At 40.7% G+C, this 141,542-nt stretch overlaps 9 protein-coding genes across 11 annotated transcripts in view; 3 read left to right on the top strand and 6 right to left on the bottom strand.

Moving 5' to 3' along the window:
* Positions 1 to 5,637: 5,637 nt before the first annotated feature.
* On the top strand, positions 5,638 to 11,954 carry LOC139213369 (adhesion G-protein coupled receptor G2). The gene is made up of 13 exons (XM_070844047.1): positions 5,638 to 5,857; positions 5,947 to 6,148; positions 6,320 to 6,476; positions 7,360 to 7,524; positions 7,729 to 7,851; positions 7,976 to 8,021; positions 8,110 to 8,213; positions 8,340 to 8,464; positions 9,157 to 9,528; positions 9,638 to 9,921; positions 10,845 to 10,946; positions 11,170 to 11,322; positions 11,637 to 11,954. Exons 1-13 carry the CDS (start codon positions 5,638 to 5,640, stop codon positions 11,738 to 11,740), a joined length of 2,157 nt encoding a protein of 718 aa, XP_070700148.1. The 3' UTR covers positions 11,741 to 11,954.
* Positions 11,955 to 14,712: 2,758 nt separating this feature from the next.
* Positions 14,713 to 22,576, bottom strand: sms (spermine synthase). Its single transcript, XM_070844197.1, has 11 exons — positions 22,392 to 22,576; positions 21,131 to 21,251; positions 19,593 to 19,680; positions 19,186 to 19,250; positions 18,885 to 19,060; positions 18,556 to 18,703; positions 18,355 to 18,451; positions 17,078 to 17,192; positions 16,857 to 16,936; positions 16,439 to 16,554; positions 14,713 to 15,925 (listed from the first exon to the last, which is right to left on the bottom strand). Exons 1-11 carry the CDS (start codon positions 22,435 to 22,437, stop codon positions 15,895 to 15,897), a joined length of 1,083 nt encoding a protein of 360 aa, XP_070700298.1. The 5' UTR covers positions 22,438 to 22,576; the 3' UTR covers positions 14,713 to 15,894.
* Positions 22,577 to 30,937: 8,361 nt separating this feature from the next.
* Positions 30,938 to 79,142, bottom strand: LOC139213044 (ryanodine receptor 1-like). Its single transcript, XM_070843652.1, has 107 exons — positions 79,023 to 79,142; positions 74,478 to 74,597; positions 74,281 to 74,379; positions 74,097 to 74,117; positions 73,389 to 73,463; positions 73,167 to 73,245; positions 72,970 to 73,082; positions 72,780 to 72,879; positions 72,595 to 72,691; positions 72,232 to 72,306; positions 71,969 to 72,125; positions 71,695 to 71,859; positions 71,435 to 71,556; positions 71,136 to 71,322; positions 70,902 to 71,037; positions 70,680 to 70,775; positions 70,225 to 70,343; positions 69,962 to 70,095; positions 69,606 to 69,847; positions 69,264 to 69,456; positions 68,950 to 69,166; positions 68,777 to 68,881; positions 68,560 to 68,663; positions 68,393 to 68,476; positions 68,116 to 68,275; positions 67,814 to 67,961; positions 67,514 to 67,719; positions 67,255 to 67,429; positions 66,943 to 67,151; positions 66,483 to 66,841; positions 66,249 to 66,378; positions 65,948 to 66,108; positions 65,714 to 65,876; positions 65,541 to 65,627; positions 65,194 to 65,420; positions 64,070 to 65,078; positions 63,778 to 63,978; positions 63,267 to 63,378; positions 63,020 to 63,163; positions 62,648 to 62,921; positions 62,433 to 62,547; positions 62,149 to 62,281; positions 61,960 to 62,054; positions 61,748 to 61,883; positions 61,446 to 61,632; positions 61,207 to 61,318; positions 60,972 to 61,092; positions 60,584 to 60,753; positions 60,246 to 60,466; positions 60,055 to 60,145; positions 59,798 to 59,938; positions 59,550 to 59,713; positions 59,374 to 59,452; positions 59,058 to 59,147; positions 58,823 to 58,963; positions 58,664 to 58,741; positions 58,508 to 58,583; positions 58,297 to 58,420; positions 57,727 to 57,842; positions 57,551 to 57,618; positions 57,323 to 57,444; positions 57,133 to 57,182; positions 56,887 to 56,947; positions 56,632 to 56,758; positions 56,397 to 56,508; positions 56,231 to 56,312; positions 56,005 to 56,135; positions 55,586 to 55,906; positions 55,252 to 55,492; positions 54,583 to 54,670; positions 54,401 to 54,493; positions 53,925 to 53,939; positions 50,975 to 51,145; positions 50,763 to 50,822; positions 50,505 to 50,639; positions 49,862 to 49,974; positions 49,683 to 49,779; positions 49,478 to 49,587; positions 49,322 to 49,373; positions 49,130 to 49,222; positions 46,084 to 46,183; positions 45,906 to 45,985; positions 45,712 to 45,788; positions 45,533 to 45,606; positions 44,437 to 44,454; positions 42,971 to 43,051; positions 42,768 to 42,856; positions 42,237 to 42,365; positions 42,051 to 42,155; positions 40,362 to 40,367; positions 38,123 to 38,204; positions 36,704 to 38,025; positions 35,941 to 36,023; positions 35,354 to 35,513; positions 35,172 to 35,258; positions 34,760 to 35,032; positions 34,456 to 34,586; positions 34,266 to 34,308; positions 34,053 to 34,186; positions 33,884 to 33,944; positions 33,627 to 33,773; positions 33,411 to 33,545; positions 33,169 to 33,325; positions 32,504 to 32,568; positions 32,312 to 32,412; positions 32,152 to 32,203; positions 30,938 to 32,010 (listed from the first exon to the last, which is right to left on the bottom strand). Exons 1-107 carry the CDS (start codon positions 79,068 to 79,070, stop codon positions 31,915 to 31,917), a joined length of 15,273 nt encoding a protein of 5,090 aa, XP_070699753.1. The 5' UTR covers positions 79,071 to 79,142; the 3' UTR covers positions 30,938 to 31,914.
* Positions 79,143 to 80,321: 1,179 nt separating this feature from the next.
* On the top strand, positions 80,322 to 89,795 carry nfrkb (nuclear factor related to kappaB binding protein). Of its 2 annotated transcripts, none has more exons than XM_070843552.1 (26): positions 80,322 to 80,370; positions 80,734 to 80,911; positions 81,021 to 81,222; positions 81,326 to 81,453; positions 81,528 to 81,699; positions 81,978 to 82,082; positions 82,165 to 82,238; positions 82,316 to 82,397; positions 82,490 to 82,685; positions 82,794 to 82,905; positions 82,992 to 83,118; positions 83,218 to 83,295; positions 83,392 to 83,468; positions 83,601 to 83,647; positions 83,831 to 83,891; positions 83,993 to 84,167; positions 84,290 to 84,396; positions 84,570 to 84,693; positions 85,097 to 85,176; positions 85,366 to 85,562; positions 85,677 to 85,947; positions 86,041 to 86,220; positions 86,760 to 87,491; positions 88,341 to 88,447; positions 88,765 to 88,900; positions 89,132 to 89,795. In XM_070843552.1, exons 2-26 carry the CDS (start codon positions 80,786 to 80,788, stop codon positions 89,270 to 89,272), a joined length of 3,837 nt encoding a protein of 1,278 aa, XP_070699653.1. In that variant the 5' UTR covers positions 80,322 to 80,370; positions 80,734 to 80,785; the 3' UTR covers positions 89,273 to 89,795. The 2 variants fall into 2 exon arrangements, with proteins under 2 accessions (XP_070699653.1, XP_070699652.1); XM_070843551.1 differs by having other exon boundaries at positions 80,342 to 80,370; positions 80,758 to 80,911.
* Positions 89,688 to 93,538, bottom strand: tmem45b (transmembrane protein 45B). The gene is made up of 6 exons (XM_070843553.1): positions 93,432 to 93,538; positions 92,092 to 92,289; positions 91,796 to 92,008; positions 91,508 to 91,692; positions 91,170 to 91,312; positions 89,688 to 90,146 (listed from the first exon to the last, which is right to left on the bottom strand). The coding sequence occupies exons 2-6, from the start codon at positions 92,279 to 92,281 to the stop codon at positions 90,035 to 90,037; spliced, it is 843 nt and encodes a 280-aa protein (XP_070699654.1). The 5' UTR covers positions 92,282 to 92,289; positions 93,432 to 93,538; the 3' UTR covers positions 89,688 to 90,034.
* Positions 93,539 to 94,083: 545 nt separating this feature from the next.
* Positions 94,084 to 94,648, bottom strand: gng8 (guanine nucleotide binding protein (G protein), gamma 8). The gene is made up of 2 exons (XM_070843623.1): positions 94,565 to 94,648; positions 94,084 to 94,212 (listed from the first exon to the last, which is right to left on the bottom strand). Exons 1-2 carry the CDS (start codon positions 94,646 to 94,648, stop codon positions 94,084 to 94,086), a joined length of 213 nt encoding a protein of 70 aa, XP_070699724.1.
* A 3,610-nt stretch (positions 94,649 to 98,258) lies between these two features.
* Positions 98,259 to 109,073, top strand: brd8a (bromodomain containing 8a). The gene is made up of 19 exons (XM_070843622.1): positions 98,259 to 98,348; positions 98,790 to 98,886; positions 99,442 to 99,511; positions 99,618 to 99,667; positions 99,812 to 99,934; positions 100,056 to 100,136; positions 100,261 to 100,340; positions 100,816 to 100,958; positions 101,453 to 101,644; positions 103,467 to 103,557; positions 104,001 to 104,150; positions 104,448 to 104,608; positions 104,833 to 105,313; positions 105,433 to 105,476; positions 105,609 to 105,877; positions 106,077 to 106,169; positions 106,288 to 106,356; positions 106,601 to 106,883; positions 108,310 to 109,073. Exons 1-19 carry the CDS (start codon positions 98,306 to 98,308, stop codon positions 108,367 to 108,369), a joined length of 2,580 nt encoding a protein of 859 aa, XP_070699723.1. The 5' UTR covers positions 98,259 to 98,305; the 3' UTR covers positions 108,370 to 109,073.
* Positions 109,074 to 110,124: 1,051 nt separating this feature from the next.
* On the bottom strand, positions 110,125 to 117,512 carry dnajc18 (DnaJ (Hsp40) homolog, subfamily C, member 18). 2 transcript variants are annotated; one of them, XM_070843739.1, is made up of 9 exons: positions 117,327 to 117,512; positions 117,033 to 117,214; positions 115,609 to 115,777; positions 114,819 to 114,964; positions 113,697 to 113,903; positions 113,263 to 113,375; positions 112,816 to 112,925; positions 112,525 to 112,697; positions 110,125 to 112,050 (listed from the first exon to the last, which is right to left on the bottom strand). In XM_070843739.1, exons 2-9 carry the CDS (start codon positions 117,157 to 117,159, stop codon positions 111,926 to 111,928), a joined length of 1,170 nt encoding a protein of 389 aa, XP_070699840.1. In that variant the 5' UTR covers positions 117,160 to 117,214; positions 117,327 to 117,512; the 3' UTR covers positions 110,125 to 111,925. The 2 variants fall into 2 exon arrangements, with proteins under 2 accessions (XP_070699840.1, XP_070699839.1); XM_070843738.1 differs by having other exon boundaries at positions 117,033 to 117,512.
* A 4,153-nt stretch (positions 117,513 to 121,665) lies between these two features.
* ppp3ca (protein phosphatase 3, catalytic subunit, alpha isozyme) overlaps positions 121,666 to 141,542 on the bottom strand; it is a 22,487-nt gene continuing 2,610 nt past the window's right edge. Inside the window, exons 2-14 of the mRNA XM_070843465.1 lie at positions 137,384 to 137,584; positions 133,866 to 133,990; positions 133,614 to 133,725; positions 133,131 to 133,276; positions 132,910 to 133,049; positions 127,115 to 127,192; positions 126,893 to 126,987; positions 125,587 to 125,712; positions 125,396 to 125,473; positions 124,980 to 125,064; positions 124,680 to 124,777; positions 123,501 to 123,554; positions 121,666 to 121,844 (exon numbers count right to left, since the gene is read on the bottom strand). Of these exons, the coding sequence (XP_070699566.1) occupies positions 121,666 to 121,844; positions 123,501 to 123,554; positions 124,680 to 124,777; positions 124,980 to 125,064; positions 125,396 to 125,473; positions 125,587 to 125,712; positions 126,893 to 126,987; positions 127,115 to 127,192; positions 132,910 to 133,049; positions 133,131 to 133,276; positions 133,614 to 133,725; positions 133,866 to 133,990; positions 137,384 to 137,584 (1,517 nt within the window). The remainder of the gene's footprint in view (positions 121,845 to 123,500; positions 123,555 to 124,679; positions 124,778 to 124,979; positions 125,065 to 125,395; positions 125,474 to 125,586; positions 125,713 to 126,892; positions 126,988 to 127,114; positions 127,193 to 132,909; positions 133,050 to 133,130; positions 133,277 to 133,613; positions 133,726 to 133,865; positions 133,991 to 137,383; positions 137,585 to 141,542) is intronic.

Here is a 141,542-nt window from a genome sequence, read left to right on the forward strand (position 1 = left end):
TATTCTGTACAGAATGGAAATAATCATTTGTTTCCCCCCATCAGGTCAGGCTTCCTGTAATCACACCTCTGCTGCTCCTTCCACTCTTTCCTTTGCTACAACAACTGCACAGACGTCAGGTAAACTTGCAAAGGCCAACAGAATCATCCTACTCACTGCCATGTCAGTAGAAATGTTTATAACTCTGCCCTTCACAACCTTTATTTCATTCCCACTCTGCTGCTGCTGCAGGTCTCATCCATCTGTTATAATGCGTCACCTCTCTCACCCACTCTGGTCTCGAACACCAATGAAAACTCATGACAGGGCACAAAATATGTCACATAATAGGACATATAGTCATATACTCAGTGATGCTGGATACAGGAGTATTCAGATAAGGGAACAGTGCGCTATTATTTGAAATTTGCGTTTTATACCACTCTAATGTGTGTATATTAAATATGAAGCTAGAACCAGCAGCCACTTAGCTTAGCATAAAGATACAAGGGGAAACCTGATCGCAGGCATATGAGCCTTGGACAAACCACAACTGTCCTGATTCACACTGCTGCTGACCAAACACTGCTTGAAAATGTGGAAAAGTGTCACTTTTAACATTAAAGGGGCAAATTTGCAAAGTAATTTTATCTCACAACATTAATTGCATGCCAATATGTACCTGCCCATACTGGTGATGAATATATCCTTTTCTAATGCAATTTCAACATAAGCGATGAGTTCTTGTTCTTTGTAGAAATGCATTATGAAGTTCAGCTGAAGCTAACATGAAGCTTGAAAGCATGCGAAACAGTCCTTTAAGCTCAGTTTACTAATAAGGAAGAGTATATATATATATAAAGTATATAATGCACATTTGAGGGTTGTGGATGTGGAAATGTCTATGAAAGAAAGTTAACTGCTCACAGTTTTAGACTTTTCAGGCCTAGAACTTAAAGCAACATTTTCTGAGACTCTGTGCTGGTAAACACCAGACGTAGTGAGTCAGAAAACGTTGCTATTGGTTCTATTAAGGGCAAATCAGGACCCTGCATTTTGAGTTTGGATATTTCAGTCTGTGCTGCACTGATTTTAAAGTCAAGTCAAGTCATCCATGTTCTTTGTTTCCTTTCCTTCTTACAGCAGTACACTACTTTGTTGGCATCACTGTAGATATCAGTGGAAAGAAGAATGAATCAGAAATCATTGCCTGGGTATGTAGGGAAACTGGTAATGGACTAGTTGCATAATAAAATCATTTATATATGATGTTTCTACTCTGTGATTTAAAATAATTATCACCATGATCCTTTTCTCAGCTTAAACATGTGTTTCAAAACCATCTTGAGAGCTGTGGGTCTAAAACCGAGGAGGAAACAACTGCCACACCTACTTCACCACAAATGACATCTGCAAGCACAAAGGCGACGACAGTCACGACAACAGCAACAACATTACAAAGCTACAACACAACTATGGCTATGGAAACCACAACGTTGCAAAGTTACAACACAACTACGGCTATGGAAACCTCAGCGTTGCAAAGTTACAACACAACTACGGCTATGGAAACCTCAGCGTTGCAAAGTTACAACACAACTACGGCTATGGAAACCTCAACGTTGCAAAGTTACAACACAACTACGGCTATGGAAACCTCAACGTTGCAAAGCTACAACACAACTACGGCTATGGAAACCTCAACGTTGCAAAGCTACAACACAACTACGGCTATGGAAACCTCAGCGTTGCAAAGCTACAACACAACTATGGCTATGGAAACCACAACGTTGCAAAGTTACAACAAAACTACAGCTGCAACTTCAACAGCATTAAAAACCCAAAACACAGCTACAGCTGCAACACCAACAGTGGCCACACAGACATCTGGCAATAGAGAAAAGAACACACCATCAAAGAAATCAAAGTCAGTCAAACAGTCAAACAAGCTGCGCATAGCTAGAGAAATAAGAGGCCTTGTAACACAAGGCAGGTATCACTGCTATGATTTCTTATAAAATGAATTAATGAATTAATGAATTAATGAAAGGCCCGAACATTTTCATAGTATCAAACCACAGATGGGGCTCTTACCAGACAGCTTCTTTTGTTTATGTTACTCATAGTTTAGAAGAAAAATATGTCTCTTTCTACACTGTGGACAGGAGGAGGAAGTAATGAGAGAAAACTGAATTGCTGTATCTTCTGCTGTACACAGTTGTTGTCATTGTTCTGTTGCAATGGTGAACTTTTAATGCAAATTTCAAATTGGATTATTTGTTCATTTGTTCCCCCAAAATTCTAAATATAGCAACCACCACTTTTTATGTGATTTGGTTGCTTTGTATGTACGTATGATTTTGCTGAACAGCGGTCACTATGGGCATTAGTGGCAAGTACAAGATGATGGCACATTGGATATTCTCTCATTTTCCGAGATCCTCTAGAGTGGCAGTAGTGGTTGATTTTACATCTGCCATAAATCCATTGAAATGTTTATCTGTGACGGAATAACAGGAGGGCAAGTAAAGATGAGTCTAAAATTATAGTACAGTGTAGTATAGTTATGTCTGGCTAACATTAGCTAGCATTTACCAAGAGACGGGCCTACTGGTCATACCAGACCAAATAAGACTAGAGCAAGTCTCTGGGTGTATGAAATGAAGCAAGCATATCGCTTATGAATTCAACTTTTTATTTGTGGAGAAAAAGTGTGACAAAAGTGATATAAGCTTTCTTTTAATCAGCTTTTTTTTTCACTAATGTTGTTTGTCTGTTATTTTTCAGCGGGATCAGTAATGACACTATGACAGGCCTATTTCAAGTAAGTTAACATTTCAGTGTATCTGTGGGTTACAGTGTGGCAATGGGAGGATTGTGTTGATCAAGACTGATTTTGATTCTTCAACAGGGAATTGAGGTTTCATGTGCCATGAAGGCTGCCGTACAGTAAGTGACAGAAACTATTTTAAAATGGCTGACACAAGTGTAAAGAATCTATTTGTTGTTAACACTGACGTTGTACTGCAGAAACACCAGCTGCACTGTGCTACTGACGCTGAATCGCTCAATACCTTCATGTTGTATCCTCCGTACACTCTGTGTGGCCAGTAACAATTCCCCTGACATGCATGTGGTGGGAAAAAAAGCAAGTGAGTGAGTGTTGTGTACTCTGAAAGACATAGTTACCCACCTAATAAGTTCACACAATGCAATCAGTCTTCTGTGTCATCTACAAAGGTCAGCTACAACATGAATGCTATGACAGTCGACGAAGGGAAAATATTTGCATTTATACTGGTCCAGCCAACACATCATGGTAAGTCTTTTTTTTTTTTTACAAGGTTAATTAACTTATCTTATCTGCATTTTTGTAAAAGTTTATTTGGTTTCTGGGTGGTAGACACTAATTATTTTTGCCAATCTCATCTATCTTGTGACAGTGAAGAGTCTGGGCCTGCGTATGTTCCACAAAGCAACTCAACTGTCTGCGGTGCAGGTTAGCTCTGAACAATTTACACATTTCTGCTCCAACACCTTTGAGATAATAAATGTTCACCCACTGTGCAATGTCACACGTTAGGAGGAGTTAAAGTCCTTAAGAATGAATCAATGACTTTATATATAATATAATAAAGTATAATCTAGCCTAGTCCAAGGAATTGTTACTTGAACAAAGAGTTAACTGTGAGAGCAGTTGTGAGGCAACTTCACTATTATAAAGTTTTAAAAGAATAGTCCAATTTTTTTGGGGATACGCTTTATTGCTTTATTGCTTTCTTGCTTACAAAACACATCCGAGTCTGAGCAGGAAGCAGACATAAAGATAGCTGTGTACAGATTCTTATCATCTAACTGAATGAATTAAACTTAAAGAGATGAAATAAGTGTATGCTGAGGGATAAAGTAAGACAGGTTAAATACAGTATAACGACTGAAACTGGTGTGACTCTGTTCACACTGACACTTAAACCAACATGTTTTGACTTTGTTTCAGAGAAACAAAAAAACTGCAGCTGCTCTGCTTACTGCAATGGAACTGGTGAGTGTTTTATCACCTGAAAAAAACACCAATTTATCATGTAAAGGACATAGTGTGTAAGTATTTTATGATATTGTCTCTTTGTTTTTAGATGCATACTATACTTTTCAAATTTCAACACATGATCCCAAGATGAACACTTCATATGTCTTATCCGTGGTAAGTTTATGTGCAACATGCGTACATGTGTAAGTGTATGTTTTAGTATTGGTCTGAGGTTCTAACATTTTGCATCAATGAATTATTTTAGCATGAAACTATAAAGCTCTAATCTTTACAGGTTTCCAGGATAACCGATCTATCAAGCTGCTCTTCAAGTGCAAAGTGAGTTTGGCCATTCTTCAATGTCTACAAATCAAATTTCACACGAATAAACACTCTCACCAACTCAAGAATAAATCCCCATCTTTTTGATGTTCCTCTGCAGTGTTTCGTGTCCATTTGAGATCATCAAGTCAGAATACAAGGTAATCGGCCACTATTTTCTGAACTTTTAAATTTTTTACTGTTTGCAAAACCATACATCTAAAAATAAGAAGAGATTCACCAACGTGCCTTTTTGATTTCATTTTGACTTTTTAAGCCATTTGTTCAAAAATGACTACATTCCTACATTTCTCACTTTTAATGCATTGACACTTTCATGCCCAAACATCATTTTTGGGACCTTTTCTGATCTTCCAATGCACATAAATAGAACTTGCCTACAAGCAGACAAAATGTGTAACTTATTTTAATGTGAATCTCTACTCAGGATGCTAATGTGACCTGTAGAAGCATAGCAGCAAAGTGAGTCTAATTATATTAGTGGCTTTGTAGGAACAACATTTCTATGAGACATCTGATATATTTGATCTCTGACTGCTCTTCTGATTTTTTAACTTTTAGTTTTCAGCTCTGCAAAGTGATTTTAGGCTTTGCCAATGTGGTTCCTATATATACCGTGTCGGTGGCTTTGATGAATGCGTTTCAGCCTGAGAAACAAATCAGTTACAATGGACTCGTGACACAAGCAGGTGTGTGTGTCTGTGCGTACGGTCAACAAGTCAAATGTAACATCAGTTCATATAGACAGCAAAATTACTGCACACATGTCCTGTAAACCTGCTCATTTGTTTTTTTGTCTTATATGTCACACAGCAATTTGTGGAAATTCAAAAGTAAACGACAGTCTGATACATTCTGTGCTCCCATGGTGCACCGTCCACCGAAAGCTTGCTGCCATCTGTACGACAAACCAGGAGACTAACAACCTTTACTGGTTTGTATGATCTTCTCAGCACACTGTCCTCTGAACTAGCTTAATTAAAACGTTACAAACTCAGTGAACTTGGTACTTACTTCAGGGCTGTCAAAATGTACATTTCTACAGATGTTTTAACCCCAAATCTTAATTTGGCCTTTTTCTTTACAGTCAAAATGGAACAAATGTCCTTGTACACCTGCAAGAGTGGTGTGTTCAGAAGCCGCTTACCACACCTGGTCCGAACGTGGCAACCGCACAATCAAACAGCACCACTGCGTCTGTAAATGTAACTTTATCCCCACTGAACACAACAGCTGGAGCCCTGAATACCACCACCACCACCACCACCACTGCTGCTGCTAATGTCACAATGATGACAACGCTCAACACAACCACAGCCACTACAAAGCAACCTGTGTCTGTGAACACAACAGCTGGAGCCCTGAATACCACCACCACCAACATGGCCACCACCACTGCCGCCACTGCTGCTAATGTCACAGTGAGGACAACGCTCCACACAACTGCAGCCACCAAAAATGAATCTGTCTCCGTGACTCCATCAGAGAGCCCAACAACCACCGAAACAGGTTTGTTATCACCTCACCAGTGTGTACGTCTCACGTTTACATCATCAAAGCATCACTACAGCATCCTCTTTGACTTTGGCTGACTGCAGCTGACAGCCAAGCCAACGCACTGCTTGACCTGACCGGAGATGTGTCCAGACTGAACTCCAGCCAGGTGGATCAGCTGGTGTCTCAGCTGGAGAGCCTTTTATCCGGCCCGACCGTCAGCCTGTCGCTGGGAAACATCTCCATCCACATCGTCAGCAATCTGCTGGGCGCTTCTCCTCAGACGCTGTCCGACTCCTCCAACAGGTGACACATTATTTTTCTTACATATCATGTAAGAGACCTCTGACCTCAGATGGTATAACTCAGGGGTTTCCAGGCCTTTTCTGCATCTCAAATAATTTTTATATTGACAGTTTTGTTGCACACTGTATAAGGTAGAACTGAGTTGACCAATTACTTTCTTTTTCCCATCAGGATCATAGGAATTGTTGATACAGTGGCGTTGAAGCTGGTCCTTCAAGAAAAGGCTGAGACCCTCTTGTCCCCGGCTGTGGCTCTATCTGTGAAACCAGCAGATGGCACCAACTTTCAGGAAACCTTTTTTTCCATCTCAGACCCCAGTGACGTCCAGGTGTGACATGAACCAGTTTGTTGTATCTATATGAAGTACCGCATTGGTCAAACATCACCAATTGTTTTTCTTTTTTCTCCCATTAATTATCTCATTACCACTCTGATTTATCTTAGTAGACAAAATCAGCTCCTCCTCAACCACCTGCAACAATAATATACCTCGTACATACTGCCAAATCAGTGATAACAAATGAATAATGTCACATATGATAATATATTGGTCATGGTCATATTAGTCACAGTCCTGTGACAGACACAGACTGCTGATTGCTGTCGAGCTGTTATGAAACTTTCAACCAATATAACAAAAAGTGCTTCCGAAAGAAGTTGCAGATCCTGCCTTTAATGAGCTTTGTAACAGCAAACAAACACCATTGACAGCAGACAGCAAATGTTTCATGATGTTCTACTGCAACAAGTCTTTGTTCTCCACACGTGGGCCTACATATATTTTTGCAGAAAGTTAAACAATGATCTCATATCTGAAAAATATCTGCATTAATACATAATGTGGATGTTATGTATACATTCAGTATATTCTATTATATTCTATTATATCCTGAAGGTTGTTGTTTTTCTGCATGAAAACATTCAGTGAGGTGAACTGGGTTAGAAAGTCTGGCTGCCAACCTACTTCTTTTCATTACAATGGTACTTTTTTTTTTTGTTGACAATTTCTATTCTTTCTGGGTACATCCCTGGATTACGCTTGTTTTGTACATGTGTGATGAAGAAATGAGCTGAGCTGTTTCAGCTGGGATATTGCGAACAGTGATCTCTGACGGATTGATGTCAGCTGTCCCACATAAAAAAAAGTGGTATTAAAGTGGTATTAGTTGTTAAGCCTTTGTCTCTCTCTTCGTGACCCACGTGTTTGGCAGGTTCGTGGGGATCCAAGGCTCAGAAGGAGTATAAGGACAGACTCCTCCACTCCCCAGGGCTCCATCAGGCTGCCCCCCTCTCTCACACAGGACCTAACCTCTGGGGAGCAGCAGCAGGTCTCCAGAGTGCAGTTCAATTTCTACCAGAAGAGCACAGTCTTCCAGGTCTATACATTCAGCAAATGTTCCACTGAAAGCAAATAACCGAGCACAGAGACTCTCGGCTTTGATTGCAAAACAGAAATGTGTTATTTTTATCATCTGTGTTTTTAGTTTTAAATCCCTGATGGGCTATATTTTAAAAAGAAACACTGTCATAACAAACCATCAACTTGTGTTTTTCTGTGTTGTTTCTAAATGGCCGTGCAGGACAGATCTTTGGGACAACGCAAACTCAATAGTGGGATCCTGGGAGCGAGTGTGGCCAACCTGTCAATCACAGGCCTGCAGGACGATATTGTAATTCACCTGAGGAACACAGAGCCAGTTCCAGTAAGTCAGTTTTCAAAATACAAATAGGCCATAATTATTCTGTGGAAGCTGTCACTCTGATCAGAGAAATAGTCATGATGTGCAGTTATTGATTTCAATGATTGTGCCTTTTCCCAAACTACAGGGTAATTTTGTGGCTAAATGTGTTTTCTGGGACTTCACATTAAATGGTAAGTTTTCTCACAATGCCTATCTGAATTTGGTAGATATTAACAAAGAGAGATAAAGATGTGGTTCATCTGTGTTTTCTGCTGGCAGATGGATCAGGTGGCTGGAATGGAAATGGCTGTATTGTCCGAAACAGCACAGACAATGAAACAGTTTGTGGCTGCAACCATTTAACCAGTTTTGCTATCCTACTGGTAAGATCATTTGTTTGCTTTTTTTTCATGCATCCTTGTTTTCTTGGTGAAAATTGTTACCATTGTAATTCTAAAAACTATTCTACTCTCTTCTACTTCTCTTGTGTTTTCTTCTTTTTCTTGCAGGACCTCTCCCGAGAGCCTCTAACCAGTCGTCTCCAGGCCACCATCCTGACCTTTATCACATATATTGGCTGTGGGATCTCTGCCATCTTCCTTTCTATCACCCTCCTCACCTACTTGGCCTTTGGGTGAGCAGTGAGACACATAGCACACATCCAACATGTAATAATTACCATTAAGGGACACAGATTGTTGTTGACTGCCACTGTGTCCTTCTTTGATTCCACCACTAGGAGTCACCAAAGTTTAAATACCTTGGTTTCTGGCTATGGTACAATATAATTACAATGTTTTTATACATATTTATGGTTTATGGCTAAGTGCCTTGGTTTCTTGTCTCTTTTAGATGTGAAATGCTCAAAAAAATAACTGACATTATAAGCCATAACAAGCCATTGGCATATAATGAAGGAAGCAGATCTCTGCTTTGTTTGTAATAAAAATAGAAACATATTCTAAAGGACATTTTTCACCTTTTTAAATTACAGTGTCATAGCAGATTATCTTGTGATGTGTGATGCTAAACAAAATTCTTTCTCTGCGACGTACAAAGACATAAAGGTGGTGATAACATTTCCAAATGAGAAAGGTGCATTCTTGGTTATCTTTGGCACAAAGCAAATTACAATATGTAAACAATTTCTTTTACAACATTCTGTCCCACAGAGTTCAGTTTATTATCTGTAAAGTTCACAAACAGATCTGATTTACAATGCAGTATTAAGAATGTGCTAAACTCACAAAAACTAGAAAGAGGCCCATATTTTTTCCAGAATCCACTAAGACGTTTCATGTTGTCTGAACCATTTGAATACTGCAGGAAGTTGCGAAAGGACATTCCTTCCAAAATCCTAATCCAGCTGTGTCTGGCTCTGCTGCTGCTGAACCTGGTCTTCCTGGTGGATGCGTGGCTGGCGCTCTACCCCGAGGCTGTGGGCCTCTGCATCTCCACTGCCTGGTTCCTCCACTACTTCCTGCTGGTTGCCTTCACCTGGATGGGACTTGAGGCCGTCCACATGTACCTAGCCCTGGTGAAAGTGTTCAATAGCTACGTATCACGCTACATGCTGAAGTTCTCGCTGGTCGGCTGGGGTGTCCCAATGATTGTTGTCATTATTGTTATTGCGATTGACAAGAACAACTACGGTCTTGTCTCCTATGGAAAATTTTCTGATGGCACCAGTGATGACTTGTGAGTCCCCTGACAGATGCTTCAAATACCATGAATGCATGAAAGAAAAACCAGCACAAAACAAAAAACTAAACCCTTTCCCTTCTCCCTTCCTTGTTGTCTCCCACAGCTGCTGGCTGAGAAATGACATTGCTTTCTATGTGGCAGTGGCGGCCTATTTCTGTGTCATTTTTCTGTTCAACCTCATCATTTTCATTGTGGTGTTGGTGCAGCTGTGTCGGATAAAGAGGCAGAACCCTCACAATGTGCTCCACCGCACCACACTGCAGGATGCGCGCAGTGTGGCGGGGATAACCATCCTGCTAGGCCTCACTTGGGGCTTTGCCTTTTTCGCCTGGGGACCCGTCAACCTGGCATTCATGTACCTCTTTGCCATCTGTAACTCCTTGCAAGGTGAGTTGGGTGTTCATGTCATAGTGGGTCTATCAAAACCTGGGCAATGTCGTTTTTGTAATCGTGACAGCTCCAATAGCAATAAGTGGACTATTTAAATGTATAACAGCTTGGATCTGTTATTTGTACACAGTGAAAATCTCTGCATTTTTAATAATTGTTATCAGTTAAGTTAACACTGCATTCACCAAAGGAACTGCTGAAATCTGGGGACATGGTAACTTTAATACAATGAGGTCTGACAGGGCAAGAAGTGCAATCAGATGGGTGGTTAACATGCCAACGTTTTAGCCAGATTATCTAAAACACTTGGGTTGGAGATAAAACTGAAAAGGGCACATGAGGCAAATGTCACTAGTAATCCGTCACTGCATAAGAAAATGTGCATGTGCACAACTTTGTACAGTACGGTAGGTTAAAGTTGAAAGAGGAGGTTGGCCTGTAAACTGTAATTGCTGTTCACAGCAGACAGTTTGAGTTCTAATTTTACCATTTGCCTTCAGTTTGTCAAATAAGTCTCTTGTTTTGAACACAATGTTGTAATTAGGAATGCTGGCCAGAGCTACAATAATAAGAGCCACGTTGTTAATAAACCGGAATTATCCTTTAATAAGTCTCACCTTCCGCACAATATGTGAGGAAAGAGTTGGTAGAAAATTTAAACACCTTATTCAGGTGGGCTTCCAATTACAAACACTATCAAGAACATAACATGAAGTTTGCCATAAACGAGAACCAACTAAAAGTGAAACACTTGACAGACCCCTAAATAACCCCTAAATCGTCTTTTGGGAAGCAGGTCCAGACAGCTGTTCATTTATTTTGTTTAAGTGCTTGTCCATGTCCTTTACTTAAATGTACAACCTGATGACACTGCACTCCGCACTGTTAAAGGTTTGGTGTTTGCTGTTTCTGTTTTGCAGGCTTCTTCATATTTGTGTTCCACTGTGCAGTGAAGGAAAATGTGAGGAAGCAGTGGAGGACCTATCTGTGCTGCGGCAGGATGAGACTAGCAGAGAACTCAGGTTCAAGATGTTCACTTCACAGTTCACTTCTCTAACAGCCTTAACATGCTTCACACTTGTGTACTGTATCCCTCCATTTGGTTTGTGGTTTCTATGGACACGTGTTCCTTCAAAGTAAAAGACTCAAGTGCATTAGATGCAGGATGACGGTAATTAATTACTCATTAAACTCTGGATATTTGTATTACATTTCATCTTTATTTTGTGGAATTTCTTTTCACAGAATGGAGTCGCACCGCAACACAGAAAACTGCGAAGAGGTTATCAGTCACCAGATTAACATCTCTTCATTCCTCAAACTCCTCCAAGTCCAACAACTCATCCAGCTCCTCCTCTTTCCTTGTCAGTGACCCTCCAGAGCTGATCGGCGGCATTGGTAAGTGAAGACAGTAACATTGAATATGCCAATTTTAATGATGATTACAATTGGCATATTCCTACACGTCATCCACATCAGTTTAAAATCAGCCAGGAGCCCGTCACTTTTTCACTAGATTAAAGTCTCCTACAGATCTGTGGTACAGCTGCGCATCAGGCTATTTACAGGAATAAGTATAAAAACATAAATATATACATGTAAAGATAAATGATAAGATGCAGCAAATTTGTGGTCAGTTTAACAATACTTTGGAAAAATGGTTTTCCACAAATTGTGTCTATTATGAATAATGCAGCCGTGCTGTGTTACAGGTAGCCCATTTGAAGACAGAACAATCACAGCTGATGAAGAGCCCAGCAGAGATGTGATCCTCAACGAGATCAACATGCAGTACAGAAACCAACAAGTGTCCTGATCCAAAAAGGCTACAGACTATTCAATGGTCCTCGTTTTGAAATACTTGTATATAATGTAAATTCATAGTAACTTATTTACCGTCCATCTGCATGTCATGTGTATTATATGAATTGTAACGGGCAATGGAAAGCCTACATTAAACATGGCACTGAATATTTACACACATTTCTACATTCAGACTTGTCTTCAATATATTTGCACAAGGAACATGAACAAACTTCCTTCTTTTGTACATTGATGTTATCAATAAAAGTAACCATATTCCAAGGAATATTCCTACAAATAGGAAGTAGAGCTCAATAAACACCTCAAGTTACAAATACTATAGTGTGTCAAACTCTAAAATGAAATTTAGATGAAGGGCTAAAGAGCACACCCTCTTTCATTCTTCTTAATTGTTACGTTTTGACTGTAAATGAAATGAATTTATGTAAAGTGGCAATCCGCTTTTTACACACACATACACCTTTAAATGCACCACTGATGTACTAATTATCACATTTATTTGGTTGCGTTCTATTGTTTTTGTAAATAAAGCCATAAAATTGTATTTGCCCGTTCGCTCTGTCTCCTCCCTCGTTGCAGCTTTTGAGCCGGGCTGTGACATTTGTTTTCATGTTATTCTTTCCTCTTATCTTATCTCTTATCTCGGTTAGGGTGTGTTCCTTGTTCTGTATGTCTGAATCACTCAAAGATGCAATTCTGCATCCAAACCAGCCAGACTGAATTTTTACTTCTTTGACTTTCCGGATGCTCTCCACGTTGTTTCTCTGCACACATAGTCTGCGTTAAGGGTTAGCAGTTTCGAGGCTTAATGTGTCATTAAAGGAATATGGAGCTGGGGAACATAGGACCTGGGAACATTGGTATGCTCCCTTTAGGGCAGTGTTTGCCAACTGTAAGGTTTAGATGGTATCTTAATTCATAAATTCAAAAAATCTCATGAATCTACCTCTGTAGCTTTTTACCTCATTTACCTCACATTGCTCTGTATGCAAGGGTAAGGATAGGATAGGGAAAGGTTCACATAGGTTTTTTGTGTACTTAAATGCAGACAGAAGAAGGATGTGGTGACAACTTTAGTGTGTGTGATATTACTTTTATGCATTCTAAATATCACGTTAATAGGTTCTTCTGTTTGATATGGCCCTCGTTAATAAGTTAAACGCTCTGCAAAAGCAATAATGGTATTTCAAATTACTCTGACTTATTGGACCTCTGCCCAGGTTGAATGTGGGTGATGCCATATTGGGAATTACAAGAGGTTACCAGACGAATAACAAAGTCAGGACAGGACAGGCCTTTTTCAAAAGGCCTGTCCTGTCCTGACTTTGTTATTGGAAATACCAGCAGACATTTTGACTTATGGAAAACACTGGTGTTAATAACAACACCAATAGCTCTGTTGAAGTGAAAGTGAAAATCTGTAGCTCTGTTGAAGTGTCCCAGTAAACCACGACAGTGTGCTAGTGTGCCAGCAAGGAGAATCACCAGCACCCTGAAACTCAAGCTGCTACAAGGAATTCACCTGCGCTTCTCCAGCTATGACATGCCAAAAAGGTGACGAACTACCGCCAAAAAAGAAGAAAGAAGCAATAAATCTATCAAAAGCATTAGGGAGAGGCCAATCAACAGAGTGTGCATATCCACTCTGTGAGTACAGGTCTGATCAGGCAGAATACATGTAGTTGTGCCATGGGTGTGTAGGCCACTAATTGGTCTAAACTCCATCACATATTATAACCAGGCCCTTGCACATAATACGAGCACACAGAATAGTATCTTCATTCAACACCCACAGTCTCCTACGAGAAGCCACAGAGAACTTCTTGCCTTCCTTAATGTGTTGCAGACCTTCAGTTGTGTTGTGGAAAGGTATGGTTGGTACACAGTTCTATACAGTGAGTAGCCCTATTCGACTCCTGTTCATATCCATATTGTGGCAAGAACCACTCAACTAAGTAAAGAGAAATGACAGTCCGTCATTACTTTAATATATGAAGATCAGTCAGTTTGGAATATTTCAAGAACTTTGAAAGTATCCTCAAGTGCAATTGCGAAAAACCATCACACGCTATGATGAAACTGGCTCTCATGCAGGCTGCCCCAGGAAAGGAAGACCAAGAGTTACTTCTGCTGCAAAGGAGAAGTTCATAAGGGTTATCAGCCTCAGAAACAGCAAATTGACAGCAGATTAGAGCACTCATGACTGCTTCAGAGTTCAAGTAGCAGACACAGCAAACCTGTCATTAATGCAAAAGGTGGCTGCTCAGAAGAATAGAAAATATATTCCACTTTTTCTTCACTACATAATTCCATGTGTTCCTTCGTAGTTTTGATGTCTTCAACATTAATCTACAATGAAGAAAACGTATGTATATGCATGTACTTGTGCATGTATCTGTACGCCTACTGTTTGTACGTGAAGTAAGTGAAGTGAAGTATTCAGTTGTGGCCTGTCAAGCAGGTGATGAAGCCTGAACGAAGCATGTGGTGCAGTTCAGCTATGTACTGCAAGTGCACTGCTTTTTCCTAACAACCTATAAATGTGTACTGCAAGGCTGTTCGGTGTTTCAGCAGTATTTTAAATACTATATCGTAAAAAAGACTGTAGTCTGTGACATAAAGCCAAACAAGATTTAGACCATGACAGACGCTTTATAAATGTAGCATACAATACAAATCACGTATTTGACTTAATTGGCCAGTTCTTTTCTTGATTAATCGCTTGGCCTGTTTGTTTTCTTGGGCAAACCAAATCCCAAAGATATTCAGTTTCCTATCATATAACACAAAGAAATCCTCACATTTCAGAAGCCGGAACCTGTGATTCATTTCTCCTCGGCCCTTTGTTTGAAAAATGACAAAAATGTTATGTCATATTTTGTTGATCAAAATTTGCGCAACACACTGGTTTTGCAAGATGTGACACATGATAAACATGTGCAAACAAAAAAAGAAAAGTCAAGATGTTTTCCCCAAAAAACACTTTAATTGCAGATGGTCAAAAAAATTATCTCAAGTGGGACAGAACAGCATTTGGTGAAATTATTTTGAATAAATAAATGTAACTCAGTCCCACAGGGTTGATCACGTGTAAACGTGCTGTGTACTGTATATGCAAGCTACATTCACCGTCCTTTACATGCACCTAATAGTCTTAAAAAACTTAAAATATATCAGGAGAAACCAAAGGTGCTAATAAAACATGACATATGAACAGCACAAGAACAGAGGTGTCATTAAAGTGGTGGAATCGTTTCCCTTTTAAAACACATTTGGACTTCAACACTTCGGTCTCACTGGACATGATCACATTGCCTTGATACAACCTGAACGAATGAAATCACATTTCAGAGGCAGCAACAAAATCAGAGCTTAAAAGCAACTCAGTTGTGCGGAGCGTGTAGATTGCCCTATCACACGATTTGAGCTCATAACTTGAAGAAAAAAAAAAAAACAAAACAAAAAAGAAAAGAAAGAAAACGAGAGAAGACGCGCCTGCTGCAAGAAGAGTAACACCACATTATCAATGTATCAAATAACTGTTTGAACATCTAGCAGTTCCTTCAGAGTACATGCAAATGCACATTCCAAATCAAGTAACACAAACGAAATACAACTGATAAGTTGTAGCAAACAATGGTAAAACACAACTAAAACAGGAAAAAAGAGCAGGAACATCAGGGTAGAAAAGGCCTAATAGAGAGGGGATAATAAAACTGTTGTTGTGCCCCTTAAGATGTGTTCAGACTGAATTCAAAGTGAATTTTCATTTGATTTATTCACAGCTTTACCGCAGGAGTGTCTTGAAGTCCATAGTTATTAATTACAGTACAGATGTTAGCTAGTCAGTCAGCTGTAGCTCATTAATAACATTAAGACATAAACTGCTGTGTGTGTGTGTGTGTGTGTGTATGAACTACTCAGACGTATAATTGCAGGAACTCCAGTTATTCTTGTTATATTCGTCCAGGTCGGCTCCTTGTTTTATTTTGAAGCCTTCACTAACGCTGCATTCATCCAAACTTTGAGTTGTCTCTAATTTTGATGTCCCCTTCAGTCTGAACACACCTCTGAGGCTACAGCAGAAATGGGAAGAGCGTTCACATTCCAGCTGATGGGGATTCGAGCTGAGAAAACTCAAAGTCTTCACTTCTTCCACACGGTGTAGAAAACCCATCTGACACAGTACGGTTAAGGATTGTACACAATAAAATACAACACGGGTGAGGGCATGTGCACGCATGATCTGAGAGGATAATTCTAGTTTTATAACAACTCCGGTCTTATTTTTGTTGATTTTTTTCAAACATTATTATCAGTTAAGATAACAATGTGCTCACTTAAGTAATTGCTGAAATGAGAACATGATTGCATCACAACAACAAACTACAAAAAAAAAAAAAAACATCAGAGCCTTCAGAGGATCAAACAGATTGTAAAAATTAACTTGGTGAGGACAAGGTTATCACCACCACTAGAAAAAAGGACCAAAATTACAAAAATAAGATCCAGATTGTCATAAGACGGTAAAATATTACTAAGAACATTCGTTGGAGGTTATGGGTTATGCACACCAAATGGGATAAAAGACAATGACTTCACCGTTTTCTAAATGACTTGAGTCAGTTTATTTTTTGACCTGCATTACACCACTGGCCCATTACAAACCTTAGATCTGAGGAAAGGATACAGCTCCAAGTAGGAGGGCACACACACCACCTCTTTGGAGAACTCCACGGGACACGAGAGCTTTGCCAGCTGCTCCTCATACAGATTCAGTGCCTCTGTCAGATTCACGCTGTTACCCTGATGACCAGCAGCAGGGGGAAAAAAAAATGTCACGAGGGACACACAGTACAGCTATTGATTGTTGTAACCCTTGGCTAACGGGTTATAAGCGGAAGTTAAAGTAGTGACCAGAAAGCTTAGATCTAACAGCAAGTTCATCGGTCCCATCAAACAACACTGCCATTGTCTCCCTGACAGATATCCAACTGGTTTAACTGCTACGCTCCCTTCCTCCACCGCCAATGAAAATATTTACAATGCCACTATTAACGGTTGGCACTACACACACCCATACACGCTAAGAGGAGTGAAAGACTCACCTGTGTGAAATATTTCCCTGTAGGATGCAGGACTTTTATTGACAGATCTAAGATGAGACGCAGGAACTCCCACGTAGAGTCTACAACAAGCACATTCAGAGTTACTGTGGGTAACGTAGTTATACAGCATCATATTTAGTGTTTTAAAACTGTGCATGTACACATATCTGTCTTGCATATATAAACACAATGTATAATGAATGAATACAAAACACAGAAACCTTCTTCTGGCTCTGTCGATATTGGGACTGCAGTGAGGTCATTAATTACGTAATCAAACATCCTTCCTTCCTGGACGTACTTCTTCAGCACGGGCACACAGTCCTCAACTAGTATCTGTGATGCAGGAGACAAAGCGGATCCACTCAGCGTTTCTCTGAAGCTTCTTTCATTTGGAAAACACGTTTACTACATTACACATTAGCTCTATATAAGCGCGTATGCAAGTGCAAAGACGAATACTTATCTTGCTCTTGACTCAAATTCTGTGAAATTGAAACTATAAATCTGTCATGGTCATTTATTTCAAGCCACCAGGAGCACAGCATGCTTTGGCGGCGGCCGTCCACTTGGTGGCTTACACCACGAAGCCAGTCGGCTATATTTGGGCTCAACTCGGACTTTACGGTATCACAAACCTGGCTCGCTTTTTACTGGTGTTGATCACCACGGTAACCTACACCGCACGGCTGACCAGCTCTGGAGCAGCTTAAGATGGATCAAAACCTGCCAACAGTCCACCAGCCGACCAATCAGATTACTGGAAAAGCTGAGTCATTATTCACCATCACTGCTGGAAATAAAAAGTATATCTGCTGTTGGTCTTTATGAGAAAATTAATCCACTGACTTTTAATGGCCCATATCACTGTGAATGTAAATGGAAAATTCATCTTTTTTATGTGCATCACATATTCATAATAAATGAAAGATACTTACTCTATACTAAAAATTCCCACACTTACTTACAGCCCGACCTCTTGGATATTATTTCTAGTGTTTCTACAGCTTCTTATTGTGCTAATGTGTTTGCATTGTAGAAATTTCCCCTCGTCGTATATCACATATCGCTGTTGCGTTAACCGTGCTCAGAGGTGGACTTCAACAGTTAAAGGTTCTCTGTGCAGTTTTAGACCTCTAGTAACACTGGGAGTTCTATGAGTGGGTCTCCATTTTGTTAATCATGTGCACATGCACGAGGATGCACATGCAGGTGACAAGCGGCTGATACACATTCCTGCCTATGGTGTGGTGTCACACTATTCCACTGACAATTAGTGGCACAAGGCCAAGATACACTGCGATGTGCCACAAAAGACTGGGAAGAAGAAGAAGACTGAAAACTACTAACATGGATGTAAACAAGGCTGTATTCAATATGTTTGTTAAAGTTCGAGCTGTTACAAAAAAAAAAGTGGATCCACCTTAATATCATTTACTGAGGACCAACAATGGTGATGTTGATGGCAGAAACAAATGAGCATTCACTCAGCACTAACTTGGTAACAGTCTCCCTTCAGGTTGTCAAGGATGTTGCCGCACGTCTCTCTCATGTGAGTTTTGCACCCGTCTATCACCTTCTGGTCGATGTACACACTCTGTTAAGGAAACTGCATAACTATGAAATACAAACCAAGGTCACAATACAGGTATAAAAAAAAAAGTTCAGCAGAACAGAAGCCGTAAAGGATATCTCCAACATGGTGATCATCTTTGGCTTTTGTTTGACCACCTCTGCAAGGATGCCTCCATCACCTCCTCCTAATATCAGCACCTCTTTTCCAGCATAATTCTCCTTTCCGTTACCTATGATGGCTTGAGTGTAGGCAAAGTCACTCTCTGCCAAGTCTGCAAAGTACATCAATCATTTACACACTGAAATAATGCATCAAAAATACAATAGAATTATTACAATAAACAATATAAAGCAAGCACATTATATTACAGTACCACTGTAACAGTGAACTAAAAAAAATGTGTGTCTCTAAATGACAAACATGCCATGCACTGTAGTGTTGTGTGCACTTACTAACGTCTCCGTTGAGTACTAGGATATTTCCAAACTGCTGCGAGTGCAATATTTTTATGTTTTGGTATGCAGAATCTTCTTCGTACACCACCCGGTCAATGTCATACTCAATCAGTCTGCCGTCAGCTGTGGGCCAGTATCGGTCGACTTTTGCTCCTCGTACGAGGGCTGGGAGCCTTGGGGTGAACGGTGATATACACTAGAGTTAATCTATGGCACTGCACAAATATTACAAGCTGCATGAAATCTGACGATCGTCTTTCTACAACATGGGCATGGCCACAAACCACCAGATACTCACCTTTTAATCCTCGTAATATTGCCATTTAAGAGAACCTTCAGCTTCATTTCCAGTGCATTTAAAAGCTGTGGAGAAACAATTGAGAGTAGTGCTAAATAGGCAGCACTACAAAACCTAACCACATAAGAGGTGATTCATGTAATTAGCTCTACTGCCTGCATGTATCAACTGGTGCTCCACAGCAATTAGCGGCACAGCTGCATTTCTAAAGAACAGCTAACAAGTTGTAACTCTAAATATAATAGAGATAATTTTATGGCAAAAAAGTTATTACATCCCCTGACAAGCTCCAAAGTTAGACACATCAAATGGCATGCTGCACTGTGTGTTTTGGCTTTTATGTAGCGAATAAAGTAGTGTGTATTTTCTTAATTTACACATTTTGTTATATTGTTTAAGTCACCTACATTGTTTAGCTGTGCAATGTTATCCTCTTCATAACACTGCAGGTCAATGGTGACCAACCCATGGGAGTGCACACGCAGAATAGCAAGCCTGAGAAATGAAATGGTCAAGATAAAGAGGTGGACACAAAGCAACAAAGTGAGCAGAACAACATTTTATTGTACTGAATTGATACTCCACGTAAAATCTATATTTTCAGTAACTTGCACCCTGTTGTTTGAAAGTTGGCTGTTTCTAAGGTTTGTTGTTTTCTACTTTGCAAAGTCTTCACACTGGAAAGCATTAGCACATCCCCTACAGCACTCATGCAACATTATGCACCTCTCTGCTGACCATCAGCATCCTCATGTATACTCCATCCATTCACTGTCTAAACCGCTTATCCTTAAGGGTCACAGAGGTGCTAGAGCCAATCCCTGCTGACTTTGGGCAAAAGCCAGGGTACAGCGACACCTAGAGACAGACAACCATTCACGCTCAAACCTAAAGGCAATTTAGCCACCAATTAACCTAACCTGCATGTCTTTGGACTGTGGCAGGAAGCCAGACAATCCGGAGAAAAGCCAAGCAAGCACAGGGAGAACATGCAAACTCCACACAGAACGACCCCACCTTCTTGCTGTGAGGCAACAGTGCTCCTAACCACACCATCCTGTCCCCTCATGTATGCTAAACAGCCCTAATTTCAGACAGATACTGCTGAATACATCGCTTCAGTATCACACTATCAAACAGCCAGCTGTTTGGAATACTGAGAATTCAGACGGATCACATTCTGCAAGACCGGAGAGACAAGTTTCTCATTGTAGAACTGGGAGCCCATGGAGCCAAATCAAATTTCTGCTGACAACAGCTGCCAATTCTCAGCATAGATCAAACTACATACTTTGAAAAAAAAATGCTTTCAACTGAATTTAGTCACGTGTTCTCTTTGTGCAACTATACATCTGGTGTCGTATTCACTAACATCCTAAGTGTGAAACTAGCTTGAGAGAGAGTCAGAAGAAATTCCTCAAAGTTAACTTTGAGACTCCTAAGTTTCTGATCCAAGAGCATTTCACAAAGCACTTCAGCTCTAAAAAGTAGCTCTTGAGTCTGGGAGGAATTCGAGGCAGTACAGAGGACTTCCTCATGACTAAAGCCAGCTCACAGTCAGTAATGGGCTGCAGGTAATGAGTCTCATCGTGTCAGTGTTTTGTAAAAATAGAAAGATAATGGACTTTTAATCCATAGTTTGATGGCTACCATTTAATGCGGAAGAGTACTTGGACACCATAAAAATACAATTTGCAGCACTGATGTGTTTATTAAGTGCACCTTAAATAATCACCAACTGCAATAAATACATGAATACAGGTGATCTCATGCCAGTTTTCAAGTCATGATCGTGGAGTTATTTTAACTACTTTAACCAGCTTTAAATTGACAGATCCAGATTAGCTCCAAGATGACTATGAGAAACAATAATTCTGGATTAGTTGGCTGGGTTCACTCAAGCCAGCCTTTTCCCAATGAACCATGTTAAAAATAATGTTCTTACCAGCCATTCTTGCCAACAAGAGTAGCAAGGTATCCATGCCCATGTGTGTCATGAACAGTCTCTGTCATTTCCTGCTCGTGAAATATGGACAGCAGTCCAGGAACTGTCGAAGCAGAGTCAGCTGGGAAAAGACAAAGAATGGAACAATAAAAAAAACAAGTTGGTCCCCCTTTAGACATTCACTGTATCTGTGGTGAAATAAGTACTCACTTACAGTAGCAACATGAGTAACAAAAAATGCTCCATTACACTCTTATGTTATTATTTACCTATTATCAAGTAAATATTAATTCAAAGTAATGAGTAAGTAAAAGTACATGAGTATTATATACAATTATTACCAAGTAAAATTACACGTTAAACAGATAGAAAGGGCCCTGACAGTGTCATATCATTGTATTTATACTGCTGTATTACCACTAATGTACTACTGATTGATTAACATGTAATCTAAGACACTAACATAAACATGAGCATAAAATAGTGCTGCAGCTAGATCATAATAATAAAAAAATAATATAAAAATAATAAAATACAAAATGCAATATAATCACATATGAAATATAGATATAATGCTGGTGACAACTGTGACAGCTACAGTCACAACTTATTTCTCAGATTTACATTAAGAACATATCACATATCCAGTTTATAAAATGTGATGCATTCCTGCAGAATAATATATGAAGCTACTCCCCTTGTACTTTTACTAAAATAAAAGTAATACATGGCTTGACATGGTGTATTTTTGTAATGTGACTTTGAATACTTTTTCTATCTAACACAAACAGACAGTAATTCAAAATCTTGATATAGTTTTTTTTATTTATTTATTTTTTTTTTAATCGTCATAACACCTAAAACTACAAACATGGCCGAAAACACGCCACTTCCGGCGCGACAGCGCTAGTTTGAACACACTTTATTCACATTGTCAACCTGAGCAGGGGATAATGAGAGCAACGAGACTGAATAGACGACAAGTTAAAAAAAAAAAAGTGTAATGTCTAACAACACACGAGCATGTAAATGACATTAACAATAAACATTTCAGCTACAACAACCTTCAGCTTTCAACCCCGACTTGTCCGACAACATACACATACAAGCCTCCATGAGCCGCCTGAATCGATAAAGCCTTTCTGTTTTGAAGGACAGTGACACTAGCAGGTTAATATTAGCAGGCTAGCAGCCTAGCATGCAGCCCTGATGCAGAGGCTGTAACCTGGGTGCACTGGCTCTGCTCGGCCGCTCGTCTTACCTGCCGTAGAGAGGCTGAAGTCGAGGGTATAATGTCGCAGTGCCATGTCTGAGTGCAACCGTCATCCATGCCTGGAATAGGCAGGCTGCGAGTATTTATCCGCAGAGACAGAGGGAGGGCCCTGCTACCACTGCTGCCTGCTGCCTGCTACCACTACCCACTGCTCGCTCCCAACCAGGCGTGGCCACTGCGCTGCCAGCGGTGACCGACACAGCGGAGGAGGGTACTGCAGAGGAGCCCTCCCTGCTCCGCTGCAACCAAGTATAAGTCATCTTTAACCAGCAGGTACATCATCCACCGTGTTATTATCCACACATACATTCAATCACATGTGAAGAATGGGACACGCGTGCTTCGTATTTCTTTCTTTTTTAAATGAGCATGTATTTTGATTGGAACTGGGAAATTGGACCCTAAAGTAGGAAGACAGTTTACAGCACGTTTTTATTAAGGTATCAAATACAGTTGGTATCAGGGTACATTGTAAATCCTAGAAATTAGGTTTTTACTATAAGCCATTTGGGCACCTTGTTTTTTTTATCTTCTTTGCTGCAAATAAATACATAATTAACTAGATAGATAGACAGACAGACAGACAGACAGACAGACAGATAGATAGATAGATAGAATGAAAGTAAAGTTGTCTTTATTACAATATTCTTTTATGGACCCCCAGTGTTATTGTTGCAGCAGAACAAGAACAGAAATCAGTACAGACAAGTATAGAAAGTAAAATAAATGAACTTAAATAGGAATGAAACATAAAACAATATATGCATACATACATGCATAATACCTGTATTGGTATACACCCAGAAAGAAGGCAAAGACGGACAAAGAACACTACAGTGTTTAATTTATTCTGATGAAAATCAGACTTCTTTCCTACAAATAATAAAGCAAAAGTCTTACAACACGTTTAAACCAATTTATTTCCTAATTCCCCTGATCCTAATATGGGAGCTCAATTGGCTGACTTGATTGTTATTTGTCTCAGTCGATTGCAGCTGAATGCATACTTTTCCAAATTGACTCATCTTATTACTGCATTGCATGAAAAGCCTGAGATGGTACAATTAAGTGATGGTACACAGGCAACACATGAAACACTCTTCCAGAAGAGCAGGAGAAGTGGCTTGTTTTTCTTGGCATTGTTTCAGGCACTTCAGTGTATTCACGCAAATCGATGGCGTCTGTAGCACAGATCATATCACGGGGAAGAAGGATATAGTTTACATTTCAGTGTTAATCCTTGCAATTAGGTTTTTACTCTAAGCCATTTGGGGCACCTTGTTTTTAATCTTCTTTGCTGTAAATAAATACATAATTAACTAGATAGATAGATGGAGAAAGAACACTACAGTGTTTAATTTATTCTGATGAAAATCAGACTTCTTTCCTCCAAATAATAAAGCAAAGCAACACATTTAAAACCAATTTATTTCCTAATTCCCCTGATCCTAATATGGGGGCTCAATTGGCTGATTTGATTGTTATTTATCTCGATTGCAGCTGTACAGCAATGCATACTTTTCCAAATTGACTCATCTTATTACTTAGAATTAAGTGATGGTACACAAGAAACACATGAAACACTCTATCAGAAGAGCGGGAAAAGTGACTTGTTTTTCTTGGCAGTGTTTCAGGAGTTCACTTCAGTGTTTTCATGCAAATCGATGGTGCCTGTAGCACAGATTATATCACAGGGAAGAGGGGTATAGTTTACATTTCAATGTTAATCTGTTAATCTCAAGTGTTTGTTTTACATGTATTAACGTAAATCAATGAAAAATTGTCATTCAAAATAAACCTTTACTAGCTTTACTCCAGCAGCAAGAGTAGCAGCCAAATAAACCTTGGCAGTAGAAAATGTCTACTTTTTGTCAATTAGGTCTGCAGAATTGATTTGTTACCCCATCCCATGTTGGAAAAAAGTACAATAAACGCACCTTTTGCTCAAGTGGGCTTTGTAATATGTCTCAGAAGTGATAATAACCCAGTGATGAGTGGGTCTGTTGCCATGATTTAATGGCAAACACTAACAATCGCCAGTAATTTGGCATGATAGCCTTCGATCTCATTCGTACTAGAACAGTCATTGCTAAGAACGAGAATCTTTCAGTGAGAACAGGCTGCCCGGCTTCAGTATTTCCGGCCCAGAGATCTGACACTTAAGTCTGGCTCACTCAGTCTTCGGCTCCTCAGGGAGTTGGTTGTGAGCGATGCTTTGTGCTGGGTAATTAGCTGAACCAGAGCTGTCACTGAGCAGCAGCAGCTCTCACACCTCTCAGGGGGTGTGTGCAGAACAAACGAGTTTAGCCAGGTTAATGTTTAACTCAGACTCTCTGAGCCTGAGGTTAACTTACTGTAGGCACAACTGTATTTCCACATGTACATGACACTGTGCATGTATGTACACTTAGGAACAAGAGCTGTTTCCAAGGGCAAAGTGGAAGTGTGGAAGCAAATTTTTTCCTTATTCCTTATTCCCTGCCTCGGTGTTACCACATTATTTCCCTGTTCACAACAAACCCAAGACAGACCTGTAGGAGCCCTGGAGGCCCCCTGGGCAAAAGTCTGCCACGGGGGATGGCTGTGCCAAGTTGGCCAGCTTGAGCTATTTCATCCTCACATTGATATACGTTCCCCCGTAGTCTGGATAGCGCAGCGCTGACCATGCAGACAGGTATCCACAGTCAACATGGAGGTGGCATTAAGCGCTCTCACAGTCAAGGCTGTTGCCTTGTAATCTCTTTCAGTAATGATAGACCGGAAGCAGTTGTCTCCATCAGAGGCAGGAGGCCATGCTATTCTTTCCCATCCCTCCAACATCAAGGGAAGACATTCCTTGAGAAGTAACATTGCAGATGGTCTTTCCAGTAGACTGTGACACATGACAGTAAAGTAGTTCCAGTAAAGTCTAAATGCTTACTGAGATTTGTGAAGATAAAAAAAGCACAAAAGAAGCACTAGGGAGAGTTCCTCTGTATCACTGACCAGTGGAGTTGGTAGGTCTTTGTCCAGGGTCTTTAAGTAGTTTAACAGTAGAAAAACTGGTGAGATGAAATGAACACAGTCCACACCAGAACTGTATTCTTGTGGCTCTCCTTTCACTGATGCACATCATCAGCTGCTTCCTTGTAACCTGCAGATGTGTCCCTGTGTTGCAGAGGCTACCACAGTTTCAGCAAGTTATTAGGATTGCATTCATTAATCAGCAACTGATTTATGTTTGAGTAAATATATGGAAAAACTATGAAGAAAAGCAAATAAAACTGACTCATTTCCACATCAGTTTTATTCACATACATGAAATAAGCTCAAGTAGACAGAACATACATTTGCTTTTAAGCTAACACAGATATAAAACACAGTAACAGCTGGTTTATTGAACGAAACACAACACATGCACAAAAGTGGATGATGCTGAGATTCAAAAGAATTAATTAATTTGTCCACAGTCAGAGGTTGTAACTGTAACTAAATGAAAAACTGAATGCAGGACGATTGTGGCCCATCCAAGGGTATAAAATAAACATAAAAATAAACATAATACTCCTACAACATCATGTAGAAATGGTACACAAGTGTGTGTCATGTTAAAAATGTCTCCATAGCATCCATAGCAGTTTAACACATGGCTAATTGACAACTCTCAGTTTAAAAAACAAACATAGCATTTTATGCATTCTTATCACATTCACAATCACTTATAATATCGATAATGTAATTATCGTGCCAAATAATGCACAGACAAGGGGTGGGCAATATACACAAAATGATCTCTGCATTAATTCACATCACAATGTCCTTTTCACGTCACAGTAAATACTAAAGAATTCAAAATCACACGTTAACAACTTTTTACTTTACTTCACTTGTTCCTAAAAAGTTATACTCATGGTCACATGCATTTAGCAGCTACAGAGCCAGGTATTTCCCTCAGGAGTTGGTAGTGACCAAAACAGAGCTAAAAGAGAATGAATATTGGACTTAAATTCACCTTGGTGGCCAAAAATATGGCTCCAAATAAACGATACTGTTGGTCTATAACAGCCTAATGTGTAGATAGGCAACAGTTTACTATGTTTGCTTACACTTTCTATCCTAAGACAGCATTTTGAAGTGGAGGCCCACATGTAGTTCTGTCATTTTGACTTATCTTGATGAAATATCAAGAAAGCTTTCAGCATCATCAAAGCTTACCGTATCCATAGCCTCCACACAGCTTACCATTAGAAAGTAAATCCACCACAATCAAAAGCATCAAAATCAGAGTCTGCCACTTCAAAGTCAAAGCTGTTAAAGTGAGGGGAGTCGAGGGCGGGGCCACCACCGTGGTACGCTCCTGCCGGTCCCATGCCAGAGAAATCCGTGTTGAGTGGCATGTCAGGAGCTTTGGCCTCTAGATTAGAAAGCGAGCATGTGCCAAGGTAACCCATAGCAGAGGAGGCAGCAGCCCCTCCCATCAGCAGATAAACCGCCCTCACTGCCTGGGCATTACTGATAGTGCCGTGGCGCAGACACCCTACCGAATGAGCACCTCCTTTGTAATACTTCGAACGGGGAGAATTCCTGCCTGTTGGATTTAGTGGTTTAAAAAGAAGAAAAAAAACGTCAAAGTCAAACCATTACAAAATCTTCAACAATCTACATGTTTGATCTGATTGTACATAAGACGAATAAGACAAACAAACACAAACCCGAAACTCACCTTGCTCCCTCGGGGAAGCACAAGTCGTAGGCCCTGGGGAGGATGCCTCTGTGTCGCTGACCGGTGGGGTTGGTGGATCTTTCTCCAGTATTTGCTCAGGCACCAGATCTTTGAGAGTAATGCATGGTGGTGGCACCTGATGCCGCTTACAAGGGCTGAGAGGTGATGAGAGACTCTGTGAGAAATAAAAGTAGTATTTAGGAAAAATATCTGTTTGCCAAGAATTACAAGGATTTCATTCAACGATTGATTAAATGACTAAGAAACCTTTAACTGCCACTGCCTCAGTTCAGACTGAAATGTCTCATCAACTATTGGATAGATTTCCATGTGGAAGATTGTACAAACATTCAAGGTCCCCAGATGATGAATCTCACTGACTTTGACTGATCCAGATATTTCATCTAGTTTCACAAGCATGACAAAGTTTACATTTACTCTATATAGATATATAAGATATACTGGATCTTAATTTTGTACATTCATGGATTCCAGATTCCAGCCTGAGGCTTTATTCTAACTTAAGTCACGACAGCACATCCTCCAAAAGTGCTTGTTTTTGCCACCGACAGGAATTCGAAGCATCTGACAATGTGGAAAGGATCCCTACCTGTAGATCCTTTTTGGTTAAACAGAAACAGCCACTACTTGTCTTCAAAAGCCACCAGACTCCATTGGCAAAAACAACCATTTTAAAATGCAGAACACAGGAGTCGCAGGCCTATCACTGCCTTGATTAGTTTATTTGTTTGTGTAATTGTGTGACTTTGGTGGGTTGCTGCGGATCTAACATGATATTTCTGAAGCACACAATAACACAAACAAACTGACCGAATCAGTAGGAATCAGTAGACCAGCAAATCTCGTGTTTGCAGGATGAAAATATTGTTTTAGTCAATGGTTTTAAAGTTTCTGTTTTAACAAAAAGGATCTTACAGGTCTATGTCTGTGGAGATCCTTTCCATAATGTTATCAGGCACATCAAATAACAATTTGAAACGGTAACTGACAAAAACAAGCACTTTTAGTGGATGTTCTTTGACACAAAGGATTGCATTACAACTGTTGTAGGCCATTCACCGCTGCCAGCCAAGACACAACGTTTTGCACCTACTAGTCTTAAAATAATTTAAAATAGGGCCCAGGTTTAAACATTCAGAGACTATCCTTTAGGTCTTGTTATGTATGCACATTTCCCAGAACAATTACCTTAATATATGTTAATATATATAGATATATCTTATTAACTCACCTTTTTCACTTTCTTCAGCACATTCAGCCATTGACTAAAAAGTGATGACAAAGATTTTGTTATTACCTTCATACCAATCATCCATCCGTCAATTCATCGATTGAAAGTGCACACCACTGAAATAACTGGGTGGGTGGCAGGAATGGAATGTGCAGCATTTCAGCCTAAGTCGAGCACACTTTCTGTTACATAGTGCTGGGTATTGTTGTAAGCTGTGTGAGATGTCCTACTGAGACAAAGGGTAAGCAGGAGTGGAAAATAAGAATCTGGGCTAGAATTGGGCTTTTTGGGGGGGATCATATATGCAAATCGACAAGTGGAGTATATGAGAGTTTGATGTGTAAATAAGAAGACTGGAAACAGGTAAACCACTAGCCTGGCTCTGTCCAAAAGCTTTAAAAACCGACCCACCACTACCTCTAAAGCTCACTAATTGAGACTTTATCTCTTTTGTTCCGCACAAAAACAGAAAAGTAAAAACGACAGGGTTTTACAGGGTTACGTGCCAGACTTTTTTTTGGCATCCTAGATGCTCGTCATGTTGGTGTAGCCAGTCTAAGCTGTTTCACCCTGTTTAAAATCTTCTAGGCATGATAGTGGTAACAGGGGTTTTATCTAAATGGCAAAAATGTGAAAAAGTGCATTTCTCAAAATACTTTTTTTCTGAGTAACTGGTGGTAAACTGGAGCAATTACACCACAAAACTTTAGGTTAAATTCAAGATGTGGACACTATATGATTTTACTGGAACAAGGAAAAGAATTTAGAAGAGAAAGCACAGTGACCACCAGACCTGCAGGCTGCAGAGGTTTCTGCCAGCAGTAGCAGATATTTATTCTGGGGCAGTATCAGAGCAAAACAGCAGTCCCTGCATCCACCGGAGGGTAACTTAGGCAGGTCTAGGATGTCCTTGCCTTCCACAATTGCCTCACAACTGCTCTGCAACAGCACCAGCTGGTCAGGGGGAGACGATGCATCGTGGCACACGAGAAGACTGCCCTCAGCTGTCAGGAGCAAAAACCTCTTCTTCCACTGTTTGAAAATAAATCCACCTGGATAGGAGAAGCAAGGTGGGAAAAACTATAGCACTTGTTGGAGAAATTATACACTGATAAATAGTTCTAATTTCTAAAAACCCCAAAAGCTTATTGACAATATTAAGCATGGTAACCGTGATCATGACAGCAGTGTGAGCTGTGTACAGCTGGATTAGAGCATGAACACTGTGTCATTCTATCATCCCCACAGATTAGAGGCTGTCAGATGGTTGGAGGATCAAGGGCCTGCGGATGTAAGGCTCGACCAATCAGATACTGTTGAGCAGTGTGTACATGATGTAGCATAATCACACACACGCACATCTGGATGTACTCATTCTATAACGCATGGATGCATTTTGTTAAAGCTCATACCGGAATTACAAGATCGGGTGAAGATTTAGGCATATTCATATTTTTAGTGTATTCTCAGCTACATCTTGAGACTATGTGTTTGCCACACAGCTGTCCACAAAATCCCGATAACTTGGTTCATAATTTATGATTCAGCGTAGAAAATGAAGATTCTTTTCTCAAAGTCATATGTGGCCATAAGAGCTTTGCTAACTAATTAACTAATTGATTGTTATCATAGCATGTTGTAATGTTTGGAGTGATGAGTGATGAGTGACTGTGATGAGTTTGGGCAAAGCTCGAGACACAAAATACATCCATCATCCCTCTGAACAATTATTCAGCCTCAAAACACATTTATGATTCAGAATCTAATTAAAATTCTACTCACTTCCAACAGGATGAAAAATAAACATCAGTATTCATAAAAGCTCGATACTGCACCAAAATCAATGTAAGAAATTTCCATAAAATCTACTACAAACTGCAAAACTATTCTATTCCAAGAGAGGAAATTTATCATTTTGCTCACAAAAAGTCACCACAGCTGTAAATGTTGAAGAGGTTCTGCTCACCGTACATCCTGAGCACCCCATGGTGGATCCCCGAGACGTTCATGCTGACAGCCAAGCGTGTCCCAGTCGCACAGGCTCGGACAGAAATGTTTGAGGACAGGATGGGTGAAAAGCACATGAGGCTCAATGTGAGTTTTAATGCTCTGCCTTAATCCCCATTCAGCCTGGATGTTCCACAGGGCAACAGTTCAACAGCTTGCTACGAAAATGGGCTGCGATGAGATCTTACACGCAAACAACTGTAGTGTGTGCGGAGCTACTGTGGAAAATGACTTATCAGCATCATGATTCAGCAGCTTTTTTATTTTTTTTTATTTTTCTTTAATGTCAATTCAGTTTTACATACACAGAATTAAAAGTAATTTAAAGTCATTGTCGCTAAACCTCTTGGACTCATGCCTTCTCATTCAAATCCAAATGGTGCAGAAAACACCTGTTGAGATCAGCTGATCGGCTGATTGGCAGAACATCTCTGTGGCCCTACATTTTGGTTTCCTTCTTTTTGTTTTTTTTTTTTGCTCCACAGTCATGAAAAGATGACAAGACTCAACATGGCCTAATTATGGTCACGTTGAGTCTTGTCATCTGTAATTCTTCACATTTACCTGACTGTTAACTAGTTAGACAACAACACTGAGTACTGTTATCACAAACATTTCCTGCTATTGTTGAATAAAGAAACTGTAAAAATTGCTGATCTCTTCAAACATATCAGGTTATATAACATAACCCTCTGTGTACATTTTAATACTTTCTGACCGCCATGTCATTGACAGTCAATGACTCCATACTGTAAATGATGCAGATAAGGACCCACACTGAAGGATTCTGAGACAGGACACTGTCTACTGATCTCACACACACACACACACACACATTATCCATACATTATGAGGCTAATGTACAAGATCAAATCAATGTCACATTACAGTGTAAGAAGAAGAAGAATTTATTAATCATCAGACTTTAAGTTGTCTTGAAAAACAATAAATAAAATAATTTAAAATCAGCCACTATAGCTACAGTAACTAAAGCACTCATTCAGACACATAAATATGTTGTGTGAAAGTTAAAGTGATACAATAATCACAAATGAAATACATAGTGAATTTGAACTATTGGGTAATGACAGAAAGGCAAAATGTGAAGCTAACTTCATAGCAACTACATTTTGTTACGTATGCACTGGTGGATGTAACTTGTGTTACTGCTTAGGCACTTGATCACATTCTCAGCTTCCCTCCTCAACAGACCACACATTATAACTAATTTATGTATATGATTAAATACATACTACACAGACTACACTTTAAACTTGCTGTGAACCCATTTGCATATAAAAAACTTTCTTTACTGTCAGTTTGGTGCCACCCACTTCAAGGACACTGTAACTTCTTGCCAGGATGACATTTTTGTACAATTGCTCTGCTTGGACGTCACCAAAGTTCCCAGTAATTTTCATGCTGTTAGTCGTTCAATTTTCCACGACAAAAATCAGTTTGTTGTGAGTTTTGTCAGGAGCTTGTGTCAGGAACACAAGAAGGAGTTCAATATTTGCCATTTTCCCTTCTGTATGTGTGTAAAGTAAAGGCTAAGAAAGCTGATCCTCATATTGCTTTCTGAAACAGTCCCCAGCAGGGAAGAAGTCCCAGCAACGCTCCTGATACATCTTCCACACGTACGACTCCTAAAGCAGAGAATGTAAGAACAAGAATTCACAGCATGAGAGAAGACACTGAAATGAACAGTAAGTGAAAATCCTACTACTTGAACAAATCTATAAAAAAAACTATAATGAAAAAACGTTAATAAAACAATGCAGACTTACCGGCCCGGTGTGCTCTGTCTCATCTTTGTTGATGAGGTACATTAAAAAGAACCTGAAAGCGACTCACAAATTTATTATTTCATTATTTATGAAATGTATTGATTTATTTATTCTCTCATTTGCACGTGCACACGCTGTAACACAGAGGAAGTACACTCACATGTAATTGGCCAGGTTGTGTTCATCAAAAGTGTGGGTCTCAAAGCCGTGTGGTGTTGTATCAAAGTAGTCGCTTCCAATGCCACATATGAAGCATTTTGTCTGTTCAAAAAAAAACAGTGATGAGGATTAAAGCCATTCTGTGCAAGCAGTATATTAGGTACAGCGGTAAACTTAAAATGTTATTCTGTACCTCCATGTCTTCCTTGACCTGCTCTTGTTGGTCTCTGAGCTCTCCAAAGGCATCAATGATCAGACCTACAGTAACACAAATGGAGGTGTTTATTAAATCGGAGTGTCTATTTACACCATGATGCAGTACAAGGAGTTCGCGCGGGGACGAGGAAATGAGTCAAGCCTTTCAGACTGGGGTTTGAGTCCTGCATGAAAACAAATGTCAACATAGACTTTTACTTTTACGTTTTATTTTTAGACTTAGTTGACTTATCATTTACAGTTTTTTTTATTATCATTTTCAATTTTCAGGGCACCAAGACTACTTGGTTAGGTGTAGGGGAAAGATCATGGTTTGGGTTAAATAATAAGTCAGCATTGACTTCTGGTCTCACAGAAGACATGAGCAGCGATTTTCTGATAAAAAGCCCTGAGGGCAAAATTCTACCACATGCCAGGTACTTGCCTCAAGACTGAAAGCGCAAAGTGGGAAATAAATATAATATGTAGTTTACATTAAACACAGTATATAGCTTTTCCAACATACACCTGGGTGTTAATAACCACATTGGCTATTCCACCCTGGGTGCAAATAAAGTCTCCTAAAGCTCCTCGTGTGCTTTTTCCTTACATGCAAGATCACATTGATGTAAGCATTCAATGACATGGCGTTTAAAAAGTTACCCTGAATAATGGCCAGAAGAATGACAATGACGAAGAAGAAGAAAGTTATATCAAAGACAACTCGATAAAGCTCGTATTCATCTCCAGCAGGATCCTCGATCTCATCTCCAATGCCTCCGCCAGCACGCACACCCACGTACATGTGGAACAGGTAACACTGTAAGGTAAAGGAAACACGTCATTTGGTGCAGACATGAATGCGTCAAATTGTACTTTTTTTTTTTAGATCAAGAGTGACTTACAGTCATCATGTCATCACATTTCATATCTGGTTCATCTTCATCCTCGCTCTTGTTGTAGAACTTGCGGAAGAAATTGAAGGCAACTACTGTGTAAAGGTACACCACCACGGCCAACAAGCCCACTGTCATCATGAGCTGGCGGAGACGAGAAAGAAACAGAGTTAGTACATTCAAACTGAGGAAAAACTAATGGTGCCGAGCTCTTTCTGCACTTGCCTGTTTGCCGTTGTGTGTGACAGAGGACAGGATAGTACGCAGAGTCTTGACACCCATGGCAATATCCAGCAAGTGACAGGCGAAGAAGAAGTTGTTGTAATGCCCAAGCAAAGACATTATCGTGTACCAACAGAGATACAAGAAAGTCTACAAAGAGATAACAAGGACGGTTATTTCTCCTTCTTTTCTGCTTGGAGTAAAGTCATATTCACATCGTATGATATGTGCAAAATACACATAAATATGGGTTTGCTTACACCGTCTGTGAACACAACGCCAAATTTCCAGATCTGGTACTTGATGTCAATGGAGGTCGCCCTAAAAACATCCAGCAATGGATCCATTTTAAATTATTAGTTTTAATGTTGAAGAACACCATCTAATGTGCCTCACTGCACAGCGTTGTTGGCTGAACGTATACTATACCATGCAAACACGGAGTTGTCTGGTTCCTCCTGTTTCTTCTCATGTTGCTGACTTACATCCAGGGAAGCTAAATCGACACCCAGGAGTTCGGCGATTCTTTCTCGGCCATAAATGTCTCCATACTTATCCAAAACCTGGACACGGATATTACATCACACATTAACACGCGCTCAACAGCCCATGTTTAAACCACCGAAATCAAACACAACTCACCTTTCGTTTGACAAATTTATCCCAATAGTTGTTTGGGAAAGAGCTGTGAAACAACGGGACATCATTCATTATTAAGTCAAGAAAGAAATCCTGTTCATCATGCTGAAAATAGTTTTCTTGTGTCCCTACTTAATCTTGACGCTATAAAGAAGCATCTAATAGGAGAGAAATTATTTCTTTGTCCACATACGGTGTATTCAGGACCAGTCGGTCCCATTGGCCCTTAATGTCATCATCCTCAGGCTGCTCAGTGATGTAGAGGCCGTCAAACTCCAGCTTCCTTGCAAGTTCTTTCTCCCTTTTAAAGATCACCAGTGGAATCTGAGATAAAGAATTGCAAATGCTATTAAACTGAGGTATGCCAGTTTGGGGAATTAATTTCTGGTATGAGGCGGAACAAGCTTCATGGTGCAGCATGTCCAAGAACAGTTTTTCAGGACTGGTGACTGTTTTACAAAGTAAATCAACTGTTGTTTACTGTGTGCCCGTCGTACCTTGAGACAGTTGTAACCGATGATACAGATGAATGAGATGACTGTGTGCAGGATGGCAAGGAAGGCTAATGTGGGCTGCATGTAGCCAGTGCTCTCCTCTAAATAGAAATAAAGTGGGACGTCTTCCTCGTCTTCATCTTCTCCGTCATTTATTCCAGATCCCTCAGCCTCCTCCCCTGAGCCTTCAAACAACCCAGAGCCTTCAAACAGCCCACTTCCCTCCATCAGTCCAGATCCTTCCATCTCCTCACCCTCAGGCGGGGTGTCAGACACCTAAACAGAACAATATAGAGACAAGGCAGCTTAGTAATGGGTACTTCCTTTGATACAAGCATGTCACACTAGGAAACATATATATTGATGTATTATTGTGTGGAACACAAATCTTTCAAATATGATATTGTCTTTTTACCTTGTAAAACAGCAGAATGAAGTTCAGGGCGAATGCAAGGAAAAGAGCCAAAAAACGCAGGTTGTAGAAGTTTCTGGAGAGGTAGTTCTAAAAAAGAGAGATGAATGTTGTGGTGGGTGCTTTGTGACATGGAAATGATGCCAGCAAATCAGTTCTGTAAAATATAATAACAAATAAGTTACCATGAATTTATTTCTTTGGGTTTCCAGCTCAGTCCAGATTTGAAAACCTTCCTCCTTTTTAGACTTCTTCCCTTTTTTTGCTGCAGATTTCTTCCGCTGCTCTGGCTGTTCTTCCTCTACGCTCTTGGATTCTTTCTCTGCTTTCTCTCCAGTTTCAACACTGGCAACCACAAACACAGTAGGGCCGCTGCTTTATTTCTGTATTTCATCAGCATCAAAATGAAGTCAGGATGCACTAAGGCTGACACAGCTGCATTTGTGCAACCCTTTGAATATGCCATCTGTTTGAGTTGTCCCTCCTCTCCACATCTCCCAGCTCTATACTGTATAGTAATACTACAAATATAATGTATACATTATATACTGGTGGTAATGTTGGTAAAGCAGCATTTAGAAGCTGAGCAGAAATTGCGGTATGGAATAATTCAAGGCATGTACCAAAGCTGAGAACATTAAACCAAGTTGTTGAGTAAAATATTCTTATCTACTGAATATAGTCTGTTATCAACAAATTCGGAGAGAATATATGTCCAGAGCAAATAAATATAAGCAAAAAAGAAAAAAAAACAACAACTCAGGAGCCTTACTCAGCCTTTTCGGGCTCTGGAGGAGGTTCCACTACAGGGACAGGTTCAGGTGGTTTTTGGGTGGTATCAGCCTCTTCTGGTGGCTTTAATGAAACAAAAGCAACATAAGCAATGGTCACAACTCTTTAGCCTTTCTTATTTTTTGAACGTTTTTTTTGTTCTTTTTTTCAAGAGACTTCTAAATGAGACCACTAAGAAAATGAAACCTCACTAAAACTTAAATACTAAAAAGCTGCTTTATTTACGTTAACAATTTCCAGCAACGTTAATATCTGCAGCTACTCATTCAAGTAACTGCAGATATTTAGTTTGGCAAATTCTAATTTTTATGCCAAATCAAATGCCTTGTGTTCTGGCTCCATTGTTTTTTTTTAACACTGAGACTCTTAGTTGTGTTTATTTCTTGTTTTTGCTCATAGTAGCTGATATTAAATCTGGTTAGGTCTTTTTTCTTTACATACTTTTATTAGTATAAGTATAAGTACTAGTACTGGTGTAAGTATAGCCAATGTTTCATTACAGAAATTTAATTGTGATAATTAAACCAACAGATCATAGCGATTTTACAATAACCTGCATGTTCTCTTCTATCACTCATTAAAGAAACCTCTAAGAAAGTGAGCCACTTGTATTTGAAATGAGTTCATGTGGGTTAACCCTAAAGTGTCTTGGTCACTATCCAGCTAACTGTCAATAAATCTGTACTTTATTATGTTTGGGTTTAAAGGCTAATATTTACATATTTAAGGTGCAAAAAACTCACCATTTTTCTCTTCGTTATCGGGGTTCCTTCAGGAGTTGGAGGCTCAACAGGTGACTCTACACCCATGTCTCCAAGTCCACCTGGAGCATCCATACCTGGTATCCTTCCACCCTCTTTTTCCTGGGTATCCTCCTCTTCTTCCTCTCCACTGCCAGTCTCCCCAGTGTCCGTTACACCTCCAGTGTCTTGTTCTTCCCCTGTCCCTGGCTCCCCCGGTCCATCTCCATGCACATCATCTTGTGTTGGATCTGGCATGCTTGCTAAAATCTCAGTCACTGTGATATTTTTAGCTCCCTCCACTAAGCCACCTCCAAATAGTGTTTGCCAGATGATCATAAAGAAGCCTTTGCACACATTGTAAATGAAGTGTAGTATACTCATTAGGATGGTCCAGAAAAAAGTGGACAAAGCCACTACAATCTCTTTGATGGTCATCTTTCTCACTCTGCGATATTGTCTGCGAAGATTACGGAAGGTGAAAATACCGAGGAAGCTTAAAAAGCTGTTTATGAAGTCGGCAAAGGCAGAGCTTGACTCAGGCTGCCCTTCCTCTCCGTTACTGTCTTCATCACCTCCTCCACTTGCTCCCCCTCCTGCTCCTGCATCGCCTACACCTTCATCTCCTTCGTCATCTTCTTCCCCCTTTTCCTCTTCCTCCTGCTCTGAAATTTGTGAGGCTATATTCATCTCAAAGATGGTGTCCTCGCAGAAGTTGACAAACATTTCCATCTTCTCTGATTCACCGCCCTCATTGACGACATCAAAGATAAACTGTCGTTTGGACTCTCTGACCTGGGGCATCTCCCACTGTCTGCGGTTTACTTCACTGATTTCAAAGTAGATGCGCTCAATCTTTCTGCTGGCGCCCATTATTTCAATACGGCCCAGGAAGGGGCGGAAGTAGTTTAGCACACTCTCTGCTTGCTCTAGGAAGTTCTTTAGCCTGGTGTCATGGGGGACGTGTTCGGACAGGTTGGTGAGCAGCACTGCGATGTTGAACCCAATGTCCTTGGCAGGCTCTTGGAAGCGATTGGCAAACTCCTCATAGTGGATCATGTCATTCTCGTCTGCTTCAGAGCAGGACAAAAGAAACTGGATCTCAGAAGGAGAGTACTGTTTCTGACTGTCCATGGCCTTCTGGAAGTCCTTCTTGGAGATCAGCCCTCGAGGGTCAGTGACGTAATCGCGGAAAGCATCCGAAGCCACAATGTCTTTCAGTTTGAGGAACATGTCAAAGAACTTGAGGATCATCTCCACATTGCTGGAGGACTCTACCAACATGTCTACCATCTGGCGGGCAATTGTACCATTTACTATGTTTCCTGAGTAATGAAGAGTAAAATTCAAACAGAGGTTTGAAAAAGACAAGACAGGAAGATACTAACACTGCTGAAAACTGCAGAATAAAAACTCTTTTACCCTCTAGTAGTGACAGCAGCATAACAACCATGTCTTTCTGTAGGTCAAGAAGCTCCTTCAGCAAACCGATTTGGCTGGAGTCCTGTGACCATAAAGAGATGCAAAAGATCTTACAGTAATGATAACAAGTCTTTTATCATTTGGAAATATTAGGGGATTACATAGATGTATAGAGATGCAATAGTCATTGGTGAAGTGGAAAACACAAGTCAGAAGCTTCAACAGTTACCACACAAAATTATTTGAACATATAGTAACCCAAGTACTTGTTATGACATGAGGGGTACATTCAAAACACTGAGTGTTGCATACACTCACATTCACAACAAAGAGAAAGCTGCAAAGAGACGTTAAGTAACATGACCCTCATGCTGGGAGAATTTGTAGAAAATAACTAGGAAAACATGAAATTCAAAATAAAAACTTAAGCGGTATCCTCCAGCTTTAAATACATTTTAGTGTCAACACATTTGTTCCTTACCTAATTAGAATTATATTATTAGTATTTCTATTCTATATTATGTTTTTGCATATGAAATAAAAGCACAAGTGAAAATGTCAGCTTTTCCTATCTAAAGAAATGATTCAATCTTCATGACAGCTTTTGTGACAGAGCAGCCAAATTGGCTTGTGTCAACCCATAAATAAACGGTCCATCTGCAACACTGTTGTCTCCGCCGGTCTACAGGTTTTCATTGTAACAAAACACTGTACCACGTGCTAATTCATTATTCACTTCATTATTACTTCATCCAGAGAAAAAGAAACTCGGTCTTTGGTTAGAAATACTTTCTGATGCCACTGGCCTGGTCTGATTCTCTTTGTAAGATTTGTGTTCAGACGCACATAGCCTAATCCTAAATAGGCCATGGACTGCTGTGAGCCATAACAGACGTTATGATTTTTGAATTGACATTTCAGATGAGTTGAATTCCATGGAATACAAGCTCCAATATATGTATACACTATACAAATATACACTAACCTTGTATTAATGCTTAAACAGAGTTATAACCAAAGCAAAAGCAACACAGAAGCCACAAAGCAACACAGCACAAATGAAAAGCATACTCCTTCAGGTTAATTATTAGTGAATGAAGATGGCAAAAGAACTGTAACCCCTGTTAAATGTGTGCACACAAAGTGGATGTCACATTAACATGTATATTGCAACACCAAATAATTTCATATTAAAGTGTATACTCCAACAGAGGAGGTTAAAAGTCAGTCTCTCTCTCAGGAAGTTTTATAGCCACCTGCTTCATTGTTATTAATTACCTGATTCAGCAAGAAAGAATGTTTGCTGTTAATTATAATATTGTTGGTTATATATGTTGGTGCTGTACATTGTGGTAATTGCTTAATAAGGTTTTGTAGTAAGGGAAATGTTGCTGCGGTAGTATGTTATCCCTGTGGCCTAATGTGATAAGTTAAGTGTTTAGAAAAAGACGCACACACCTGATAATAATGTGCTTTGTAACTGTGTGATCATACCTATGATAAAATGCAACATGCCCATGAAATTCCGGCTGAAAGATGAAATAAGAAATTGGTGCTTACATTGAAAAAAAAGACAAAAAAGGTTTTGGGGAGAGCAAAACGTTTCATTATGTATTAAAAACGTCATATATATGTTTTAATGACCTGTGCAATATTTTAGAGTTTTACATGACTGTATTGTGTACAATCAAGCTTCTGTTGGGGATGGGATGTTATGGGATGTGGTTGTTGACATACATACCTGCCTGCCAGCATAAAAAAAAAAACTGGTGCATACAGTGGAAATTTTAATTTAGATTTTTTTTTAAAAACAAATCAATCAAAGAATTAAAGTGATATGCACATTCCTTAAGTACGTCTTTATAATGTATGTAATGCACAGTGTTTCAAAATGAGATAAAAACACATGTTAAATGGACAGTTATTTATCTTTGTGTCTTTAATAAATTGATTAAACGTTGTTATTGCTCCCTTGCATCTGTGGTTTGCATTAACATTTGCAAATAACGATGTGTATTGTACTTAGTTTTATTTCTGTGTTTGAATTGTTTTAATTTGGGCCTTTTAGATCCTCCATATTACACAAACCCCTGACTAAGACATTTCAAGTCAAGTATTCTTATTTCCTATTAAAAAGCAGGTGGGTATTAAGCATCCTGATAAGGGAAACCAACATTGAATAAATTACAAACTAGTAAGCACAATATCACATTAATAGATAAATAAAATGAATACATACTTTACCCTGCATTGACCATGTGGAAGACAGTTTAGATAATAAATGAATTATTAAGTTGTTAAACAATCAAAACATTTTTACATTTTCAAATACTTACTTACTTACATACATACTTATGTTTGACACTGAAACAAATTTTAAATGATACATCACAGTTTACCTTTTGGAATTACAAATCTAAAATATCCCCTGCTCACTGGCTTACCAAAGTGTTCTTAAATATGATGACTGCAAAACAGGACAGCCGATACTCGTGACAAAATCAGGTCAAGAGGGACAGCGCACGGGAAAGTAATTTTGTGTTAGGTGCGTATGCGTTAAGCGTATGCTGAGCTGGGAACTTATGGATGACGTATGGCTCGACTCTTAACTTTAATGTATGATTAAAGGGTTATGCATGCAAAACACTGTGCTAATAATAAAGGCCATTAGCCTCAGTCATCTACAGAGGATGACTGCACCGTATAGAGTGGAAAAGTCATGTGATTTCCCTCAAAGTATTTTGACTTTGCATTTGTAGCGACAAAGTTGCAGCATGTGGTCGGGAATCAATGTGATTCCACATTTTCAGTTACAGTAGGTTGGTCTGCTAAACAGCTAAATGATCTTTAAGTGTATTTTACATTTAAAAACACTTAATATATATTTCAAATTGCTTTTTTTCCATCCAGCAAAGAACTGGATGGAAGAAAAGTTATTTGATGACATGTATTATATTAAATGCATATCAAAGCCCTTTTATTTAGAGCAAACATGTTGACAGGTCATAGTAGGAGAAGCACAGGTTACCGATAACATTAACAATGTTCTATTCAAGTGTCCCAGTAAGACAGTGTGACAGTGAGCCCTCATGCACATTATCAGGACCTTGAAACTGAAGCTGCTAAATGGTACTCAGTCATTTTATTATTCAAATCTGTGCTTTTCCAACTGTGACGTGTCAAAGTTCTGTGAAAAAGGCATCAATTCAGAATAAATGAGAATAAATGAGTGAAGAACCACTCTGAAACCAGCACATACTGGAGATACAAATAAAAGATTGAAATACTTGGAGAATGGAGAAATCCAAAGTGACTTTGCTCTCTAAATGTAATGTTGAGGTGCACTGTACACTATGCAGTGTATACTTGCCTCCTATTGAACAAAGCTTTACTACTAAGCTTGGACAGCATACCTTTTTTCATGCACATGTAACGAGCCGTAGTATGGTTTAAACTGTCAACATCTAAAATCTGCACGGTGGAAATGAACTCAACTGCACAAGCACAGAAAGAAATTGCTGAAGACTTGGCAATGATGTGGTGATTTAGTGGTCTTCCACTAACATAATGAACAACAAGTGCTATGTTAACTCACTTTGTAACACTCATCATAACTACAGAGAGCCAAAATCACACACAACATGAGCACCAATGCACAACTGGGGTAATACTTTGATCTAAAGGGCATTGTGCCTTTCATGGTTACTATCGATCTCTGCCATGGTCACTGAAAATGAAATATCTAATGAGATCAAAGTTGTGTAACAGATTTATTCTGTCAATATTGATCATATGAGTGTAGGTTTGAGGTCAGGCAGCTCAGTCCACATGTGAAGCTGCAGAGAGGCAACACTGACTTTGTGTTTCCTTTATTTTAGACATTTTCAACGTGAAAAGAATAATTTATAGTTGAATCATATGTGCGTACCTGCGCCAGCTTCATCATCATGTGGGCAAAGACATGAAGGAACCCGACAATAGCATCCCACAGCCTGCTGTGGGCCAGGGACTGCTGGTTGCCAGTGCAAGGGCCCTGAAGAGAGAAGCCGTGTGTTACATACAGAGTAAACAAACAACCAGCTGGTGTTGTTGCCTGATTTGTTCAAATTTTTACCTGAATATATTCAGTTAGACTGTTGAAAATCTGCTTTGCCACTGTCATAGCTTTGGAGAAATTCTTTTTGCCAGGGTCATCAATGACGTCCTTGCCAGAGTAATACCAGTAGAAATCACTGATAGACTCCTTGATTGAAAGAAATGAGAGGTAAGCAGAGTGTTTCTACACATAAAAATACTTGTTTTATTTACTATGTTTTATTGTAATGAGACTTTTTTTTTTTTTATCAGGGTAAAAGGTCTAACTGGCATGTAAATCCCTTCTTAATTAAACACTTAAAAATACCGCATTTAAAATACTATATACGAAGTACTTACAGTGTCCCGATCATCTGACTTTCTTGATTATCTGAGCTACCCAATAAAAAGCCTTTGGAAGCTATAAAATGACTGAAAATTCATGATCGAAGGCAAAGTTGTGCAGAAAAGTTGAAAATTGCTACAAATTCAATCCCCAATATGGCCTGTCTAACTTGTATTTCTAATCTTTATCAACTGCACCATCTTTAGGCTGCATTAAAAGTTGCACCTGGAGTCGGAGGAGGTAATCTACGGTACAGATGATGATGTTAATGGTAGTTGTGCTGCCTGTCTGAGTCCGCAAGTAGTTCTGAAAATCTGCAGCAAAATAGAAATCATTTTTAGTAACATTTAACAATGTTTGCCTTCATCAAATTTATGACCTGGTTTAAATCTGATTTTAATCTCAATTCAAATGTGAGCCACTCTCACCGTTATTGTGACCCTCACAAAGCAGCTGCAAGAAACGGAAGAGGTCACAGGTGAACTCGTCGTCTGACATCACTTTCTCATCTGAAAAAAAAATTAAATCAACAAAAGTGTCAAGTTACATCCATCGGGTTGAGATCAGACTAAATACAATGGTAAAAAGGTCTTACTGGTAGTTACTGAACCAGATTGCCTGAGTATATGCAGTGTGAGGATCGTGAATAAAATTCATCTCTCAACTTACCATCATATCTCAATGGATTTTAGTCACACACTCTGCAATAACCACCTCTGACCTCTGACTGTTGCTTTTTACAATAAACTAAATAATGTGTCAGACTAAATAAATGGCATAAATAATATTAATAGAACGAATACAAATGACTGTAGTCTGACATACAATCACATGTCAAACAACATACACAGGAGGCATCAGCCTCACATGCACACAGTTAACATAAGAACAAAAACTGTACACAGAAACATATCAGACGTACAAGTTGCACTAACAACATGTATAAACTAAGCAGACAAAACTAATGCTCGGTTGTACAGATAGAAAGACGGCATTAAAGTTAAAACAACACAATTCTCAGGGGTGAACTGGTGCTTCTGGAGTTTTACTGTAGGGCTGATTAATCAACCTGTGCATTTTATTATATTTTTTTTTTCTCCAAATAATGTTTAAACAATGTAAAAGATAAGAGAAAATCAGCATTTTAGGTGTGTATCAGCCCATACATAAAATCACTGCACCATTTTCAAATATTCTACAAAAAAATGTATATCTACTTCTATGTGGCCTTCCCAGTCCACCACTGGCCCTAATGGACACACACACAGACGCACAGACACAGAATCATGCAGCACACACCAACTTTGCTCTAATGCAGCAGAGTTAAATGTCAGAGAGATTGGGACACTGTCCATCACAATGTTGAAGGAAATCCAGTGCATGATATAATCTAGTACATCAGAGAAACTGACTTCCTACTTCCTACAGACTTGCAAGTGCTCTGTTTAATTGAAGAGATTATGCTATAAGGTAATATCCTGATAGATTTGTCTGCACCAATATGCAAATTCATTAAGATTGACTGCAGTTTCCAAGATAAGAACTCTCTACAAATGATGTGACTGACAAATGTGAAAGAAGTTATTAAAGTTGTGAGATGAGGAGCTCCATTAATGTTCATGACAAATATTTTTAATGAAGGTTTCACCCAGAGTAGTTTTTCATGAGCAGAAAAGATCAGATTCCATTCACTGAAGTTCTGAAATGAACAAGACACGTGAGGTGGGGGCTCTAGCTATGGAAACATGAAAGATGGACAGAGGCATCCAATCCTCTCTTGGTGGAATTGGTGGAAAGTGTTAGATAAAGATAAAGAAGTGATGGAGCGACAGGGGCAGAGGAGAGTAAGAGGAATAAGAGAGCAGAGAGGCAGATGGACAGAAACATGATTTACCCCGATCTAGGTTCAAGTCTGAGGACCATGAAAGGAGGGACAAGGGAGAGGTGGCAGTGATCGTGGGGAAGGGAGAGAGGATCAGTGTGTTGACAACAGTAGAGGACTAAGAGATGAGGAGGGGGAGATTAACAACATTCCTTGGCAAATTCATTCAGGTAGAATTTCAAATGAACCTCCACAAAAAGTTGGTAAAAGAGTAGGTGAAGTCAAACAAGTCACATACTGACGAACAAACTTAAACTGATCCAATTTAAACTAAAAATCCTTAAATCTAATCCTATCTTCAATAGTTATCCAAGTGTTAATGATATTCAATGTTAGGAAATTAATCATTCAATTAAATGAACATTTGTACAGTAAATGTTGCAGATGGAAGATTAATTAATAGATGCTTGAAATGTGTTCTACTTATATATTAATTGAAGTCCTATATCGATTGATTCATTTATTTTCTATGTTAATTGTGAAGAGGAAAATATCTTATTTACAATAATAATTACAAAAACTCACATATTGACTATTCTGGCTCAAGTGTAGCCTGCTCCATGATCATCCATCCAAAATATGCATGATTGTGCTCAAAAATATGATTTCCCTGGTGTTTTTGGTGCAGATTGTCTCTAATCTGACACAAGCTGAGCGTATTTGTGAATTCTTTGGACATTCACAGTGCTCAAGTCAAGTGAAGACACCCACAGCTCCTGCACATGTAGAGCTGATTTCAAACTACATCAAATAAGCATGATTTTCATTTAGCTTATTTGGGTTTACTTGCTGTGCACAGTTACCAATCTAACATAACCAAATGCTGAACTGCATCTGGTTAGATTGTGTTTAGGCAACCTACAATGAAAGGTTGTTAAATATATTCCATGTGGGCTTAGCAAATGTTGCTCACAGGAGCAAGGCAGTCTTTATATTTGCATTTGATTCGTCATTCAGACAAACTATGTGCCATTTTCACATGTATCCCATCACTGGTGATTGTGTTCTTCATTGCATAATGAGTCAGGTGGGTTAAGTATATTCAATAGTGTAATCCATTACGTGGAAATATTAAACAATGGCTTTTAAAAAGAGTGTGGAGACTTACTAGTTCCCTCCTCTGAAACCATGCCCAGCCCCTCTGCCTTGTTCTGCCTCTCAAAGGCATTTAGATCCAGGACACTGCAGAGGACATAAACCAGTTCTGAGACTCCCGACCCCTCAAATGAATGCACTTTAGTTACTTAAGTAAAAGTTGTACGTTGTGTTCATGGATTGAAAACTGACCAGCAAGTCTGCATCAATGCCTGGACACTCAAAAAGAAGCCTACATCCTTCTTATCCTTTAAGTACTCCAGCATTTTCTGGCAAAAAAGAGTGGTTAATACATATAATAATAATAATACAATATAATAATATAATACATTTAAAGGTGACTTCAAATTCAAAATGACATCATCATCTGTTTTCAGAACACATACCCGTTGAACCTCACTGTTTCCGCCGTTAAGGATAGAGATACCCAGCTTGAGGGTTGTGGTCACCATTGGGCCAGTGTCACCTAAAAAAAAAAGACAAAGTCATGACCTTAGTAAGGGTAACCTGAATCACAGTGCAGGCAGGTTGGCAGGCAGAAAGTGCAGAAAGAAGCATGACTACCTTTACAGGCACTGATCATTTGCAGGACCATCTCTGCAGCACCGCGATTATGAAGTCTGGACTGTTGGTACAGGAGCCTTTGTTTCTCCATTTCTTTTTCCTATGGTGGGCGTAAACATTATGAGCATTAGATGCTGTTCTACTTCACATTCAGAATTTAAATAGATAGAGTGGACTTTCTAAGGCCAGATTGATGAAATAGTAAGTGGTGGTCTAAAACACAACAGGATTGGGCTGCACCACCCATTTATAAATCCATATCTAAGTTTGAACAGTAAATCTTTCCTAAATTCTTAGTAACTACTAGTTTCACTAAATCGGGCTGTGCCATTTAAGCTATTTGTCATAGATAGTAAAGACTTAAAAAATATATAAATTGGTTGATAGGAAACATCTATAGCATTGTCTAAGTAAGAGCAGTAAAATATGTGAGGGATAATGTAGAGCAGGTCATTATTGCTCCACGAACCCCAACAGGGTGATGCAGGACTGAAGGGACAGGAACGGTCTGCTGTACAGAAATAACACACCGTGGAAAGCTGTGATTGACCAATCAGAATCGAGTCTGGAACACAGCAGCGTAATAAGTGGACAGGAAGTCACTGTGACAAGAAATAATAGCATAACTTCCATTCCATTACCGTTTTAGAGGCACAACAGATATATCTTTTGTAAATACAGGAATAACTTAGTAGTATCTGCACTGTTAAGGATCATCTGCTCACGTTGCTGGTGCAGCCCGCTCCAGGTGTTCATTCAAAAAGTTGTCCACTCTATCCACTCATATTCTCAGTTTACTTTCACATTCACTCTCCTTTCACTCAGGTCCCTTGCATTTCACCTTATTACTGTCTAATCAACCATTAATTACCATTTTTTTCTAAAATGCTCCATGATTGTAACATCATGTATCTATACACAAATAAAGTGATATTTAAAGAGAAAGTATCTAATAATTTATTATTATTTACTTATAAATAACACATCATGCTTTTTCTCTTCTATGAAAATATTCTGGCACTGGCAGCATTTTCATTATGGGTTTCTACTGTCCATTTACAGTACCTGTTTGGCTCTTGCACACATTCTGTCACCCCACTTTATTAGTCATGGAGTTGTTACTCTATTTCTTCACGTTTGCTATCTGGAGCAAGCGTTAGACTACAGGAAACACCCCCACTGGTTTAGCATTTTAGCCATATGTCTCACCAAAGTATCCTTATTGCAGCAGTCCTGCAAATAAGATATTTTGGACAAGAGCTGTAATCTCTCTGTATTGGACATATTTGGCATTTCATAGTAGTGTGACTTTGCGTCAAGATATTGTTCAAAATATTCATGAAAAATAATATAAAAACCCAAAAACACTTCTCTGGCTGTAAATTTATAGCACTGAGCCGATTAGGAATGGCATGCCATTTACAGCAAAGAAAGAAAATGGCAATCAAATGAATATCTCTGAATCCAGAGGACAAATTGACATTCCTCTGTTCAGCCACATCACATATCAACTTATAGCATCCAACATTGTGTGACCCTAAAACAACCCTCCACCCTCGGGCTCCCTCCCTCCCGTCCCACGGCCAGACCCCCCTCCCACCCACCCATGTATGCCTGGCCATGCTCTACCCACTATGTGTCGTGGAATTGGACCTCAAACTTACACTGCAGTCCCTGACTATCTAATGAAACCTGATATGCACTGTGCGATGTGTGTGAATTGACTTTTAAAACCATGACTATGTGTGTGTGAATGCTTTTAACGCTGAATGTTCTATACTGGCTTTCGCTGTAGTCTGTCAGTATGCTATGTGAGTGGGGGATGGGAACATTGATCAGTGGCATTCAGTTAATAAAGGCCGGTGTTATGAGGGTGAGAGGGATTACATGGAGCGATGGGGAAAGAGACAGAAAGAAAGACAAATGGGACAGCTATATAAACTGGGAGGAATGACATCACTAATCTATTAGTTTGTGTTAAATCTCATTCATAATCATTCACAGTTGAGAATTCGAATTTGAATGGCCTTTAAAAACACATCCAATATCATCTCCTGGCCTTGTACAGCCTTTTAGCATGTCTAACTCCCCAGTTTGATATAAGCCCTAAACCATTTTCAAGGCATTTTTGAATTTATAAATACTTTTTAGTGTTTTAAAGCGGCAATCAGAGTTGACAAAGCACAAAAATGGTTTATGGGTCAATAACCCATCTTTAACAGATCAGCTCCAGTTGTGAAGTCAGCACTGCGTCTAACAACGTGTACAATGTGTGAGACTTCGAAACTTGTCACAAGGAATGCAGTGAAGGCCTGCACAGTGGCAGCTGGTGTCGCCCTTCACAGTAAATCATAAAGTATAAAAAGCCCTGTCAGTGTGCTCCAGTTCAATGAGCCGCTCAGAGTCAAACTAGACAAATACAGTGCGATAGGCTACGCAGTGTAAACGGGAAAAATCTACATTTTCATTACACAATGCTCGATTTTCATAACTTAAACTACAGTGGTTTACATTGTACATCTAGCTGAGTTGATGTTAAAAAGTGCATTATTATTGGTGTGGCATTTATTATTTTGATTATTATTAATATTATTGGTGATGTTAAATTAATTGAATCTAATTAGACCCAATCCAGATTCAAGGAAAAAAAAAAGTGTTAACAGGACCAATAAGTCTTCCAGTAATCACTAAATGGCACATAATATAAGTGCTTGTTAAAAACTGTAGAACAATAACTTTTTGTCTCAAGTAGTAATGGGGTTTGAAACAATTAGGAAACGTATCGTAAATGATATAGTAAGAAAAAACTCTGGATTGGAGCTTTCAGTTTCTAAATCAAGCAACTCACAATGAATGAAGCACAGCATACGAACAGGAGGAGACAGAGCGCAGACAGAACAGACAGAGGCACCGAGACGAAACAAAGAAGGAGAGAGAGAGAGAGAGATGTGGTAGTGAAGTAATGTGCCGATGATGACGTCACTCAATGCATCGAGAGCTACCGCTCCACTGTGTTCCTGGTCCCTAGCCCCTGGCCGCCCATTACCAGTTCTGACTGTCGCACCTCAAAGGACATCTCATCCTCAGCATTTTCCACCATTTCCTCTCCCCCTTCTTCTTCCTCACCAATATGGCAACTCTAAATAAATGGAGAGGAAAAGAAAGAATTATGAGCATTTCAAAGTACTTTATGCACATAGCAAACATATCATGGCCGAAACCCTCTGCAATGACTCACCTTTGCCATAATGTCGGCATATGCCATATAAAGATGATCAGTATCAAGTTTACTGAAATGGGGACAAGAGAAGACAATTGGTGGTTTAGGAATAACATGTTGCTGCGAGCTTCTACTACATCTCAGTGTCGCTGCATGAGCGAGAACCTATCTAACCTCTTTTCTGTTAGAGCGGTGCGACTGAAATGGAGAATAAGCTGGTGGAGGGGATCTGGCTTCGTTTCTTTCTCCTCCTCTTCATCTCCTTCTTCTTGCTCCATTGCTTTCTGGGATGCATCGTGAGAGGAAAGGGTAAGTTATGTCACAGAAAAAAAAAAAGAAGAAACAATTCCACACGAAACAGATGTGAGGTGACACTCACAGATAAGTCATCTATCATCCTGTCTTCAAATGAGTAACCCTCAGTGTGAAGCCAGTTGCGTTTGTACCCCTCAAGGAACATGTTTGAAGCTCTGTGCCTGCAGATCAAAAAACAAAACATTTCACTTGTATGTGCGGTTCTATACATGTGCCGTAGTTATTTTGTGAACGCCTTCTCACCTTGGGATGTTGTACAGTGGCGTCATCCTAAAACATGCGACCACAGCTCTGCGCCTCTGCTTGGACAACAGTTTGTGCCACACCATCTTCTTGGATTTAAACGGGTGCTCCGTCTATACCAGAGAAGGTAGACATTCGCAAAGTGGCCAAAAGAATTGATATGGAAACTTTTTTATGTAAAGCTTGAAAAGCCTTAAGTCGAACTGTAGTTAATAGTTTTTCAACTGATTTCCCTTCAACATCTGCATCATGTTAGTTTAATATTTTGAGCACCAAAACATATGCTAGAAACCTGTAGTTAAAAAAAACATGATGACGGTAAAGTTTGAATTAAAGCTTTGCTGACATTAACTTGAATAAAATCACTTTGTTTTATTCGCTGTATTGGTTCATACTGCATTAATTACTAAGGTTTCTCTAAGAAAATTAGTAGGGATTTATTGCTGTATCGTTAGTTGTAAGGCAGCATCATTTTGCTGTTCTTTAGTATGTGAAGTTCACACAACAGTAAAATGTTCATTTCTAATTCAAGTAAATATGCAATTAGTCAAGTTCAATCTTGTTTTTCAAAGCTATTTCCATCTCTGTCAGTACTCTGTGCTGTACTGTCTACACAATAATGTGGTTGAGAGGAACCACTCACCACTTCAAGGTGGTAGAGGACAGCAGAAACCTCTTGCACTCTCTTGACAACTTTCACTGGAGCGTCAGCATCTTCAGCCTTCCCTGCCATCTCCTTGTACAGAGCCATCTGCCAGCGCATGGATGGGTTGTCCACCTGCCCACAGCACAGGGATACAGAGCTTCCTGAGACGTCTTCTGACTGAGTATCTATTATCACAAATCTGATTCCTTGGAAGTCAATGCAACACTGTTGGACTTAACAGTCCAGGAATTATACCTTGCCCTGAAGATGAAGGTTGTTCTGCAGGAACTCTCTTACTTCTTCATCAGTGTCTCTCTGTAGAGTATAAAGGTTTATCAACCATTGCCCTGCTAGGATTGGCTTGAGAGATAACACTGGTACACCATATTAAAGTATTTAACATGACACAAATCAGACCACAGATATTTACCAGAATTAAGTTCATTCAAAGTCAGAAAAAAAACTACCAAAGAGTATCGGATCTTGGCCAAGTTGATAAGCTCCTGATCGGCTGGAGAGCACATGTTGAGGCCTATGGGGAGCATCTTTTTCAAGGCAGCCACAATAAGTGAGGTCTGCACAGAATAACGATCTCCGCGCTTCTTCTTCTTGGTACGTTCGGTATCTGAGCTCCCACCCTGAGAAAAGGGACAATAAACCAAAACGCATTCACAGTATCTCACGTAATGAGGTATGGCATCAAAGTCAACACTGCTTTGTATCAAATACATTACAGCCTTTATTCAGAGGTAGGCAGCCACTTTCATGGATATAAACCCTCATTAGTAATTAACTATTTCTCCTATGATACTAGGAATGACTGCAACACCACAAGATTCTATGTAAAGGCTACCATACATCACACAAAGTAAATATGAACAAAAATGAGTTTGTCAACACAGTCAGTATTCATTAAAATTCATGACAAACCTGATTGTTTTAATACTAACTATTGAACAGCATCCTACCTTTTAGTAATGACTGAGCACTGTACAGTACAGTGCTGACAGTTGATCTCTCCGTGTAGAAATACCCAGCTACATTCGCTGGGGATTCTTATTACATTTGTTACTGTCAACAGTGTGTAAATAAAAAGTAAGTGCCTACATTTTTTAAGTCTTCTTCCTGTTATTCCCAAAATATAAAAATCACTGTTTCTCTGAGCTCAGACTGGTAAGTAGGGGGTATAGTGAAAATGTGAGGGCAAAGTGGGGATATAGCTGGCTTTGGGAAAGGGGAGCTGAAAGGAATGGGTCTTAAGTAAATCAGTAAAATTGCATTTACAAAACGTGCAACAGAAAACCGATTTCATTCAAGTGACATTCACCCATTCAGCATTCCTTGAAAAGAATTTATAGCTACAGCAAACGCTTATGTTTTTCCTCTAATTGCGAATTGAATGGATGTGAACAAACAGCAGTCCTTGGTGAAAGATTAAAATATTAGATGAAGTTATGGAACAAAACTCTTGAAATTAAGAGTTAGACCTATTAGTAGCAGGCTGTTAGAGTCACACACCTCCTGTAAAACAAACTGACTATGGGATACGTCCCTGTGCTCGCCTCCTGAACTCCTCTTCTGTTTCTGTCAGAGTTCAGTCCTTCTGTTATCTGCTCTTTCTGGAGTCCTCCAAGATGTGCAAACGTATGTGACAGCTTACAATATATAAATGCATTTCGCGATATGAATGTTTAGTCTATTAAATGCATGCTCTATGAATAGGTCACAGGGTATTTCTATTTGTGCTGTAGACGTGTAACTAATAGGATCACACAGTAACAGCCACCTCGCACAAAAGTGTAGGGTGCAAAGCTACTGGATAAACTGAGAAAGTCAAATAGTAAATCTAACTATTTGATGGGTGATATCAGTACTACTCATTATCACTCAGATATTAAAGATATGCTGCTAGAAAGTCGCTAATATGGCTCACAGTGGCCAATTAATGGGTTTTACAGCGAGATCTGCCCCTTAATTAACTGAACCACACAAATTCAGACACATACATTAAGACTGAAATAGGAAAAATAACAGAAGAGGCTAGCTACAGCCTTTTCTTACAGCAATCATTTCATTATAGGTGTTTGTTGGGGGTGTCATGTCAGACATGTACAATTAAGCAAATCCCCAAAGGCCCCATGGCTCACTATCCAAGTTATATAGCAAACACTATCAGAGCCAGATGCACGAACTCAGTGCATAAGCCACTGCTTCCGCTTCAATTCAGTGCCAGATGCAAGTGTGTTATGGAAGACTAGTTTAGAGGAAACAGGGTGCAAAGCATTTCGGGGGAATAATTTAATCATTAAATAGATAATAAGAGTGAATTAATGTATTGGTTAGGTTCATGGTCATTTTGAGCACATTCTGAAAAGGGGACCCAACAAATGTTTTAAGAAATCTGCTCCAGTGATGTTAAGCATCAAGTCATGTGTTAGTGTACATACTAGGAAATGTACAGTCCAGGAAACTAAACCATGATGTGAAATGGCATTTCCAGGGAGGAGAGAAGAAAGAGCACAGAGAAGACTACATCATCCCCTAGTGGCAAAAAGCTGCATTACATGAGCTACAGGTCAACCATCCTTCAATGAAAAGAAACAAAAGACATACTAGAAGACTCCAACTCAACTATGATCAAAAAAGAGCAAACTCAGTGACAGGATGATGGCACTGTGCTCTCACTGCCACCTTGGGCTTGGTGTAAAGCGCAGTGCCATGAGCCCAATTCTACAGCTGAGTACTTTCATCAAGCGCCTCCAGACTCCCCCCCTCACACACTGGCAGGACTGGGGATGGCCCACAGGCAGGGCCTGCCCTTTTGTCCAGCGATCCTTTATTAGAATAATGTGAGTGTCTCTCCCTAGTGCATATTCATTGCAGTTTTTCCTCATGTTTAATTTTGCTCTGGTTACAGTACAGTATGTGGGTCTTGTGTATGACATGGAGTGGTCCAATCTAAGACTGTGTGTCAGTTCACAAGTGCAGAGACTCGTACACTGGGGTATAGCAAAGCTAATGACAGCGTAAGTGGATCCAAACTCCATCTGCTGCTACTTTGAAGAAACTTCTCGCTAGGATTTTCATACTCTATTAATATAAATAACTATGTATTTATAGCAAAGACTCATTATGGACTGTTAAGTATTCATGACTAAGCAGATACAGCTGCATGTCCAGAAAAAGCATTTGTCACTGGCACTGAATTAGTTGTCTCGGGTCGTGTCCCTCTCAATGGAATGTGCACGACTTTGTGTGTGTGCTTGCTCTTGAGTGAGGACTTGTGTGTGCGACTTTGGATGTGTTAAAGCGCATGTGGATCGAATGTGCCAGTGTGCTGGAGAGGTTGATGAAAAGCTCCCTCAAAGTGAGGTGCCATGCGGTCAGCACAGCGGTCGTGCAGGAACAAAGTCTAACCTCTGAGTCCCCGCCCTGGAAACCCAGCCGCAACCAAAAAGAAGAGGACAAGGGACAGCCAAAGAGAGAATATTGTTAACACAACTGCTATAGTTCTCAAATTTTGCGAGTTAAAATCAAACCTGCTAAAATCATTGCAGGCTTTGCTATTTTTAACCAAGCCCAATAAAGAAGAAGAATTTAAAAAAAGTACACATACAAAATCAAAAGCTACCAGAAACTTTGGCACTGAAAAAAATCTTTTAAAATCCTGTACCTGGTAGAGATGATGCACAGGTCTGTTTCTGTTTTTAGGTTTAGATTGCTTTGTAGGATTATAATCAGTGATACAATATTTAGAATTTCATAAAAAAAAAAAAAACATACTAAGGATAATATAGAGTCTAACAAATTGCCATTTACTGACTGAAAATGAAGAAAGGACCACATTCAGTTATAACACAATGTGCCAGCATCATTGCCCTTCATTAGCTCACCTTGCTCATTTTGCTCTTGCTGTCAGCGGTGAGGAATGACATGTTATTGATCTCATTCATCACCACAAAGTTCTGTTCCTCTCGCTTGAAGTTCTACAATAGAGAGAGAAACAGGAAACATAAAGTAAAGGAAGTGGGCTGCTACACATCCCTGCGGTTAAAGGCCAAATGAACACACTCACGTGAGATTTAGACCAGAAAATAAAGACTTCTCCAACCATTCGGAAGAGCTCTTCTGCATCTGGGTCTGGGCATGTCAGCCAACGTGCCCTGTAGCAGAACACATTACAACAGGACTTCCCAAAGTCAAAAACAAGTTTGGCTAATGAAAAAGAGAAGTGCACTTAGTAAAGTGCAGATGTCAGTTAGGCAATCTCTGCTACAACTAACCATAACCTAACCTAAGCTATGGCCACTGTAAACGTTACAAGATATTTATTCAACTTTGGTCCTTCTGGCATTTTTGTAATTGTAGACACAAACTGCAAAAAAAACTGGGACTTATTCATGTCACATCGTTGTGCATAACTTTAATGGATCATAAGATAATAATCGTTAAAAATGAGACCAAACTTTTCTATGGATGTCTGTTTTTGAGCCACGAGAAAAGCCAAAAATGTTGCCTGCACCAGATTAGGTAACGCCTGTTTTCAGCCTGGCCAGTTGCTGGAAGTGCCTTTTCAAAGTGAAGCAGCTGTTGATGATGAACAGCCCGGCTGGTAAGAGGAGCGAGGGGTCAGGCATGCGACCAAACGCATGATCTCTGCGTGCCATTATGTAGCAGTAGTCCGTGCCAGACAGCAGTGACAGTCCAATATTTTAATATGTTGGTGTTTGAAACTTCATTGTACCTGTTGTTGTCCACATAGCGAATGAGTAGAGGGTAGAGGGCATACAAGTCTCTGCAGAGGACAGCAAATTCATCACGTATGGTGCCGTCTTCCTCATCCCCCTCTGATTTCCCCTCCATTCGCAAATGGTCCTCTTCAGCCACTACCTTCGCTGTGCGTTTTTTCAGCTTCTCCATTGTTGGGATGAAGTGGGACTTGAGCATTTCTGGCTTTGCTCTGCTAACAATGGGCTGTGAGAACACTGCAAGAGAAAACAAATGGTGTCACCTCACTTGTATAAAAACTCACTCAGGTGTAAACTGTGACAGATTAATAGAGTTAAAACAGTGCTCACCAGCCAACCTCTTCATCCAGGAAGCCTCATCAATACCCAAGTTGTTGACTACAATTTTCATGATGCTGCCCAGCAGCTGATTAAGGTGTTCTGATGTGACATCAGTGCAGACCTGGCCCTCCATCTCAGGGAAGTTCTCAACTCCTCTCTCCCACCAGCGAGGCAGGTAGTTACACAGCATGGGCAAAGTGATTTCAATGACATGAGGCATCTCAGTGTAACGAGCCCCCGACTCTGCCAAGTCCCCAATCTCCTTTAGCAGAGCATCCAGCTCTGGAATGTCTGGACACAATTCCTGGACCTCGTTGGGAAGGCCTAAGACTTTAGCATTCACAAGAGAAGTAGTTGAAGAAATAAAATTTAGATACAAGACATTGCTGGGCAAAGGACAAACACTGAGGAAAGTGTAATGCACTCACTGGCTCTCTCCCTGGGTGTCTTTGTAGTGTAGACAGAGAAACTGTTGAATTCATTTAGTTGGGGCTCTATGAAGGCCACTGGCATAGCTGCTGCAAGGTGAGCCAAGCACTCTCCAAGAGCAGGCCTCTGCCTGTAAATGTAGAGGACAAGGGCAAAACATGCTCCAAAGTATCTACTTCTACATTCATTTACCGATTATAAAGATGCATGCAGATATAGAGGTACCTCTCAACATGTGGATTCTTGACAGTCCCTAGAGAGTAGATGCTGCACATGATGCGATAGCATGACATCTGTAGATCATCCACTGTATGCGAGCAACAGTGTCAAGATAAATGAACAAATAAACACTGTATAAAATCAGAGATAATACTGCTGTGAGAGTACTCACACATGACATCATCTCCAAACTGGTGCTGAGCGATGTGGTCAAACAGGGAGGTGAGCACTGGGAGCAGGGCAATGGTTGTGTAGTTAATGTTCTGGGAAACGCCTTTCACTTGCTTTAAAGGAGAAAAGTGGCACATTATGCCGGATATTCTGCTCCGATGTTTAACAGATCATTTGCAACAGACAACGATAGTAATATGTGCAAGGACATTTCCATTATTGTGTACTTCTCTTACCTGATTGCCCTTGGATACTTTGCCCAGTTTGAGGTTCTCTACCATCTTCTCTATATCGTCAGCAGCACTCTCAAAGAATGACCGCAGCCCTGCTTTCACAATCTCAGGCCCCGACTTCATTACTGTCCTAATGAAGTTTATATATATATATTTATATTTATATATATATAAGATTATATCGAAAAGCAAATACAAAACATAAACATTTTAATGCTGTTATGAATCTTGTGAGAAAGTACAAAAAAAATGTTAAACCTTGCATCCAATGATCGCGCCAGAATGTGAAGACAGTTAACGATGGCTGAAGCATCCGTTCCTGCACAGACAAATATAATTCTGCTGTTATGAGGCGCATACTGTATACACGTGTAAAAGAAGAGAAACTGTACTCGCTCTAACCTCAGTGACTGAAAATTACATTAGAGCCAAAACAATACCGCATGTAAGCAGCAAAAAGTGAAAAGATTCAGAAACATTGATGTTGAGGAAATGACATCTTACCAAAGAGAGAAACTCTGTGTCTCACCAGAGCAGACATTTTACAGAAGATACTAAGATGAGAAGGAAAGGAAAGGAAAGGAAAGGAAAATGCAAGACAAAGGAAATGCTGATAAAGGGGGGAAAGTGATAAATGAAAAGAACATATAATATAGCATCTTTGTGTGTTATATTATTGTAAGAGAGAGATCACCTCGCAATCATCTCTTTCTCCTTATTGGAAGAATGCCCACCACTACCCAGAACCTTTGCAGGTGTCGACAAGAAGTAGAGGCAGTGGTTTTTGAAATATTGGTTGATTAGAGGCATCAAGATCTGAGAGGGAGAGTTTTCAGAGAGAGGGAGTTCTCGCACTTAGTACGCAATGAGGAAAAGTTGGGTCTTCAATTGTGACCAGTCTAACTTTACACAATAGTCTCACCTTGGCAAAGAACTTGATTTCCTGCTCATGAGGAGACTTTTCCACTCGTCCACTGCTTACCACAGCCTCTGTAAAACACATTACAAAATATGTCAGTATCTAGACCAATCTACTTTACACCAATACGATTCTATGAGATGTGAAAGAGTCTGTTCTTCATCCTTGCACCACAGTACCGAGGTGAGCAATGAACTCCTGGGCAATTTCCATCCATTTCAACAGCTTCTGCAGGAAACCATAAGCAAATCTCTTCTCGATGGATGAGATGTCAGACTCCATATCTTTCAGGCCCCTAAAGTGAAACAGAATTTAACTCTTTGTACTTGAAAGATTTCCCCTAGGAGTTTCTGAGGCAACTTTCAAACTATAATGCAAATACAATACTGGTACAAAACAGAAAGTATTACCTAAAAACTAAAAATACTATGTAAATTTTCTTTACTTACAGTATTATTTTTTCCTTTTCAAGCTCTGATACGACTAGAAGCTGCTACAGACTGGCACAGCTACAGGCATCATGAGCTTATTTTGATTGCTTTCAACTTGATCAGTACAGATGTAACCTGTCGTGCTTTAATCGTGTGTGTGTGTCATTTGAATTGGCAGGTGATCTGAGGATAGTGTCCGCTAGGGCCACACTGTTAACATCTTACATAACAGATAATATGTTAGCAGGTTACATTAAATGAAAAGTAGAGTATAGTATGACAGCAAATCTTTTAATAAATGTTCTTCTGCATTTTTACCTTGTGACAGCATATCCGTTAAGCTGCAGGAACTTGAGCAGCTCGTGAGCTTTCTCTCTATCTCGTGCCTTTTCTTTTGCTGTCAGCGTATCATAGGGCACCAGCAGAGGATGTGTTCCACCTCCTACATGAACAGAGAAACAGTTAAAACTCTTGAGGAAAATGGGCATTTTCCATGTGTACATACGCCTCCTCTAAAAAGCATTCCTACCTTTGGACTGCAGCTCCAACTTTTTCTTCCGTCCCCAGGTGTTATGGTAATTTTCTGCCAGCTGCTCTGCCATAGACTGTAAACAGAACATACACCATGAATATTGAACAGATGCTAAGAGTATAGCACAGGAGGCTCAAATATTCACTGCCATACCTGCAAGTCTCTTGAAAGAGCCATGTGTGTGATATTAATGGGCTGTGGACTGTAGCCGTGGCTTGGGTCATAGGTTGCCTAGAACCGAAGAGACTTATCATTATATACTGCGGTTATAACATTATGAAGTATTAGTACATTCATCCAGCAGCTCTATACCTGAGCAGTCTGTGAGATTTTTCGTGACGCTGCCTTCTTCTTTTCGGACTCTTCCTCCTCTCTAGCTTTATCTATGGTCCACTCCCATGCAAGCATGGCTTTGATTGACTCTTTGATTGGCCAACGGTAGATCTCTTTGTCCTGCCAGAGGAAAAGTAAGTGTGAACAGAAGCAAAGACTGATATACATAAAAGTACAGGAAGAGTCAATGCACAATAAGTGATGGTCAACCTACCTTTTCTGAGAAGGTTTTGTATGGTCTCAGCATGGGGTGAGTTTTTGCATTTTCATCCAGTACCTCACCATATGACCAGTTGTTCTGGATCTGAAACATATGTGCATATGCAACATGTGTTACAGCTGTCATTCCTGCATACAAATATAATGGCTTCCTTCTTACTTGCAGCAAGTCTGTGTCCATTTGGAATTATAAATCCCCTGCTTTCCATCACACAATGCACTAAACTAACCTAGTATGTCGCTCCTGAATAATCAAAAAACAGTTTGAGACTATTGTGAGTGATTACCGTGCGTGAAAACAAAAGTTCTACCTTTTCAAAGGCCCATTTATCATGTGTATATTCAGCATATTTGTTGATAAAGGCATCCAGTCTCTCAGGGATGATAGTGCTGTGGTTGGAGGAAGAATCAGAGTACATTTAGCTTTAATTATTTCACGTATCTTTACAGCATGTCTTGAAATGCATAATGACACAAATCCTCTCACTTTGTGGTCTCTACTGGTTTAGGATCAAAGTTTCCCTCTGCATCTACTGATGCCTTTTTCTCTGTTTTGGAGGAGTAGCTGGCGTCTACATAGTCGGGAGGGATGGCTCCAGCAATGGAGCAGATGCATGGCATTGAAATCTTGAAAATCTCAGCATCAAATTTCTGGAATCACAATAACAAGATGTTACAATATGTCCATACAATATCTAAAAGAAAAACAACACTCTCAGGTTGCAGGAGCTTCACCTTGTGCTCTAGTGATTCAAAGATCCCCCAAAACAGTTTGCGGGTCAGATGCAGCTCCTCTTCTGATGCGACTCCAAAGTTGGCCCAACCATTAGGCAGGCAATAATATTTCCAGCACCGCTCATAGTGATTGGTCAAAAGCTGCAGGACGTTAAAAAAAATAGAAATGAAAGTAAAAAATGAACACCAGAGGAGCATGTGAACCCAAAGGGAAATTTTGTTTTTCAAGGTTTTAAAATATTTAATGGTCCTCATACCTTCAGGGGCATTTTGGCGTACTCATTGAGAATGGGCACATCAAACACCAGCCTTCTAAGCAGGTGCTGAAGCATGGATGGGCGTAGATGTCTGGAAAGGAGATAAACAATATATATATATATATATATATATAATATAAACCTGGCAATATTTAATGACGTGAAATATTTTGCCATGAAGATAAACACACTTGCACAAAGCCATGAGGCACTCTTCAATGATGTCTCTTTGGGCCTTTGTGAAGGCTCGTCCACGAGACAGCCGGTAGATTGTGTGCAACATGGAGTCAATCATTATGGCTCGGTGGTCACTACCAGCAAAAAGTGGGGCACACTTGGTGATGAGTGGCAACACAGCAGAACACAGGTAGCGGTTCAAAGCGAGGGCCATCTCTGTGGTGCTGAAAGCAACCTGTTGGACAGAAACTCCAGCAGTGAATCAAGTCCAAACATATGACTAAAATCTTGCTCTGCAACTCTTCTCGAGGTCCATATATGACTATGACTTTGTAAACTGTTTGAGGCTCACCGTGTCCAGAGAGGCAGCAGCCCTCATGTCAGGCAGAAAGCCCACCTCCAGCACATGGAGCAGGAAATCCTGGTTGTCAATACCATACACTCTGTCCAGGAACAGAACCATGGGAGCCTTGTGATCTGGCACAAAACTAGCGGACATCTTTGGCTCTATGACGCTGTTGTCTTCATGAAGAAAACATTTTGGAAGAATCGTAAGCAAAACCGTATGCAAAGTTAGACAGAAGTGATGGCAGAGGAAGCTTACAGCATAAAACTATAGCATGTAGTTAAAACTTGAATGGGTGCTCGTCAGGATACTATGATCATACTCTGTGGGTTGATTGCATAACTATACTCTAATTAAAGCTGCACGAATTCAGTGTGTTCCCCCAAGTGTTCACCTTTTCCAAATGCAGGAATCTGAACAGGAAGGCTGATGACTCCCACCAGATCCTCAATGGGGACCAGAGACCTCAGGATGGCCCTGATCCTCAGAGCCTCACCTTTACCAGCCTGGATCAACTGTAGAGACAAAAGCTTGTTTTTTCTATAAAGACATTTTCAACAAGAATTCCTCTTCCTGTAACTTTCTTTCTCTCTCAGCATGTTGGTCAATGTAGCTATTAGACAGCTCACGTGCATCTCAGGAGCACAGCGTCCCAGCAAGTCAATGAGGGCTGAGTAGAAGGACATGATGGCATTTCCCAGGTGCACCCTGTTCTCCTCATGCTGCTCCTCTCCTCCAAACCTGCCAGAAAAAAAAGACAGTGGCTCTACATCTTTGTGCTACGGCAACACGGGAGGACATAATGCACTCTCTGGTGCATCATTAAATACCATTAGAAGGCCTTAAAACCAAATTTAAGGGCTCTTACATGGGAAAGCGTCTGTCTTTCTTCACACTAGGGCCATCCCTTGCAGGGTCCTCTGAAATTTTGATGGCCTCCTCTATTGCAGCCAGCAGACCATTACCACCTTCCCCTCTCAGTGCTGGCCCAAAGCACTCAGGCCTGCGAATGAGGAGACGTACCACCACATTGGCATTCTCTTCTACGCTCTCTCCTACAGGATGGAAGGGAAACATTTTATATAATGTTAAAAGCAAGAGAGAAAAATAGACACAATATGAACTTTCTATTTAGACATTTTCTTGTGAAGTAAATAAAAAAAATCAGACCATTGACGAATACAGCAAAACGAAGAAAGTCAAGGTATTTCTCTCCACCACATGGATTCCAGCCAATGTCAGGATAGCCTTTAGCCAGTAACATTGGACAGCTCTGAAGTCCACATCCAGCTAAATACTTCACCACCTGGAAAGATATCAGTTTACTTAAGTGATGAGGAATTTTCCCAATTCTTGTTTAGAACATCTAGATTGGTTGTTACCATTTCCAGGTCCTGCTCCTGAAGAGCCAATGCCAGCTCGTTGTTGTCGATACAAGATGCTGCAGCCACGTCCAAGGGGGTGGAGCCCCGCATTCCTAAAGTACAGCACAGAATGTCCACCTTTATCACAGTTCACGCATCAAGAATAAATCCTCAAAAATAATGCTAGAACTCAAATAAGGCAATCACCAAGGCCAATCCCACTGTTCTGGAGAAGGTAACTGAGGTGGTCAAACATAGAACGCTGATTTTGACGACTGATGCGACAGAAATAGCAGAGAAAACGGCAACAGTTTGTCACCACTCGAGGGAATCTGATCTCCTATTGGAAGAAAGGATGTTACAAATGTTTCGTTAAGTAGCATATAATGTTCGTCTTACGTCTGGTTTTGTCTGTTACCTGGTGGTAATATAAAGCAAGCTCTGTCTGTAAATTGAGCACTTGCACATTTAGTGGAAGTCAAAAAATATACCTTTGAGTCCCCGCCACCAAGTACATTAACCATGACCTCCATGACAGTCTCATGCATGCCTAGGGCTCGCATCAAGTTTGGGTGCTGATAGAAAACTTTGTTACTCATGATGTTCCTAAGGAAGAAAAAATTTAAGTTGACATTATAATATCTGTCACATGACATTATCAAACAATTCACAAAGAAATGAAGAATAAATTATATCTTATATCAACCCAATGCTTTGAATCATAAGCCTCTCCTCTTCTGGACCCATCTGGACAATAAGAAGTGAGCGGATCTGGCCCAAGCACTCCAGCAGGTCCATGGTGTCGTGAATTGACACTGCGTTGATGGTGTAGGCCTTCGGAAGGGCACGCATTAGCTCACCCAGCCCATCATACTGCCTGTGGAGTAGGCTGAACATCATACGCACTAGCTCAGGGTTCTGGATAAATGACTCCTGGGCCCAATGGATCATAGTATGGGAAATCAGCTCCTGCAGTGTGCCTGGTAAACAGAGTGCAAAAGAGTCAGGAGATGAAACAAAATATACTATGCACTATGTTAAAGTGATGGTAAAAGAGTTTTTTTTTTTTTAAACTCACTTGGTTTTTTATCTTCCTGTGGCTCAGGCTCCACCTCTACCTTCTTCTCACGGAATTTTTTCACCTTTTCTACCAAACGAAGCAGTCGTCCTCGGACAGAATTATCCACTTCTTCCTCTTGTTCTTCTTCCTCAATATGAACACCTAAGAGTGACGTTTTAAACAAGATACTGTAACTTCTTTATCCACAGCGTTAACTTTATATATGCCGATGTAGGTGGACTTGATACTTTAGATGAAGACTGACCACAGTGAATCAGCACAGAATTGTGAAACATCAGCAGAGCTTCGCGGACCTCATCAGGAACAGGACACTCTTCATCCTCAGCGCAGTTCTTAAAGTTCATGAGCATGTTGACCTACACAACAGCAAGAACACATTTGCTCACTCAAAAATTACGCAAAATGTATTTAAAAAAATAAAAAATAATGAAAACATTTCAAAAATAGCCCAAAAAACCTTGAGTGACTTGAGTGACCTAATCAGGTGACCTGATATTTAAGAAACTGCATTCAAATATTGAGATGAGTTTCTATTGTAGGATATAGTGAACATATTTTCTCCCTCTTCTGATAAAATAAAATGCACCAACCAACAGAGACAGTGGTGCAGACATTGTACAGGGTACATTTCTACTAACTTTTTCCAAATGATGTTTGTGTATTTGTAGGACAGGGATTTTTCTTAACTTAGCAATTACTAATACAATTAAGCAATCAGTACTCTACTCTCTTTGTGTGCATTTGTCGTAGTGTACCTGCTCCTGTGGTGGGGAGCGAAATTCGCGGGTCTTTCGGGCAGTCTCAGCTGCACTCATGGTGAAGGCCAGCATAAGTTCGTTGTAGCGTTGCCTCTGGTTGGTCTGTATCTGGGTGACAAACTGGTCTGAAAAAGCAGTGATGGCCTCCACTCTGTGACGTAGCTCACAGTCACAGAAATACTGCAGTAGAGTACACATCTAAAAGACAAAAGCAAAGTGAAACACTAGGACTATGCAAACAGTATGATGAGAGAGAAGAGCTTTGTATGATCTAAAAAACCAGCCCTACCTGCAATTTGACAGACTCTGGTAGCTTCATCTGGAAAAGTCCTTGCTCTAGTGTTTCTTCTTTATTCTCCTCTTTAATCTCTTTCTCTGTTTCCTCAGCTCCTTTCTCACCATTTACTGGTTCTGTCTCATCCATCGTTTGTTCATGGGGCATAATGGATTCTGTGTGCTCTAATTCTTCCTCTTCCTCCATTTCTTCTTCTTCCTCCTCTTCACCCAAGCCATCGTCCTCATATTCCTCTTCTTCTTCACCCTCCCCCACGACCTCCTGTTCTTCCTCCGTCACCGCTCCTGCTTTAGGGGGTGGTTTTTGTTCCTTCTCTTCCTTAACCTTGGCGTTCTCCTCAGAAGGCTCCTCTGCTTTCTTGCCACTGAAGACTGTGGGCTCAAGCATCTTCAGGATGTGTGAGACATCTTCATCGTCAAACACACCCATGATGAGGAGGGTACTGATGAGCTTCAGGATTGGAACAAAATGAAACTCAACACTGCCTCCCACAGGATCTCTCATGGCTTGACCTCCATCTTGCACAGCCTCAGTCAGCATGTTCAACGCCTTGGTCTTTAGCACCTGTAAGGGGACGACTGGACTCAGTGTGTAGATGTCTAGATCTGTTCCCACGAACCCAACGGAGGAGAAATGGAGTTTGGGACGCAGACATGTAGTGAGGCCAACCCCAGGTAAAGCATGCGACTTATCAGAGTAAAGAGTGATACTGCGTGTTTCGTCTGTCATTGGAACAATGAATTCCTTGTTGGTTCCCAGCCGGTTCCTCTTGGCAGACTCCAGGTGCATGCTGATCAACAGGTCATAGAAGCCGCTCCTCATTGGTCCAGGTAAGTAGGTGTTCTCTATGGTGTAGAAGAGCTGGGATTCATCCACATGGCTGCAAAGAGCATGAGCCACACGGTTGTTTCCCAAAGCACACACTGAGCCGTACAGCTTCAGAGTATGATAGTGGAACTTCAGCAAGTCCATACGTTCAGACAGCTCCAGGATGTCAATACACCTAAAGGAGGCGAAGGGGTTAATTTTGCTGAAAAAACACACACTTTTTTGTAACTATTTGTGACGATATTTAACTTTTAGTAACAATCCAACAGATAGTGTGATGCAGCTCTGACCTGTTTTCCTCTGGGATGTGGAGGGCCATCATGGTGAGTGGCTCCTGGCACTGCACCATCCAGCCCAGTCTCTCATTGACGCGCCCTGTTTCTGGAGCCAGGAAGTTGTTGGGCATGCGGCTCCAGATGACTGGGGTTAACATCTGGACATCCAGTCTGGGAGGGCACTGGGGGACGGGGTTCTTGCGTTCACTTCGAAACATGGCGGCTGATATCGGCATAATGTTCTAGCAAGACAAAATGTGTGAGACACGAGGAGGCAGTTACAAAACAAAGCTGGAAATGTTTAATTGTAGTCTTGATTTTTGATTGGCGCAAACTGAGTGGAGTGATTCTTTGTGACTGACCTTGAGCTTGCCAAGGTCGAACTGAATCAGATTTTGATTTGAAGGAAGAACATAGGCAGCTGGGAATAGTTTTGTGTTTGGCTCGACCTGTAAGAGGAGAACATAAAATGGTTTGCATTGCATAACCAAGACTTTATAAGGAACTGTGAGTACCAGAGCGAAGCTCGTCTGACCTGGTAAAACGTGTTGATCTCTTTTCCATTGGCAGTGAAAGTCATCAGTCCTGTGTCCAAATCAATGAGACACCCAATCACGAAATCCTCTTGACTGACGCGGGTCTGCTGGGAGCCGCCAAACTCCCCTCCCCATACCATGTAGCAGTTACTTCGTTTTATACTGAGGAAGAAGGAAACCAAAATTACTTTGTTTGTCATTTTAAATGAAAACTGTCTACAAGATCAACATACCTGTCATGAATGTTGCCTTTATCGTCACCTACAGTGACTGTTACATTTCTCACTTTGCTGATGTCGAAATGAGGGTCATACTGGTGATAGTCAGGTGTGATCCAGCCCACCCACACGCCACTGGGCTCCTGCCCCGCAAACACTCGTACAGAATAATAGTACTGGTTGTGGAAGGAGGTGGGAAAGACACATTAGTACAATTTCAGATGAAGCTAATTCAACACAAATGTATGTATATATATATATATATATATGAATATGGTTTGTGTTTGTCAACCACAAATATAAGTTGGAGTCATACTGTAGTTGTGTTCAGGATAATATCGACGTCATCCCTGTCATCTGGCACCACATCTTCCACTAAACGGGGAATGGTGGGAACAACAGGAGGTGGACTTATTAATGCCGCCTTCTTAGCCTTGAAAAGGAATCTGTGAATGACAGCAGCAATTAATCACTATACATGAAAATGTAAACACAGTAGACCAGCTGTATCCCATACATGCCGTCACTCTGCTCATGAATCTATACGAACCCTTTCTTCTTGCTTTTCTCAGTTGAAGCATCCTTTTCATTCTCTCCATTTTTGATGGCAGGGATCTCTTTAGGCACAGAGGGTTCTTTCTTGTCCTCCTCCTGCTCTTTGCGAGTAGCTGACTTCTTGAGTATTTCAAAGTCAGAATCTGGGTCCACCTCCACGACTTCATCCTCGGGGATGGTCAGGGCACGAGTAAGAAGGGTGGTCCCCGCTGGGACTTTGAAGGTCTCGTGAAACTCAACTGGCATGCTGAGTCTGAAGAATAGCAGATCTGTGTTGGCGTTCTGAGATCCGAATGTCTTGTGTGTCACTTTGAGACAAGGGGCAGTTTCCACTGTCCCATCAACACGGGACATCTAGAGCATAAATGAAAAAAGGCCCAGTTAGTGATCTAGAAAACAAAAACGTATCTATAATATGAACTAAGAAATATTTCACCAAACCACTGCAACAGTACCTCTATGTGAGGATGATCAGTAGGTACAGAGATGAACTGGGGAAGGCTCTTGCTGAACCACATGGTAATGTCTCTTTTCATGTTGATAGCAAAGGGTTCAAATCCCTCCTGGAGGCCACAGATGGTAAAGTAGCGAAGACTGCTGACGTTCTGACCCAAGTTGATCCTGCCGACCTGAGACAGGCCCAGACTGCACACAGGTATGAAGCCTAGGGATGTTCGATACATGCATGAACATGCATCAGAAACACAAACCCAACCAACCACAGCTAATGTCTCTACCTGAGAACTTTGTGTTGGGACTGTACTCACCCTCTCCTATCTCAATATCCTTAAAGGCCATCTCTGAGCCTGAGTCACTGATCAACATTTCTCCGTTGAGTGTAAACATGATGTTCATCTCTGTGAGGTCAATCATACAACCCACCACATCACCGGATTGCCACTGGCGACCAAATGGTTCTGTTCCCACATGCCAACGTTGGGCCTACAAAAAGAAAACTGTGAATTTTAGAGTATAGTGGTACAGAGGCAGCCTTCACAAGCATGTAAAGTAGTTCTTGCTCCCCACCTTGAAGCCATTGAAGACGTATGCCAACTCATCGGCACCAAGTTCAGTGTCTGCACGAACACTGGGCCTTGCCCAGCCCACTCTCATCTCCCCGACTGTCACAGCCTCAAACTCAAAGTACCACTTTCCCTGTGTGACAACGTAAGATTTCTCCGCTCTGAACACTCTGATTTTATCTCCACGGGAGCTGCCTGGTCCATGCCCGGCTACATTAACACAAACACAGCAATGAACACATAGAAAAGCTTGTAGATTAAAGCACCCGTGCCATCCTGCTCGTAGATAGCAGCACAAACTTACTGCTCTCCTGGTCAGGTGGTTCTATGTTGTAACCATATCCGATGAGAGTGCGAACAGCTGCACAAACTGTGTCTCTGTTGGTCTTTTTAGTCTTTTCATCCAGTAGGTTGTAGGGAACAAGACGGGGATTGCGCTTGTTCATTATATCCTATACAAGAAGACAATATTAAACATGAAAATGTAATATAATAAACTTATGGATAACTTTGCTGCAGCATACACCATCAAAACTACTGTACCCCCCACACATACTTTTTATTATCACTATAGTAGACACTTCTTGATAAAAAGAATAGTGGCACCTGCACGATGCTGTATGTCCAGCCCTGGCGAACCCGGTCTCTTGCCCACACATTGTGTCCGTTTTCTGCCAGTCTCTCCACTAGAGTGTTCTGATTAGGAGTCAGCTTGACATGGTTGAGGTCCAGAGGGGCTGGCTTATATCCACTACTCTGCATGTAACTAATGAACATTGTTTTGTGATCAGAAAAGGCCCTGGAGAATCTTTACAAGCTCATGAGCAGTACACATGATAAAAGAGAGGCAAAGCCAAAAACAAATAATCGCCTTCCAGCTCACGTTTTGGGGAGCTTGGTCCTCTTCAGATTCTCCTCTGCTTTCTCATCTCCCATTCCGACATGACAGCCTAGTGCCAGCAGGGTCCTTTGACATGAATCACACAAAGAGTTAGACACACAAAGAGACAAAAGCACAGTGCTTTTAATTTAGAGAATGCCCTGACTTACTTGAGTGTCTCTCCTGACATTGCTAAATTGTAGTTCTTCTCTGGTTCAGGCAGACTCTGGAAATCTACCAGGCAGGGGTGCAGCTTCTTGTTGTCATCGCGAAACTTGACATTGATTTTAAAAAAGTAGTGGAGGAGATTTTTTAAGGAAATTGTTACTGTACACAACAACAATTCAACAGCAACAAATCTATGGGAAACACAATGAAAACACTCACTGCTCCATAGGTCCACCCTTGTTCAATGCGAGTAACGGCCCATAACTCGTGGCTATTTTCAGCGAGCTTCTCTCGAATGCGCTCCAAATGTGGAGGAAGTACAATCTGAAAGAATAATAAATTCAGTGCAGTGGTATTTATGTAGATGTAAAAGAGATGGAACTGGATTTTACCTGTATTGTGTCCACAGGGCAAGGAGTGAAGGCTGTGTGTGAGAGGGACTGAGTTGGCCCCAATAGGTTGCGGATGCCATCGAAATCATGCTTGTACTCCTTGATGGGCTCAATCCGCAAGCGGTCCCTTGGCAGGACCGCTTCATAGCACGGAGCATAGCCAGGAGGTGGGAGGAACTTGAAATCACCATGACGCCCTCCGAGAAGAAATCGCAACCTTGCAGTTGAAGTGGAAAAATGACATTAGCCTCATGTCTGTGCTACACTTGTATCAGAAAAATAAATTCATCATTCTTCATGTTACAATGTCCTACGTGATGCCGGCAGAGAAGCTGACAACAGGGAAGAACAGGCCGTCCAGGTTGAAGTTCTCAAACATGCCCTGAACAGGATGCCCATTGATACGGAAGGAAATACTGGGCACGCTCAGATCCAAACAGCAGCTGACCACATCCTCTGCTGCCAGGACGTGTTGATTGGGTGTGGCAACATGACGCGGAACACGCCCTGTGGATACATAGAGTAAATGACCAAATGTTTGACAATATATTTAAATTTTTTACATAAATGACACAAATAAAATGTGAGCCAGGGATAGTGCTGGTAAAATGCATGCAAGTAATGACTAAGTCTAAGTCCTTCCATGTTTACTTTACCTGACCAGAGGTGAAGCCCATCAAAACCGTAGGAGTAGAGGTCATCCCCGACCCCGTTGCCCCCCCAGCCTTCCCCTCCGCCTGGGTAAGGACTGTAGCCCTCTGTCAGAGCCCAGCCCACACGCAGGTGATATGGCTGAGCTGTAAGGAACGGCTCCACGTGGTCCACCATCACCTCAAAATACCACTTCTTATACTGAGTGGATCCCTCACAAGTTCCAAGGAAAATGTTGGGTCTCATGCTAACAGAGGATTACAAAACCAAAGACCTGACTCAGAACAGGTGTTTAGATGACCGCGCTTCAGCACAGAGCACAAAGCATTTTCATCACGTGTGCTCATACAAACAGACCCACCTGGTTACATAGTTGATAATGTTGGTTTGAAGGAGGAGGTCACGACCTGGTAACAGATTCTCTGTGATGAGATTCTGATTTGACCTTACAGCCACCCCGTTACACACACACAGAGAACAGAGCACATCCAAGACCTGGCAAAAAGAAGTGAGACAAACACCCATTAAGACTTTTCTAGTGATTTTTCTAGCTCAAGATTTCATATATTACAACATACTACATGTTAAAGATGACTTCAACTCAGAAGTTGCAGTTTTTTTTACCTTATGATTGCGTCCGTGCTTGTCTAGCAGGGAGATGATTGATTTGATGTGATTCTCCTGGATAATATTCAGCACCTCTGGACTCTCAATCAGAACACAATACAACACCTCCAGGATTCCTGTCAAAAAACCATTTCCAGTACATGTTTATAGGATACCTGAACACATCAAAAATATAATGCAATAGAATGTAACAGAAATCAACAGCATTAAAAATCTAGTTTAATCAATGCCTATTGTATAATCTTAAAAAGATATTGAAAGGTTAACATAGTTTGTTTTTTTAAACCGCATCATATTGCCAGATGTTCTCATTATTTACACTTTGCACCCACCTGTGCTGTTTGTAACTAATCAAATTCATTTTTATAGCTCTGTGGTAGCATAAGTTAGCTTTTGGAGCACAACAAAATGTAGATTGTACATTCAATTGAGCTCCTCTATGTCTTAGATACCTGAGGATGCCTCCAAACGATCCAGTTTACTGACCAGCCAGTCAAGGTTATCACAGAACAGGGCACAGTTCGCACGATTACCTCTGATCAAAGAGGCTTAACAAAAGAGGAGAAGCAGAAAATGTTGCTAATGCATCAAATTCATAAAGGTGGCTTGATATGGGGAATATGAATGACTAATCTAAAGTCACCATGAGTGCACAGATCACCAGATTCGCTTACCGAGCAGTTCATACAGTAAATTTACTATCTCCTTCCATGACTCTGCGGCTTCCTCCCCAGCATACTCTGAGAAGTGGGCTGCTGTGTTGTAGACATTGAGCCGATCAACACAGTCCAGGACAAGAGTGATCATTCCCTGTTAAAAGCAATAAAAACTTAAAGAGAACTGAAATACACATATTGAATGGAAATAAATCAACCAAACAAAATAAATCCCTCAGTAGGCAGACCGACCTCTTCCTGGAAAAGGTTCTGTCTGTTTTTGAGGGAGCGAAGTTTGAACTGTTTCTCCTCATGTTCCAGCTCCTCCTCGGGGGGTCGGAAGTAGAAAATTAGGTCCTGCAGGGAGAGCACCACTGCGTCCATAGGCAGAGACGGGGGGTTGGCAGATTTGTTTTTCCCACTCAGAGCATCTAGACCTCTGGAGGCATGAAACACACAACAATTATGACATAAATGATAATGATCTAAAAAACAAAAACATGGCTATCAGGCTATATGTTTTTAATTAAATGTAATTGAAGTAGTGCTACTTGATGAACTGGTTGAAGAGGCCGGTGGTGCTATAAATCATTCTGGCAGCTTGGGACTCTTCAGTCTGTGATCGAGCCACTGTGAGTGCATCATCCATGTGACCTTCTTTGTGGAGTATGGCCTAAAAAGTGAGCAAAGGTGCTACTCAATACTCAGTGCACCCAGTGCATGCTTACTTAAATGTGTTTCAGTTGTCATTGTTGATCCCGACCCCTGATTTATATTAAGATGACCATCTTGATGTATAATTCCACCTTACCTTTCTCTTTAGAGGACCCAGGCGGGCAGATTTAGCATCAACAGCAGCATATGTAAGCCAGAGGCCAGATGAAACATGCTGTACGAAGCACATGGACTCTCCATACTTAATCTCAGGGGTGCCCATGCCTTCCACATCTCGCTTCTGGGTCAATTCAATTTTTTCCTGTAGTTTACACAAAAAGCATGTTCTCCATTAAGGCTGGTAAGAGTCTCTATAGCGCACAAGGGAGCCTCAGACATTTCATGCACAGTTACCTCTGCATGCCACTGACCTTTGAAACTCTGAAGCAGAAGGCTGACATCTTGGAATTTGCCTTCTCCGGGTCCACCAACAGCAGCCCTTTCTCTTCGTCCAGACAAAGGTATCTACCAGTTGTTATGTGACGTATGCGGAAAGACTGGCCCCATTTAATGTGACCTCCGCTCCAACTACCAACAAATGAATGAGCATCAGCATCTTGAAAAGTCGCTAAAAATGACTGATGATCATTGAAATTCACACATTCCAAAATGCAAGGTATCAAAAGACACTCACGCGATACGTAGAGGTTCGAGTCTCCATAAGGATCGGGCATGACTGCATACAGCCCCTCCTTCATACTGAGCAACTCTAAAAAAAAAAAACAACAACAACAACATACCAGTCAATGATGTGCAACATGTATCAGGAAATTTAAGGAAGACAAATTCCTAAAAAACAATACTATGTGGACACTATGACTCTACGATTGTAGTTGCTGAAAGCATCATGAGCAATGTTGCCAAAAAATGTACACAATATCATAAACGTTTTATGATTAGGATAAGAGCTGTCTTATCCATTAAAAGCTGGTCCAAATCTATTGGTACAATGTTATACAATCTGATGGCATGTACAGCAATGAAAGACATTGGTCACCTGCGCTGGTCGTCCCCCTGGTCAGCTCCTTGCATGGCCAAACATTCGTCCATGTGACCGTGGAATAGCCTGAGCACATACCCTCCGGTCAGAAAACCTGAAGGAAAAGGTTGTATTGCTGAGAGAGAGTGGGCAGGCTTAGGGATAAGAAGACACTTTTCTTTACCACTGACAAAATTACAGACCTTCAGCTAGCTCACATCCAGACATCACAGGGGTCATGGTCCACAGTGTTTGCATGAAGGAGGCGTCTACCATCAAGTCACCACTTGCGTAGGACAGATGCTGGAAAAAGTGCAGGTGGTAATATTGGTAAGATTAACTGAGAACAAATTGTCAGATACATTGCAAGTAAAAAAAAAAAAACATGTTTACCAGGTATCGCTCTGAGGAAACACTGACAAGAATGAGGTCATCTCCCACCCTGACCTTCTCGCCTTCAGACCTCTGTTTGGACGCTGGATGGATCGTCCACCAGCAGGCCTCTCCTGTGGCGGACACAAATCGATTTAGAATACAGAAATCTACATCTGTGCTTGTGGGACATAAAGGGCAGCAAAGTTTGTAGCCACCTGTGGAGTCCTCCTGCAAGCCCACGTCAAAAGCCAGTTTGTCTGTCAGTGAGCGCGAAGTAGTCAAACAGCTTAAGTACTGCAGCATAAAAAGAAATCACATGTTAATGTCCTGACCTAACATGCACTTCAAGCAACTTAGAGAATTACAGATTGTGGAAGAGGAGAACGGCTGCCTCGAGAAAACGACAGGATGGAGCAGCAGTTGCCACATATGCTCACCATGTTGGAGTGAGTGTGTTTCAGGAGGATGGCATGTCCATACAGCAGGGTTCGGTGACCCCCACCTTGTGACGACTGGGAGATGGATGTCAAGGCAGATAATGAAATCAATCAAATGTTGTAATTAAGCGTACAAAGGATGAATGGTTATTCGACTCAAAGTTGTCCCTTTGAATCCCTTTCGATGCGACAACTTATTACAACTCAGACTAAAAACATAAAAATCACAGCCATGTATTACTATTGTAAAACCAAGCTCGGTGTAAGTAAAGGGAACAAACATCTCACAACAACGGCAAAGCGACAGCAGAGCCACATGACCAAAGCAATAACTAAGTTGCAATAACCACTGACAAAGGTTATAGAGGGTACACAAAAGAACTACTATTTAAGATTTAATTCTAAGTGTTTTTCATGTTCGGTGTCTATTGGGTGTTATTAGTGTCCATTAGTGTTATTTATTTATTTACAATGACACAGATGAGACAGAACATTTTCAAAAAGACAGAAAGAAAGAGCTTGAAGGTATTACAGGTGTTTCACATATGTCAGTAGATTATTGTATTGTATTGTAAGCCAAGTTGCTCTTTGATAACACTAATGAGGTTGTAAAAGGTAGCTGCATTGCAGTTATGATGGAAAACTTTCAGGCTTGAAGCAGTGGACAGAAAGTTTGTGGGACACTGACATGAGAATGAGCAAACATACCCATTTGTCCAAATCGACGGCCTGCGGTTCGCAAGTGGGTGAGCAAAGGAGCGTGTGGTGTCAAGAGAAACAAAGTGAGTTTTAGTTGTTGAATGAACAAAACGGTGCATTTGTTCATTATGTCCTGTGGAAAAGAGGCACCTTTTAACCAAACAGCACTGATTCTACCGAAATTGTGTCTTACTTCATCCACGGAGGAGTTGGACAGCATCTCCTGTAACGCCCGCACCGACAGGGACTGCTCCAAAATGAAGCAGCAGATAGCAAGGTCTGGAGGGACATTCTGAAACACAGCACAACCAGTAAACCTAGCAAAAGGTAGCCACTCAATTTCTCAAAGAATTTAGGTAAATGACATTAGGCACTGTGTGATTTGCATACCTGGGCATTTGAGGTGGTCTCAAGGAAGCAGAGACGATTCCCAAATCCCTCACATGACAGACACAGCTTGATCTGTTCCTTAAGAATAGATGCAGTGCACTGTAGCACCACCTGATCATCCTAAAAAAGACAAAAACGGGTCCAAAGTGAAGGACGAGGGCTTTTCAGGGGCATGACAAAGGTCACCAGTCAGAATTATTAGTGGAAACATTTTGCCTTTTAGATAACTGAAACAAAAACATCCTCCTCCAACTCTGAGTGTGTGTATTACAGTTTTCAAATGGAAAACTGCACATTTTCTAATGTTACCCATCTTAAATCTTAATGAAATTCTCCACCAATTTAGGATTGCAATCATACCATTGCCTGACTTGCAAATCAAACAAATCAAAAACAGATGCAGTAAAACCAGACATCTTCCTTTTGATTCCACGTGTTCTTCTTCCTTGTCAAAACCTGGTACCTACATTATGCTAAATGCCACTTAATGCAACAGTTTGGTCACAGAGTGGGGTGTGTTATGCTAATCGTAACTAACATGACCTGCGCTGCAAGTCTCAAACAGAGATCGTTTTATCAGACTGACGCAGCTCCATCTGGAGCTACAAAAGGCTACTGACAACTTTTTTTCACATAAGCTGTTCTGTAGCACTCTCTGAGACTTGTAAACAAACATTGGTGTGTAAAATCAGACCAGCTGCCCCTTAATGCATTCTGCAAAGCTTAGATTACATTGTGCCTCTTATATTTCATGGGTTAGCATATTGATCTTCCCATTTGTGCCTATGATAATCTCATTTAGAGGTGGCTACTTACCAAGGAAGCATTTAACAAAGAAACATTGATAGTGTGTATGTCTGACGGTATCTAAATACATAAGTGAGACATTTTTTTTTGCCAGCAAACCTTTAGTCAAAGGAACAACATTGTGGCCAACATAAGTAACAGAAACTTGGGACAATGCATTATTAAAATAACCTGCAAAAATAGCAGTTTCCTGACATAATTCTTCTTAACCTTGACTTTGTTTGTCCTGTTCATGTACTTCTCTATCTGTCACTGGCCCAGCTCTAATCTCTCCGCCTCTCTGGCTCTGTGACACCAGCCACTCCCCTCCAGCTCTCTATTTCAGGCTGCTGCACCTGCTGTTCACACATCCCTTTCTGGAAAGCAATGGATATTTAGGATTTGATGGCGAGGACAACAGTTGGCACACATTGCACTCAATACTCACTGACTCAATAATGCAATTAGTCAGTTTGCTGATGAGACGGATGATCAAAAATTCACTTTGAGTCACATCAGCTCAAAGCATCATGCTCAGCTGTTTGTGTTTATATCTGCGAATGCTTGCTGGCTCATTTCTACCCTTAATCGGGCACATGCCAGTCAGTAACAAATGTTTTCACAGTAAAACAAAGTTCAAGATAGTTGTAGATTGTGTGGCAATGTGTTAAACTATTACATCAGTTCAGGTTTGAAGATTTGGAAAACTTTTACATGTCAGCTGGCCTTCATGATAAAACATGCAATCAATTGTGATATATAACATGTAAAAAAAAAAAAAAAAGAAATCTGAAATATTTCTGCACCAAGGTTAATATTCAATGGCGTGAAGTCTTTACTGCACAGTGACACAAAACACATTTAAATGTACATCTACAGAACGTTTTTAGTGTCCAATTTTCCCAGGTCCAAACCTCTGAATCTGCACACTCCACCGAGTTAACTGATGGAGTGTAACAAGTAGCCATGAATCATGTTTTTAGTTGCTATACTATAGAGCTTTGGCTTGAGTTCAAGAGGATTTGTATTCGTATTTAGAAATAACAAAGAAAGACCCATACTATACAGCAGACATAAACATCAAGTCGGTAGTTAGCTAATAATTTCCCAACAGCCATTACATTGAAGCAAAAAAATACATCTGACAGTATTTGCATCTTAAAGACAATACAGAAAAATATCGGAGACTATTTGACAACTGTACAGTCCAACCATGGGCTACAACAGAAGTAAGTATTAAATGTCTGGCACGCTCTTTTCCTGAGTTACAGCGTGAACAAGAATGTGTCTACAGACAAAAATGTGTCTACAGGCAACACCAACAGACTGACACTGAAAGACAGACACCACGAGCAGCAAGGTGTTGATCTAAAATTCAACCAGCTGTTGCCAGAAGATTTTCCATCTAAGATTTACTATGAAAAAACCTGACAAATGTTTTGAAACCAGCATCTGACAATAAGCATTGCTGGTACTACTTTATCAGTAAAGTTCCCGCATGGACTGAAGTAAGCAGGTGGTGAAATGGGCCAAGCTTTGAACCTGCTAATCCTCGCTTACTAAATATAACTCAGCTGAGTTCAGGGTGAACAGTTACCGACAGTAACTTTAAGACACATTGTTCACATATTTTACTGCAGCGCTGTGCTTCAAGGCGTGAGACAATGTCAAATGAAAACATGTTTCTTTTAGATTTATGTGCTGCTTAATTAAAGTCATAAAAACAAAACACATTCAAATTTAAATGTTTTTGACGCTCATTAGAATATTAATTTAAGTGCCCTGGCAGCTGAGCTGTTACAGCGTATTCCCCATGACCGAATGCTTGCAACTGCTTCGAGACCAGCTGGTGTCCTTTGTTGCATGTCGGACCCCCCTCTCATCCCAGTCCACCCTTTCTGCCTCTGTCCAATGACAACGAATCCCAGCAAAAAATAATATTTAAATAAATATAAAACCTTTATTTATACCAAACAACAGTCACAACTTTTGATCAAGTGGATACAAGGAGCTGAGTTTCAAGTGGTACTCATGCAGTCTATAGATAATCTGTGTGGCTTATGCAAACATCAGGGTTAGAGTTACCAGAGTCTAAAGAAACCCAAGTGACACTATGTGGAACATCCACAATAGCTGAGTGTTAACGCTGACTATCCAAATAGAAAGTGTTACATGAAGACTCCTTGCAAGGCCACAATGCCCTTCTGCAGGCGTTGGCACAGAGATCTAAAGAGGAAATCTGAGAGCTGAGCAGTGAGTAACGCAACAGAAATAAAGTGATTTAAAATAAATGTTTTGTAACAATTCATAAGATAACATTGTAAGATGGCAAAAAGTAAAACCTTCATCATAAAACCTCAAAATGTAGTGAAACCAATCACACATAGAACAAAGACCTGAGAACAAATTGACCCGTGTAGCACTTAAGTCACTGACATCACGCATAGTACGTATAGTAAGTCATCAATTATGGTTTACGAACAGCTCCACCCAGCACCGTCTCTTAAACAGCAGAAAATGAGCACTCTGCAAGAGATGACCTCCATCTGTTCCAGCCATTTGTTCCTGCGACAGAATTAGTACATATAACATATTTGGGCAAAGAAGTCTCTAAGTAATCAACGATCAAATAGTTGCTTTCTTCGCCCTCTTTTTGAAAGCTCTGTTTTTGCTCCTGTCAACACTCAAACACTTTGTTTGATTTTATCCTTATTTAAAATACGAAGCGATTCTGTGCATACAAATGCAGTTCTGGCATTGAACACAGGGTGGAGCGTTAATCTAAAGAGCACATATAGCTAAGGTCCAGGTGATGAGAATAAGGTGTGGAGCAGGAAGCAAAAAGTTTTTCGTTCAGCAAGGGGGCTGGCTGACATGCTCAAATCTGACTGGGCTAAACTGGAACTGTGATTGGATATGCACAATATTGATATGTAACTGATACGGTGAGCATGTGTAGGCCAACCTGTGAATAAACAGATCACAGAATCTTAAGACATACACCCCACGGGATATTTTTAGCACCAGAACAAACATCCAAATCAAGTTCACCCCTCGGTGGCTTATTGGTTTTGTTCACAGTCACTACAAACACGGTGATACTGCATCAACAGGAAGATGGGGAACTCTGTGGTCTCCTAGAAAAAGTTTCCTGAAGCTTTACAACCATTTCAGCACCATTCTGTTGTAAATCTTCAACCGACAAGAAAAAAAACAACATCCACATTCCCATAAAAGCACGAGGTATGGGACAACTGGGTCCTGTAGTTCACACTACCACCCGCTATTAATGAATTATTAGTTCCAACATTTGTCATCAAGTAAGTATGACTGCCTTAAATCAACCCAAATACAAACTAGAGAAAATGAAGCATCTCAGTGCTCTTTTAAAGAAATATTTGATTGTACTGATTGCCATCAAAGTAAATACTGCAGCATCAGTGTCAAAATGTTAGAATATTTCCATGTGTTGTATCCATGTCTTTGTGTTAACCGTCACCTGGCACAAAAGTTTTCTTCTCTATGACAAAACAGTAACATGTCAAGTACCAGTTGGGATATAAATAGATAACAATGCTGACAGAACAGCCACCTGTCCATGTCAATCTGTGCTCGGTCTATGTGAAACGAGTAACCAACACAGTAAATGTCTATTATCTATCATGAAGCAGCAATTCAACGTACAAAAAGCTAATTATTGCACATTGTGACTGAGTAGGTTTGCTCACGACTTGAGAAGAGGCACACAGCATCACTTACTGTACGCAGGAACTGAATCTCTTCCTCTCCATCTGCCCCCTCTGCCATTTTCCCAAGGCATTAAAAGCAAAAACCTCGAGAGAAATGGGAAAGTGTTTGCCTCTTCAGTTCTGTATCTCCTGGCGCATTTATGCCCTCCACATATGGCGAGACAGAGTTGGTGAAGGTTTCTGAAGGGCAATGTGTGCCCTGTGCCTCTCTGTGGCTGTGCTGTGAGGCAGGGGGATTGACTGTTGACTCCTGTTCATTGCAACATCATAAAGAGGTGGAGCAAGTTGACAAAGCTGAACCAGCTTTAAATGTTCCTCAGTTATGGCATCCAGACCATTGTTTAGCACAGTTTTGTTACATTAAAATTACTTAAGTTGTCAACTTATTTTTGTAATCAGCTATTTTTATTTATTCGTTTTTTTCTTCTCTGTTTTTGCTTTGTAATTCTTCTTTTCATGACATATTCTGCAAACCTGTAAAGTAAGATTTCATTGAGATCTCTTAGAATCCCATCACAAAATGTGTTACAAGGGGCAGATATTATTGACATAATGGATTCACAGAAGTGTGAAACTTCATCCTTATGGATATGAAAGCTATGAATATATGAAGGGCTTTGAATTCAGTCTTCTCACAATTTTTCTATTGAGTGGAAAACATTTTTTTTTGAGTGATTCTGCAGGGTTACAGGAGGTACAGTGATTATCTGTGAACACAGATCTGTACAAAACATAACACATAGATTGGTAAATGAGATTTACTATATTTATTATCTATTTTACATTTATTACCTACTAAGATATTTTGATTTTCATTTGAAATACAATGTAAGATAACTAAACTATGTGTGTATAATGCTAATTAGCTAAAGCTACCTAGCTCTGCCTTAAGTTACCTTGAAGTTGCATACCTGGGAATTGCAGCTCACCTGTAAGGTCAGCTGCCATCTTCTATGTTTTCTGTTAAGAGTACAGAAAACATGAAAGCAGCTGAAAGGGATGAGCAGAAGTTTAATAAAACACAAGCAGAGTATAAAAGTCAATTGTCTCTGTTAGCAACAACGTCAACCAGGTGACCATTAGCCCCTTTTAGCAAAGATGTGAAATTGAACGTGTTTATCGTTATGCTAATAATACTAAGTCCAATATGTGACGAGTAAAATGTCAAAAGAAGTTTTGTGTGCACTTTTATAGTTTTATTAGCGTAAATGATCGTGGCGTGTACGTACTCCTTCAATTCCTGTAGAGGGCTGCCGAACCCGTCCGATGACTTCCGGCCAACAAAATCAGTAGAAGAAGAAAACGGTCCGTCTGATAAACAGTTCCCTGCTCATTTCCAAAACACAAAGTACTGTCGGGTAAGAACTGTTAGCAGTTTTTAAACCAGTAGTATCAACGCAATCATTATATAAATGTTTTAAAATATGCCGTACAGAAATGGTATGTTTGTGATTATAGTTGAAACAGGAGCCCAAACGTTAAACTGGCTCTTTTGCTAAATTAGCCGGTAGCTTAGCTAGCTAAGCGACGCTACCTTACTGTACTAAATGGCCAATGTTTTGACATTGGGGAATGCTTGCTAATGTTAGTCGTTTGTAGCACTGAACCAGACTCTATCAAAACTATAAACCCAGCAACGTCCGCAAGTTGACTGACTGGGAGCAAACGCATCAGCGGGCGTCGGTCCGCAGATTAAAACGAGGTTTTGTGTGACTTTGGAGCCATTAGTGTCTCTGTGTGTGGAGGACTTAGAGGTTGGCACAGAGGAGGAGAATGGATGCCCTCACCCACATGCTCACAGACCCTCTTGATCCAAAAGAAGAAAACGATGGGCAAATCACGGAGGAATGCATGCTGGGTAACTGTAGAGTGAACCTTCCAGAGGACTTACTTGAGGACGTGAGTTGTTTGGCACTCAGTGATGAAATGCTGCTCTTTCCTTCTTGTTTGCTAGTTTACGGGCATATGGCACAATGCAGATGATTTTTGTTGTTTTTGATCACAACAGCCTGACATTTTCTTCTCTGTGATGAGCGAAAGCACCTGGAGTGAAGTTCTGTCAGATTCACAGAGGCAGCACCTTCGTCAGTTTTTGCCACAGTTTCCTGACAACAATCTTCCAGAGCAGGACAGCACCATCAGTGACCTATTCAACAACAGGAACTTTAACTTTGGAAATCCCCTTCATCTTGCACAAAAACTATTCAGAGGTGGGTCCTAGTTATCCACTTATTTACCCAGCAATACGTAATTATACTGCCAGATGAATATCTAAAGTACTTTCTGATCATAACTCTCATTATCTGAAACCAGATGGTTACTTCAACCCTGAGGTTGTCAAGTACAGACAATTGTGTGGCAAGTCCCAGAGAAAACGACAGTTGTACTCCCTACAGCAGTATTACCACAGACTGTTGAAGCAGATCCTCGTCTCTCGAAAGGTATTGTTGGCAGAGTTTGAAGTATAAGGCACGAAGCCTCTTGCAGTTAGTCTTAATGTGTCTTCTCGTGGTAGGAGCTGCTGGAGTTCACGGTTCACAATGGTCTGGACTTTCCACCTAAGAGAAAGGTACCGACCAAAACTCCGGCTGAAATGCGGGAGCCAAGGGTGCGAAGGAGACTGAGCCGCATATTAAAGGAGATCAAAACTGAGTGTGGAGACAGCAATGCTTCATCTGATGATGACGGTCAGCCTGTTTTTTCATTAGTGTCACTGCCAGTAATGATACCTTTTATTTATATAGCACTTTTCTCAGAAGAAGATGCAGATGCAGGCTGTAGTACAACAACCAGTAGTAGAATATGCGTTGTGGTGGTGGAAACATTTTTTAAAGCAATAAAAAAAAAAAAGTAAAATAACGATAGATTCAAACCTGTAGAAAATTATTTGATCAGAATGAAATTTAAGTTCAGAATGACACATTTAATTTAGTCTCATTGTTGTTATTATTGCACATGCTTGTAGACATATCATCATGGACTCCGGCACCACAGTCACCTTCCTCTCCGACACCCACTGTCTCGCTCAGAGTTCTTCCCAGCCTCTCCACCCAGGACATGAAGACTACTGGTCAGTGATTTCTGCAATATCCAGATGATCTTCCTCACATGTTTGAGCACAGTGAATATAATGAAATTACATTTCTTCACAGAAAAAATCGAACTAGGGGAGCGGGACTTGAAAGCCATGCTCCTAAACCATCGGGAGAAGCGGAAGCGACAGCCAGTAAGTGGCATCAGGAGAAAAAAACATGTGGTTTAGTTTTAATTTGTACGACTGTCACTAATGATTGATTTAATCAGGATCATCCAGACTTGATGACCTCTGATATCCACCTTGGAGACATACTTTCAAGAGCAAATATTGGTCGGAAGGGGACTGTGCGTGAGTACAGTTTTTAAAATAATTCTAAATCTTCAGCCAAAGTCTTCCTGTCTTTGATGGTCCCACTCTGTGTCTTTTCTATTTTCTTCCAGCACTCTTTGATCTGTCTCTTCCTAAGAAGAAGATAAAAGATGAGAGAAAAAAGAAGAAAATGAGGACAATAAAAGTGGAATCTGAGGATCCCTGTGAAACTCTTGCACCTTCAGACCCCCCATCAGCCCCACCAGTGAACATCATCAACTCCCTGCCGGACACACCATCTACTCCACTTCCCAACATAAAGGAGGAGTGAGTCTAGAGTCAAGAACATTAGAATATATATGTATATAATATATAAATACATTCATTGTGCGTCCTGTTATCCAAGACTAATAAAAAGTGTCATCGTACTTGCAGAATTGTGGAGGAGTCTCAGAGCAGTCCGGTTGCCATTGAGGAAATAGCTGTCAGCTTCTTCAGCTTGTTGGAGAGCATCTTAAAGGCAGAAACCCTTGCCAGTACTTTAATGGTATGCACTCTCTCTCTCTCACACACACACACACACACAAATCTATATAGATCTCTGTTCTGACGCCTATCGCCTTGATCTCTCAGTTCGAGGAGAAAGTTCAGATATGGCAGTCCTCTCCAGCCAGCTCCCTCAATGTGTGGTTTTCATCCGTCCCATGCTGGTCTGACTTGGTTCTTCAAGCCCTGCAGTTTCTTGCCGGAGAGACTAAAGGTAAGTGGCAGTGGTCACCTACACTGAAATGGTCAGATTCTATTTTCTAGCCCATGTTATCTATCTATCTATCATGTTCGCTCTGTGCTTGCTCATCAGATGGAATGATGGCACTCCCCAGTGGCTTTTCTCCATTTGTGGAATTTTCTGAAGAATTTCAACAGTGGAGGTGGATCGGTAAGACGCAGTTGCTGAAATTCCCGATTGATGCAGTTCTTGACATTCAGACTGATTGTTGTATTCTTGAAGATTAAAGTCGATCACATATTTTAGGCCCCACTCAGGATACAGAGAAGGATCTCAGTGCACTCTGTCAGCTGTGGCTGGACTCCAAAGATTTAGTTGTCAAGGTAGTGCATCGATTATATTACAAATACAGTTTCAGCACTGACAATAGACTTTTATTATTATATTATGCTACTATGTTTGTGTTCACTGTTTATTTGTGACAAAATGTAAGCAGGCCTCTTTGTCCTCTACAGACAGAAAATGAAGACATGTTAGAGATCACTTCTCCCACACCAAGAGTGTAAGATTCAGTTTTAAATTTGTGTATTTCAGTTGTTGATTGCTTCATAAAAAAATCATCAAAAAAATCATTCAAGATTGTAAATGAAGACATGAGTTTCATGTACCTTTTACATGATCATAATGAAGTAGTTGCAATATCGCATTCGTTGAAGTTAACAATGTATTCTGTCTAACCGAGCAGTTCAACTGATTATGTGGTGCGGCCCAGCACTGGAGATGAAAGACAAGTGTTTCAAATCCAGGTTTGTTTGTGCTGCTGGAAGATTTTTCTTATTTGTCACATTTGCCTCTTTTGCCTGGAGATGAACTGCCTAAGACGACACGCTTTTTGTTTGTTTATCAGGAGCAGCAGCGATACAACCAGCCACATAAAGCCTTCACCTTTCGGATGCACGGCTTTGAATCTGTGGTGGGGCCTGTCAAAGGGGTTTTTGACAAGGAAATGTCTCTCAATAAAGCCAGGGAGCACACACTGCTCCGCTCAGACCGACCACCATATGTCACCATTCTCTCTCTGGGTTAGACCTTCTGTTTTACTCTCTATACACTCTATATGACGGGCTGTGAGAGACGACTGCTTCACGTGTGTGCAAAGGAGACCGATCACACGATTGTGACTTCTGCTCTCTGTCTCCTGTAGTGCGAGATGCGGCAGCCAGGCTGCCGAATGGAGAAGGAACAAGGGCAGAGATCTGTGAACTGTTGAAAGACTCGCAGTTTCTCGCTCCAGATGTTACCAGTGCACAGGTGGGATTATATTTGCATTTTTTTTTTCTTTCATCTTTCTCTAGAAGAGGTATTCAGCTGTTTGCACCTTACATTGGTCTGTGTAAGAGCTGCTTTCCAGAGGCAGATGCTGCCTTATGTTGCTGTCTTATGTTGTTATTTCCTCTGAGTAAGGATCTCTCTTTGCCATTTAGGTGAACACAGTTGTCAGTGGGGCTCTGGATAGACTTCACTACGAGAAAGACCCCTGTGTTAAGTATGACATCGGCCGCAAACTGTGGATTTACCTGCACCGCAGTCGCAGTCAAGAGGAGTTTGGTAGGCAACCATGTGCTTGATTTTAGGGTTTAACCACTTTTGTGTTTTGTGCACAAGTGTACAGATCTGCACTCGTGGTTTCTGAGTGGAGGCAGCCAATAAGGAGCCATTTGTCTAGTTTGATTATCGCTTTCTTTGTGAATAAAAGATTTGCTCCATTTCCTGTAACCCCTTAAGATCTGCTAGACTCATAGACTCATTTATTTTTATTTTTTTTAAACCACAATGTTTAGAATTAGAAAATGTTCAACTTTTGTGCCTTTTTATTCCTTCGGCCTTCTATGACCTTCATTGTTGATTGCACTCACATGCAGATGAGCAAAGTGTCTCATAGCATACCCTCTCTGTCTTTAAGATCACTGTGGTGTGAAAAAATGTGAATTCTCATGTTCTCCCCCTCCAGAGAGAATCCACCAGGCTCAAGCTGCTGCAGCAAAAGCAAGAAAAGCCTTACAGCAGAAACCTAAACCTGCATCCAAGCCTGTGAGTTCACTGCCTCTGTTTTACTGCAGACATTTCTAGTTATCTTTTTTTATCATGTGCAAAACACTGTTGAAGTTGTGCCTAGTGTAGTGAAGGTTATTGTTTTCCCACTTGGAGTTTTAAATTGGCTATCAGTGTCAGCAACATTTTGGCTGCTGTTATGGATCTCAAACATTGTTTATGTTTCAGAAGTCTGGAAGTAAAGACGGAGGCAGTAAAACCCCCGTATGTCTGGAGGCAGGACAGGATATATGCTCCAATCCCATGTCACCAACCCCTACAACACCCACCATCAACACACCTGGAACCCCTAAGTCACCCTTACCCTGCTCAGCCACCACTCCGACAAAGACTGGAGTCCCAGATGCAATCAAAACCAGCCCTGGGTCAGTGTGACCCAAGACTTCTATTAATATTATGCCATACATGTGCCAATGTTTCATATGTGTAATTTATAATAGACACTTATCTATTGCTTCTGCCCTCTCTCGCTCTCCCAGTGTTCTTCTTGTGTCCCCTCCCTCGTTGCCCCAGCTGGGAGCCATCTTGCCCAGCAGTCAGGCTGGTCCACAAGCCTCACAGCCAGTCACGTCCCAACACACGGCTCGGATTGTGAGTCACCTGGCCGCAGGCTCCCTCCCTCAGGTGCGGGTTGTTTCTGCTCAGCCTGGTCTGGGTGCTTCGGCAGGAAGTCAGCAGGCCACACTGGTACATCAGACCCCTCACCAGATCAGGATGCCGGTGTCTGTGGCAGCCAAGGGCATTTCACAGGTAACCAGATAAAGAGCTGTGTTTGTTGGTTTGTATATTGAAAACGTAACGATAATAACTGATTATGTCTGTGTTTGTTGTGTATATCAATAGGCGGTGGTTTCTGTGCCTCTGAGGAGCCAGTCTGGTAGTAGTCCAGTCCAGGTGCCGACCACCCTGTCTGTGTCTGCTGTAGCTGTGGCCAAATCTCAAACTGGATCACCTGGTAGCCCGGCTACCAACGCTGCTCCCCCTGCTGTGTTGCAGGGAGTTGCCAGTCAGAATATCAAACAGGTGAGCCAGTGTTTTTTTTTTTTCTCAGCTGGGATATTTGGACATTTAGGGGCCTTTTCTGAACAGTCTTGAATTGCAAGAATCTCTCCACCAGGCTGGAAGTTTGGTAGTGCACTGACTAAGAAGGCGTTCAGGGGGCCTGTTCCCAAATTTGGCTTTTTCTGGTTTCAACAGAAAAAGTCTACAGGTTATGGAGCTGACTGAAAAATTCATATCAAATGTAATTTGCCATGTTGATGATCACAAGATTTATTTGTTACCTCAGAGTCTCAGGATCCACTGTAAATAGTTCCACTCCCCCCCCACCCCCCCTGCACATTTGCAACTTTTGCACTACTTTCTTGCACTGCAGTTCTGCACTACATCTACCTCCATTGTATATACCGTTGACAAAGAGTTCTATATTGTTTATTACTGTACATAGAGAGTGAAGTTTCACCAAGTCAAATTCCTTGTTTGCCTGCTCAAACTTGGTCAATAAAGTTGATTTTTGATTTGATTTTTTTTTTATTTGATTGTTGTTGTTTTTTTCTTTAAAGGTGTCCATCACAGGCCAATTAGGGATGAAGAGTGCAGGAGGAGCAGGAATTCCAATAACGGCTACAAACCTGCGCATCCAGGGTAAAGATGTCCTGCGTCTTCCACCATCCTCCATCACCACAGACGCTAAAGGCCAGACGGTGTTGCGCATCACCCCCGACATGATGGCAACTCTTGCTAAATCCCCAGTGGCAACAGTCAAACTCACCCCTGACTTCCTGGGCACTGCCACCACAGGCAGCAAGAGCATATCAGCCACTCTCCATGTGACGCCAACCCACCCTTCAACTTCCTCCGTGTCCAGTGCTACGTCGTGTACAGGGGAAGTACAGACCACCAAGACGGGCCCTGTTGCCTCCACCTTGTTGAAGGCTGCAGGAGACACCGCCATACGTCTGATGCCTACATTGGCCGTCACTGTGGGCGACCAAAAGTCTAGGACCTTCTCCACTGTGACCTCCCCTGACAAGAGTGGCGCCACCATCCGGATAATGCCTGGCCTCGGTGTTATCCCACAGAAACAGGGTCAGACCATCACCATGACAACCACCACTGGCAGCAAACCACTCACAGCGTCTACATGTGCTAATGTGGTGACCATGGCTGCCAGCGTTGTGGCAGCTGCTAAGGGGATCACTGTGGCCCCTGGAGTCTCGGGCTCACCTCTGACGCTGGGAACAGCTACGGCCACTGTGCGGCAGGTCCCTGCTACAGTAGTTACTACACAGACAGTAAGAGAATTATTCCATTACCTTTCATATTTTAAGGAAATCACATTGTACACACATTGTACATGAAGAATCTTAGTATTTAATATTTTAAGAATTTTCATTTTTCAATTAGTTACAGTCATTGTGGGCAAACCATTTCTAGGATGCACATGTAAGAAGCAGCATGGCCTCTAGGGGCCACTGATGGGCTGTTAGACTCGTTTCACCTTGTAGGCTGCGGTGGGAACGTTATGCTTCACGAGCTCCTTCAATATCCGGCAGACACAAGCCAGCAATTTAATGCTTGAAATGTTACAATGCAACACACACACACACACCTTTTATGTTACTGAAAATTGCAATAACATTGTACAAACAGTCGTCTTTTCTGGTCACCGCCAGCAGTCACAGTTTCTCCAAGTAAAAAAGAAAATGGAACTCATAAGTGGTCAGCTGTTGGATCCCAAATGTGAAATGCGAGCTGGCTATAATACAAATCTGAATTAAGGTGTCTGAATATAAGACATACAGCTGAACGGGAACTTTGACTCAAAACAAATGGATGCTTCCTCCCCAAATGCTTCTCTAAATAGTTGATTTATTGATTTGCATAGCTCCCTCCAGAGAGAGTCAGAACTGATTAGAGAGGAACTCAGATTTTTCTTCAGTTGCTCCTGACACAAAGTCTACTTCTGCTTATTACATCAATAGGACTTTTACAGTACTGAAATAACTGCTCTGATGTGTGCATTGATGCCCTGTACTGTGTCTATTGTAAGAAACTCTCCTCAAACATGTCTGTGTGTGTAACAACACCTTCTGAAAGTGTCATGAACCTCAAGATCTTCTTTTTTTTGGACAACGCTATAGGGGAAGTTACCTGCACGGATAACTGTGCCGCTCTCGGTCCTTAACCAACCACTGAAGAGCAAGAGTGTTGTAACCACACCAATCGTGAAAGGAAGTCTTAACACAAAGTATGTCTCATCATCCACTCTCTTATTTCTCTTGTTATTTCTATATCAAATTAATAGAGAATTTGTTTGTAAAGAGGAAATTAAACTTAAAATGTAAAATTAGCGGTATTGTTTAGATCTCCACACTGTATTTTATTTTAATGTATAATGAGATTAAATGCTTTGAGGCTTAACCTCTATTGGGCCTCTCTCGTTAGATGACATCAACAACCTTGCAACTATTTGTGCAATTTTTCCTCACAGGGTCCTTCTCTGTAGTTGTAAGTTGGGCCGGTGGACTGATATGATTTTGTTCATTTTCCTTCTCTTCTGAGCAGCATCAGCAGCCTGGGCAGGAACATCATCCTGACCACAATGCCTGCTGGCACAAAGCTGATCGCTGGGAACAAACCTCTCAGCTTTGTCACAGCACAGCAGTTCCAGCAGCTGCAGCAGCAAGGGCAGGCCACACAGGTTAGCCTACATTATTCTGTGATCATACAAGACACAACGATGCCGTAATAATTACTAAATGGATTGTAATCAGCCAAAAAACCTACAAAAAAATCAGTATTTATTTGAGTTTTATCTAGTGAGTAACCGTTCTCATACTGTAAATGTAAGAGACTGAACATCGCCCACGCTGCTTTATGGTCAACTTAAACAAACACAGAGCATTAAAAAGGTCGTCTTTCTCTCTTTAAGGTTCGCATCCAGACAGTCCCGGCTCAGCAGCTCCAGCAGCACATGGCAGCAGCCTCCCCAAAATCTGTTTCCACAGTTGTAGTCACAACAGCACCTTCGTCCAAATGTGTACCCGAACCCCCACCCGGACCTCAACAGTGACCCTATCCCGTCAGCCAGCAATGAATCGTAGGTCCGGTGCACAATGTACGTGCCTGTATTTGGTTGTAGGAGTACTTCTTTTTTTTGTTCTCTCACTTTGTCAGGTTCATTTGACTCGTCTCTGCTCCTTCATTTCTTTTCAATGTGGATATTTCCTACAAAAGCGCATTAGTGCTGTGGACTTGTGTTCAGATTTACACTTTCTCTGTTGGAGGGTTTTGGTCATTACTCCTCAACTAAATTTCATCTCCTGAATTTTATTCTCCTCATTGTTATTGCCAAAATATAATGTAGAGCAACTCACCAGGCTGTCTACAACGTTCATTTATTAATATTAAATTAGACTTTCTATATGACTGTTAATAGGATGTTCTGTGTCACTTCTTTAAATCAATATTATCAAAGGTGAGGTGAGTGGGACTTAAGTCTGTCTGATTTATTTGAATGTTGTAAAAGGTTTTTTTTTAATACATTATTTGCTCTCTTATCCGATGTCTTCTTTTATTTGATAGCATGCCACACACTCCAGCCATACATTTTCAGTTTTACTAACTTGTACATTTATGTTTTTACAACACAGGCCATAATGATAATGATAATAATGATAGTAATAAAAATTTGTTTTTTTCTGTTTTTTTTTTTTCATTTTATTTAAATAGAAAAAAATCTGAAGTGTATTGTAGAAAACAACAGACTTGGACACAGACTTCACATCAATGAAATCAAAAATAAGTCAAATTTCAAATAACGCTAAACATGCATTCACTCTTCATCCGACTCTTCAAGCAAAGCTTTCTGGGAGTTTGATTTGGAGGATGTGTTTCGCATTCCAATCTCTACGTCCCGTCCCCTTCCCGAGAATCGATTCACTATGCTGTTGGAACAAGAAAGTAAAGGTTTAGTAAACACACAAACAACACAAAGATCACAGATCCCAGCCTACTAAACACTGTGTTCATGCGTTCATTTCAGAAGTGTTCCTCCAAACAGGATCCTGCAGGGTAAACCAAGTTCCCAAATGAACTCCTCACTTTTCACCACTGTTGGTGCAGCAGAGTGTGCATCTGATGTACCAGCACATCAACAAGAAGGCACAAACATGTATGAGGGTAATGCAAGGCACATTTCTGCTGACTAAAAAGAGGACAGCAACATGGTGTTCTTTGCAAAATATCACAAAGGCCTAAGGACACAGTGCAGCTTGGTGAGAAATGTTGAATGTAAACAAAACCATGCTAACTAGAGCAACTTCACAGGGTACCTTAACAGCAGGTTCTGTGATCACAATAAAATTCTATGGTCCTTCTAATTTCTGTTCAAATAAAGCTATAGATTGTTCATAACTAAACAATAATAATCTGAAATATGTTGAGATATATATATATGTAGTACAATAATGCAGAAAAGTGCTTGTAGCCTAAACCAGAGGTTCCCAAATGTGTTGGGATCTCAATACTAGATTGAATTATTTATTGATATAACTGTTTGGTAATTTATGTGCTTCAGGTTCACTTACATTTTAATGTTAAATGGTTTTCCTTCCACCAGACAGACGAGCTCAGGCTATTAAAGCTTTCTAATAGTGGTTGAACAAGCTGTTGTTTATTTTGCTATTGTGTGGATGGTGCTATTGTGCCCTTGAATCCTCCTCTTAGAACGAATCCCAGCCACCATGTTGTTCTGAAACCTGATGGGGACTTCTGAGATAAACTCAGCTCACCCAAAATATGTCGTGATCACCCATCATTTTCTCTGCACCATAAGTTAGAAGTGCTGCAATGCACACGCCATATGAATATAATTTAATTTTACTGCGTTCACTTGATTCTAAATGTTTATTTATTTACCCTCTTGTGTGCAAACCTATAGCTATATAGGTCAAGGACGGGATACTTACAACCAAACCACAGAGGAGATGCAATAGACTAAAAGCAGGGCCACAGCTAAATGCCAGCAGAAGCACATTGTGACGAACATGACGTTGTCGTGCAGTTTCAGGTCCCACTTTGGTCCGCTTAATGGGTAAAGTACAAATCCAATCTGAAATGACAAATAGAGTGATGAAGGAGCCACGTGCCCAGCAAAATATTCAGTTAAAGTATTTTACACAAGCAGACATTGCGTTAAATTGCTGACAAATCGTGAGCAAGTTTCATGTCTCTACGAATAGATGAGACTAATTTGGCATTGAAAAAGTGGACAGAAATCTATTGATTTTCTCATTTTGCTAATCACCTGGTAGAACCACGAGCCCTGCAGGATGAACATGCACGCCCCAAACAGCTCCAAAATAATGTTGTCTCTTATGAACACCTCCAACATGGTGCCGGCTGATCCACTAAACACAGCCACGAGCAGCAGGGAGTGGATGTGTGCGTCCAGATGGGGCCGACTTTCCACGTGGTAATAAAACAGAAACCCTGGGTGATAAGGGAGAGTCCAACACAAAGCATGGCTCAAATACATGTAAGAGGACGTGAATGGAGGAATGTCTAACTAAAACCTAGCGTCCCTACAGCTTACCTTCAACAAAAAGAGCCAAGGACAGAGAAAGGCGGTTAACTCCAGCAGGCACCAGTCTGGATGAAGTAGTGGCAACCATTGCTACTCCTGAGATCCCAAAGAACAGATACATTGTGCTGTGCTGCCAGTTCATCAGCTTGACCCATGACTTGTTCTCACTGTTGTAAAGGTGCGCATGCGGTCCATCCACCACAAACTGCTCAACCATGATACCTGAGACAACGAGAGAAATTAGACGAGTCAAGATCAGGTTTTAAAGAGTTTAAGCTTGCAGATGTAAGGAGAGGAAGACTGACCAACAAACGAAGCAAAGATTAGAACTCCTCCCTCGATGTAGTCCATTCTTTTAAAAAAAGGCGGCATAATCTGTCTTCCCTTAGGCTGATTTGTCCTCCAGTAGTGTTGGAGAATGCGTTTCATTGTTAGCCAAAAGCCAAAGAGCAGGAAGAAAGTGCCGGGAATGGCATGTCCTCCAAAGTTGGCCATCGTTAGGCCTGAAAACAAAAGAAATATACCTCAGTAATCATTTTAAGGAAACACAGTGCTTATTATTTCAGCTCAGTGCTGAAAGGATTCAGCTTTGAGGTTAAAGTACGAGCTTGTAGCTTTATTTCATGGTGCTTTGATACGATAATGATTCGAAGCAATAAAGTGTCCATTAAAAGAAAAATGAATGTGAAATGAGCAGCTGGCAATAATATACCCACAATCAGGTGATAGCAGATTATCAGCAGTTATTGTGAATGTAATACAGTTTCATAACCAGTTTATTGTGGAATTTTGCCAAATATCTACGAAAAGCATGATCAGAAAGGCTGGTGTCACTTTTAACATGAGAGAGACAAATTATATTGGAGCCAAAACATCAGTTTTTTTAATCTGTAGATACAATGGAAATGAGCAATCCCTGATTATGTGGAACATTTATTTGATCAGGGCAGGTTGGTAGAGTAAGTCCTTTGATCCAGACGGGAGGCACTCATTTGTCTTGCAAAAATGAAATTTGAATCAAACTAGACTGTCTGGTGAATGAGCATGTGTGCCTCCAGGTTAAAAAAGAAAAGAGCACAAGCTATTTGTCCTCAGTTTCAGCTATATATTGGTCACATTAACTGTGAGTGAGTGTGTGTAAGTGTTACTGATAAAATGTGAAAAGCTGAGCAATGTGCTTTGATCCACTAATGCGCATATGTGAATTAAACGTTACACATATCTTTTAGCATTGTCTCTTTTAAAGGATGGCCAGTCAGGACTTTTTCACTGCTTTTAAAGTTAAAGTCTGTGGGCATCAGACACGGCTGAGTTTGGATTCCGCATGTTCTGTCAGACAAGTTTTTCTTGACTAGCCTTGTTTGGCTTGATGAGACTACACATTTCTTCCTGTCACACAGTCTCACTCATTTTCACATTAGTCATCAGGAGGCGTGTAGTTTGCATCCAATAGACAGAATGTAACTCTAAATAATGAGAAAATGTAGTTACAAAAAACCTTAACTACAAATGTCACTTCTACAAAGCTTCTGCTCAGTGAAAGTACAAGTAAACGGTGAGCAGAGCACTCCCTCCACAGATACTAAATGTGAAAACTATCCTTTCCTATCACAGTTATAGTAAATGGCTAACAGAATAAACATACCTTAGTCTCTGCAGCTAATTCCCAAAGGTTCAGGGGAGTTTTGGAAATCTGTGAATCTTGCCAGCTGGCAGAGTGAGAGCACTCTGGTCTGTGTAAACTAAGTACACCTGGTGTCAGCACCCACAACTAGTATTGACATCATCACATAGCCCCACCCATCATTTGCACTGGTTTCTGTGAAGAAGGGACATCCTCCAGGGACGCAGCTGTGACATTCAGGCAGGGAAACAACACCTGACTGAAGACCATGTTGTTTATTTTGGTCTTAATTTAAAATATTTCTTTATGCTATGATGTGGGGCAATGTTTTAATACCTTAAAGTTAAGACCGAAGAGCACATTTAGTGAGAACTTAGCTATACAACTGAGTTAATGTATAAGCTCAGATACAAACTGTGTGCACAGGGAGAGGTAGCAGCGTTGGCCTGTTTAAATGAACTTTGCACCCTTTTTCAATAAATCTTTATTGCCGTCATAATGTTCATTTGACCATCAGTCATCAGGAAAAGTTACCAAAGGGCTATTTAAAATTACAAAGCAATGTTGTACAAAAGGTTTTCTTATTGTGTTTGTCGTTTCAGCTGAAATTCATTTCACACATTAAAATAGCCGTACCGTTAATGCCCAAACATTTATTTTGTGCATGTGTGGGTTATAGTATAATGCAGAATAATTTCTTCTCTCGAAACGGGTTCTCAGAAGAAGGTACTGGTGTCACCAGTGGGTCCTCTTTGGCATGCGTTTCACAGTAGGCCATCAGATCAGCTGCTGCTTTGGATACCTGTGTGTGTAAAGGGGGAGGGGAAGAGGATAAAACACATTTCAAATTCTGTTTAATCCTTAGTTATTATTGATTAAAACCAAATAACTCCTGCGACAATTTAAAAAAGTGTAAAACTGATGTCAGCTATGAAAAGGAAGCCAATTTTATTTTATTATGGAGAGCTTGAATTGTTAAAAATCGACCGCTTTTTGGCAAGTTAAAGTTTGAAAAGAGATAAACATGCAGGTTATTCATTTATTAATACTCAATAGTAAAACACAAGACACAATGCCAGACTTTAACAATCTAAAGTGGTTTCCAAACATTTCCATTATTATTGGCTGCGTAGTTCCATGATGTGCTGACTCACCATCATCCTCTCTATGTTGACCTCCAGTTTCAACTGTTCTACCGTCTTTCGTGCATCTGCAATCTTGGCCATGTTGTTGGACATCCTGCACCCTTCCCACTAAAGTCACCCAGCCTGCGGAGAACAATCAAACGCTGAATTATCAAACAAGAACGAAACGTTAAGCATCACTGATAAAGAATACAAACGTGTGACTGTTTATTGCAGGTGTCTGTGGCTTGGTTTTGGTCTGTTTCAATTTGCTCGTTAATTCTGCTCCCTGGGTCTCAGCTGCAAGTGGCGCAGGGAGGGTCTCAAAGGAGGAGGGCAGGGCATATGGGAGGCAGAGCAGCTTCCCCAGGGGAGGGCATCCTCCAGCTGAGAATGTAAATACACCTAACATTAACATTTACTTGTTGCTCTCTCAGAATACATAAAGTGAAGATGCAGAGATTTGCCATTAATGCTACTGTCCTCCCCACTGTTGGTACTACACAGCTGCCCAGCTGCGTGGACTGATGCAAGAGGTCGATCTTGTTGAAACTCTCAAAGAGCAGTAAACAAAAAGCATCATTAGTCAACAACGAAAGACTCCATTTATTTTGTTTGTGTCTGTGAGTGTGAAAGTTATTTGTCTGTTCTATCAGTACAAATCATTTCTACATGCTAATATAATTCACACTGGTCCTAATATAAGCACACATGTAGAGATATGCAGAGATGCACGCATGATCTGACATGAGCTGTGTACAAGAATCTGTGCAAAATACAGACAGAAAAAAATTCCACAAGTTCTCAAGATTGATCCTAACTCATAATTATTCACATCATCACTCACCACAAGACCAACTACAACCGTTGGGTTCCTGGAATGAAAATCCGCTTGTCTTCAACGGGGTCCTCCGCACCAACTTACAGTAACAAATGAAGTGGCGTTCATGGCACAGATGAGGAGGAAGGCTTCACTAGGTTCCCTCCTACAAATAATTAGCTGCGGATCTGCCCCCAGGATAGGCTTAGTGCAGCAGTTAAAGGCAACATGTGGTGTGACCTTCATCTCTCGAGTCTCCATCACTGGCTTATGCGAGATAATACAGCAGCTCGTGCTTCAGGATGGAACATTAAAGATAGTTTTTTTTTTAAAAGAGCCTAAATAGGGATTAGAGTTAACTAGCTAATAGTGTATTGAATAGAAAGACGTGAAAAAACCCCACCTGTTTTCTTATGACACCTGACAACAACATGAGAAGACATCAGACTGTAATGAGGAAGCTCTCAAGAGATCTAGGTTCCATGACTTTAATTAATTTTCCTACTTGTGATTAACTCTTTGACAAATATCGGAACTTTAATTCTTGCATATATATTCAACAAGTGCATGTTTTATAACAGGAACAAATCAGTATTTAAGTTTATTATGTGGCACAGCTGAATGTTAGAATTCAAAATAAAAGTCCTCCAAAAGTCATCAACAAAATTTCTGAGTCATGCTTTTATAGTGTAACTGATTATTTTGCCTTAAGCAGGTTTTGTACAGTTCACGGTTGTACAGTAGTTACATGAAGCACTGTGCAGACTTACAGTCTAATAGTAGAAAGCAATGCTGTGACCCTGATTTAAATGCACAATGATTCACGGGTAGAATGCTAATGTGTTTCACAAGAATCTTATCAGTCTCCAAAAAAATAGTATAAGAGCCTCCAACAACTATGCACTGGATAACATGCAAGATATCCAAAAGTAAGTTAGCCAGCTGAGTGATGGTCAGGGTGTGAGTTTTCTCACACAGCAGAATGATTTGTCTCTTGCTGTAGCTCTGCTCTATTGGGCTGCCAGCCTCTCCTCTGTAGAGCTGACAGTTATTCCACACAGCAGCAGGGGGCAAAGCGACAGTGTTATGGAGTTAAATGTCAAGTGCCTCATTAACATTTGTTTCCCCCGTAGTAATTGGTCTCTCTCTGTGGAAGATGCAGGACCATGTGAGTAGAAAAAGATGCCGCTTCACCTAACCTCACCTCACCAAGGGCCAAAATACATAATTTGCCCATTGTTGTGTTGCATAAATCAAGCAGGGAACATTCAGATTCTGTCGTCCTACTTAAGAACTTAATACTGTTGTCCTGTGCTTGACACATGAACTCTAATCATCTATCCAGCCAACCAGCCAGCACGTCAGACATCTGTGTTTGGCCACAGAGCAGGAATTGGATTTGATATTTGCAGTGTAGTTTTGATATGTATACAGGCTAAGATAAGAGATTGTTAAGCGTGTTTACTTACAACTGAATTGGTAGATTAACACAAAACAAAATAAATACTCTGGTGTAAGCAGTTTACAAAGAGCAATGATCTGTGTTGGCATAATTTGAGGGGAAGGTAAACACTCATGTCTAGATGACTGGCTACAACTCACCGGGAGACATTATAATGTGATTTTCAAAATAAAAATCAACAGACACCTCTACAGCAGTTGTTTAAAAAAGCAACAGTTGGCATTTGCAATCCAATGCAACGCTGTTGTGCCATTGCAACACTTGCAATATTTCACAGTCAAAATAACTACATTTTTGTAAAATATTTTTAAAAAATATTTATTTCCCAGCTGATAAAACCATAAAGGTGCTAAACTACACACATTTCATACTGAGACTATGGGCTGTTTGTGTCGAGATGTTCACTGCGAGGGAACTGCTACTGGTTTGCCACATCATCCTGGTCACAAACCAGTTTTTCTAGTCTGTCTCTCCTGCCGCTCCATGTGTGACAGACTCTCCAGTGAAGTCTAATTTACTTTGGGTGTGGCCTGAATATACAATACAATAATAAAAAATTATAAGACAAACAGCAAAATAGATTTAGTCCTTCACACATGTTTTTGTTTAATCATGAAACAGTAACAGCGTTGCGCTTACATAAAAAAAGAAATACATATAAACTTGTCTGTTATTTCACTTCATCTCTTTAACTTGTTTGGCATCTTAAATCTTCCATATTATTACACTACCTGCACAGCAGTTGTACTTTTTTTTTTTTTTTTTTTTTTTTCCAAAGTAACATTGTTGGTCATGAGTTAGAACTTAATACAAATTCATAACTGAAATAAAGTTACTGGCAAAGGTTTTTTCACTCCATTAAAGCCAAACCACAAAAGAGGCATCAGATGGCCTCCCTACATTTACCCTACACTGTAGAAAGGTCTCTAATATTTATACATGCATTATTATCATTGTTAATAATAATAATAATAATAATGTGTTGTTGTTCTACAGCCACAAGAAGAGGGTTATACTTGTATAAAGCTGAAAAACAAGCTAATTATCTGAGTTAACTTATGAATATTGAGCAGCATCCCGGGCTGTACCACCATTGAGCCACCGTGGTGGGCGTGTGCGCTAACAGCTCGCTGCTAGCTAAAATGATAAATAACCTTAGTGGGTACAGTAAGATAAATCCTCTGGTCTGGCTGTCACTTAGCCGGTTTCACTGACTCTGCTGAGGTTAACGAAAACCCTTTTTTCGGGAGTTTTCACAGAGGAAGCCCTGTGTGGCATTTCAGCTAGCTAGTTAATTTTTTAAGTTACCAACAGCTAACGTTCAGACTGACGGACAGCGGTGATTCAGCGCGCTAGCTAGAAGAAAGAAACGTCTTGAAAGCCTCAACATCCAAAACACTCATTGATGTTAACGTGAACTATTTCATGTTTCTCCCTTTCGGGTCTCGCCAGTCGCTATTAATTGCCGGGCTTCTTTCTCCAAAGATGAATGGGATGTCGGGATGACAGGAAGATGGCAAACGGGGTTGGAAGTGAGTAACGATGGTACATAGCCTGGATGTCACGGCATGCTATCTGTTAGCGCTGAGTGTGTCGTACTGGTGATGCTATCTCCTCTAACTTCCTGCACATTAGCCCCTGCTCCCTGCAGGGGAGCCTGCAAGGATTAATGGCTGTCGGCACGGGTTGACAGTCCTGTTTTACACTGGGCTCCTGTTTACCACACGCTTCATGCTTAATATGTGCCGGTTCAAAGCAGGGATGTGTCCACAGAGAAGTGCAGGCATGGTGAGCAGCTTTAGCTAGGTGGTGTACAAACGAAGCCCAAGCACAAGAGACTGACAGAAGTGTAGGTGCCAGGCCTGAGAGGGGGCAATCAGTTGATCATGCAGAACATACATGATGTGAAGATGATGTTAAACTGTGTCATGCTTTGTCCTCCCACCCTCCCTCCTCCCTTCCCACATCTGCAGAACACAAGCTGCTTGTTATTGGACCGAAGGAGCCATGGTCGGTGAGGGAGAAGCTGTGTTTGGCCACATCTGTCATGAAGAGTGGAGACCAGAACTGGTACAGTACCACTGTTCACTGCTCTGCTTCTGCCACTGTAGTCTAAAGCTGGTCCCAGTCAGTCTGAGTTGATTGTATGTGCCATAAGTCTATGATACTGTCATACCCTAATGAATGATTTGTCTAAGGTCACATCCTAATGTAGACATTATAGTTATACATTCATCCTTTTACTAAAGATAACCATTAGATATCCAGTACGGCTGGCTCTGTTGCTTGCATTCTCACTCCTCTGTATGCTGGTAACAGTGGTCGCTGTGGTTTCCTATCACAGCCCAAAAACATGCAAATTAGATGAATTTACCATAGGAAGGCATGTAGTCTGTCTGTGTTAGCCCTGTGATGGACTGGCACACTATCCATGATGATGCTGGCTTAAAAAACAATCATAACAATCAAATTGCTGAATTGAATTAAGAGGAATTTAAACTGGGGAGAAAAAAATAGTTTTAAGACTACAGTAAAACACAGCAGAAATAGCAGGCTGTTTGGGACCTGAAGTCTTAAATATGTCTTTCAACTTTGATATCTTACTAAATATCTTCATCACAACAGGGTGTCTGTCAGTCGTGCCATCAAACCATTCGCAGAATCTGGGCGACCACCCGACTGGTTCTCTCAAAAGGTATGACCAAAGCTGACTCACTCTACTGCAGAACACAGGTCTGCCACATGTCTTTTTTTTTATCCTGTCACAAAGCTGTTCTTGACTCCCCTTTGGCTCTTCACAGCACTGTGCCTCCAAGTACTCCGAGCTCCTGGAAACAACCGAGGCCCCAAAGTGAGCACATTAGTGACTTTTATCTAGAGCATGCTTTTGCAGACTTGCAAGCTAACATGGATTGTACTGTTTGACACACGCAGTGACAGTATATGCCGGGAAACAGAGTCTAAACTAAACTAACAATGCATTTGTTGCCTTCAGGCGGAAGCGTGGAGAGAAAGGTGAAGTGGTGGAGACGGTGGAGGATGTGATAGTACGCAGGCTGACAGCAGACAGGATCGATGAACTTAAAAAGCTGATCAAAGAAACTCAGGAGAAGCACAGGTACACAAGCATAGCCTTTGACAGCACGAACACTTCTCCATCATTGTGTTCACCAAAAAAGGAAATAGTTGCATCATAAACTACATCAATGACATTTGTTGACATGGTGCTGTTTTCACAGGAAGCTGAAGAGAGAGACTGAACTGATTCAAGCAGGACATCTAGATTATAAACTCGAGGACTTATGGGAAGAAGTAATGCAGTAAGAAGCAATGAACTTTCTACCAGACCTGTTATTACAATGATAAGCACGTCTTCTTTTCTGTTTGTGAAGCTCTCTAACACTTTAATAATAAGCAAAATGAACGATCTTATGTGTCCGTCAGGAAGAAGAAACTGGAAGAGGAAGAAGCGGAGTTGAAAAGAAAAAACACAAATGCTGCTTATCAGGGTATCTCCATCACTCGTAAGGGGTATTTTTCAGGGAAAACATCAATACAGAATGATAGAATAATGCCGGAGGATAAGATTAAATACATTTCTTAAGTGGAAACATTCTCAGCTGTTCCGTTTACAATATCTTATCCCGATTGTGTAACAGGTTTTCGAGGTGGCAGATTGATTGATAACATTGTATAGCCGCTTTTACAGTTGTACTGTAGAGTTGATAAAAATGCACAAGAAAATAACGTGTGAGGTATGTCTTATTCCTTTGAGTCGAACACTCACTTTGAGCTCGTCCGCTTAGAAATCAGCACCACCCAAATCAAAAAGGTACGTTCTCCTTACAAAGGCCACTTTAGGACATCTCAGATTTAACCTGTCATTCTCAGCTCAGCATTGGCTCAGTCTGAGCTCTCATGGCACCTTTGAAGAGCCGTCCTTCAGCTTTAGTGTGACTGATTAGAAAATCCTGTCCATGCTGCCCCTCCCTCTTCCAGCCAGACAGGTGGCAAAGAACACACAGAAAAGAGTGCCCGGCATCACCGTGCATTCGCCCTCAGGCTGTAGCTCCCCGAGCCAGGAGTCCTCCCCAGGCGACCCACTCGAGTGCTTGACGCTGGATCTTGTATCGGTAAAGAATGTAAGTCACTGAAGGCTCAGAGGTATGTAAGGTCTGTCCTACTTCTCAATAATCATACATCCCCTTGGGACATTCAAAAACTTTAGCTGGTATTTTTAGTAGCTGTGATGCTCATGTTAAGAATTTATATTTCTCTTAAAATAACTTAAGTCGGTTTTCCTCTTTAAGCCTGCTCTTCTGTGCTGAAGGAGTTTTCTTGTTATTGTAAAAATCAGAAATCTGGCTCTCTGGCCGTAGCACACTGCCAGACAAAAGAATGGGTAATGTATAAAATGTCTTGTGTATTAACTTCTAACTCTTAAAAGTAACTTGCCAACACTGCTGTAAGGCATAAAACCAGAATTTGAATATGACTTTGTTAATAATCTTCCAGAAATGGGTTCTAATGTGCCTGACCATTTACAGAAACACATTAAAGAGACAAAGAGAGTTGATTACAGGTTGATGATTGGTGAAAGCAATGTGACCTCACGCTTACCTCCCTCTGTCTCTAGTGTTCAGGATCAGCCAGATTAATGACAATTCCTGAGTCTTTTGGACCCGGGAATGGTGACATCAGCCACGGGGCACTTCTGGATGACCCCGCCCAAAAGAAGCTCCTGAGCCAGAAAGCCACACCACCACCTTCTCCACTCCTGTCAGAGTTGCTGAAGAAAGGCAGTATCTTGGCCACAAATTCCAGACTGGTATGTGGAGGGGACTTACTGTATTATGCCAACAGTGACAAGCTCTGGAGTTAATATGTTCAAGTGCGCGGGGCATCCCATCTCCAGCTCATCAAAGAGCTACAATGGCTGTAATGTAAACCTTTGGGGCAACTGCACCACATCCAAGTGCGTCCACTTGTTTTTTTTTCTCTGACAGGCTCAGATTGTTATTGTGTCTGACAACATTACAAAAAGGATCCCTACAGAGATGGGCCAGATTAACTGAGATTGAAATAGCTGTTCAAAGCCACCAGACTCCATTGAGCAAAAAACTAATTTTACATGGTAGTTGCTGTTCTACTGCCGTCTCGATCGTTTGCGCTATTGTGTGACTTTGGTGTTTTAAAGGGTTAGTTCGGATACAACACAGTATTTGTGTAACACACAGTAACACAAACCAACAGATCCAGGCAGCAGTAGACCGGCCTGTGTTGTGTTATGTTCTGTGAGATAAGTCTGGTGCGCAATACAACAAAATCAGTCTTACAGGTCTATCTCAAAAGGGATCGTCTCTGTAATATTGTCAGACATTTTGAATAACAATCTGAGCCTGTCAGTGGCAAAAACAATCATTTTTAATGAGCATACTTTACCCCAAAGGATAACATTGCAGCCACTGCAGCCCATTTGCCACAAAGTCTTGGCTGCCAGCGTAGACAATCCTCTGGACCAATTCCAAACATTTTTCTACCAGTCATTTGAAACCCCAAAAAAAAGTTAAAAAAAAGAGTTATCCTGTAATTAAGAGTAAAGAAATGTGGTTTTTGGAACACCCAGTCTGTTTTTACTTCAGTACATCCCAGTGTTAGTGTTTTCATTTAGTAGATTTGCTCAAGCTTTGTAGTGTTGGATGGAGTGCATGTGTGAACTCTCTTCAGTTAATTCCTCTCCATTTTCAATGGGGTTCACGTGTTACCTTAGGCCGTGCAACACAAGGCCATTCATATTCCCGTTTGAAACCATTACAGTGTTCTGAATGTTTTTGGCTTTTGTCCCATTATTACTTCCATCTGTAGTCATATGCACTTTGAAGCCTGTTAACAAATTTGTTATTGGCAACGGGACTCCTTCTATTCTTCCAAATCTGAGAGGCTGTACCAGTGAAACAGCACATTAATTAGGACATTGTTTTGACTTGAGGAAATAAGAATGTGTCGTTTTTTACAGTCAACACATCACTAAATCTATTTTGCATCTGTTTTTTATTAACTTAGGCTATAATTGTGCTGGTTTGTGCTGAGTTTCATACTGCTGCATTATAGCTGAACGGATAAGTTGTTTTCTATCATTGCTCCACTCAGGATTTTTTTTTCTAATCTCTTTCTTTGTCATATGTCCTGAATGATTCCTGTATGGCACGCTTTCCTATTGCGTTTAGGAGGCGTCATTCAATCAGTCCATGACAGAGGTTCATCTTGAGTGGTTGCATGACGTGTTTTTTCCATTTCCATCTGATGAAGCTTACTGTGCTCTTTTGAAATCCCAACATGTCAGAATAAGTTTATCCTTTACTAGATCTTTGTGTCCCTACATTGCTCTGGTAACGTTTCTGCTCTGACATGCAGTGCTCTCTGTATAAACACATACACAAAGGCTCCAGTCGGGTGTGGAAATACCACAAAGACACACACAGTTTCATATTTGTGTTATTTAGAAAATGATATATTGTGTATAAATCATTTTCTATACTAAATGTCTGATTTAGCACATTTTTTTAACGCAGGCTAGAACATTATGTACAAGAAAACAAGAGAAAAGACATGATAAATGTTTGACATGCATGTATGTGTTTGTATCCCAGATTGGGGAGGGTGACGTGTCCACTGGTAATATGACAGGAGCACATGACTTGCAGCTGGCTCCGTCCAGTCAACCTCTCTCCCAGGCATCAGGTACAGATCCAGCGTTCATGACTGATACAACGTATTCACCCCATTTGAGTATTTCTCGTTTTATTTGTTCAACACACACTGAGTCCACGCTGTGTACAGCTCAGAACAGAAGTTTTGTGTCAAAGTGAAAACAAACGTCTCACAAAATAATTGATTGCATAAAATTTGATTCAAATCAAGACAGTTATTAGTAGAATCCCCTTTGGCACTGAACGGTGAAGTTAAATAGGCATATGTATACAGGCATAATGTCTGTATTATTAGGAACAGGTTTTATATTTGGTAGTTTTACTCCTTGGATCCTAAATGTATGCATGCCTTCTAAATTAAAGTGTTACTACTGTCTGAACTGTTTGCTCATACTCCAGCTTGCTGAGAGCCTCTGCTGCTTTGCCCACACTCTGCACTTTGTGTGTTAATGTGTACGAATGGTCGCACGGCAGGTGCCCCGATGTTGTCTCGTCTCCTGGAGGCAGGTCCCTCCCAGTTTTCTGCCCCGTTAGGTTTCATGGTCAGTGCAGACTCGGCCTCCGGTGCCCCCCTCTCTGCTGCCACTCCTGTTCCTGTTGACTCTACTGCCTCAGCCAGCACAGGTCTGTGCACCCTGACCCATATCCAAACCACTCAACATGCTAAACCTCCTCAAATCCCAGAGAATTAAATTTCTGACCCAATTTCTTGTAATTACTGAGTTGCTATGTGTCTCATTTCTCAGTTTCATATGTAAGAGGAAGAGATACTTAATAATAACTAAATAAATGAACTATACTTAAAGCTATCTAAAGGCAGCAGCTAAGGGCTAAGTATGATGTGAAAATTAACTACTGCTTGTTTAAAAATTGCATTTGGGGGAAAAAAAGAGTTGAAAATCAGTTGTTGTCTGTGTGTAGAGATGGATGTGATTGTGCCATCTGTTCCTCCTGGATGTCAGCCGCTCCCTGCGGAGGATAAGGTGTCAGGCCTCAGTGAGGAGGATGTGACTGTTTCCTACATGGGAGATGAGCTGGACCTGAAGACGGTGGGGGACATCATCGCCATCATTGAGGACAAGGTGCAAAAAGGGGAAAAGTACTGTATAGTTTAACAATGCTTGAGATCAGTTGTGGATATAGTATGGCTGTTTTTTATGTGTGTTTTTATTATTATTATGTGTGGGTGTTCATTTTGGCCATTAATCTAGTGAGTTATGACAACTGTTCACTCGCCAAGATCACTGCTGAGACTGAAAATAGAACTCAGTATTGAAGATGTAGAGTTATATCTCTTCTTCTGCAGGCAGATGAGACTGCAGAGGCTCTGGATGCAGCTGCAGTTGAGGCTGCTCTCTCACTGTGTGAGGAGAACGGCCATGCTTTGTCTGGTGCCTGGGCGGCTGGGCCTTTCCAGCCCCATGAGTCTCACCCCGCAGTGCCCACAGAGGTCCCACAGTCCTCATCTCTTCACAGTAGCCTGGAGAGGAAGACAGAAGTGTTAGAAGTTCTGGATGGGACTTCAGCTTCACTCTCCTCTCTGTGCGACAGTCAAGATAACTGTCTCGCAGCATTCCCTATGGGACTAAGAGGCCTTCCTCCCTCCTGCTCACCCTCATGCAACTCAAAGAGTTTGGAGCACTGCCACACTGGAGCACCTCCACAGCCTGAGGCAATGAGAGAGACTGGAGAGATGGTGCACCAGAAAAGCCAAATTTCATTGGATGTTACCATAAAATGTGAGAGTGAGAAGTGGGCTCAGCAAAGACCCGATAAACCCCTTGGAGGTATACACACCCATGCATAAGTAAAAGTATTCTCTTGCTTCATTACATGCAGTTTGCATGCAACTATGCATTTTGCATAACTATTTCCTTCTTATTATTCATCTTTACTATTTTGGCAGACTCAGTATTAGAAGATAGCCCACTCACAGAAAGGCATCCCAAGGTATAGCACCCGACAAGGACAGCGAACACGATACTTATAACTGCTGTACTGAAATGCAAAGTGCGTAGCTCCACAGTACCCACTGCGCTGTAAGCTCTGTTTGAATCTCTGCATCTTTCTCCATCTTTGCAGGAGATGAAGGCAGAGGATGGAATAAGTGCTGGGAGAAGGCAGCGCGCCTCAGGGACTAGAGTGCACAATGAGGTCAACGGGCCAGAAGTGTGTGGAGAAGACGAGGGTGACGGGGCGGAAGGATTTTTGTCAGAGCCAGACGGGGAGATAGAGCTAGAGCCCACGGCCAGCGAGAGCGAGGATGGATACAGCCTCCACACGGCCTCCTCGTCTCTGCAGCTCCACACAACCGCAGACTCCATCCCCAGCAGCCCTGCGTCATCGCAGTTGTGAGCGAAACACACTCAGACACACACAGCAGGGAAAGAAACTTCAATTTAATTGTGAGAGATGGTGGTGAAGTTAGAATGTTGAGTAAGCAGCTTGCTTTCATTCTGTCACGCTGCAGATCAGGTCCTGCTTGATAATACATTCTTCGTGACTTCCCTGTGTGTTCTAACTTCCTTCTTATGCACCTTTATTATGCAGTTCTGTGTGCAGTGAGGACCTGGAAGCTCTGCAGGCTCACAAGATTTGGAAGAAAGCTATAATGCTGGTGTGGCGTGCAGCAGCCAATCACAGGTCAGAATAAGACTAGCCAGCGACACTGGCCGCAGATGCTCAGCCTCTGATATATTTCCACTTTTTCATTCCCCGTGCCATTACTGGAATAGATGTAATTTGTGTGAACCTGTTGTAGGTATGCAAATGTCTTCCTGCAGCCAGTAACAGATGAAATTGCACCTGGGTACCACAGTATTGTGCACAGGTAAGGACAGTTTGCTTTGCTCACATTTTATGATTATTTTCATTGCATTATAATAATTGTTATAGTTATGTTGCTCATACAGAGTGAAACTCTTACATCATAAAAATGTCAGCTTTTCAGACAACAAGAAAAACAGCGGATGACATTGAATTATTGAACCAGTCGGGAGCGCTCGACAGCTCATCAGATCACACAGGCTCACCTGTCTTTTCATCACTCCCCACTTTGCTCTTCACTTCTACAGGCCCATGGACCTGGCCACCATAAAAAAGAACATTGAGTCTGGTTTGATACGGACCACCGCCGAGTTCCAGAGGGACATCATGCTGATGTTTCAGAACGCGGTCATGTACAACAGCCTGGATCATGACGTGTACCACATGGCTCTGGAGATGCAGCGCGACGTCCTGGAGCAGATCCAGCAGTTTCTAGCAACCCAGCTCATCATGGAGACATCAGAGTCTGGTATCAGCGCCAAGAGCCTGAGGGGCCGTGAGAGCACACGCAAACAGGACTCTACTGACAAGGTGCTTCACTAGAATTTTGACAAAAGCAGAGAGTACAGAAGAAGAGACAAGGGTGAGACAACAGGCTAACTTAAAGTTAGAAGAAAGTGATGCTAAAGTAGATCTGCCTGCCATTTTCCAAAGCATGACATTAGTGTTTACAGTGATATCCTTTCAGGCAGCCGTTGGTGTCGTATATTGTCAAAATCAACTTGCTGGGATTTGAAACATTCATTTAATAGGCAAGAACGATTTAGCCTCTGGGAACAAGGGCCAACTTTTCAGTGCTCCCAGTGTAGCCAGCGGATATCGGGATAACTGATGTCCTAGCTACATGACCAGACGGCATTTCAGATAATCTCTATTAACAGATAATCTGTTTATGAATATAGATAAATGTAAAAAAAAAAAAAAATCAGACGGTTGCTATACAAAGACAACTTTGAAAAACATTGTTCACTGTGTTGATGGCTGGATGCATCTCCAGCAAGTTCCATATCAGGGATTGACTGGAAAGAAAGACGTTCACATGTTAGAACACGTTATGCTTTGGAAAATGGTAGGCAATAACGTAATAATGCCATAATGTAAAGAACATTGCTGCCAACTATTTACCAAAGCATACAGTAAGTTTACATTGAAGGCTTTTGCTTTCCACTAATTTCACACTGTTTTCAATGTTTTGCTTTTTGTTCCTTTGTTACTTCAGCGCCTAGTTGGTTGGTGAAGTAGCGACAGCACACTCCTCCTAAATATTCGGATGATAAATTAGAATCAGAATCAAGTTTTAAAGTGTTCAATGTTGATATTTCATAGTGTGCTGACGTTAACTGAAACCAGTAGTTGACTGGAAAGCAGATCATGATTATAGAGCTTCATGCTATGCTTTGAAAAATGGTTGACGTGAATGTTTGTCTGTAGTATATGTTGTATGTAGGTAATGACGCTGGCATGTTCCTTAGAAAATATCCAATGTGGAGAAGTGATACAACCGCAGTGCAGTGAGGAGGTGACTAGTTAAAGTTTTAAATGGCCACCATTTTTTTCTTACAAATGTCCTCTGACAGTAGTTCTCCTTAAGCTCATTTCAGCCTTTCCTGGTCCTGAACATACTGTGTGTTGTATCTTTCTTAGCATTATTTCGCTTCCTCTTTCAATACACTTTTGAGTCGCAGCTCTGATGCACATCATTCTGCTCTTCCAGGACTCTGTCTCCATGTCCTCTCCTGCCTTCCTCCTTTCTCTTTTTGTAAGTACCAATTCTGCAGCCTTAAAAAACTCTCTCTGTCTCTCTCTTATCTTTTTTTTTCCTGAAGCAAACAATAAAAACAACAGTTGCTGTAAATATCAAAACAAAGGCGATCTCATTCATATAGAGCTGAACGCATCATTTGAGTAAAGACTAAATGTGGTCTAAAAGGTTGTTTCTTCCTGCCTTTGACTGTAGGATGGGGGCACCAGAGGGCGCCGTTGTGCCATAGAAGCTGACCTCAAGATGAAGAAGTGAACATAGAGAGTGAGAACTGTCAGCCAGCGTTGAAGTGAAAGGTGTGATACCGCAAGACTGAATTTATTCTCTGACGTTTGCACAGATTCTCACTCTGCATACTGTGCAGTGTAACCTCCACTTGCACTCTAGATTGAATGGGTATGCCGTAACGTGGAGAGGCTCATTCCTTGAGACAGCCATGCAGACATGGATTACATACTGTATAATCCCAGATTACAATGGGGCATTGAGAAAGACTTGGTCAAACCTTTCATAGACGTAGCTGCAGATCACCAAGAGTCAGGCTGCTCTGCATTACATCAGGTTGTAGAAGTGAAGGTAGAAGTTACTCCCAGCCCATGACGGGACTGAGAATGAGCCTACAGGGCGCCTGGTTGGACTCGAGATTGGCGCAGTTTATTTCTGTTGGCGATACCGTGATAAACCAGTGGCCAAAGAGTCAGATTAACCACGAATTTCTGAATGATCTGGGCAGTCACATACAAACAGAACCATTTTCATTACTGGTATAAATTCAGTTCAGTTTTTTTCAAGTTTTCTAATTTAAAAAAAAAACCATTAAGATCATTTTTAAGTATGGTTGTATTGTTTGTGATGAATTGATTTTCTCTATGCTATCCGTAAAACAGTACCTACATGCATATTCTGAGTCATTTTTGGTATTTTTGAGAAAATGTCACGTAAATAAACCGTTTTGTGGACTTTAAAATGTTTAAACAATAAAACTTCACATTCACTGTTAACATTGAATTTGCATCGTTTTTTCACAATGGCAACACAAAACACACCCCAGCAATGACCGTTTGCCACCATTGAAGTACTCGTCATCTTTCTCAAATCTAACCCTGCCGATAACAAGCTGCCCAGCCAAATATGTTCATGGATGGATTGTGTGCAAAGCGAGAACATATTTGATCTTTCTGTGAGGAATTTAAATAGTCAGCATTTCTATAACCTTATTTTTTTGTCCGCTTTGTCTAACTGATGTTTAACTAAATGTCTGTGGGGGAAGAGAAAGCAGACTTTGAAGCAGCAGTGGCCTCATGGCACGAGGCTGTTAAAGAGTTACAGGACAACTAAGTTACCGTTGTTGGATTTCATACAACTTCTCTGATCTGCTGTTTCATCGCCATGTCTACAATCAGATGGGACACACCATCTTCCACAAAGCTCTCATTCAGGGGTGGGACAGTTTAAGTATTTTCCATTTGGCTATCGTTCAGTGTTACGTAAATTGGCCTGATCAATAAAACATAGCTTTTACTGAACCAGAGCCAACTTGTTTATAGGATTCCACAAAGGATAAACAAAGGGTTTTTTTTCTTTCCTGTTAAACCCAGAATTGGCAGAAGTGAAGGTACATTAGTTTGACCGGTCAAATTTTGAGTAAGAAAAAGTCAGATACTATTTAAAGTTCTACATCTAGTCTGTGAAATCAAACCTCTTAGACCAACTCTTATGTTCGGTCACATGAAGGCCACACTGCAATGTGTGATGTTTTTCTAAGGCCAATGGTGAGTAAATATTTGGTAAGAGTTGATGATTTGTGTGACATTTTACATGATTTAATCGATGTTTTTAAACACAACTCAAGTATGACAATGTGCAGTCTTCTAATGATGGTATTTAACAGTGATCCATAAATGTGTTGCACATACAGATGTCTGTCTTACCTGTGTGACCAAACACTTGAATCATTCAAAGACTCAAACCACCAGCAAAATCACAAATGAACGAATCAGACAGGCCCGATCATATTCTGGTTATATCTTTAATTTTCTCGCATTTTTGGCTGAAAACTGAATTCTGCAGTGTTCCTCGGGTGTACTACCACACTGACTGATACCAAAACCTGATTTTTGTGTATCACAGTAAAGGTTTTACATGTTTGCGGGTTACAGTGTGGACCTGAATATTCACATCATTTAGCGTGTCAGTAGCCATATGAAGAAGTGTTTGCACAAAATAAATATGTAGTAACTAATAAAACACTCTCTCACTGGGGTGCATGCAACAGTAACAACATGGAACAAAGGAAAGTTAAATATTAACTTAAAAGTGCTTGAGATGAACCTGAATATTTCACAAGTATGAGAACAGCTAAGGCAGTTTGGCAGTCTTAGTGCACAGCAACAAGTGTTAATGTCTGTATAGGGTTTGAATGATCCAGAGTTGGTATAAAGAATGAAAGTTGTTATCTTCACAAAGTTAGCGTCCTACTAATGACGAGACCTGACAGGTAAAAGTCACAATTCTGGCTCCTAGCTGTGGGACGTCGCTCATGTCCCGAGATATTTAATATAATTTCTAAACATGATTGAAATTGACAATTGCGTTTCAGATTTTCAAAACAAAATGTCTTTTTTTTTTTTTATAAAACATCTGCAGAATTTAAAAAGATGCAGGATTTATAACATTTTTAAAATATGGAACAAAAAGCATTTTTCCGAGAACAAAATCATTTAATCTTGTGCACGGTTTAGACTGTATTGCATGCCATTTAATCCCCAGCAGCCTAAAAGATATTGCTAACAACTGAGCTTCCCATATCTTCCAGGTACACACAAACACTGTGCAGGACTGTGACTATATATTTTTTTTGGTTGAAGTGGAATCCCTGCTTGTGACAAATCAATATCGCTTCTTCAAATCATGGCCTCTTTTTGCAACATAGGACAGTCATCTGTCACAGCCAAAACACTGGTTCCTGAATGGCAGAAGCTTAATGACCAACGCAATAAACACCTATGCAAGCAGTAGTGCAGGGAGTGGGAAGCTCTCACTGTCAGAGACAGCTTAGTTTTTTGGCAAGTACAACCGTTTCATAGTTAAGCACACTGATCAGAAAAATATGGTCATGTTTTGTAAAGTTTTAGTCTACTGTGCCTCCTACTGCAACAGCGCCAGAGGCCACATTGCCTGATTAACCACAGTCCAGATGTTAAAGTTCTTTCTAATGTCTGATTTGTTTCAGTTTTAATGATAAATATAAGGTCCTCTGTCGTTTCACAGCACAGAAGCTCTCATATTTCTCCAAAAACTACAATATAATTTAAGTTACTGCACTAATTACTTCCCACAGCAAAAAAAAAAAAAAAGAACAGAGCCAAGATGCTCTAGTAACATTCACTCTACTATTAAATAAATACACCTAAAAGGACACAAAAACATTAAAGAAAATAAATACAGGTAGACTACACACATGTATGTGTGAACATACAACTTCCTTCATAACCCCAAAGGGAGACACCATATGTCATGCCATTTCTATAAGAAACTTTAAAGGCTCTGAGACATCATACACACTGCCACAGTGAGTTTGCACTTGATGCTGCTACCACAACAGCCGGGGTTGGCAGCTAACATGCAACTCTATTTTGTTCTACCATCAAAGAGGAGAAAAGGCACATTGTTTTCAGCGGCATAATCGCCCACTGACTGCGCTGTACCTAAAAGAGATTTCTTTACAAAGTGGCCAGATTGAATAAATTACACACTTAAAATGCGTTATTGTAAAGTCTGTAAAGAAACGTGTTCTCCTCTCAAGCGGTCCTCATTTCCCTCTCTGACGCCCAACCAATCGGTGCAGTTTCTCACAGTTGTCCAGCCTCATCGACTCGGCCTTCTGCTTTAACCGGTCGTCGCGGTACAGCTGTCCCAGGTTTGCCAAGTCTGATTCTGAAAAGGTGAACAGAATGACAGCAGAACAATGTATGGCATCTACTTACAGCAGCTTACAGTTAAGACAGATGAAAAGTTCAATACCACTCTCACATCTGTACAGTAAATATGAAGCTACAGCCACCTTAGCTGAGCATAAATACTGGAAACTGGTGGAAACAGCTACCTATTAGTTATAACATCTGCCTGTCAGGACTATTTTTTTGGGTAGAACCAGTTGCCGGGGCAACCCATCAGAGGCACCAGGAAGTTGCGGTTAGCAGCTGCTGGCTGAAGCCTTACTTTTCATGCACAGATATGAGAGTCGATCAATCTTATAATCCAGCATAATGTTCAAAATGTTGAACTATTCCTGAATGCAATGTCAATCAGACAGAATCTGATTTCATATAAATCAAGATTTGAGCTTTAGTGATATGTCCACTGTAGCTAAAAGAGTTCCTGTCCAAGCTGAAGGAGCTGCTCGCTTACTTTGCTGTTTCTCTTTCCAGCAGCTGCTCTGCAGGTGTTCGATGTAGTCGCTCTCAATGGTTTTCTCTAGTTCGTCCAGCGCAGCGCCACGGTATTCCTTCTCAAAATGTTTATCCACATAGTATGGTACACCCATGTGCTGCGTTTCCCGGGACACCACCAGCCCCATGCCCCTGGAACCCGAACACGTCATTAATATCTATTCAGTGAAACTGTCGTGTCAAACATGGCGGAGCGCAGGGATTTGCTTAAATGTCACTGTAGTTAAGGTTAATGGTGCGGCAGACTCACGGCTTATAGAAGAGACTGTAGGGAGGGTTAGTGGCCATCATCTGAGTAAACACTGATATGAGGATTAGCACCAGCACGGGGAGAAGCTGCAGGAGCGCTGTGAAGGTGTTCTGTGGGAAGATAAAATCAGCACAGATTACAAAGCATATAATACTGTATGTAGGCTGCACTGATACTGTACTCATGCCAGCACTGTGCTGTTGTGTCTTTGAGGCAAACCACGATCTTCCAAAGCAATAAAGGCACTTCGGTTATGAGGAGGGTAAATGAGTGGCATGAAATCAATCATTATGGGGAACCGGAGGGCTGCAGCCATGTTACCAACGCATTCCTAAAAGTCTGTGCGTGTTAATGATTAGAATAATGGCACAGCTCCGCAGGAGGATCACAACCCAACACTGTGGTTGTTTAACAGGGATTTGTCTTCATGTTTGGTGAGTCACTGACCTGACTCTGGTTGTCCTCCACCACCTCCTCGCGCCTCTCATAAGCACGTCGACGACGAGGCTGATAGAACTGAGAGTAGGAGGCTCCCTGGTTGGTGTACACGTGGATATTTCCTGCAGAGACACACACACACAGTTCTATGGCAACACAGTTCCACAATAAGACAACAGCCTTAACCTTCATCATGCATGACTTACTCACACGTGCCAAGTGCTTTGGAAATATCCAAAGTTCTTCCAAATCACCCATTAAAATTAGGGAGTGCATTTGTTAGATGCCTCAGTGTCACCTTAAATAGTGACCTTGCAGCAGCTTTGGCCCTCTTGTTCATGACCCTTTCTTCTTATAGATATAGTCTGCAGAGCTTGTGTAACCGTGGTCTTTGTTGACATAACATTTTACACACACACACACACACACACACACGCACACACCTGTGGGAAACCTTCCTCCGAAGAAAATGTTGAAGAGTTCCTCAGGGGAAATGTCGGCCTCAAAATCTCGGTGGAAGCTTCGGTGGAAGCCATGGCGACTGTAGGTAGACTGCTGGGGTGCATTTGAAGCTGCGGACTGATCTCCGTACTGATCGTACTGCTGCCTCTTGTCGGGGTTGCTCAGCACTGCATATGCATTGCCTATTGCTGTTGGGAGAGGAGGGAAACTTTTGGCTGTGGCAAACAGGAAGTCCAAAGCAAAACCTAATATGCTGGGGGGGGATCCTTTAATGTAAGGTAAAGGTATTAGTTCACCCCCTTTCTGTTATTTTGTTTTGGGAATGTGAGCAGGAAGTAAAATGTTGCTATGGATTCAGTTAGCTGGCTAGCTAGTAGGCTACAACTTGAGCCCTGTTTTTTGCCTATATTTGTTTACATGTTGGCAAATTGGCTCCATTACAAGTAAACTGAATTAGCAAATATCAGTTCCTGTTTTAAATGCACCCATGGATGTACAAACAACTGCTGGATTATTTTGAGTCTGCAGAAAACTTTAAAAAACATGAAAAATGTGATGATTAAAAGGCAAGTTCTTTCTTCTATGATTTCCAAGCAGATTTATTTCAAGTCAAGATAATTCTTGGAAACTGTAAGTCACGCGTGTTCAGATTTGACAGAACTGGGCACTATGGGTTTTAACGAATCTACATCGCCTTCCTGAACACCAGCATGCATCTGTCCCCTTCACCTCATGCAGTTTGTCTCATGTCTCTCCCTCCCTCCTCGCCTGCAACACTCCCTCCAGTGCCCCCCTTGGGGAGCGTCGCCCCACAGTTTGCAGACCCCTGCCATGAATGAATACAAACAGCTCAACACAGAAATTCTGTACTTAAATAAAACTGGATGAACCAGCTTCAAGCCTCTGGCGTGCTAAAGTTTGTTTAAACAAGACACCACCAGTGTGAGGGTGCAGTTCTTACACTGGCCATGACCTCTGACTTTGCTGAAAGGTGCTAACATCTCCGTTGTGAGAGTCTTGTGTGCAGGAGTCGTGCTCAGCTGTCACTGTTGCATCTCACAGAAGAAAAGCTGTTTTTCCTTCCTTTCTACCAACGCTCGTACCTTTGAAAGCATCTGTGGCTCCTGGAGCAAAGTTCTTGTCTGGGTGAAACTTGAGGGCCAACTTCCTGTACGCTTTCTTCAAATCTTCATCGCTGGCATTTTTGGAAACACCAAGGATTTCATAAAAGTCCTTGCAATTCTTTATCCTGCAGTAACAAAGCAGAATGGATGTCAACACACAAGCCTCAGATCAAACTCCGATTATGAAGCACCTGGTTAACGGTGCTGGTTTAGTGACTTTATGGCTGTTATGGTGGCATCTAAACATCTCGCTACTTTGGCGGGTCTGTAGTCATCTTGGAAGTCATGGAAAAGGAAAAACTGACAATCCACTGACCTTGAGGGGTTGAAATAGTTTTGTAAATGGCCTTTCTAGGAGGACCACTCTTACTTCAAACAAAAACATTGCAGTGAGAAGTACTTATGAGTACTACTGCTGCACTTTCTTTCCTCTTTATTGGGAAAAACATATTGCTCAGTCAGAGGGCAGCTGGCAGCCAACTTCTTGATATGTTCTTGCTGGCGGATGGTTGTATCTGTGAGGAGGTCACTGCAGGTGGTCGAGAATACTGGGAACTGTTTATTTACTGGAATCTGGGATACTTTGCGACAGGACATCGATGGCATCTAAACTGCTTTTACTTTAACCAGTGTGCGTCCAGCTGCCGGGTTAGTCGGAGCATGTAACACAGCCAAAGCTATATGGTGAGGAACAACGGCAGCACTCAGTCTGTTACTGTACAACAGAGCAAAAAAAACAAATGTACAAGAGTCAAGAGTCACTGTGCACCTGAGAACACCCTGACGTTGCTCCTCAGTGTAGCTCTTCTTGTCATCACCACTCGGATTACTTGTTTCATTGCGTCCGATGTCCTCATCCCTCCACCCTGTCGGCGGGGGAACGTGGTTTGCCTCTGGAGTAGCAGTGCCTCCGTTCCTTACAATGGCATCTATCAGCACTGTAAACAGGAACACAGGCGTCTGAGGTCAACTCGCAAATTCGGGTGTAAAGGCAACAGAAACAAGAAAATAACTGGTATGAGTCACAATCACAATGGAGATTATTGTTAGTGGTGAACATAAACCTACATGGTTGGTCCTGAACATAAAGATGGCCGACAAATGAAAAGGAAAAAACAAAATTGACTATCAGGAGCCTCTAGAACAGCTTCACTGCTCTTTGTCATTAAATATAAGCATATCTCCAACTCTGTTGCAGGGATTCAGTGATTCCTTGTGCCCTGTATAAAAGCATTTTCTACACTAAACATCACACTTCTAAACACTTTCAACTCCAGAATAAATGAACCAATTCCAAAATGTTTGTACCTACTCATCATTTCAAACCCCAAATATGTGAAAATGGGACCCACGTTTAATAATGGCACAGTTATCATGGCCAGAGTGCCAAAAGTTGCCTGACAGCATAACAACTTAACACAGCAGCATCGAGTTTAGAGCGTTCAACTAACCGTGACACATCCAGTGAATAATCTCTGAACTGACCAGGGTTCTGCCCAATCATGAACAAGAAGAGTTGTCCCACCCTTTCCCTAATCTGAGATGTCATTCTGTTTCTTCAATGTCACTATTTCCTGAAGTGTTGTCATATTTTCTCTTGTCAATATTTGTGATTTGTGTAGTAATGGTTTCTGAAATACTGTGTTTTAACACTCAGGACCACTGAAATTTGCTCATGTGTCTCCTCGCATTTATTCTCATTTATTGACTGGGAATCAAAAGTTTTTCACTCCTGGCACAGCATGTGCAATTTAATACAATCTGCTGCAAGATGGAGCCTGTGGCATTTAACTGCCTCATGCACAGTGCATTCAAAGAGCTGAACGTTACCTCTGAATTATCCTGATTATGATGCCATTACTGCAAAAGCAATTAGGCAAGACTTAGCAACCGGATAGAGATTTCAGCACAGCACTCACAGTCTGTGGTGCTGTCTGGTCTGCAAGGGGGAAGGGAGCCCCTAACACAGCCCTATGTTTCTGCATGCAGCCTGTGCAGACATTAAGTATTAAAGCTAGCATAGATACCGTTAGCTCATTTTTATCCCCATCTGAAAACAGCAAGCCTGTGCACCCATCCTGAAACCTGCAAACACACTTTCTCCTCCTAATTAACAGATTGCGTTAAGTTAGCTCGTTGTTCACGGTTATCTGGTCGGACTGCCATTGCAGAATGTGCGTCAGCTAATTTTACCTCTGGCCCGGGTGCTGGGGTAAATATTCTGGGCTTCATACAGCAGCTGCAGCGCCCGATCCTTCCGCCCGGACCGTAAACACAGCTTGGCCTTCTCTATCAGCCGGTCTGCTTCGTCTTTGTCCATTTCAGCGTCGCGGGGTTATTAAGCCGATCCAGTCGCTGTCAGTAGAGGTCTGTACCTGTGTAATGTGCGTCAGTATCATATGGCAAGACGAGCCGCTACAGCTAACAGCAGATTAGCTTTGGTTTCAGGCAGCTGCGTAACGTTGGGAGCAGCTTGCGGTCACTCACGCTCCTTCGTAGTATCCGGTTCCCAGACGATGGCGGTCGGTCTCGGGCAGCAAACAGGCCCGCAGCTGGGCCATTTTTTAAGCTGGAGGCCAGAGGAGTGGACTGGGTTTAGCTGTCAGCTGTTTAAAGGGCCGACCCGCTCAATTAAGCTGTACCAAGCTGTACCTCCAGCGCCGTGATGGACAGGAGGTGGAGGCCAGACGAGCAGGACGTCACATCCGGTGCAGCGAGGTCTGAAATCTGTCCTGATACAGAGTCAAAATGTTGTTTAGTCGGTTGTTACCTTTACCTTTGGAGATTTATTTACTCTATCCTATTACTAAAGGACACTCAGTACACCCAGACGGTTGATTAGCATCAGCAGGTGCACTGCTGCATTCACGGTCTTTCGCTGAAGGCGTATGTTGCTCGCGATGCGTTCAAGTGCACATTAAGAAGAATTATATACAAATTGGATTTAAGATTTTTTTGGTTGGTGTTTTTTTGTTGACATTGCTGCCTTTAACTGTAGTGGCAGAATGAGAAGACAGCAGGGATCTAATGGATATTTATAACCGTTCAATGTAGTCATTTTATAATGTAAATAGCCTGATGTAAACAAAAACAACTAACTACAGCATATTTTGCTGATATGTGCACTGTCGGTAGTAACTGATCACATGTAATCGGGATTATGTAGCCAGATTACAAAAATAAGTACATTTGAAAACATTTGCAATTAGATTATATTTACATTGTCAAGGATTCCATGATTACATTTTTGATGATGTCTTTAAAATATGGCAATTTTGAATTTTCTAAAGCTTTTTCGTGATAACCAACGCTATCAACTCATGTAATCGTGTTTCTTAGACGACAGACAAACAGCATTAACACAAATGTACACAGAAGAAACAGCCACATGTTGTAGTATACACATACACAGTGCACCTGTAGTTTGTGCCAGCAGGGTGATTTGATTTTACCAACTGTAAATGCTGAAAAAGCACAATGCATTTTAGTGGCATTGAAAATGTTTTGAGATGTTCAAAGAGGGAAAAAAAAGAAGAATTTTTGGATTTTTTTTTTGTGTGTGTGGTGGAATATTTTCAATGTTTTGAATTTTGAGGTAATCCAAAAGTATCCAAATTATTAGATTACATTTTTTGTAATCCAATGGATTATGTCTCTAAATACAAAAATTGACATGTAATTTACTCAGTAACTGACTTCATTTCAAAGTAATCTGAGGCAATAATATGGATTATGGTTACATACGTTAAAAGTCCTCATCATGATTGACCACATTTGACAGGACAGTTAGATGTAAAACACTGTAGGGAGATGATTCTGATGCAGAAAGTGTGGCAAATATTCTTGATTGGCCTCTCCAGTCTTACACACAATAAATGTGTGGTGTTTTCTGTGGAAGTAAGTTATTGTGCAACGTGTTTTTGTTCATGCATATTTTATTCAAGAGTAAAAAAATGTGATTTGTCCCATAGGGCATGCTTACAATGTGTGTATCATTTAGGAAGTCAAATGCGAAAACATATTTCCATATATAATAAAAAATGTTGCAAGATAAAATCCATTATATTTGTTTGTTGAAATATGCATGTAGACCATACAAGAACCAGAAACAGAGGAAGGAAAATAACCATAAGCTAAATTGTAACAATAATAATATCAGCAGTAAATATAACCAGAGTACAATGTTTCCTGTTAACATAAGTGCGACACATGATTTTCTTTGTGTCCAATTCATTTACATCTGAAAACCATGCTATCATGCTTTGGCAGCCTGAAAGTTGCTTTTCACTGAGATTATATTCATTCACACTATTGAACATTTTCTGTACATTAGTACAACAGAAAAAAAAAAATGAACACAAGGCTTCATACCTTAGAAGAGCATCTCTGCATACAATAAATCAATATAAAATTAAAAGCAGTGGTAATAAATAACAGAATGAAAAAAATGACAAAAACAATCAAAGGAAGCCTATTTATAAAATTTATAAAACAAGACAAATAAAACTACAAATATAATTCAAAAATAAAATAATTCAAGTTTACTATTTGAAACACAACTATCACAATTATAATCTCACATAACAATTAGGAACTTAATTGCATGCATTGATGCGTTCCATACCATAGATGCTGTGTTAAAAATCACTTTTTGTCCATCCTTAATTCACATACCTTTATCATTGAATAGAAAGATGAAATATAAAGTAGAAAAAATATTAATGTATGAAAGGAAATTCTAGAAATTTATGTGATAGTATGTGTTGCATGGTATCAACTTTCCCAAATTTATTTTGAAAGAACCAGAATGTTTCCTGTTTTCATTTTGTTTCTTTTCTCTTCCTCTGCCAGTCGAAAAAAAAAAAAAAAAACCTTTTCAGTGCAACATGGCATTATAGGATGAAAAGTGACTTTTCATCAAAGAATTTTGACACAATATTTGGAAAATGGGAATTGATGCTTTGTTTGGATCACAGTGTGAGCGCACTTGTCAGTGAAGTTTTTCTTGACCCGTTTCTCCACTGTAGTCCACAGTAAAACCAGATTGGATTAGAAAAATTGTTAGAAAAACAGGAAATGATGAAATGATCAACACACTCACATGCAATATGGATGGATTCATAAACCAAATGGCTGATCTACGGTGTGCTCAGTTTTCATGAGAGAAGTACCTCTGTACTTAAAATTCATCTAATTTGTTCTCAAAAGTGATTAATTAGTTCAATTCTGATCAGGATACATTCTTCAAATCCCTTAAATACATTTCCGGGTACACCTCAGCCTACTTATTCCAGTGGTGTGTGGTGGTTAAATACTCTTTAAACAAAAGATATGTTCATGTCATGCATTCACAAATTTGTAGAATTTCCTTCTCACTCTGATATAGTACTTTGTGTAGCTCTTAGGCATGAAATCTCATTGAATTTGCAGCACAGCAAAAAGTGCAAAAACTCAGAGGGCCCTTATGTATACTTGAGTGACTGCGCGTATTCTCTTAATTTCTCTTTAGCAACAAGCAGGTGAGGAATAATCAGGTAGTGTGTGACAGCAGGGTACGTCCCAAAGTTTCAAATCACTTCTTCTCTTTTCCTCTGAGGTCCAGAGTGTGGTGTTAATGCCGCTCCGTTGCCAGTAGCAATGCAGAAGAGATGAGAAAAACCACGATCCAAAGTCTGCTTCAGTGGACGATGCTCAAGCGTATACTTTCCAGAGAGTGAATTGCATGATTTTTGGACATGTACATGTGTGAGGTATAGCTTGATCAGATGCCATGCTTCTCTGATGTGAACTACTTAAACATTAAACGGCGGGGAAGAAAATAACTTTGAGGATGGTCTGGATGAAAACACAACCCTTTGAGATTCACCCACGGACGATGACGGAGACGCATCTCTTCATATGTATTGTGTTCCATAGACATGGAATCTTGGTGTTTAATCTGTGAAGCAGAGTAAGCAGCAGAACCAAATGTCTCCAAATGCTCCTTTCATCCTCTCCCTTTCTTTCCTCATGCCCTCCAAGGTACTTCTTGCTAGGAGATGACTGATAATGAGGGAAGTGAGGAAAGGAGCAGTCCCGGAGACATAGCCAAGGTGGAGTTTGATCTGCAGTGGCTTTGGTGGTCAGGCCAGGGCAGTGAGCACACATTAGCACCCTGTCCTCTTTCCCTTGCAGCATGATGGCATCTTACTACAAGGTAAAACAATAAATAAAGTCCACTGGTAAGAATGCACTGCAAGTTTAAAGAGGTACACATTTAGATCCCTTTTTTTTTTTTTTTTGCGTTCTGTCTTACGTAGTGGTGTGTTAATACTTGCAAAACATGAAGGGAAACAAGATTAGTTTAAGTGATTTTGTGTGTGATTCATAATAAACACTTCATGAAACAGTAATATGATTTGTGTTGCATGGATACTGCAATTATGTCTTCTGTCAGGCCCTGTAATGAAGGAGCAGACATTTGTCATCACTCAGAACAACAACCCCCCCCCCACCACCACAACAATTCAGTCTGTAATTGAACTGAGAAAGGGAACAACAGGCAGACAACAACTTTCAACTGCACTTTTTCCAGTCAAGCTGCAGCCTGCTGCCCTCTCCTCATCCCTGCTGTGAACCCCAGCCACCCCCCCCCCCCTCCCCCAACTGTGCGATGACATACTGTCATGGAAAAAATGACCTTTTCGCCCATTTTAGATATGCTGCAGATTTCATGTTCTGTCTGTGGGCCTGGTTTATTTCTATGTTCTGAGGCCTGAATTCCAGATTTGGCAATGTCTTCCCGCACAGCGCGACAGCTGTGCGGCTCTAAGGCTCAGGCAGCACATCACTGGACGTTGCTGTTGTCATCCGTGCCGTTTGCCTCTGACATATTCATCTTTCCCATGGAGTGACCCACATGGTTGACCCCGTCCTTGCGAGGTGGCATGCGCTCGTTGATGCGGTCTAGGCCCTTGGCCTCCTCAAAGCTGCTGATCTTGTGCTGGGGGGAGAAGCCACGGATAGCTGGAAAGAGAAAACACATATAAGGGGATCGGGCTTACCTTGTAATGGTGCATTGTCAGAATATTCCTAATATCATCTCATATTGTGTGTTTTGTCCAAAATATCAAATACTTGTGGGATTTTTCAGACATTACAGCCAAAAATAAGACAAGTTTCGTGGGCCAATCTTGGTTAGGAACAAACAAACCTCTTTAAATAACAGATGAGTGTACAGAATGTTAAATATAGTGCTTTAAATAATATTTTTTGTTTTGGACAGGGCTACATATCACCTGAACTATATGTGTTATTCTGTTGTCTCTGCAATTCACACAGCAGTGGAGACGCTGCTGCAGTTTGGCACATCAAAGATTCCCTGTGACACTTGTGTAACACTTTGTGCCACACAAAAACTGAGTTGTCTGATGTGAGAGTGTTTGCCCACAGTTGGGACAAATGTTAGAATGAATGCAGTTTCTAAAGAGGCAACATCAAAATCCCATCTGCATGTATAAACTGCTTACTGTCCTATAGGTGGTGCAGGTTGACATGAGTAGAGGTTTTACACATTTAAAAGGCCATCACTTTATATATCCAACAACATATACATCAAATTAAGGAAGAAATTTGTCCACAAAGTCCTCTATTATCTAAATTATTTAAGCACATGGTAACAAAAAATGGGGCCAAGACTCAACCAACTTACGCTCACTGTGAAAAAAAAAACAGATTGTAGATGTAAACAATCAATACAAATGTCCATCATCCGGCTACGAATAAGACATAGATATAAATCAATAAGATATATTTGTGCTGTACTGCTGTAAACTGCTGCCCCAAACCGAAGCTTCTTGGTTAGTGAGCAATGATTACCTCAGACATATCACGAGGAACTGAGGCTTCAGGATGCATATTTCATGTTGATGCTCTGGTCTGCTTCTTGTTTTTTTTTGCATGCAACACTTTTAAGAACCAGATGGAGGCCATTTACAAGCCAAACCAAAAACAATGAACTATTTTAGTCATGCATCTTCTTGCAGCACTTGACTTTGCAGTGTGTTAATTTATGAACACGGCTTGATACCATAAAAAGATGTTTCTTTTTTTATTTAGCATTTTCCCACTTTTTCTCCAATTTTGTAATGACCGATTCCAAATGTGTGCTACAACTGTTAGTGCTAAGCCTCTCTGTGTTGGTGTAGGCAGTGGATGGGGGTGAGTAGCTCGATACACATTGAGGGACATGGGACAAGTGTGCAACAATTCATATCATCTTCTCAGTTGCCTCCCCACCTCACTGCACGTGCCCTGATCAACAGTGGCAAGAACATGATCCCTCAACAGCTTCCCACCCTGCAAATACTCCCAATTGCTGAAAAAAAGCCTCCCTGTGCATAAGATTGCTTACATTACAAATAACCTTTTTATCTCATTTTAACTCCTCGCCTGTAAAATCATTTGTAACCGATATGAACTTATAATCCATCTTTTTGGATTTCTGTTTTACTTGAAGGTACTGCAAAGTAAAGTGCCAGCATTAGAGCGTTAAACTGTCCTGTGAAATGTTGCTTCATGGAGGTGTTATTGTGATCTGCTGTGTGAATGAGCTGTCAGTGACAGGTGGCCTCTGTAGCAGGAAACCCTGACAATATGTCGAGAGGGGCAGCGCACGTTTACCTTCTCTGTCCTCATCATTTGATGGCTCGATGGCTTCAATGGCTTCAATGGTGGCTGAAGGGGGAGGAGGGGAGCAGGTTACTCCTGATAAAGCCATGCAAATGTAAAATGCAGCCCCAGCAAACCGAGAGGAGTGCCATGCATTGATATTGAGAGAATTACTGTCAAGACAGAATAGTGTAAAGAGAGATCCAGAGAGAGAGAGTGACAGAGATATTGAGAGGGAAAGAATAATAAGTTGAGTCGACACTGATTTTAGTTAAGAGGAAAGAAATTACTTGTTCTCTGTGATATACACATCTTAGGAGAAGTAAAACAATGCAGTGTTTTGTTAGCTAACGGATGTTCTTGCTGTGAGCACAATGATTGGCTAAAAGATTGCCAAAACCTTGACATACTTTTTGATTTTAACACTGACAAATGGCTTTGTGTGGTTGCTTGTGCTGCCAGTCCCCACTGTGAATCAACATTGAAGTCTTCCGCTCTTTCAGCTTTCAGCTGAGTGCCATTCATGCCATTTGGTGGAGTGCTGAGGTAAATGAGGGGCTGGCAAAGAAAATATAACAGCTAGCAAGCTAAAGAGATATGGATATTTTCTCAGAGCTGGTAGACAAAGCCGCGACTAAATTGTGAGTGAAATTGGCAATTGTAGGCCAACATGTTAGCTGTAACAAATTGGTAAGCCAATAGGGGATATGTTAGTTTGTTTCTCTGCCACCTATAGATGAAAAAATACTTTACATAGCTTGAGATTTATCTGTTTATGTTTATAAGTTTATGGTTATAGTAAACATATAGTTCTAGGAGGGACCTCCACCTTTGTCTGGTACTATGATGGGGCCTATGATACGGCTGTAGCTTCCAGTTCTAGTAAACATTGTAATGCAGGGGTTAAACTGTATTGTGACTGCTATAATGCGTTACTGTGAAAAGAACTATTGCCAAACAGATGTGGTCAGGTCTTGTACACTCTCTAAAAACGCCTAAATGTAATCACAGCATCACTAAGAGGCCAAAAAAACAAAGCTCGCCGGACGAACGACTTTAAAGTCAGAGAGGGAGAGAGAGACAGAGAGAGGTTTAGACCAATGGTAGGACTGAGAATGGTGTTGAAGAAACGAAGTAAAACAAGATGGAGTGAAAGGTAGAGAAAAGGCTTATGCTGCGCATTGTACTCACCGCTCTGCAGTGTCTGTCTGCCTCCAGAGAGAACCCCACTCGGCAGCATGCCAGTGGGCGTCAGGCCCTTAAGCGTCAACACATTTTCACTCTCCTCTCTGCAGGAAACAGATGCAGACACACAGGTCAGAAAACTTCACTGAACCCTGACCGAAGTGGACGAAAAAACTTAATACCCCTACAGTATATACATATACAATGTGACGTGCACTCACCTACACACGAAGCACCTAATACAGTCTTCACAATTTGAAAATATACACACGTACTTATCTTAACACACACAAATACAAGGTCTACCTGAGAACTGAGAACATTTTGGCCATTTTTCCAATAGCACGGATCTTGTTTCTGATCACCTCCTTGCGTGCTGCAGCCGCATTGGCTGCAAAGAAATACACACACACACACACACACATAATGTAATTATAGGCTTCTCTGATACAATAGATGTTGTCATTATAAACCTACACGAGACATTGTTTGTAGTGTCTTGATATGTTCATTTTGTATGTAATTAACATATCAAGATCAAGTGACAATTAAGTGCATGTGCACTGAATTACTGCATTTGAAGTCGATGCCATAAAATCATCATCACATGAAAAAGAGATGAAGCCAAACTTCAGAACAAATGTGGTAAAAGTAAAAGAAGCCCAGAATCCTTAGTGTGGATAGTTCACACATGAACAGCTCAACAGTGCAGATCTCCTTACCATCAAAGATCTCATCTTCATCATTCATGAGTTCATCATCAGAGCAGATGCTCAGCACATTCACCAGCATTTCCGTGACTGAGGAAGAAATAGAGCGGTAGGAAAGAGGTTAAATCACTGAGCAATAAGCCATGGAAATATCAGATTAGGATGTGGTGACAGGTATCAGAAGACTTAGAAACACTTAATACCTTTCTCTCCAACAAACGGCAGAGACCAGGTGAAGACATCCATGAAGTTGGGCAGCCAGTAGGGATGGGGTGAGCAGTTGAACTGTCGGATGTTCATGACATTATTTTCATATTTCAGTACAGCAGCTGTCGGGGAGGCAGAAGAGAGACAGCAGAATAAAACTCTCCTCTTAAATCTCACAGAATCTTGTAGCCTGTTGACATCACGACACGTGCAACCATTCACGTACACGCTCAGTGTTTGCCAAAGCATAACAGCTGATGAGAATGATGCAATAAAAACTTAACAAACTTAAGCAACGCTTCAAACTCAGCACTGATGCGGTGGCTTTACTTGAGGCATGTTTCTCTTCTCAATCTAATTTGCAGTACTAGTGCCATTTAACTTAAAAAACACCTCTGTTGCGGCTACATTCACACATTGAATGACGAAAGCAGTTCAGTTAACAGCCTGCTCCAAAATGATTATGCTACTGTAAGAAATGTGTAATACAATGCAATCTTATGTTTGTATGACATTAAAGGAAAAATTGGTATAGGAGTCTATACTTACATAACAAAAACATTCAGAGCAATGGCAGACTACAATTGTCATTCTGTTTTATAGTGTGCAGTGCATCACATACGGTCATAGCCATATGCACAACAGTGTTTCCTCTTTGCTCGCTTCAAAAATATCCATGGTCAGTGATGTTACCCAGTTTAGCCCCCTCTGTGCATGCAGTGTGCAAACTGAAAATGAGACATTCGACCACTAGATGGCTTAGCTGAGGCCAGGGATTGCTGACACTGTTACATCAAGAGGGATAAAGCCACATGGAGATAGTCAGCGATGCCGACAGCCCCTCCCACGCTCCCCATCTCCCATAGCCCATAGCAACCAAGACACAGATCTGAGAACACAAACAAACGGGGGCTCCCTGATGCATTCTTATGGCTGCTCACAAGCTAAATGCTGTTATATCAACCCATACACCCCAGTTTGTGCTGTTAAAACCATTTTAATAGGCAAGTCAAAGGAGCTCATGGTAGTCTTCTTGTCAGATGTGAACAGTCGACCTTATGTGGGCTGTAAAATTCTTGTAATGAATATGTTCTCCATTATGCGTCTGTCTGTTCATCAACAAGCTGTATAGAAGGCTCTTTCTGACTGGACTATTTTTTTTTATTATTCATAAAATCTAACCAGTTAAAATGACAGAGGTGCAAATGCAACTGAGATGCTGGAAACAAATAACAGAGCTGTAAAATGAAACGGTAAACTGAAACAAAGATGGGTATAAAATGAACAAAGAGATTTTCTGACCTTTGTTGTTGTAAACATCCAGGTAGTTTGGTGCTGAGAAGATGGTAATGAGAGATGGGAATCCAGTGGTTTGACTTTTACGGTACATCCGGTAGCTTTAAAGCGGTCAGATGGAGGTTAAGACAGATAAAAGGCAGAGCTTGTTCTTAGATATGTAAATATGTGTCTCTTTTGGTTTGTGTGGGTATGTGTCTTTTCATGTGTGTTATAGATATAACATACCCCGCATCTTGTGCTTCATGCGCTCGGATGATTGATAACAGGTTATTGCTCTGTAGGAACTCACACACAGCTGGATAACTGGAAAAAAAAAGTAAATAAAAATTGGGTTTAGAGACATCACTGAAAATGCTTATAATGTGCTGTAAAATAAAAGAGCTGAGTTTGAATTTTTAAAATAGGGTTTTTTTTTTCCATTACACAAAAGAACTATATTTACTTACTAATTTCACATAGTTTCTCTCACCAGAAAATGAATGAAGATGTATCACTCATAAATGCATTTATGAGAGCCTTGCTGAGGATGATGCAAGAGTGTGAAAACCAATCCAACAGCTACCTGTTGCAGAAAAAAACAAACTAACCCCATAAGCGGCAGTCAGAGCTTCCTGCCCCCCACCTCTAACCTGACAGGAAAATGCCTGAAAGGGAGTGAAGCCTGTGAGCTAGTTAATGCTGACAACTGACTGCGCTGCAACACTCGCACACGGCATAAAACAGCTGATACCTACAGTGCCTACCTCCTGTGCACCCTTTGCAATAGGGCTATTTAATCAGTCAGTGCTCCCCCCATTGTTTTCTTCTGTTGCTGCTGTAGAACACCTCAGCATAACTTTTGGGAAGAATAATTTTGTTTGTACCACCCTTTAGTCAGCCGCAATCTGAGCCACGACTGGGGATTTTTGTCTGTGCAGTTAACAGCTCTGAGGACACAGCAGCTCTCATTAACGGACACTGGCGATCACCGATTCACTTCACTAAGATAAGTGTTTGCTGTTGCTGGACGACGTCTTGTTATGTGGCTGCTAATTTCTACTTCTATGCTCCTACGTCCTATACCTGCATTCCTATTACAGTGTCTTTGAATTGATATAATGATCTTTTCTTTTATTTTATTGACTGGTACACATATAATAGTTCCTTCATGCTATCTATGTGTGTTGTGGTAAAATATGAATGCTTCTATTGAGAGCTTCCACATTCCATATATTTTTTTTTATTTTGATATTTTTATTGGGATTTTTGACAGTTTCCTCCCTCATATTGGGCTACAGATTCACTAATTTGTTAATTCCACTGTGAATTTGTGACTATTTTGAGTGTTACTGCCCACCTTTGTGAGTTCTTTAGATCTTAATAGTCCAACATTCACACAAACTTCACACTGCACACTTTTTCTTGCATTCATTTTCAAAAGTGATCAATATCAGTACAAAAAACAACATCTGTCTAAAGCCACCAGTGCTACCTACCTGCTTCAAACACTGATTTAATTGTAATACAACATCTCTGGTGCTGCTTGTCACTGAGTCGTTTACGAAAGACTAATTAAATTTGTGAATTTCTCCATTGGCTGCGATCCAAATGTGCCCTCCACGTTTTTTTCTGTCCGGATGGACAATGAGAGTTTCTATGTCACAGTTCAGACCTGGGTTGCATAGCTAAGCATCAGATATCTAGCAGATTTAGGGGATTTGTTTCCACAGAAAAAAATTGAAAACAAAAAAAAAGAAAAGAAAATGAAAGCGTCAGACCTGTGTCACACGGGAGGGACACATAATCAGAATTGGGACAGCTGCAGTGTGAATGTAGCCTACCATTTAGCAGCTCTCACCACAGTTGTTGTGTAATACCTAGAAGGTTGTGTTATGTCATTCAGAAACTGTATCATCCCTTCAAACTGTGTCTCCTGGGTTAGAAGACAAAGATTAAAGATTACAGCTGATGATTAGCTCTTTTAAAATGCAACAGTGAATGCCGTCAATTCAGCACCACCTCAATCTGTCACTTCACTGTAACCTGTTTATCAAAAGTTTGCTTGATATTTAATCTGTCTTAAGTATCTTTCCAGATCATTTCTTTTATAATGACTTTTGCTAATTGCTGACAAAATCAAATGAACAAAGTGTAACACATGTCCACCAACAGCTGCACATCCAGTCAAAACAGTGCTGAAAGAAGCAGCGATGTAGACAACACTAATACAAGCTCTGGGTGAAAGCACAAAGCCAAAAGCACCACTCACTCGCAAAATATAAATCAGACGCGTCCCTGTCTTCACTGCATACGCTTAAATGAGTTCAGTGTATCATTGTGATAATTTGCTCTTTTGGAAGTCTGTTTTTAGATTTTTTGCTGCAGCCATTTAGAGATGTACAAGCTTTCTAATCTGCTAATTACAATGCATACATTGCAATGACCCACATTCACTGTATTTACACTGTGTAATGCCATCTCAAACACTGACACAGTGAAAAGCAGTGATACACTGGGTAACATATTAAGCAACGATTGTGTGAAACCCAGTAGACAATGTAAACGTAGATTACCCATCATAACCCATATCTGCTGCACTACAACTACTGCTTACTTTTGTTATCAATTCATCTGCCAATTATTTTTTTGATTCATCTGCAATGATTTTAGCTGATTTAATGCCAGACAATAGTGTCCATCACAATTTCCCTGAGTTTTTTGGTAGTTTTGTTGGGGCAACAGCTTAAAATCTCAGCTGTTCAAGGTACAGTGATAAACTGAAGAAAAGCAGCAACTCTGAGAAGCTGAAATGCATCTTTTCTTTAATTGAATTAATCAGAATCAGAGTACCTCTCTAACAACGACTGATAATTGCGTCAACACCAGATGTCAACAGTAACATACAGTACATCCTCCCCAGCAACAATCCTCTCTTCCAGCACTTTCTTACAGTCACTGCCATCCATGGACCCATCAAACTTTCAGAAGTGTTTAAAATATTTAGGTGCTCAAAGGTTTGTGCCAGAAGAAAAACAAGGAGACTGCGTTGCCCTGAGCACCTGGTGAAACTGTGCCATCCTCATACATCTAGGTCACATGGCTAACATTCCCATGGTGGCCACTATATAAATCACAGGAATAGCTCTGTTACACACTAACATGAATATGCTGTAACTCTTTCCACTATGGCTGACAGTGCACCCAGATAGAACTGCAAAATGCTGGTTTCAAAAAACGTTATATAACTATTTGAAAAACACATCTACAATGCATTTCTAACTTGGAAATAAGGGCAGTTTTTGCATCGCACTTATTAAACATTATGTTTGTCATAGCTGCAAAGCTGCATTTTTTGTTTCACAACCACAAATGTCATTTAATACCATAAATACAGAGATCCCAACGAACACCATGTACTAATTTATTTTTTCGTCTGCTCCAACGGCATCTATTGATTACTGCGAGGGAACACAGTACACACACATCGCTTGCCTGCGGCTCACATTCCTTCTCTCCCCTTTGTGAAAACACACAATTATGTGTCGGTGAGCCTGTGAGTGAGAGAGAGCAAGAAATCTGACAAGTGAGTATGAGCGAAAGAGACAGAGAGCGATGGAAGCGCTGTGTTGCGAGTGTGAAACTGAGAGGTTTTTTTCTTTCCCTTAAGAAAATCCATCTGTCGAGCTGGTGGTCATCACATTCATTACCCCGAAAACAAAAACTCTTGTTTACAATCATATTCCTAATCTCTTAGCAGAGGCGTATTTTTCTAATCACAATCACTGCACAAGAAATTTGGTTAGTTGGTTGATTTTATAATAATACAATGCTGAGAAGATTAAGAGTAAAATGCCACAGAACTTAGCATGTGGAGGAGCCAGTATTATGTGACGATACACATAATACACATAATCACATAATACAAACCCTTATGTGTTAATGCATCACAATATCATATATCACAATCTTGAATTCTGGATAAATCTCCACATAAATAAGATATACAATATATATACAAAGCCTCTATAAAATACTGGAGGATTTGTTTTGGATTTCTATAGGTGAGAATTTCACAATCAGTCTGCTACAATGCATCCACTTGGTCATTGTTACTAACAAACTGTGATTTAATATTTATATATATATATATATATATATATATATATATATATATATATATATATATATATATATATATATATATATATATATATTATATTTTATATCAGAGAAGAGTAGGCATGCATGGCATTAACTGTGCAAAACACTACATCTACCTCAAACACTCTCCCAAGAGGATCTAAGGAGCAATTAATTGTAAGGCTACTTGTGAAAAATGCTTTGTATTGATTTTATGGAACAGGGAGTCAAATAGCACTGTCCAATGCATCAGCGTGTGTCTGCGTTTAGAGTCCATTCATTGCAGCAATCAGTCACTGTCAGCATGTAGCTTAAAGTCAAATAACTGCACTATATTTGATTGCATTTTAATATTCCCTCTTTTTCCTCAACCTGCTTATAGCCGCTTCTATTTCAGCTAGAGATTGTCTTGCTTTTCCCAAAAATCCCCTGGAGAATGTGGCTCTCTGTGCTGCATACATACTGTATAGCTGGCAAGAGTCATAATGATGGAGAGGTAAGTTTGAGAGTGAAGGCAGAACAAAGCCACGGGGAGATAGATGACTGTTATAGCAGCATCCTCCACACATCTACAGAATAATCCTCACTAAGCTCCTCTCTCACTGTGAATATATGGTTTCTTATCGCTGAGCAGTTAAAAGTGTTGAAAGGGGGGAGTTAAGACCCTCACCTTCTTCTTTCTTCTGCATCAGATGCTCTCCAAGAGTGCTGGTTAACTCCACCAATGCACAATTAATCTCTTCATCAGTGCCAATCATGTGTTCAGGTGTTTTTTGCTTGATTCAACTCAATACTTTAAAGTTCTGCTGACCATTTTCCATAGAGTAATATGCTAGATTTCTAGATTGATGGTTTCAGTTCATTTCTGGGTGGTAATAAAATCAACTTTCAGGTACATGGTGAGCTTGACTATGTGAAAACTGTTGTGTCTATGAACCTTTGTTCTCCACTTAACACTTCAGTGAAGCTATTTCATCTGATATCATTCGAAGCAAATGACACCTTTGGGACTCCGTGTACCCTCAAATACACCAAAATGAGAACTACAGCCGGGTTATCGTGTGAATCTGAACCTCAGTTACTCTGCACACACTGTCCAGAGTGTCATTTCCTCTTCAGTGGAGGAATAAATGTCCCTGACTTTTATATTTTATGATGTGAGCAGAACTGCAACTCCCACGCAGGGGTCTGTACTGTTCTGAACGTTCATTAAGAAAAGTCTCACCACAACTGCCACCTAATCTCTTCTCCTCACCACCACCTACTTCCACAGCTCTCTTCCCTCTCGCAACATTATTGGGAGAGTGCTCACTCCTCCTTCTTTTACATGCTCTGTCACGGAGGTTGAATAGTTGCATAACAAACCCATTCCCAATTTGCCTCGCTATTATGTTTTAGATTTTATTCCTCTCTCTCTGGCTCTATTTTCATTTGACTCCATGTTCACCCAGCTTATCCGTTGTTTGCAACAGTCTGTTCGGTAAGTCAAAAAGACAACCTCTTATCAAAAACAGTTGGTAACCATGAGGAAATATGACCCAAATACTCGAACATACAGACACTGTCTTTAAGCTCTAAGTATGTATTTAACTATTCATTCTCTGAGCGTTATACTGTATGTCTGCGTGTATTCTTTTGTTGGTTATGGTTTTGCTCAGGTAGCAATAAATGTGTGATATCTATTAACAATTTATTGAGTGTGATTAGAGGCCTTCAACGGGCCACATGGGTCAAACTACTGGAATCAGTGCAGTATATGATGTGAACTTCATGTGGGTGATTATTCACAATGCAAGATGGCATAAACGCAAAGTTTGAGATGCTGCACTGTTATTCTTTACAGATGGACAACAATATCATAGGACTGTAGTCGGAGCAGGGAGAGAGAAGAAACCGCTCACCTGTAGAAGTAGGAGCAGCCTCGCACTGTGTTGTGGCTGAAATATTCCTGGGTTTTCTCATTGCCAAAATCCTCCAGAGGATCAGACCACAGCAGGTCACACATGGGCCCAAAAGCCGGTGGCTCCTTGAACCGATCCAACTTAAAATAAAGTAGCAGAAATTTAGTTTTCACAAAAAATATATAGTAAGACCTGGCAGTGCTAATGTGGTAGGGTATTACCTTTTTAATGTCATCTAAAGTGTGTATTTCAGGTGAGAGTCCACCATGGACACACAGGAACTGTTGGTTCATGAGTGCAGCCAGGGGAAGGCAGTCAAATGCATCCATACATGAGTCATACACCTGCTCTGAGTACTTGATTTTACCTGACAGAAGACAGAAATGCAATTAGCTGCAACAATGAAACAAAAGAATTAGAAACAGTGTTACTGCATGAGTACATAAAATGCAAATATAAAGAATAACAATGTAAGAAGTAGTGTTTGTTTATACCGTACACACTTAGTATGTAAAATATGACACCACAAATAACCGATAACAATGAATATATATCTAAAATTAGGTGTAAAATGAAGCAAATATTAAAATGAAAACAATGTATGATATTATCATCTGTATAGATACTGTGCATTCATGTTTTCAGCTCTAAGAGAGAGAGAGACAAACATTGAAACAATATGATAAACACCTAAATGTACTCACATTCTTGTTTGAAGGTGAAATATTCTGTCAAATGTCTACATTCATGATTTCCACGAAGTAAAAATAGTGTCTTTGGATAGAGGATTTTCAGCGACCAGAGGTATAAAACACACTGTCAAAACAAAGGCATAAACATGGAGTGTTATTCCATGTAGAAAGCTGCAAAGATCTGTATAACTTCCTGTGAACATATGAAGCTTTCTGCAGTTTGTTCCCCCAATGAATTACCTAACGGACTTTTAATGCTTTTACCTCAATACTGAAGTAGCCTCGGTCAACGTAGTCCCCCAGGAACAGGTACCGTGTTGTGGCTGGTGATCCTCCCACTTCAAACAGCTTCATAAGATCAAAGAATTGCCCATGGATGTCACCGCACACTGAAGTCAACCAAAGGACAGCAAACGTTACAGAATCGAAGAATACACTAGTTATCTTTGCGTTTTGCTTGTACGTGTGCACAGCCATCTTTTTTTCGCACGTGTGACGGGCAAAGAATACACACTGCACATGCATAGCACAGGTCTATATTATCATTTCAGCATTTTGATTAACTCTCAAACAGGTTGAGGCTTCTGAATCCCACTCAACTAATGGACACAGTTATAAACATATTGTCATTAAGCTAAAAATCAAAGATGTTTTTCTGGTCTTTTCATGATGATGTGTAATTCCTGCATCTCTAATGACAGCAGGAGGTCCGCTGCTCTTGTTTATTGGCTCTGAAGATTCAACGACAGAAAACAAGAGAGACAGTAAACAATACTGTGGTAGAATCTCACGGCAGTACAGAGAAGTGCACTTTGTATCAGGGGTCTGCATTTTCTTTTCCTGCTCACAGGTTAGCTTTATAAATAGGCAACTGCGCGGAGATGCTACAGCTTGTGTTCATATCTGTATCTCAACAGTCTCGACTCAATAATTCATATTTGATAAATGTGATAAATTGTGTTTGTTGTAATGATTGCTGTTGCTATTATTCAAGGCAGTAAACTTACAGTGAGCTTTCATTAATAATTAAGTGTAACATACAATGAAATATAGATGTTATGTAACCACATACGCACAGCGGTCAACTATTAACATTGTCACTACAAAGAAAAGTGTTTCTTATTCCAATAACTGCTAAGTATTTGCCCCATCTCAAATGTTTTTAAGTCGTGTCAAGTAGAAACAAGATGAACTTCACCTTAAACTGTCAGCAGAGCAGCAGAAGAGGCTATGAGCAGTTACGTCTACAGTTACAGACATGCTGCTGGTATTAAAACCCCTAAATAATACTGAAACCCTTTGGATTTGAGAATATAATGGTATAAATTTCCCTTGTTCTTAAGTCGACGTCGTCGTATTGCAATATTTCTGTGGTCTTTAGCTGAAAGGCCTGTGTCGTCCACAGAGAAATGAGAAGCTCTCACCTCAAAGAGGTAGAAAAAGCTCAAGCCCCAAGGGAGATACGTACTTTTTCCCAGTGAACACTATGGCTCCTGAGTGCAAACCTACATCTCATTTCCTCACTGCCTTCAATTTTTCATTATCATCTACCTCTGTCTCCTTCTCTCCTACTCATCCTCCATCTCCACTCTCTTTTCTGTCTCCCCTATCAGCTCCACAGTGGCCTTCGCCCACTCAAAGCTTAGAGCAATGTGAGTGGGAGACTGCTTGTGTGACTAAAGCAATCAAACACACACATGCGCACATGCATACACGCACATGCACAAACACAAACACAAACACACACATAGCTGCAGAGACATTCAAACACAACTCAAGCTCACAAAGATATACAACAGACCTCCACACTCACTAATGCCCATACACAATACTCAGTTCATCATCCATATTTCATGCTTAATACATAAACCCTCCATTTTCCTGATGTCAGTCAAGATGAGGATCTTTGAGACTCTTTGACTCTTCAAGTCAATGTGCATTTCATCTATTGTCACCTTTGTTTCAGCTAAACACTGCACTTTCTAAGATGGCAATTAAGACATTTATACGTCTTAATTATCATTAAAATTCCATGTTTTCATTTTTGTGGGTGAAGCTGACTGATGTGCTAAAAATAAACAGAACAGCCTCATAATGTGCCAAAAAATCAAATGTCTACAGCACAAAGTATTTATGTGGATTTCAAGGATACATCAAAGAATACAAAGATGTAACTTTGATTTGAGTTTTGGGACTCCAGACCAGACTGCGTTATATTTAGTCTACTCCTTTGACAGGCACGGAGACCAAGGAGTCTAGCACCAAGGATATGATTGGACTGGATTTTTTTTCACGATTATTTGAGGAAGATGTGCCTTCATTGGATAGCAACAGTTGAGGCAGACGCAGAAGAGAGATACGTTCGACGTGCAACAAACGTCCATGGCTGGAATCAACAATGGATGCTGTGGCTACAGTGTATGTGTCCCAACCACTGCCAGAGCACAAGTCATTTGAATGTTTTTATTGCCAATATAGTACCTGAGTTTTTGATTTTTCCTTGCTTTATTTTATAAGTGAAATTAAAGATACTGATAGGGAACATGAGGGGAGGACGGGATAACATGCAAGGTTCAGACTTCAGAAAAGAAAATCAGTTTGATTAACTCAGGAAATATCTGATCTGAAGATCTGATGAAGTAAACTACAAATATGACCAGGAACTTTCAGTACTTGACAGTTTCTGATACTGATGTAAAATACCCTTTATTTTAGATGCAACAACAACAAAACGTTGCATAATGGGAAATGGTTAAATGCATTTAAACGAATAGAAATAATTGTAAAACATAACTTAGGAGAGATTGAAAAGCAATTTAAATGCTAACTTGTAGACGCTTTTAGCAATTCATGTTTTTCTTTTTTGTTTGATACAGTTCACCTTGATGTATGTTGGTGTTGCTGGTTTACTAAAATAAAACTAGTGCTTTTGCTCAAGTAAGTTACAGGATTTCTTTCAGTGTATGTGTAGTTTGACTTAAAAGGAGAGCCCCTATAATACTCTTTTCAGACTCAAAGCACTGCAGTTTCCGAAGTATTGTCACTTGAAAAGATAATGATGATTCTACCTGAAAGTTTCCTGCAGTAAGAATAAACATTCATATAGACCCTATTATCTGTGTTTCTTTACTCCAGGCAGGTGCCTTTATTTATCATTTTTGTACTGCAGGTACAAACAGCTGCATCGTCAGTCCACATCCTCTCGCTCCCTCTTAAACATATTTATCTTCTCTCTTCAGAAATATTAACATATAACATACCAATCATAAAACTCAGGTTTGAGTCATGAAGCTACTGAAAGGCAAAGGTAAAGAGGCCACTGTTGTTCGTGATGGTATGTTGGGTTATGTGCTTCTATTTACTCCGTCTGGACAGTTTTTTAATTGTTTTACCAATAAAGTTTAGGCTAAAGCTGTCTGCCTCTCCATTTAGCATACATGAACGTAAGGCGATGACTAAACAATGTTGGGGCGTCCTGGTCGCAGACTGGTTTGGAAGTATGTATTACGCTTTATTAATATTAGCTGGGTGTGAAAACGTTTTCTTAAGATGCGTCCAGTCAGTTTTGCTTAATGTAAAACACACGGCTGTGTGAAAAATAGGCATGCAAAAGAATTTGCAGAGAGAAGCAGTAGATGGCAGCATCTCATTGAAACCCCACGTCATATTATATGTGACCAGGTGAATGCTGAATCATAACAACTTCCAGGTGTGGCGTCCTGCAGCTGACTGTGAGAGCAGCAGGACAAGCGGCAGGTGAATTTCTGCAACAGGCTGAGTACCTGTGACTGGTGCCTCGATGTCCAGTATAGTTTTCTCCTGACGCAGGATGGCTGCTCCTTCGCTGACGATTTTAAGTGCCACAGCTTCCTCCACACGACCCTCCTTGGTGAGGTGGGCCTTCAGGAGATCCACACGAGGTTTTCCTTCGCAGTCAAACACTTCTTTGAGTGTAAGGCGGTGGCTCAGGGGGAAGGGGACAGCTGAGGACAGAGCACAGGCACATGGTGACATTTAAACAGAGGGGACATCACAGTAACTATGGCTACTGTTAATGCCATCAAGAATACAATTCTTGACTCAGTTTGCGTTTTACTTCCCACTGTTGTGAGCGAATAGTGCCAAGCACCACTCAGGAATGATACAAACAACATATCAGCGAGGAATTCATGCAGAAATCCTATTTGAGGAAAGCTCATCCATGCTTTTGCCTGCAGGCATTATTGCACTGCTGCTGCGTCCATCTTTGTTGTACAGTATATGTACATCTTTGGCATGAAAACCATCCTCATGAAGATGGCTTTGCTTAATATGCAGAGGGATAATGAAGTATAAGAAGCCATTTGCAGATTTCAATTAAACAGGAAATAGAATCTTAACTCATTTAGAAATACATGTCAAACACCACGATCTTTCTTAGAAATTTGTATTTGCAAAGGTTTTTCCTTTTCAAATGGTGGGTGAGAGGTGAAACTCAGTTTTAAATGTGTTGCATATTCTGTATATTGTGATATTCCTATATACCAGTAATATCTACTTGTATAGCAAACACTTGAATACAATATATTGAATGATTAATTTCAAATATAAATATAAATTTGATATATAAATTAAATTAAAGTAATAGCATTGCTTATTAAACATTGCAAAATACAAACAGAAAAGAAAAGTCTCTTATATTCCTGCTAATATTATCAACTCTACTTTAAATATATGTGTAAACAGTAGCAGGTAAATCCTCTGACTGGAACAGACTGACACACAAAACGTCTGAAGTTAATAACAGTTCAGACGTGTGGTTACTTGCTAAGTATTTTCTGAGTGCTGGATAAAACTCCGCCAACATCTAAGCACTCTATTCATCCAGCACTCCCCCTGGACTGCTAAAGCCTGTGGCCATTAAAATGCACCAGTCACCTACCCAACAGGCTGCCTGTGAAACTGTGAAATCCAACCACAGATCATTACTTCAGTGGCAGCAAAGGTTATTTATTAGATGTGGTGCTGATCTGCGTGTGTGTGTGCTGTGACTACGAGCTTTCACTGCCCCATGTATTGACATTAATCTACAGATTATCTGGCTTAACACAGAAAACTCTTTCTAAGTGTCGGAGCTGTAAATAATTCAGATGAAAAGAAAAATAAGCCGCGTTGAAGTCCAGTTGAAAAAAATTCATCAGAATCGCAACACACAAACACAAACTCACACATGCAGGGTTGGAGAAAACAAACTATATTTTACTGTTGTTACAATGACACGAAGATATTCACTTGTCATTATACAACACAGGGTTGCACCACAAACTGGAAACAAATATATGTATTTCTGTGCACTTTTGCTTTTCAAATCATATCATTCACAGAGTAACAACAGAAGCCTAAATGTGAGAAATGAAACACACCCACACAACAGGTGCATGCTGGGTCTGCCTGACATGCTAAATGCAAGCATGTTTGTGGTGGATCCCACATTTCCAAAGGAACTGCTACCCCCAGTGAGCTGTGTGAGACCTTTCTGCTGTTGACAACCTCTGTCACAGCTCTGACTGCAGGGCGTTTATCAGCTCAAAGCTCATCAGATCATATATTGCATTTATATATGCCGATTATGATGGAGGACTTTGTGGTGCACGAGGCTTGCAAAATGACATTCAGACAAGTGAATGCAACAACAAACTCACTGACTGTTGTAACTCACTGTACAGAAGAGAAGGGCAACAACTACTGTGATGCCTGGAAATGTAATGTTTTGTGTGTAAAAACTGTGCAGATGTCTTGTTGCTTTAATCTGTGTTTGTGGACTGTTGCTGCTGTGGAATTTAGATAGTTTATACGTCTCTGTTTTCTGCCTTGGTGATGTTTTATTCTGTTGTTAGTGTCCAAAGCTCTTTTAATACACTGTTGGTGCTTTTTGTGTACTTGTCTGAGTTTTGTCCCCTTTTCTGGTTTATTTGTGTAAAGCTGAGGAAGGCAATTGTATATTTATATACTGAGAATCTATCGATGCACCGGCTGCAAATGTCCGTCTAGAGAATTTACAAAACTATCTGGGAAGTCGTAAGCAGAAGTTGTTTGTAAAGGGAACAGGCACGTTCAAAAACTGCTTGTTAGGTGACTGGATGAACCATCTGTCAGTCACTGTCTAACACAGGCGAACTTCAACCAATCAGATCAACAAACCACGTGAAGTTTTTAACAATCTTGTGCTGTGCCTAATGCTGATTGGTCTAAAGCACTGTGGTTAAGTCACAAACACCTAGCTTAGCACATGGCAAGATGGGCTGTCACATGATGGAGATATTGTGAATTCATCTGCCTCGCAAGGTAACATTAACATGTAAATGACCTGCGGTGGTATTAATGAGGTAATTATACCATATAACATTATCATCATAAACCTCCTCCTCCTCTCAGAGTACATTTCAAGTGACCTACTTTTTAAAAACTCTTTAAAGCAACTGTACTTTTACTTGAGTTAAACATTCTCATACTCCTTATATCTCATCCTTATACATACAGTATGTACACATAGCGCACGCCATCAGCAGTAGTATATTCAGGAGTAAGGCTATGCTCGCCAGATTTGTGCAGTGCTTAGCAAACAGGGCCACTCAGCGGTGCCAAATGAAGAGACGACAAAGGAAGAGTCTCAAAGCTCGGGCTTAGACTGAACATGATCAACATGCTCCTTAATAATGAATGCTTGACTAGAGAAATCTCAAAGTCGCTGCTCCTGGGATAATGAGGCGAGCCCCAGCCAGTGAATTTAATGGGACTAAAATTTTTCACAGTGAGCTGTGTGTATCTGTGATGGCGATGTGTGCTTTGACACTTTACCAGCTAGTACAAACTCAGCACAGTCACCACTCAAGTTCTCCTCGGTACTAACATAAACAGTGCACAGACAGGCTGACTGTACGGCGATAGTTTGCAAAAGACATCTTAAATAGATTGGTGAATTACCTTTTGTGGGAACGAAGAGGACGTGAATGAGCTCAGTAAAAGTATAACCAGTAAAGTATAACTTTAGTTATTTACCAAAATACACTGATGATGGTAAAGTAGTTTACATCACCAGAATGTAAAAAGGTAAATGTGATGCACAAACCCAAATCAACCTGTGACTGTTCTTTATGATTTTACTATGAGACACAATACTTTTTTTAAACTGCTTGCTGCATTTGAGCAGTAAAATGTAGTGAAATGGATGCTTTGAAACACACTTAGCTTTTTTAGGCAAAGTGCAGCAACAAAAGATTGAACCTGCTAATAACAAGTAAACCTAAAAAAAGCTACTTAGATCTTAAACAAATGATCTTCAGCAACGCATTCCAAAAAACACACATGTATAGGTGCGGACATACAAGCACAGTGATATACTGTGGATGAAATGAGATGAAAAGCTGATTTCTGCTCAGCACCCGAGCAGAGTTGAACTATGAAATACTGTATGTTGCCGGGCAACAGCAGCAGCAGCAGCAGCATCAGCAGCAGCAGCAGCTGACTGTTGGAGTACAGCCAGTGCCGCCACGGAAAACTGGAATTTGCATCGGAGGTGCACATAGATGCTGTTGAAATTCTCATGCGGCAGACACGCGTCAAAATTTCCCAACCATATTGAGGACACTCAGCATGAGCCCTGCACTGTACACCTTTTTATTACAAAACATCTTGTCGCTGATGAGCAACCCCTGGGGTTCAGTCAGGAAACGCTGAATGGCTTCACCTGATCGGACTAACTAGACAGTGTGCGTTCATAGGAGGTGCAATTACGTACATAGACCCAAGTGTCATGCTTTTAACATAATGCCAAGAGAGTCTTGTTGCCAGTTTCACCCACACCCTACAGCTGAGATCTGTTTTGTGTAATGCTGATGTGCCTCCTGACTAATAAAGTGTAGAGAAAAGCAAATCTCTTCTGCCAAACCCAACTTCTGCTCC

Source organism: Pempheris klunzingeri, chromosome 14 (genome assembly GCF_042242105.1).
Source record: "Pempheris klunzingeri isolate RE-2024b chromosome 14, fPemKlu1.hap1, whole genome shotgun sequence".
Classification (NCBI taxonomy): Eukaryota; Metazoa; Chordata; class Actinopteri; order Acropomatiformes; family Pempheridae; genus Pempheris; species Pempheris klunzingeri.

Excerpts from the sequence above, each read along its gene's own strand:
- LOC139213369 (XM_070844047.1), top strand. The coding sequence starts at position 5,638 with ATGATGACAACGCTCAACACAACCACAGCCACTACAAAGCAACCTGTG. Across the intron at positions 5,858-5,946 it reads CCCAACAACCACCGAAACAG|CTGACAGCCAAGCCAACGCA; the intron begins GTTTGTTATCAC and ends GGCTGACTGCAG. Across the intron at positions 6,149-6,319 it reads CTGTCCGACTCCTCCAACAG|GATCATAGGAATTGTTGATA; the intron begins GTGACACATTAT and ends TTTTCCCATCAG.
- sms (XM_070844197.1), bottom strand. The coding sequence starts at position 22,437 with ATGGCACTGCGACATTATACCCTCGACTTCAGCCTCTCTACGGCAG. Across the intron at positions 18,452-18,555 it reads AAGCCAAAGATGATCACCAT|TGTGTACATCGACCAGAAGG; the intron begins GTTGGAGATATC and ends TCCTTAACAGAG. Across the intron at positions 16,555-16,856 it reads CAGGGAAATATTTCACACAG|GGTAACAGCGTGAATCTGAC; the intron begins GTGAGTCTTTCA and ends GCTGGTCATCAG.
- LOC139213044 (XM_070843652.1), bottom strand. The coding sequence starts at position 79,070 with ATGGCAGAGGGGGCAGATGGAGAGGAAGAGATTCAGTTCCTGCGTACA. Across the intron at positions 54,494-54,582 it reads TTTTCTGGTCTAAATCTCAC|AACTTCAAGCGAGAGGAACA; the intron begins GTGAGTGTGTTC and ends TCTCTATTGTAG. Across the intron at positions 49,223-49,321 it reads ATGCCGACATTATGGCAAAG|AGTTGCCATATTGGTGAGGA; the intron begins GTGAGTCATTGC and ends CCATTTATTTAG.
- nfrkb (XM_070843552.1), top strand. The coding sequence starts at position 80,786 with ATGGATGCCCTCACCCACATGCTCACAGACCCTCTTGATCCAAAAGAA. Across the intron at positions 82,083-82,164 it reads CCAGGACATGAAGACTACTG|AAAAAATCGAACTAGGGGAG; the intron begins GTCAGTGATTTC and ends ATTTCTTCACAG. Across the intron at positions 83,648-83,830 it reads ACTTCTCCCACACCAAGAGT|TTCAACTGATTATGTGGTGC; the intron begins GTAAGATTCAGT and ends CTAACCGAGCAG.
- tmem45b (XM_070843553.1), bottom strand. The coding sequence starts at position 92,281 with ATGGCCAACTTTGGAGGACATGCCATTCCCGGCACTTTCTTCCTGCTC. Across the intron at positions 91,693-91,795 it reads CTTGGCTCTTTTTGTTGAAG|GGTTTCTGTTTTATTACCAC; the intron begins GTAAGCTGTAGG and ends CTTATCACCCAG. Across the intron at positions 91,313-91,507 it reads AGGGCTCGTGGTTCTACCAG|ATTGGATTTGTACTTTACCC; the intron begins GTGATTAGCAAA and ends TTGTCATTTCAG.
- gng8 (XM_070843623.1), bottom strand. The coding sequence starts at position 94,648 with ATGTCCAACAACATGGCCAAGATTGCAGATGCACGAAAGACGGTAGAA. Across the intron at positions 94,213-94,564 it reads TCAACATAGAGAGGATGATG|GTATCCAAAGCAGCAGCTGA; the intron begins GTGAGTCAGCAC and ends TTACACACACAG.
- brd8a (XM_070843622.1), top strand. The coding sequence starts at position 98,306 with ATGGGATGTCGGGATGACAGGAAGATGGCAAACGGGGTTGGAA. Across the intron at positions 99,512-99,617 it reads CCGACTGGTTCTCTCAAAAG|CACTGTGCCTCCAAGTACTC; the intron begins GTATGACCAAAG and ends GGCTCTTCACAG. Across the intron at positions 100,341-100,815 it reads TCAGGGTATCTCCATCACTC|CCAGACAGGTGGCAAAGAAC; the intron begins GTAAGGGGTATT and ends TCCCTCTTCCAG.
- dnajc18 (XM_070843739.1), bottom strand. The coding sequence starts at position 117,159 with ATGGACAAAGACGAAGCAGACCGGCTGATAGAGAAGGCCAAGCTGTGT. Across the intron at positions 114,965-115,608 it reads CAACGTCAGGGTGTTCTCAG|GATAAAGAATTGCAAGGACT; the intron begins GTGCACAGTGAC and ends TTGTTACTGCAG. Across the intron at positions 112,051-112,524 it reads CTGGAAAGAGAAACAGCAAA|AATCAGACTTGGCAAACCTG; the intron begins GTAAGCGAGCAG and ends TCACCTTTTCAG.